The sequence below is a fragment of the Coregonus lavaretus genome (assembly GCF_964263955.1).
Source record: "Coregonus lavaretus genome assembly, chromosome: 9".
Lineage (NCBI taxonomy): Eukaryota > Metazoa > Chordata > Actinopteri > Salmoniformes > Salmonidae > Coregonus > Coregonus lavaretus.
The window spans coordinates 50,701,315-50,818,388 of record NC_139996.1 but is presented as its reverse complement, the minus strand read 5'-3'; the positions used below and the strand labels follow the sequence as shown (position 1 = coordinate 50,818,388).

Sequence of the window (117,074 nt, the reverse complement as noted above, 5' to 3'; positions counted from 1 at the left end):
CAAAACACATTGTTAATGAAAGAAACATGGCTTGCTATTGTGTAGGCCACCCTTGTTTCTAACCCTACACAAAATTCATAATTTGAACAAATATTTAGGAAGAGGTCATCATTTCACAGAGTTTGTGAAGGAAGAAACCACATGGAAAAAGTGGTAAGCAAGTTAAGTCCAATAAAACGATTTTCACCAAGTCAAATTAATTTATTGTGTTAGAGGTTTCATCGCAGGAGGTTGGTGGGACCTTAATTGGGGAGGACGGTCTTGTGGTAATGGCTGGAGTGGAATAGGTGAAATGGTATCAAATACACCAAACATATGTTTTCCATGTGTTTGATGCCATTCGCTCCGCTTCAGCCAATATTATGAGCCGTCCTCCCCTTATCAGCCTCCACTGGGTTTCATTATGCTTGTATCTAAACTAAAGTACATCATTTAAAGATTACTCTATACATCAGTTTGGGTCTCTATAAGCTTCAATATGAGGTCCTAAACCTAACATGAAAGTGCATCCCTGTAGCTGTGTGGGCTAATAGTCCAAATGTTTGCCTTGGGGTAAGTTGAGCCAATGGCAAGTTGAGCAAATCTACCCAGGCGTGATGCAAGGCATTATTGCTGGGAAATGTTAAAAGATGCTTCAAATGATTAAAATACAAAAAAGTGATTGTGTTGAATTATGTTTGGGAAATAAAGACATGGTTTTAAAAAGTGGTAATATTTCATTCAGTACAGAAATGTGTAGGCGGCTTAACTTACCCTGTCCCATGGCTCTACATAGTTGTGCCAATAGACCACTTTTTTGGACAAGTTGTGTTTTCAAAACTGTCATGTTTACATTCATTCAGATTATTTCCAAGGATACACAACATCCTGAAATACAGTATACGTAGATACTATATTTCCCTTGAAGGAGTGATTCTGAATGTAAAAGAATGGCTCAACTTACCCCCTACACTCAGACCTGTAACAGAGGGACCAAAAGAGATAGTGTATTCATACCCCTTGGCTTACTCCACATGTTGATGTGTTACAGCCTCAATTCAAAATGGATTGATTGATTTACACACAATAATGACACAATAGCAAATGTATTGAAAACGAAATACAGGAATACATGATAGAATCTCCTTTGGCAACGATTCCAGCGATTCCAGCTGTGAGTCTTTCTGGGTACGTCTCTAAGAGCTTTGCACACCTGGATTGCACAATATTTGCACATTCTTTTTAAAATTATTCAAGCTCGGTCAAGTTGGTTGTTGATCATTGCTAGACAGCCATTTTCAAGTCTTGCCATATATTTTTAAGTCGATTTAAATCAAAACTGTAACTAGGCCACTCAGGACCATTCAATGTCGTCTTGGTAAGCAACTCCAGTGTATATTTGGTCATGTGTTTGAGGTTATTGTCCTGCTGAAAGATATACTTGTATCCAGTGTCTGTTGGAAAGCAGACTGAACCAGGTTTTCCTCTAGGTCCTCCTGTGCTTAGCTCTATTCTATATATTTCTATCCCCAAAAACTCCCTAGTCCTTGCCGATGACAAGCATACCCATAACATGATGCAGCCACCACCAGGCTTGAAAATATGAAGAGTGGTACTCAGCAATGTGTTGTGTTGGATTTGCCCCAAACATAATGCTTTGTATTCAGGACATAAAGTTCATTTCTCAGCCACATTTTTTGCAGTTTTACTTTAGCGCCTTATTGCAAACAGGATGCGTGTTTTTTATTCTGTACAAGCTTCCTTCTTTTCACTCTGTCATTGAGGTTAGTATTGTGGAGTAACTACAATGTTGTTGATCCATCCTCAGTTTTCTCCCATCACAGCCATTAAACTCTGTAACTGTTATAAAGTTTCCATTGGCCTCATGGTGAAATCCCTGAGCAGTTTCCTTCCTCTCTGGCAACTGAGTTAGGAGGAAGGACGCCTGTATATTTGTAGGGACTGGGTGTATTGATACACCATCTAAAGAGTGATTAATAACTTCACCAATAAAAACATTATTCCACTTTGACATTATGGGGTATTGTGTGTAGGCCAGTGACATAAAATCTCAATTTAATCCATTTTAAATTCAGGCTGTAACACAACAAAATGTTGAAAAAGTCAAGGGGTGTGAATACTTTCTGAAGGCACCTTATAACCCAGTGACCAAACCTTACACCTTACATGAAACCTACAGTATCTGGTACTATTTACCCAACTGACTCATTTCCTGATCAAACAGGTGTTCCTTACCCCATAACAGAAGTCATGTGGACTTCATTGGGAAAGAAGGGGGATAAAGGAGAGATGTTTATGACCATGGATAAACATGAGTGGATTGTGGGTCTGTTGTGCAATAAGAAAGCAGCAGTGAATTGCTGGAATGGAAAACCTGAGAATCAAGACAGGAATTACTAGTCCTAGTAGGGAAAACTCTAACGGAATACTCTACATACCTCTTTGCCTTGCAATTCACCTGCCATTCTGCAGGATTCCCCATTCCTCTCTAAAACATTTGGTTCACATTTTTGGATTGTAACATATAACACTGACATAATATTTTTTCTTTAAATATGCTTGAATAAAATGCTAAACTATTTGGTGCTCTACAATGTTAATTGATAACAAGAGGTGTATTTGAAAATGAAAAGGTCTGTTACTAAAAAGTTGTTGGTGTTAAACATGACTGTAAAGCACATTTGAATGAACAATAATTCATGCAGCAGGCAGGTCTCAAATCATGACTACTGTCTATTATGCAAATGAGATGGGCCTGTTTTGTCTCCCGTTATATGGATTAAAGTGAGGCCACGTGCGTAAGTGATGTCACCGGGTGGCTGATTTAAACATTGTTACGTGACCAGCTAATACAAGTTTTTTTTGTTCTATGTAGGACTACACAGTAAACGCAAGCTGCAGTCTGTGTGTGGGACAGCTAACGACTACTCAACCAGTATAGTGACTTGCCTGACTGAAGTTTCCACTTATGACAATAAAGTAAGTTGATGTATTATGTTACGTATTATTATCCCGCATGTTTTATTATTACCATAAGGCTTTGCTAATCATTGTTCTGTCAGTTCAATGCAAAATTAGAAAAAATCTAATAGCATATCCATATGTTATTGACATGTTTTCTCATTGTAGTCTTTGTGTTCACTAATGTACTGTCGATGTTCAGAACAAGTGCATGCATGCCTTGTTAGTCTTGCAGTGCGCATTACGCACAAACCAGAACTCCAATTTGCTTTGCGGATAATCAAATAGCCTATCATTGGAGACTGGGTTGCTATTCTATATTGTCAAACTCTAGGGGCTCTATTTGATCTGTAAAGCTGAAGCGTTACAGATTCCAATGATAGGCTATTCTTTACATACAAACACTTATTATCGCTTAAAATATATAATCAAATGGGTCATATTAAATTAAAATATAAAAAAAGAGATTCAGCTTTTGATAGTGCAAGTGATCCAATTAATTGAATAAAAAAGTGGCTTCTAATCAATCATTATGGGACAATCATCAGACAGTGTGGTTTCTAAATGTTTTTGCTCTCCCATCAAAACCATCAAAATGTTGGGATTCACCTGACCCTTGAGGAAGTCACCATGGCTAGCTCATTGTTTGCACAACCTTGTGAAAGAGAGTGTCTGTAACTCATGTTGTCTATTTGTTCAGTATGCCTACACATGTTGGTTCCATGGTTATAGCAAAGTCATGTCTTTGTAAAAACTTGATTCACATTGTTTACACAGTGTTTGGTTGATATGGTAATTTCGTCCTAGAGATCCACTACAGATCTGCGTTCAAGATCGTCTTTAACCGATTTTCATGAAGTTTGTCTCTTGGGAGAGTGAACTCTCCTTCATGAGGAAGTTCTGAAAATGTACTGTAATCGCAAAGGGAGCATCACGCTTCTTTTCCTCATCTTAAGACTTGATTGTCTTCTTATGCAAATAGGTTGACATTCAGCTCGACCACGGAGAGGTCTTGCTCCTAAGACATGGCATGGAATCTGTGTTAGGGCTTTTGAGAGAAATGGAAACAGGCAAGAAGGCGCTTTGTTTTGGCTCAATTAATCAATATACCTTTGAGGGGACTCTAAAAGCCTTTCAGCGAGCGCTTGGCCTCCCCCTCCGCATGGCTGGAGCACAGAGAGGGAGCCTGCTGAGAGCATGTTCTGTTCACACAAAAGCCCCAGACTGGAGAAGCCCTCCACATTTAGAGACGAGCGGGATTTGCACGGCCGGATGACGTGTGAAAGAACGGACTCATTTAATGGAGGCCTTTCTCTTGAAACTGAACTCTCAAAGGAGTCTAATTTTTCAGCCCAATGATAGAGGGATGAGGGAGAGAGAGAAAGGGAGAGATATGTGTTGACACATTTAATGTATTCAAGGGGGGATGCCCGTGGCCCACATAGTAAGGGGATATACTGCTGTTCTTGTTGATTGAGCACTCATCCAGTAATGGCAGAAGGCATTCAGTTGATTCAGTGAGGCAAAATATTATGATTGGATAAGAGCAAAGTAATACTCCATTAGCCTACTTTCATCAAGCAAAACTGTCAACAGGAAAATGTCAGTATGTGGTGTATATGTGTAGTTGTGTGGTTTTCCATGTAAAAATGTAAACATTTAAAAAACTGATGAGATATTAGTAGGCTAATATGTCCATAGGCTAAAACTAAACCACCGACTTAGACGAAGGACAGTTTGTGAATTGCAGAGTATCACAGTATATGATAATAAGTACACTAACTCATAGCAAGACAATGAATGCAACCCTACTTCCATGACTTGCTGCTGTTTTGGAACAGTACAAAGGACTGCAGCCAACTTTCAGGAAAGGTGTGGAATGTGTCACTAGGCATTGTTCTTGATTTAATGATCTGATTAAAAGCGATGCTGCGAAGGTACGCAGAAACAGATGTATTGTTCTTGGAAGGAAGGACAGTCTAGTAGGACAGGAATAATACAGGACGTTGGTGGCACCTTAATTGGGGAGCACGGGCTTGTGGTAATGGCTGGAGCGGAATAGTATCAAATACATCATCAAACACATGGTTTCCATGCATTTGATGCCATTACATTCGCTTCGTTCCATTATTATGAGCCGTCCTCCCCTCAGCAGCCTCCACTGATGAATACCTGGTTAGACCTGCTTAGACATGATCAGTCACAAGCAACCACCCAAGCCATCCAATCACAAGCTAGAGCCTAGGGGTCTCTGTCTATTATTTATTTTTTTTAAGTTCATACTCTGGCTTGAAAAGAGTACATATGATTAATGTTGCTGTAACATTATGTAATCACAGTAGGATAAATGGCACATTGCAGATGTTTGACAGATTTAAGATGTAACTTAAGCACATTCAATATTGTACAACATAAGCCAGTACATTATGATGGCTCACAGAAACGCTGTTAAAACGGGGTGGCCAAGTAAAATGAACGGAGTGGCTGCGGATCCGAGTTCCTTTCCCGACAGCTAAAGGTCCGAAGCTTCTGCTCAAATCAAATTCCCAAAAGCATCAAGAAATTAGGACATAGATGCAGTGGCGTCATTTTAACTAAACCTAGGGTAGGGCAAAGTGACAATTAATTTGCTGCAAGCTCATTTGCTGCATTTCTACACAATTAAAAAACTATAAATTGCAATTTGGAGTTTGGAGAACAGCAAAAACAAACTTAATTGACTCTAGCAATTATCACCTTGACTGCTATAGCTCCATTCACTTCAGTCGATAGGGGACTTAACATTCTACAAACACGTCATACAGATATTAACAGCTACGCACTAGCTCAGCACCGGGACTAGAAACTCTAGTTTAGTTTCATGTCAATTGAAACAGCAGTTACCTAGCCATCTACAGCCATCTTCCACCTCTACACTATTTTGAAAGAAAAGTCCAGCTGTTACCGCCCGCTCCGAGGCATCCTAAAACATGCTCTCTACTATCGATAAACAGCCTGGCCGTAGGCTCTGAGCCGTCCGCATGGTTCTAAAGCCAGCCTGCCAATACCGCTAAACTGCCTTTTAAATCGGGATTGGAATGATTTTAGTAGCCTATTTTACATTACTGGTGTTGAACTAGGATATGGCGACTGCAATACCCAATTGAAACCCCTGCATGGATGGAACCATAACAGTTTTTGATCACCTCTTTTATCCCAGTGGCTGATATACTTTCCAGTCAAATGTTGATAATGATATTTCATTTTCTCTCCACAGAATGCGAGGACTGTTCTCAATGACACTTGTGCTGCTTGTGGTCTTGATGGTCACAGTAGAGGCAGGACACAAACATGGTGACAAAAAAGGTGAGAAATGTGATAAAACTACATTGTGTACAGTATCTCAGATTTAACTAAATATGTCCCTTTGAAGGAGCCTATGTTGTTTACCTATGTTATGTTTTGTTTCGACAAATGTCTGCCATGTTTGGGTGGCCACAGGTCAGAAAGCCAAAGAGGGGGGCGAAGCAGAGTGCACTGAGAAGTTCTTTGCCAAATGTGTTCCCAACGCTGGTGACTGTGGAGATGGGTTCCGTGAGGCCACCTGTGGCGAGCACACCACCAAACACAAGTGCAATATCGCTTGCAACTGGAAGAAGGCCTTTGGCGGTAAGAGTGCAAATGTGGGAAATGGACTGTGGTCCTGGTATACATGTGCATATACTGAATACACTACATGTATCTGCATTCTGTACAGTCATCATACAGTAACTAGGCCCATAGTTTTTTTGTGATCAGGTCTCATCGTGGTCAGGAAAAACTCTGGGCCCTAATCATAACGGAATTAGGATAACTTTTTTAAACATTTTTATTATATATTTTTTTATATAATCTGTGGTATTTCTTTCTAGCTGACTGCAAGTACAGGTTCACCAACTGGGGCGAGTGTGACACGACCACCAGCACCAAGAGCCGGTCAGGAACCCTGAAGAAAAGCCTGTTCAAGTTAGACTGCGAGGCCACCATCAAGGTGACCAAGCCCTGCTCCTCCAAGCCCAAGGGGAAGGGAGGAAAAGGTGGGTCGGATCTCAATAGACCACCATAGGACAAACCCAGCGGGAAAAACTGGTTTTTTAAGGGGATGTATTATTATTATGTAGAATAAAGATGTTTAGCATACTTATTAGTAGGTATGAATTTGTTACTAAACTGGAAAAGCAGGTTCTCCAAAACAACATGAAACACAAACCCATCACAGGAGAAAAGAAAGCAATTCATAAGCTGCGACAAAGGAATTTCATTGCTGCCATTTCGAAATGTAATTTCCCCTTTGCCTGAGAATACCAGAATACCCCTTATTGAATCCAAACCCCTCTTTTTCTCCCTTTTTTTCCAGGGAAGAGAGAGGGAGAACTAAAGAGAGAAGCTGACTGAGACACAGCAGGTGTGACATCTGGCTTACTTCAGCAGCACAATCGTCTCCTTCCTCCACTAAACACTCCCAAATTGCACCCTATTCCCTATATAGTGCACTACTTTTGACCAGGGCCCATAGTACGTTATTTCTGATAGTTACTGGTTGAAAATACAATCTACACAGGACCTTCTAATCACAGGACCTTCTAATCAGGTTACATATCCCTCCCATTAGGCCCCTCCAATTAGGTCCCTCACTCAGACCACTCCTAGACAGTCCTAGCAAAATTCTTGCTTGAGAAATGTTTTTTTGCTAAAAATTATTTTTTTCCCCTTCTTTTTGACCGTTTTAAGGGAAAACTATTACAGTAAGCTACTTAATGCTACCCAGAAATGATAATGATATAAAAACGTCTGCATTGGGCCTTTAAAAGTTGATAAAACAAAAAAGCAAAGCAATGTCATGAGCTGTGAAATTACATGCCTTGAGTATTACAGTTCCAGGGCAGTGATATAACCCCCTTACTCCATTATCAATTACAGTAATACCACTGGTGAAATACAAATGTTTACCATGCACAGTCACATAGTAGAAACCAGAGAGAAATGGCTGAAGTATTTTCTTGATCAAATTAAGGCTTCATGCCATCTTGTTTTGTAGTACACCACTTCAGCTCCGCACATTACATCACATTATAGATAATTAGTAGCCCTTTCCCACATTCCTAAAGAGTTATCTGTTACATATTTTAAGTATTATTATTATTACATATGAAAAAGTTCAGGTCAAAGGGGAATACATTTTAGGATTCTAGTGTGTGACTTTTCAATCCATTGGCTGGATTTGGGCTGCGTGTGAAGCTTTCCAGCCACACAACCTCTCATCATTCAGATTTGACTTTCACATTTTATTTATTTATTATTATATTCCCTTGTACGTAACATCGCTTGAAGACATCTTAAAGTCGCCATCGTGTTTGATTTCATAGGTCTTTGAAAAGAGTTTCGATGCCACAATGAATATTTTCATACCTCCATCCACATCTGTCACTAGGATCACCTTCATTTTAGTGTACTTTTGGATTGATATTATGGACAGCTTCAGTTTCCAAAGGAGCAGCCTTGATCGTATAAACCCTGGTTATTCCAGTTGAGTTGATGGAAATACTGTCGTAGTTCTTGTAGTGGAAATTGGTCACCCTGACTTTTTCTCCAACCGATGCTCTGCAGCGGCGCGCGACAGACCTAAATGGAACCTGTCTCGTCCTGCAAGGTCAGGATGCACTGTTCAACCGACTGACTCTCCTTTTGCACCTTCCCTTTCTCCACAGGGGGCATCTCTTTCACAGTTCCCTCAACGCTTATCTCGGTGCCGGCATCAGAGGCCAAGGCTTCAGTGATGGAGCATACTGAACGTTCAATGAGCATTTGCCTAAGTTCTGAGGAACTTTGAATGGTTTTGGTTCAGAAATTATGCAATTGCTTGTCACCTTCACTGTATCCTCTTCATTGATGAGTCTGTGTAACATGTAACAGCTTCCCTCTTAGAATTTCTTATAGTTCTGCTTTCCATATACGGTGACTTCAGCCAGATCCATGTAATGCAGAAAAGAGCATGTTTTTCCTGTGTGTTTTTAAAATCTCAGATCAGATTTTTTGACTACCTTCCCTTGTATTCCTTTATTGCCAAGCTCCTTTCCAAATGATGCACTGGGCCAACAGGTCCTAAATACCAGCTGGACCAGCACAAGTGAAACACATCCTCACTAACAAGATCACGCTCTGGGCCAGCACAGGTGAAACACATACTGACTAATGAGGTGACTAACCAACTTCGAAACTGAAACCTGTAACAATTACCCTTGTTTCTTTTCCCCCCATCCCTTTCTTCTCTGGACCTGGTGCTGACACCTCATCCTCTGATTCGTCCACACGTTTTCTCTTCCGTCCATTCGCTGCAGGTGGCTCATCTTTAAATGATTCAATTGTGGGGTTCTCATGTTGTTCTTTTTTACAGTCTTTCAGATTTTTCCTGTTTGCCAGGTTCTGAACGAAGGGACACAAGAGGTCCTGAACAGTAGCGCCATTCCTTGGTATCAACCCAATTACTCTCTCAATCTCAAGGATAGACTTATCCATTCCACAGCTGATAATGATTTTAGGCATGTCTACTCTTCTTTAAACTTTCTGGAATTTATTTTCAAAAGTTAAGGGTTATCTTTTTGTAAATCACTATTACTTAGATCCTCTATAATGATAGAGGATGATGATAGTGCTGTTTGCCACTACCCTTCTGTATCCCTTGAAGTAATCTCAGAAAAAAGGCAAAATAAGTCTGTAAAACTAAACATAAGCTAAAGTATACTGAACAGAAATATACATGTTACATGTAAAGTGTTGGTCCCATGTTTCATGAGCTGAAATAAAAGATCCCAGAAATTGTCCACACACACAAAAAGCTTATTTTTCTCACATTTTTGGCACAAATTTGTTTACGTCCCTGTTAGTGAGCATTTGTCCTAAGCCAAGATAATCCATCCACCTGACAGATGTGGCATCTGATTAAACAGCATGATCATTACACAGGTGCACCTTGTGCTGGGAACGATAAAAGGCCACTCTAAAATGTGCAGTTTTGTCACAGAACACAATGCCACAGATGTCGCAAGTTTTGAGGGAGCGTGCAATTGGCATTCTGACTGCAGGAATGTCCACCAGAGCTGTTGCCAGAGAATTGAATGTTAATTTCTCTACCATATGTTGTTTTAGAGAATTTGGCAATACGTCCAACCTGCCTCACAACCGCAGACCACGTGTATTCACGGCAGCCAAGGACCTCCACATCCGGCTTCTTCACCTGCGGGATCGTCTGAGACAGCTGATGAAACTGTAGGTTTGCACAATGGAAGAATTTCTGCACAAACTGTCAGAAACCGTCACAGAGATCCTTGCAACATGGGGCTGTGCATTATCATGCTGAAACATGCCGCCATCACCGCATGTTTCAGCATGATAATGCACAGCCCCATGTTGCAAGGATCTGTACACAATTCCTGGAGGCTGAAAATGTCCAAGTTATTCCATGGCCTGCATACCTACCAGATATGTCACCCATTGAGCATATTTGAGATGCTCTGGATCGACGTGTACGACAGCGTGTTCCAGTTCCCGCCAATATCCAGCAACTTCGCACAGCCATTGAAGAGTGGGATAACATTCTCTCCGAAGCCAGGTAGTCTCAACGTATCAACCCTCAGAGTCAAGTTTGGCTTCCGCCACGCAAGCTGGGATGGCTGGGAGGAGTTGCTTGCCTGGGATGGTGCCAGAGGGGTGTTTCCTCCCGTCGTACCAGTCCCTCTCTGTGATGCCACCCCCTACGGGTTTGAGCCACTCAATACGGAGTCTGGCCGCTTCCCTTTTGCAGACAGTGATGAGTAAATATCTGTCTTCTGCCATCGATGCCCCGCTAAGTGCGTTAGAGAACCTAGAGGTAAGGACTTGCGCTTCCTCATCCTCTTACGATGAAAAGGTCCCCCTCCCCTGTCCCTGAAAGAGTGGGTGAAGGTCCTCAGGGTAGCCATCCAAAATGTCGGCCCATGAGGGCTGGGCCTGTGAGGTAGTCTCCCCGCATGGCTTGCGCGTGTTCGAGGCCCAGGCAGATGACACACAGGCGGTGCGTGTCCTTGCCTGGTACCCCTTGGGCCGAGCAGGCTCCATGGCTCCAAAAAACAGCTAATCCGAGAACAAAGTGAAACCTAACTAGCATTTGCCACGTGGGCTAATAGCCTAGGTAGTTAGCAGAGTGCTAGCCGGAGAATGCTAATCCTTTAACAATGTGAACGTAGCTAGCGTTCGCCTCGTGGGCTAGTAGCCTAGCTAGTTAGCACAATGTTAGCCAAAAGAAGGTAGCGCTTGTTAGTCTTGTGACAAACAAAAGCAGGGCTCTCGATCGATAAGCATTAAAGCTAGGAAGGTTGGTCTAGTCAATGTGGTACGGTAGTGGGTTGAGATAAACGAGAGCGCGAGCTAGTAATTCTACCCTTCCAGGTAGGAATGCTATTCGGTAGGATAGCTAGTTGGTAGGATAGCTAGCCCTGCGGCGAGCTAGCCAGGTTAGCTAAGCCTTGCAGCTAAGCTAGCCAATACTCAGTAGCTAGCCATGTGACGCTAGCTACCACAAGAGACAAAGGGTAGAAAAAGCGGAAAAGCTAATTCTTACCCGAAGCAAAAACGTTCCTTTCAGTAAAGTCACCCAACACAGAAGACGAGAGCTGAAACACGAGCGTAACCTCGTGGCACACCTGCGAACAGTTGAACAGGAAGACAGAGGGATAAAGTCGTGCTGAGCTTAGAGACTAGTACTCTTTGTGAGGAAGAGAGGTGAGAATGACCAGAGGGCGTGTGGCTCCTTATAAGGAGGAGGAGGGGCTCACCTCATTCGCCACTTGATCTGTCTGTCTCCAACAGACCTGTGTGATTGATTCTTCGAGCTTCTGAGATTCTGGTGAATCCCACGTGAGATATCGAAACGAATAATTGAACGAGAACTTAGCTACTCAATAACAGCCTACATGTAGCCCATTTTGCTTCTCAACAAGACCCATCTACAGTGCCTTCAGAAAGTATTCATACCCCTTGACTTATTCCACATTTTGTTGTGTTACAGCCTGAATTCAAAATGGATTCAATAGATTTATTTTCTCACCCATCTACACACAAAACCCCATAATGACAAAGTGAAAACATGTTTGTAGACATTTTGGCAAATTTATGAAAATGAAATACAGAAATATCTAATTTACATAGAGTACCAGTCAAAAGTTTGGACACACCTACTCATTCAAGGGTTTTTCTTTATTTTTACTATTTTCTACATTGTAGAATAATAGTGAAGACATCAAAACTATGAAATAACACATGGATTCATACAGTAACCAAAAACGTGTTAAAGATTCTTCACAGTAGCCACCCTTTGCCTTGATGACAGCTTTGCGCACTCTTGGCATTCTCTCAACCAGCTTCACCTGGAATGCTTTTCCAACAGTCTTGAAGGAGTTCCCACATATGCTGAGCACTTGTTGGCTGCTTTTCCTTCACTCTGCGGTCCAACTCATCCCAAACCATCTCAATTGGATTGAGGTCGGGGGATTGTGGAGGCCAGGTCATCTGATGCAGCACTCAATCACTCTCCTTCTTGGTCAAATAGCCCTTACACAGCCTGGAAGTGTGTTGGGTCATTGTCCTGTTGAAAAACAAATGATAGTCCCACTAAGCGCAAACCAGATGGGATGGCGTATCGCTGCAGAATGCTGTGGTAGCCATGCTGGTTAAGCGTGCCTTGAATTCTAAATAAATCACTGACAGTGTCACCAGCAAAGCACCCCCACACCATCACACCTCCTCCTCCATGCTTCACGGTGGGAACCACACATGCGGAGATCATCCGTTCACCTACTCTGTGTCTCACAAAGAAACGGCGGTTGGAATCAAAAATCTCCAATTTGGACTCATCAGACCAAAGGACAAATTTCCACCGGTCTAATGTCCATTGCTCGTGTTTGTTGGCCCAAGCAAGTCTCTTCTTATTATTGGTGTCCTTTGGTAGTGGTTTCTTTCTGAGGTGCAGTTAACTCTAATGACTTATCCTCTGCAGCAGAGGTAACTCTGGGTCTTCCTTTCCTGTGGCGGTCCTCATGAGAGCCAGTTTCATCATAGCGCTTGATGGTTTTTGCGACTGCACTTGAAGAAAATGTCAAGTTCTTGAAATTTTCCGGATTGACTGACCTTCATGTCTTAAAGTAATGATGGACTTAATTGAAATGCATTCCAGGTGACTACCTCATGAAGTTGGTTGAGAGAATGCCAAGAGTGTGCAAAGCTGTCATCAAGGCAAATGGTGGCTACTTTGAAGAATCTCAAATATATTTTGATTTGTTTAACACTTTCTGGGTTACTATATGAATCCATGTGTTATTTCATAGTTTTGATGTCTTCACTATTATTCTACAATGTAGAAAAGAGTAAAAATAAAGAAAAACCCTGGAATGAGTAGGTGTGTCCAAACTTTTGACTGGTACTGTATGTAAATTAGATATTTCTGTATTTCATTTTCAAAAAGTTAGCATAAATGTCTACAAACATCTTTTCACTTTGTCATTTTGGGTATTGGGTATGGTTGGGTAAGAAACTAAATCAAATTAATCCACTTTGAATTGAAACTGTAAGACAACTAAATGTGGAATAATTCAAGGGTTATGAATACTTGCTGATTGCAGCTGAGGTTGCTCAATCTGATGTAGGCCTACAGCATCGTTTGCAGCGATTTGAGTGAGCATTCCAAAATCTAGTGTCAGTAAATCATGTATTTAAAAAAAAAAAAAAAAAATTTAATGGCAGTATATCTTGGCTGCAATATTACATCATCACAAACATAAGCAGGAGGCATAAAGAATCGTTAGCAGAAAGAGGAACAGCATTCTTTTAAAAAACAATATATAGTTGTTACAAAAGATCAGCTTAGTACAGCTTAGACTTTGGATGTCATAACTGTAATGTGCTGCTTTGATATATTTTCTTTGAATTTGTATACTATTTTACATAGACAATTACCTTCGTAGTCCATCAATCAAATGCATCTTCCTTAAATAATACAATGTTCTATTACATCTTATAATAGAGTAGCTCACATCATCCTCATTTCACACCTGTGTTTCTGTACTGACACCTCAGTAGGTTCTTGAAGGTCTTTCTGAAGGTGACGTTACATAGTGCATAGCACACTGGGTTGACTGTGCTGTTGATGTAACACAGCCAGTAGCCCATGGTCCACACTGTCTCTGGAACGCAGAAGTGACAGTAGGTGCCAATGATGGCTATGACGCTGTAAGGAGTCCAGGTGAGAATGAAGGCCAGGAGAATAGCAAAAATAGTCTTGGTCACTTTCCTCTCCCTCGCTACAATCCGTCTCTTCCTCTTCGCCTGGGTCTTTCTGAAGCTGGGGAATGGGGAAAACACTTTTCTGAGCTGACTAGTTGTATTGGAGCCATTAAGGATAGAGCTTGGCTGGGAGACATTGGTTGCAGAGCTGTTATCATCCCCTGTGTGGTTGAATGTGACCCTACTGTTGGACCATCTGCAGTCTTGGTTTATCTCACTAGGTAAGTGGTCTGGGGAGGGGGGGACACCTGAAGTGGGGATGACACTATTGTTGGCCTGCTCTGTAGAGTCTTTCAGGGCCTTGGTAATCCCCTGCGTAGCGCAGATACTCGTCTCTGCTTCGATGGAAATGGCCAAGTCGCTCTTTGGCTCAGTGTCTCTCTGGGACAATACGCAGCTCCTCTTCAGATGGCTGCCTTGTTTCGGTCGTCCACTAGAGGTCCTCGCTCTCCTACTCTGTAGCTCTGCAGTGAGGCGACTGCGGCTGGCAAAGGAGATCCGCGTGTACAGGACAATCATGATGACCGCCGGCAGGTAGAACGCGGGGAGCGTCATCCCCAGTGTGACCGCGGGGCTGGACAGGAGCTGGATGTAGCACTGCCCGTCAGGGACGATCCGTTTACCGACGAGGGACTGCCAGAAGAGGATGGCTGGGGCCCAAAGGAACAGAGACAGGAGCCAGGCTGCTGCGATCATCAGCCCAGCCAGTCTGGTGGTCCGCCTGGCCGGGTAGGTCAATGGTCGGGTCACGCAGAAGTAGCGGTCGAAGCTGATGATCAGGAGGTTCATGACCGATGCGTTGCTGACCACGTAGTCCAAGGCCAACCACAGGTCACAGATGACCGCACCCAGGGGCCAGTAGCCCTTGACGATATAGAGGGTGTAGAGGTTCATGGAGAGCAGGCCGATGATGAGATCAGCACACGCCAGGCTGAACAGGAAGTAGTTGTTGACCGTCTGGAGGTGGCGGTTGACTTTGATTGACAGCATCACCAGGACGTTGCCCAGGACGGTGATGAAGCTGAGCGAGCTGGTCACCATGACGATGAGGATCAGTTCAGTAGTGGTGTACGGGCAGCCCGGTCTCCCATACTCTCCATAGGAGTGGTTGCCGTAGGGATGGACCCAGCTGACGTTGTATTCCATATCAGATGAAGGCACTTTGTTGCCTGATGAAAACAAACAAATAAACAAAAAATAGAATACCTAAGGTTGCATTTGAAGTTTTTTGATCAAATATATTAACTGATAATAAATGGTTACAATGTCCTCTATTCAGTTTTAATAGCCCATCCACAATTTCCACAAAGCAACACCTTTTGTGCTCATAATTCCTAGATGAATAATAATGAATAGATTATCCTTGAAAGGAAGGGAATTGCATTGTAATATACACTGCTGTGTATTTTTATTATATGGTCTATGGTAATACATACATCTATAACCTATGCCTATCAAAAGCTAATGTGGAGAAAGGTTTTATGCATTGCTAAAGGGGAATTATGATGTAACTTTCCAAGCTGGATCAGGTGAAGTGTGCTTGCCGAAGGAAAAATAAACCTGTGCACTAGAAGTCGTCATACTGTTTGTATTCATGAGGGTTCCATATTTGACAGGAATTCATTGATAAACTTACCCCTCAAATTAGAAGGAAGCCTCTTGAAATCTTCAGTGTAATTTCTGCCATCCATATTGCATGATTAAAGCAAATGTCCAGTCCTAACAAAAAATCACAAAAACGTAAGTTACAAATTGGGCTGCCTGTAGTCCCACTGTCCCAGTCTGCATCTTCACAAACGTCTGTATGGTCTACCAGATGCCCTATGGCTGATGTTCTCAATTAGGTCCACTCATGTCTCCTTGCAGTAAAACACTGGCAATCCCTAGTGATGTCACAGACCTCAGATCTCTTGACATGTGTGACGCAATAAGGATGGGCCTACCCTCGAAGCCGAATTCATCTCTAGTTATATTCCTTTCAGGGAGTGTTTGCTGATCACTGTCTACCTTTGCTTCTGTTTTCTCTAGGCCAGGTCACTGTACAAGCACTTTTTGTGACAACTGCTGATTTACAGGGCTTTACATTGAATTGATTGAATAACTACAGTATAGAGACTGTACAAATGTTTTCTGTTTCGTCAAGTGCGGCCTGTTTTATGAATTTCAGCACAACCTTCAGTGGATAGCTACACAACACAGTCACTGTAAAATGACCTCAATGGGTATGACATCATGGATGTATTTACTAATCAACACAATGGTCCAAACCAAGTACCACAACCCCTGAATAACCCACGCCTGAGTGAAGTTTCCCATTTTCATTTGCCTTTTTTTATTGTCAACACTACATAGGATATTTGGTGTTCCCATATGTGATATAGCCCTTGTTGGATTTGTACTGTAATCTCAATGGATCTTAAAAGAACAGAACATCTTTATCACATCAACACTCTAAAACATTTGAGACAATTGATAACAGTTTAGGGGGAGAGACAGTAGTCAAGACTATATCCCAAGATACTGCACCGTACCTGCTATCATTTTCTTCACCATTACTGACCTGAGGACTGGTGAGAAAACAACAGTATAGTGAAAACCTATTGAGTCCTTTCACTGGTCAGTGGTCATGAAGGAAAGACGATAAGGAAAGTATGTTTTTTAAGTATTGTGACAGCAACTCTGTATGCCATCTACCCTCAACATTAACCAAGAAAGTCCAGCAAGCGCCAGGACCGTCTTCTAAAGTTGATTCAGCTGCAGGATTGGGGCACCACCAGTGCAGAGCTTGCTCAGGAATGGCAGCAGGCAGGTGTGAGTGCATCTGCATGCACAGTGAGGCGAAGACTTTTGGAGGATGGCCTGGTGTGAAGAAGGGCAGTGAGGAAGCCACTTCTCTCCAGGAAAAACATCAGGGACAGACTGATATTCTGCAAAAGGTACAGGGATTGGACTCCAGAGGACTGGGGTAAAGTCATTTTCTCTGATGAATCCCCTTTCCGATTGTTTGAGGCATCTCGAAAAAAGCATGTCAAGAGAAGACAAGGTGATCGCTACCATCAGTCCTGTGTCATGCTAACAGTAAAGCATCCTGAGACCATTCATGTGTGGGGTTGCTTCTCAGCCAAGGGAGTGGGCTCACTCACAATTTTGCCTAAGAACACAGCCATGAATAAAGAATGGTACCAACACATCCTCCGAGAGCAACTTCTCCCAACCATCCAAGAACAGATTGGTGATGACCAATGCCTTTTCCAGCATGATGGAGCACCTTGCCATAAGGCAAAACTGATAACTAAGTGGCTCGGGGAACAAAACATCGAAATGTTGGGTCCATGGCCAGGAAACTCCCCAGACCTTAATCCCACTGAGATCTTGTGGTCAATCCTCAAGAGGCGGGTGGACAAACAAAAACCCACAAATTCTGACAAACTGATTATGCAAGAATGGGCTGCCATCAGGCAGGATGTGGCCCAGAAGTTAATTGACAGCATGCCAGGACGGATTGCAGAGGTCTTGAAAAAGAAGGGTCAACACTGCAAATATTGACTCTTTGCATAAACTTAATGTAATTGTCAACAAAAGCCTTTGACACTTATGGAATGCTTGTAATTATACTTCAGTATACCATAGTAACATCTGACAAAAATATCTAAAAACACTGAACACTTTGTGAAGACCAATACCTGTGTCATTCTCAAAACTTTTGACCACGACTATAGCTGATTGAAGAAGTCCAGCTGTAAATTTTTGACGTCTAACAAAAATCTATATCAAATGTATATTAAATCAACCATCCAAACATAGGAAGATAAGCATAGGTAGGGTGTCCAATCAATGTCGCTATCATAACCTGTTTAAAAATGAGAGTTTTTACCATTGTAGGATGGCCAAGATTAGGGCGACTAAATCAATGGAGGCCAGAGAAAAAAAAGTTTTTATAAAAAATATGGAAAATAGCATTGTGTCAGCTAGGCTGAATGCTGTGCTAGAATTACGGCAATCGACGTTGATCTTGTCATCTTTCTTCTCGAATCCGGAGGCCATAAAACAATTGAGGTAAAATGTATCGATTTTAAGACATGACATGTAGTATTTTAATATTTTAGTATACGCTTTTCATATTAACACGAAAGTCCTGTTATTTTTCAAAGATTTCTCAGAAAAACAAGCGTATCTCTTTGAAATGTCAACGACGCTTTTGATTTTCAGCTCGTGTCATGTTAATTTTGCGACACGTGGAAACAACTGCAGAAGACCACACCACCTCAAAAGTCGCTGCCAGAAGCGGCACCGCTGTTAGTGCTCCGCGCTTATTTTAGGATGTATTAAGTTACAAAATCTGTCTTTTTGGATATAATGTTAATATGTTTGAGCAAGACCCCACTGACCGATTCAGAACATGAATAATAATATTTTTCTTGGTGAAATGTATTTTACAACTTAAGTGACATTTCATCACCAAAGCATGTTTTCAACCACTCTGGGTAAGGAATAAGACTGATAATTTGTCATTGAGTAGTATGACAGCATGTCACAGTTTGACTACATACTAGCAACAACAGTTTTAGTAGATTTATAATAAGTAGTAGCAGGAACTATTGTAAACCATACCTGCACTGAGCTCTGACTCACATGGTTTAAAAACAAATCAAAACAAAATTAGGCTCACAAACAGCCTAGAGACTGTGAAATACGGTGGCCCCAAGGCCAACATATTAAATATGACTGGGACAATGCTGTTATCACTGTCAAGCAAAATAAATTGTATATGTGGAAAAAACTGGGTTTGTATCTGTATGTTTCACACAAACTGCTTATCAGAGACGACTCTACACGGGTCTTAACACAAAGACTATGGAGAGTAAAACATAATGATATTCATAATTTACACTGAACAAAAATATATATGCAACATGTAAAGTGTTGGTCCTGAGTGGCGCAGCGGTCTAAGGCACTGCATCTCAGTGCTTGAGGCGTCACTACATACCCCCTGGTTCGATTCCAGGCTGTATCACAACCGCCGTGATTGGGAGTCCCATAGGGCTGCGCACAATTGGCCCAGCGTCGTCCGGGTTTGGCGGGTGTAGGCCTTCATTGTAAATAAGAATTTGTTCTTAACTGACTTGCCTAGTTAAATAAAGGTAAAATAAAATGTTTCATGAGCTGAAATAAATCCCAGAAATGTTCCATATGCACAAATATCGTACTATAATCCATCCACCTGACAGGTGTGACATATCAAGAAGCTGATTAAACAGCATGATCATTACACAGGTGCACCTTGTGCTGGGGACAATAAAAGGCCACTCTAAAATGTGCAGTTTTGTCACACAACACAATGCCATAGATGTCGCAAGTTTTGAGGGAGCGTGCAATTGGCATGCTGACTGCAGGAATGGCCACCAGAGCTGTTGCCAGAGAACTGAATGTTAATTTTTCTAAAATAGGCTGCCTCCAACGTCATTTTAGAGAATTTGGCAGTACATCCAACCAGCCTCACGACCGCAGACATGTATGGCGTCGTGTTGGTGAACGGTTTGCTGATGTCACCGTTGTGAACAGTGCCCCATGGTGGCAGTAGGGTTATGGTATAGGCAGCCATAAGCTACAGACAAACACAATTAACTGCATTTTATTTTTGAATGCACATAGATTCCGTGACAAGATCCTGAGGCCCATTGTTGTACCATTCATCCTCCGCCATCCCTTCATGTTTCAGCATGATAATGCACAGCCACATGTCGCAAGGACCTGTACACAATTCCTGGAAGCTGAAAATGTCCCCGTTCTTCCATGGCCTGCATACTCACCAGACACCAGTCACCCATTGAGCATGTTTGGGATGATTTGTTTGACGAAACACTAGCAGTTGAATGCAGTGCAATGTATCAAATTAGTTTATACTAATGCTATGTTAGATGCACTTTAATCTCCTTCATTCCACATAATTCAAACCACATTGCCATATAAGAGACGTAGAATTATCGATTCACTTTAAGAATAGGATTTGTTGTGTAGAGCATACAATAAATGTATAGATGACATTTGGTTACTTTAGGTATTCAATACCTCAGGTCATAGCTATAGGCTGTAGTTTTCCCGTTAAAGAAACAAGATTTCCATCTCTTCACAGAACACAACTGTTACATTTTTCATCTTCGTCAACAAATCTCTTTAATTACATCACAGAAAAGTAAGCCAATGAAAGCCATTGAAGTGAACAAACTTCATAGTTTGATATAGCTGTTTTGTAATATTAGGTGAGACAGTTTACCTTTGTATACCATTGATTTGCACTGTTAAAAGTGTAGTTGTGTACCTACAGTATGCGTATCATTCAGGGTGAGCGACATATGGGAGAAGTGGTGCAGTACAGCGTTCTTTCACACAAAACAGACACATTAACAGCCAACCAACTTTTTTTTCTTTTCTTTTAAATCGTCCCTAATCAAGTAATGCCAGAGATCAGATAGTTCAACAGTTCTTTTTCACCTGCCTGGCATTTTGACTTTCTTCTAATCTCTAAGACAGTTGTAGAAGTTTTCATACATGCAATAAACAGCTTGCTTAGTGCCGCACACAGGACTCGCTGCACTCCGTTCGCTCCCCTCATTAGGTCCTGTACTCTCAATATGGCATTTTCAGATACTTTTCCTTAACCCCCCCCCCCAAGAAACCCAAATCCCACCAAATTAAACTATCAATATAATTACCCTACAAAGCGATTACAAAATGTGAATAGCTAAGCATTATGGGTAATTTCCTAAATAAAAGGTTAAACGGTGCAGGGCTATTCTTTCCCTCGTCTATAAGCACCCGACGCGGTCAGGGGGCTTTACTGAAGGGGGCTTTACTGAAATGATATGCTAAGGACACTGCCGGTCACAATAGGCCAGATGCAGCTCTGAAGACATTACAGTACAAAACCATCTAAAAATGAATGGTGATCAAGATTTCAAGTTCAAAATAAAAATTCCTGGTTCAGCAGGGGGACATGTTGAGATTACAATCGAAAGCTCTCTCGACCCCGACGTGCCAAACCACACCATTAGGTCAGAGTAACTAAGAGAGATGCTACATATACCAGCCTTCTGGCCCACACACACACACACAGCACACGCATACACAGGCAGAGACAAGCATATACACACACACACACACAGAACAGCTCTTCTTCAATGCTTCTTAAGCGCTGGGTGTGTTGGTGCTGGGGTTTGACTGAAGATGCTCAGTGAAGACTCTCCCCATTGACAGACAGCTACAGATAAGCCAATCCAGCTAGCCCCCTGCTCTCTCCTCCTCAGAGTCTTTGTGGGAAGGGGAGGGTCACTGGGCGTAATTCAAGTCAAAAGTCAGGTTTGTTTTACTGAATCCTAAATGGTAACGACTCTGCTCTCATGGGGTCCCTGGAGCACCAGTGGCAAGTGCAGGCGACGGGGCTCTGGGTCCGGTCTGGTTCCGGGGGAAGATCTCCATCACACTTTTAGGCGGGAGGGGTGGGGGTTTGTGGCGTGTGTGACCAGGGACCAGATAGTAAACATGTCCTGACCCGAGCCTCACCGCTCACCATACACACCAAACACAGTCACTCTAGTGCAACAGGAGAGGAATGACTGTGCTGGCTTTCAGCATGACAAGCCAGACAAGAGGGCTGGCTAACGCTTCCCCAAACAGATGTGCGAGTTTGAGTTTGTTTTTCCTTCAATGCAGATTTGTCTGTATTTTGCTAGACTTTTGTACTGATAGCGTTCCCTTTTTTGTCGGAAACAATGCAGCATTATTGAAAACATGCAGTAGAATAGTACAGTATCAAGTCAGAAATGATTGATTAGACATTGTAACATTACATCCACCATTTTGTATACGTCCACCGTATCCTGCTTACTTCGAATCAGATGCTCTGTACACTTGGGGCCTGATGGGTAATACGGACAATGATCCTTTTGGGGGGACCTCGCTGACATAGTCAATCTACACTGAACAAAAATATAAACGCAACATGTAAAGTGTTGGTCCCATGTTTCATGAGCTGAAATAAATCTCATACATTTTCCATCCGCACAAATATCGTATTTCTCTCAAATTGTATATCCCTGTAAGTCAGCATTTATCCTATGCCAAGATAATCCATCCACATGACAGGTGTGGCATATCAAGAAGCTGATTAAACAGCATGATCATTACACAGGTGTACCTTGTGTTGGGGACAATAAAAGGCCACTCTAAAATGTGCAGTTTTGTCACACAACACAATGCCACAGATGTCTCATGTTTTGAGGGAGTGTGCAATTGGCACGCTGACTACAGGACTGTCCACCAAAGCTGTTGCTTCATTTCTCTACCGTAAGCTGCCTCCAATGTCGTTTTAGAGAATTTGGCAGTACGTCCAACCGGCCTCACAACCACAGACCACGTGTAACCACGCCAGCTCAGGACCTCCACATCCGGCTTCTTCACCTGTGGGGTGCTGAGGAGTATTTCTGTCTGTAATAAAGCCCTTTTGTGGCTGCACCCCTGCACAGTCATGTTAAATCCATAGATTAGGGCCTAATTTATTTCAATTGACTGATTTCCTTAAATGAACTTTAACTCAGTAAAATCTTTGAAATTGTTGCATGTTGTGTTGATATTTTTGTTCAGTATATAATAAAAAAAACAGGCAGCTGCAGATTCTCTTTTGAAAGGCATGGCTTTAGTCATGCCACACGCATCATCTCATGATTCATACAACAATAGGATGATTTTCCAGCTATGCATTATCATCAAATTACAAAATACACATCCTACCACTTGGTACCAAAGAGGCTTCAAAATATAGCAAACACACGCTATTTCACATCAAATCACATGGCACCAGAACGCTGCACACACTGGAGAAACTGTCTGTTTCTTCTTGTTGTTTACAATTACCCTTACATGGCACTTTGAATGTAGAATCCTTGTCTATCGGTCACGCCTATGCAAAGAGAAAGGACTGGGGGGAAGAAAAGAAAAAAATCACAGCATCGGTACCCCGGTGCTGGCACAATTCAAGTAAAAGCCCTTTCTGACATGGAATGATCATACAACTAAAGGTCCATTTTAAGTGCAATGTAAGTGCACACCAATGCAGGGAGGGGAGGGGTCACAATGCCACTGATGGGTGCAGCGGGGAGGGGGGGGGGGGGGGGGGGGGGGAGCTTATGTACCTTCTGTTCAGGACTGGAGACCCTGCAGAGTCTGAGCACCCATTCTTTGTGAGATAAGGCTTTGAGGAGAAGCGCACCAGCAAGACAGGGCCATACTATTCCTTTATGCCGGGCGTACACTACACGACTTTCAAAATCCAAACATCCCTGAGCCTCTCATGTTAAACGACCGTCTTACCTGTAGTTTTTTGTCTTGCCAACGTAGTGGTGCGCATACTTAACGATGTGGTACAGACGGGGGGGCGGGGGGTCACACACGACAAGATTCTTCACTTAGTCGTGACGATTAAATCTCGAAACCACGCTGTCTCGCGAAAACAATATGACGTGATTAGATTGTTAACGTAGCTAGAACTAGCTGTTTCAAAGCAGCCTCAAAGTTTACATTCAGACATTCACGCTTGCCATACAGAGTTGAAATATCTAGCCAATAGATTTTGCTTGTGAACTTCAGAGCTGTCACCATTTGACACTTTGGCTTTTAAGGCAAGTACAAACGCATACTAGCTAGCTAGTAGTAGTCGTCGCTCCTGTTCGAGAGTATACATTCTGGTTGATGTGATACATCATCTCACTGGCTTCTACTCTGGCGAGCTCACATTGGCTATTGTGGATCACCGTTCTCAAAACTTGTCATTACACATCTCACACTACAAGAGCATTGCAGATTTTGTGCCGATAAAATCAAACATGTTTGAAAATATTGGGACGTCTTGGGACGCTTCGAGTAGGCAACGACATGGTGATTTTGTCGCCGATCTCAAAAACGTGTCTGGGGACAGCTAAATCGGGGGCCAAAATCGTGTAGTGTACACCCGGCTTTAGGGTTCGTGATACACCGTCTCTCGGCCCAAAGCAGTCACCCACTGTCTCCTCTGGGGGATTCTCTCCCTCTCCTGGGCAATAAGGGCCAAGTCACACAGCACTCTACCTGCTGTAAGGGTCGCCTGGGTAATTATCTCTGCTGCTACTGCCATTGTTGTTATTGTTGCCGTTTCTGCCGGTGCTGGAGTGGTAAGAGCCGCGAGAGGAAGAAGAGGAAGAGGAGGAGAAGAGCAGGGAGGAAGAGGGGCCTGGCTCAGAATCATCCAGTCGGCCGGCTCCTTCAAACACGTCGTCGATGTCCATGGCCACTGAGAGACTGGCCCCCTCACCCTCCGAGGCTAGGCCGGGGGGTTGTGGTTGAGAGAGGGAGGGCAGACCCCACACCGGGCCTGGGTGAGGCTCTGACGGAGCAGGGGGGTGCTCCAGGCTGAGACGCAGGGAGTTGATGGGGCAGGCGGAAGGGGAGGCTGTAGAGACGGCCAGAACGGGGTCACTGCTGCTGGGCCGCCCAGCTACGGCGCCCGCCCCTGTCTGGGAGCCGCGGTGGATGCGGTGGCTGACGATAATGTTGTTGCCAAACCCACCCATGGAGGCCATGGTGGTGCTCTGCTCCCGCTGGACCACTGCCGTCATGCCGCCCTCTGCGATGAGCCGGCGGATCCGCGCCAGGGCGTCCTCTCCTGGGGCATACTCTGGGGCCTCGCCTGGGACAGAGGGAGGGAGGGAGGGAACAAGAGAAGATATGAGTGATGATAATTAATGCTTTCAAGCTGCTGATAATTTTTTTTGTTTTTTGGTGACATGCCACACAATGTAATATAATGACAACTTAATTAGCCCCGGGGAGGAAGTTCATATATCAGTCTACTGTTATTCCTTGAAACCCCAGTGTTCAGTTCAGCTGGTTGCTAGAAGAGGGTGGTTATGAGGAAACAGTGGAAACCATCGGGGGCCATAGGAAATTACTCCCTGAGAGAGGGGAGAAATTCAATTATGCCTGCCGAAATTCAATTTTGTCTAAGTTCCTAAACCCCTTTGAATCAATGTTGGACTGTTTGTCAAAGTGCGTACCTCTCTCACTCAGGGAGAGCGAGGTAGAGCTAGAGCGAGAGCTACGTCACAGGGTTATACAGCCCCGCCATTCACTGCAGTGCTAGATAGAACTTTCTGGAATAACGCAACTCTACGAAATAAATACACGTTGTCACATTGAAAATACTAAATCCAGGAAGCCCAATCGATTGTGAGATATGGTATTTACATTTTATGTGATAAATATGGGTCACAATTCTACCTTTTCTGAGATCTCTGCCAAGCAAGGAGGAAAGGAGCCAATCTTCTCCCGCCTCCCACTTTTACCTTGCAATGCAATTTGACATCATTCCACCTGGTATGATCAGATCGTTACGGCAAAATATATCTACTAAAATGAGGGAAAGAGTGAGTGTGCAACATAACGTCCACCTCATAGGATGATACATATGGGCTAAAAGGCTAATCTATTTAACAAACGTTTCATTCGAATATAACTTTCCTACAGTAGCCAGCTGACAGCGAACATATCCTTAATTTCTGTTGCAGATTTAATAGATAGCCTGGGTACTGATGCATACATCTATCAAAATGGATTTATGCGCACTTTCCAATTTTTCATTGGGGTAGATCAAATATGCTATTATTACATTTATTATTAGCCTACATTTCCAAAGTCAGTAGACTAAATGACAAACATTATTTTTTTCAGTTTGCAAGCCTGAGCCAAATTGCATTCCTCGAGTGAGCAAGAGAATGTAGGCTAATTTTATAAAATGGAAAACTATTTTTATATCCTTGCATCAAATACCCTCCTCCGTGAAAGTTGTGTATTGATTATATATAGCATACGTGATTAATGATGATCACTGCAATCAACAGCTGCGGTGTTGCTTATTGGATTACCCCATATCATGAAATAGGCTATGTGAAAGTTTATAAAGACAAAAGGTGGATACACAGAATTATATGATTTGGATGGATGGTTGACATGACAGAAAGGTAGTCGGATATTTTCTTTCTCAAAGCTCATTATGCATGTTGTTTCACGAACGGAACTCGCGCCTCGTAAAAACCTTATAGCCTATAGCGCAATATATCCCCAAATTCAAAGAAAAGAAAATACACCAGCGACATCATTTAGGAGATAAAGGTTGTGAGCACAGTGTTTCTGATCAAATCAACAATTATCTTCTAATGTATTTGTGTGGCTATGATGCCATCTTTAGAGCACAGGATTTTCTGCTTGGTTTCCAGAGCATTGAAAGAGAGATGAAATAGGCTACTACCGAGGTCTGATGATGCTTAGTAAAAGGCGTAACACAACGTTAGGTGATGTGCTAAAGTCTGATGCAGGCTATTCTGAAAACTGCCAGTGTTGTGTTTATGAGGAGTCCCCTCGTGTGTGTGTTTGTTGCATGAGCAGCAAATTGCGAACCCACGACCCATATGTATCACATAAAAAGGCATATGCCATCTCTCACAATCGATTGGGCTTCCCGAATTTAGTACGTTCGCTGTGACAGAAAGTGTATTATTCCAGAAAGTTCTATCTAGCACTGCAGTGAGTGGGGGACTGCATAACCTGGTGACGTAGCTCTTGCTGTACCTCGCTCTCCCCATTAACATCAAATTAACATCCCATCATACTTAGGGTCATGTATATAAATGCCCAGTTGTACATTATTTTGGCTACCTTGGCTAGAAGAGATCTCAGTGACGTTTGGAAAGAGGGATCTCAAAGAAGCATAGGGGGTTTAAAGAGTGTGTCTCTCAGTCACAAGATCTCAACCCAGTTGAACACTTATGGGAGATTCTGGAGTGGAGCCTGAGAAAGTGTTTTCCACCACCATCAACAAAACACCAAATTATGGAATTTATGGAAGAATGGTGCTGCATCCCTCCAATAGAGTTCCAGTCACTTGCAGAATATCTGCCAAGGCGCACTGAAGCTGTTCTGGGGACTTGTGGTGGCCCAACGCCCTATAAAGACAATATGTTGGAGTTTCCTTTATTTTGGCAGTTACCTATATCTTTCACGGATTCCATCCTCTGCAAAACAGACAGTTGAAACAGCCCTTCCTGACCATGTGCCGTCATTATGGCCATATAAAACTGTTTCCCCTACCCCTATGCTTCTATTGGTTTGAATTGAATTTGAGACTAGAGGGCCTGGATGTCGCTTTGGGGGCCTTTGCACCCCACCTGGAGATCACAGTAGGGGAAAACATTCCGTAGAACCATATAGAAGGTACAATAAGAGGGGTTCTGGCAGAGTTGGGGTCAATTCCATTCCAATTCAGGAAGTACACTGACATTTCAATTCCAATTCTCTATGCTTTTCAATGAGTAACATTTCAAATTGGGTTTACTTTCTGAATTGACCCCAACCCCGCTTTCTGGCATTATAAAAAGGGAGGGTAGTAGGTGGGACTGGGAGGATTACCGGTGTTGGCTGTGGAGGTGCCGGCTTCTGTTGAGGCATCTCCCAGGGCACTGTCCTCGATCTGGCTGGTTTGTGGCTGCTCTAGGCTCCCCTTGGTCTCGCGGCTCGTGGACGGGAGCTCTTGGACTTCTACTGAGATGAGTAGCGAGAGAAATCGAAAACATTGATACATTTACATTTCCTCAAAAAAACTAAAACCGCATCACTAAACTGCACAGAAAGTTAGATGAGACATACATTGGTTGAAGGTTAACATCTGTGTTAAATACAAAATAATACTTTTACTGCTGACTCTTAACTGAATGGCAATGTGTATTTGAGAACGGGTCTGATTGGATCTCAGTGTTTCGTTTTCACACAGGGAGCCAATGAAAAGTTACCGGTAGGTAGCCTAGTGGTTAGAGCATTGGACCAGTTACCGAAAGGTTACTAGTTCGAATCCCCGAGCCGACAAGGTGAAAAATCTGCCGATGTGCCCTTGAGCAAGGTACTTAACCCTAATTGCTTCAGGGTTACCGTTGGGTGTATATCCGAGGGAGATGAGATATGCAAAATAAGCATTTAACACATGCATATAATACACACTTGAAACAGGACAAATACAGGCACCCACCAATTATTATTATTAGAGCCCGACCGATATATTTTTTGGTCCGATACCGACATTAGGGAGAATGTTTTTTTTTTTTTTTAGTCGTTTTTTTTTTTTTTTTTTAGTCATTTAGCAGACGCTCTTATCCAGAGCGACTTACAGGAGCAATTAGGGTTAAGTGCCTTGCTCAAGGGCACATCGACAGATTTTTCACCTAGTTGGCTCGGGGATTAGAACCAGCGACCTTTCGGTTACTGGCACAACGCTCTTACCCACTAAGCTACCTGCCTCCCCAGGTTTAGAGGGGAACACTAATTGTGCTCTAAAGGATTAACTGATACTCTAAATTATGATTTCTTAAGTAAATATTCAAATGAACATTTAAAAACATTTTATTTGTGGTTTACATGATAACCACCAAAAAGCAACTCTCGCCTCTATAAATACGAAAGTAAATACAAAATGTATTGGAGATATATACAGTGGGGAGAACAAGTATTTGATACACTGCCGATTTTGCAGGTCTGTCATTTTTATCATAGGTACACTTCAACTGTGAGAGACAGAATCTAAAACAAAAATCCAGAAAATCACATTGTATGATTTTTAAGTAATTAATTTGCATTTTATTGCATGACATAAGTATTTGATACATCAGAAAAGCAGAACTTAATATTTGGTACAGAAACCTTTATTTGCAATTACAGAGATCATATGTTTCCTGTAGGTATTGACCAGGTTTGCACACACTGCAGCAGGGATTTTGGCCCATTCCTCCATACAGACCTTCTCCAGATCCTTCAGGTTTCGGGGCTGTCGCTGGGCAATACGGACTTTCAGCTTCCTCCAAAGATTTTCTATTGGGTTCAGGTCTGGAGACTGGCTAGGCCACTCCAGGACCTTGAGATGCTTCTTACGGAGCCACTCCTTAGTTACCCTGGCTGTGTGTTTCGGGTCGTTGTCATGCTGGAAGACCCAGCCACGACCCATCTTCAATGCTCTTACTGAGGGAAGGAGGTTGTTGGCCAAGATCTCGCGATACATGGCCCCATCCATCCTCCCCTCAATACGGTGCAGTCGTCCTGTCCCCTTTGCAGAAAAGCATCTCCAAAGAATGATGTTTCCACCTCCATGCTTCACGGTTGGGATGGGGTTCTTGGGGTTGTACTCATCCTTCTTCTTCCTCCAAACACAGCGAGTGGAGTTTAGACCAAAAAGCTCTATTTTTGTCTCATCAGACCACATGACCTTCTCCCATTCCTCCTCTGGATCATCCAGATGGTCATTGGCAAACTTCAGACAGGCCTGGACATGTGCTGGCTTGAGCAGAAGGACCTTGCGTGCGCTGCAGGATTTTAATCCATGACGGCGTAGTGTGTTATTAATGGTTTTCTTTGAGACTGTGGTCCCAGCTCTCTTCAGGTCATTGACCAGGTCCTGCCATGTAGTTCTGGGCTGATCCCTCACCTTCCTCATGATCATTGATGCCCCACGAGGTGAGATCTTGCATGGAGCCCCAGACCGAGTGTGATTGACCGTCATCTTGAATTTCTTCAATTTTCTAATAATTGCCCCAACAGTTGTTGCCTTCTCACCAAGCTGCTTGCCTATTGTCCTGTAGCCCATCCCAGCCTTGTGCAGGCCTACAATTTTATCCCTGATGTCCTTACACAGCTCTCTGGTCTTGGCCATTGTGGAGAGGTTGGTGTCTGTTTGATTGAGTGTGTGGACAGGTGTCTTTTATACAGGCAACGAGTTCAAACAGGTGCAGTTAATACAGGTAATGAGTGGAGAACAGGAGGGCTTCTTAAATAAAAACTAACAGGTCTGTGAGACCTGGAATTCTTACTGGTTGGTAGGTGATCAAATACTTATGTCATGTAATAAAATGCAAATGAATTACTTAAAAATCATAATGTGATTTTCTGGATTTTTGTTTTAGATTCCGTCTCTCACAGTTGAAGTGTACCTATGATGAAAATTACAGACCTCTACATGCTTTGTAAGTAGGAAAACCTGCAAAATCGGCAGTGTATCAAATACTTGTTCTCCCCACTGTACAGTGGGGAAAAAAAGTATTTAGTCAGCCACCAATTGTGCAAGTTCTCCCACTTAAAAAGATGAGAGAGGCCTGTACTTTTCATCATAGGTACACGTCAACTATGACAGACAAAATGAGAAAAAAAATTCCAGAAAATCACATCGTAAGATTTTTTATGAATTTATTTGCAAATTATGGTGGAAAATAAGTATTTGGTCACCTACAAACAAGCAAGATTTCTGGCTCTCACAGACCTGTAACTTCTTCTTTAAGAGGCTCCTCTGTCCTCCACTCGTTACCTGTATTAATGGCACCTGTTTGAACTTGTTATCAGTAAAAAAGACACCTGTCCATAACCTCAAACAGTCACACTCCAAACTCCACTATGGCCAAGACCAAAGAGCTGTCAAAAGACACCAGAAACAAAATTGTAGACCTGCACCAGGCTGGGAAGTCTGAATCTACAATAGGCAAGCAGCTTGGTTTGAAGAAATCAACTGTGGGAGCAATTATTAGGAAATGGAAGACATATAAGACCACTGATAATCTCCCTCGATCTGGGGCTCCACGCAAGATCTCACCCCGTGGGGTCAAAATGATCACAAGAACGGTGAGCAAAAATCCCAGAACCACACGGGGGGACCTAGTGAATGACCTGCAGAGAGCTGGGACCAAAGTAACAAAGCCTACCATCAGTAACACACTACGCCGCCAGGGACTCAAAACCTGCAGTGACAGACGTGTCCCCCTGCTTAAGCCAGTACATGTCCAGGCCGTCTGAAGTTAGCTAGAGTGCATTTGGATGATCCAGAAGAGGATTGGGAGAATGTCAGATGAAACCAAAATATAACTTTTTGGTAAAAACTCAACTCGTCGTGTTTGGAGGACAAAGAATGATGAGTTGCATCCAAAGAACACCATACCTACTGTGAAGCATGGGGGTGGAAACATCATGCTTTGGGGCTGTTTTTCTGCAAAGGGACCAGGACGACTGATCCGTGTAAAGGAAAGAATGAATGGGGCCATGTATCGTGAGATTTTGAGTGAAAACCTCCTTCCATCAGCAAGGGCATTGAAGATGAAACGTGGCTGGGTCTTTCAGCATGACAATGATCCCAAACACACCGCCCGGGCAACGAAGGAGTGACTTCGTAAGAAGCATTTCAAGGTCCTGGAGTGGCCTAGCCAGTCTCCAGATCTCAACCCCATAGAAAATCTTTGGAGGGAGTTGAAAGTCCGTGTTGCCCAGCGACAGCCCCAAAACATCATTGCTCTAGAGGAGATCTGCATGGAGGAATGGGCCAAAATACCAGCAACAGTGTGTGAAAACCTTGTGAAGACTTACAGAAAACGTTTGACCTGTGTCATTGCCAACAAAGGGTATATAACAAAGTTTTGAAAAACTTTTGTTATTGACCAAATACTTATTTTCCACCATAATTTGCAAATAAATTCATTAAAAATCCTACAATGTGATTTTCTGGAATTTTTTTTTCTTATTTTGTCTGTCATAGTTGACGAGTACCTATGATGAAAATTACAGGCCTCTCTCAACTTTTTAAGTGGGAGAACTTGCACAATTGGTGGCTGACTAAATACTTTTTTTCCCCACTGTATATGTCAACAGCAAATGGCATGCACTGATGACTGAAAATGTTTATGCAGGGCAATGCTTGCAGCACTGGTATTAGTCACAAGTTCTAATTTAGCTAGCTAGCTCCTTATCTCACCATGAATGCAAGCACATGGCCTGAATGATAGACTGTCTTGCTTTTTGCAGATTGCATATTTCGGAAAACAAACTAAATAAGCCAACTAGCTAACATAATAGGCCCAGACAGAAACAGTTATTTTTGTATCAAGGACGAGTGTTCACTTTGGCACCAGTCCAGTGTTAACACACAAGTAGAACAGAATGCTAGCTTGCTAAGCTAACTACCTTGTTGGCTAGATTGTGAAGCTCACTACCCTGCTGCTGGCTTGCTAGACAGCTAACGTTAAGTGAGAATGTGATGAGGACAATGCTGCTTGCTTTGTGAAGTGTACTTTGATTATTTACTTATTCAAATGCGCTGCCTGTGGTAAGCTACTCACCGTCAAACCACCATGCCTACTCTCTCCCAAGTTGTGACCTAGGGTTGAATGATGTTCAATGAGCAGCTCGTAGAGCGCCCTCTTCAGGCAATGATTGAAAGATTTAAAATTACTGCAAATTAGCGTCTACCCAGAATGATCAAATGACAGTACATTCGTTAAGTATTCAGACCCCTTGACTTTTTTCACATTTTCTTACATTACAACCTTATTCTAAAATTGATTTGTTTCCCCCCTCATCAATCTACACACAACACCCCCATAATGACAAAGCAAAAACCATTTTGTAGAACATTTTGCAAAAACAAAACACTGAAATATCATATTTACATAAGTATTCAGACCCTTTACTCAGTACTTTGTTGAAGCACCTTTGGCAGCGATTACAGCCTCGAGTCTTTTTGGGTATGACGCTACAAGCGTGGCACACCTGTATTTGGGGAGTTTCTCCCATTCTTCTCTGCAGATCATCTCAAGCTCTGTCAGGTTGGATGGGGAGTGTTGCTGCACAGCTATTTTCAGGTCTCTCCAGAGATGTTCGATCGGGTTCAAGTCCGGGCTCTGGCTGGGCCACTCAAGGACATTCAGAGCCTTGTCCCGAAGCCACTCCTGCGTTGTCTTGGCTGTGTGCTATGGGTCGTTGTCCTGTTGGAAGGTGAACCTTCGCCCCAGTCTGAGGTCCTGAATGCTCTGGAGCAGATTCATCAAGGATCTCTCTGTACTTTGCTCCATTCATCTTTCCCTCGATCCTGACTAGTCTCCCAGTCCCTGCCGCTGAAAAACATCCCCACAGCATGACGCTGCAACCACCATGCTTCACCGTAGGGATGGTGCCAGGTTTCCTCCAGACGTGACACTTGGCATTCAGGCCAAAGAGTTCAATCTTGGTTTCTTCAGACCAGAGAATCTTGTTTCTCATGGTCTGAGAGTCTTTAGGTGCCTTTTGGCAAACTCCAAGCGGCCTGTCCTGTGCCTTTTACTGAGGAGTGGCTTCCGTCTGGCCACTCTACCATAAAGGCCTGATTGGTGGAGTGCTGAAGAGATGGTTGTCCTTCTGGAAGGTTCTCCCATCTCCACAGAGGACCTCTGGAGCTCTGTCAGAGTGACCATCGGGTTCTTGGTCACCTCCCTGACCAAGGCCCTTCTCCCCCGATTGCTCAGTTTGGCCGGGCGGCCAGCTCTAGGAAGAGTCTTGGTGGTTCCAAACTTCTTCTATTTAAGAATCATAGAGGCCACTGTGTTTTTGGGGACCTTCAATGCTGCAGATATTTTTTGGTAACCTTCCCCAGATCTGTGCCTCGACAGAATCCTGTCTCTGTGCTCTATGGACAATTCCTTCGACCTCATGGCTTGGTTTTTGCTCTGACATGCACCATCAACTGTGGGACCTTATATAGACAGGTGTGTGCCTTTCCAAATCATGTCCAATCAATTGAATTTACCACAGGTGGACTCCAATCAAGTTGTAGAAACATCTCAAGGATGATCAATGGAAACAGGATGCACCTGAGCTCAATTTCGAGTCGCATGGCAAAGGGTCTGAATACTTATGTAAATAATGCATTTCAGTTTTTTATTTTTAATACATTTGCAAACATTTCTAAAAACCTGTTTTCACTTTGTCATTATGGAGTATTGTGTGTAGATTGATGAGGATTTTTTATTTATTAATCCATTTTATAATAAGGCTGTAACGTAACAAAATGTGGAAAAAGTAAAGGGGTCTGAATACTTTCTGAATGCACTGTATTTGTTCATTCTAGGTATATAATGTTGGCACTTTATCTGTGGAATAAAGACAGATACATATATTTCTGGGAAGGCTAATATCAGCCGATAATATCGGTCAACCGATTTATCGGTCGGCCTCTAATAATAATGTATTGTAATAATGTATGTAATAATTCCAGTATGGAAAATGTATGCACTCACTAACTGTAAGTCGCTCTGGATAAGAGCGTCTGCTAAATGACTAAAATGTAATAATAATAATAATAATAATAATAATTATTATTATTATTAATCCTCCTACCATAAGCAGCAGCGTGGGAGGTGCTGGGCCTGGGGAGGTCCCGCTCTGTCTGCGTCTCTGCGTTCTGCAGCTGGATGATGGGCGTCTGAGTGCCCTGTGAGGTCACAGAGGGGGCGGGGTGTCGGGGCTGGAGGCCAATTGCGTTCATCAGACCCATGTCTCTGTCAAGTCTCCAGCTGGAGCGACTGGGGGCCCTTGGAGCGGACAAACACCACAGAGAAGATTGGTAAGACATGATTGGATGGACACTCATGAAAGTGTTGGGTTGCAAATTCTGGAAACTTCCTCAAAATCCCCCGGTTTTAAAGTTGGAGGATTTCTGGAAAACCTGGGGATTTTGGGAAAGTTTCCAGAATTTGCCACAGTTCAAGCCAGGGAGAGGTGTAAAAGAAAGAGGAGACAACGCCTCCTGGGTCCTAGACTCCTTACCCTGGTCGATCTGTACTGCGGGTCCTGCTGGTTCCACCACCACTGTTGTTGACTGTGAATATGGGCTCTGCGCTTGCGTCGGCCGGGCTCTCTCCGTCACTACGGTAGAACCTAGAGAACAGACAAGACAACAGTTATCATTGGCGACGACGATGTCGTCATAATTGGATCTTTCCATAATGTTTCCGCCACCGTTTCCTATGACCTAAAAGAGCTTATGGACATCAGAACAGCCATCACTATCACTAACCTCTATTTGGACGAGTGGACTTAACCTGTCCGGGACCGGATGGTCCCGCTCCTGCTGGCTTTCGCAAATTCTGCCTTTACTCTCCTGAAGTTGCTGGTAATAGGCTACACGAGGAGTCGGCAAGTTCTCATGGGGAATGCCAATTTAATATAATAATAATATGCCATTTTAGCAGACGCTTTTATCCAAAGCGACTTACAGTCATGCTTGCATACATTTTTTTTGTGTATGGGTGGTCCCGGGGATCGAACCCACTACCTTGGCGTTACAAGCGCCGTGCTCTACCAGCTGAGCTACAGAGGACCACAGAGGATCTTACCATATCTACCAATCTGTGTTCCAGTTATGGTTTTCATATGCACATTTGTGGAAAAGTTAAATTTAAATTATAATAATGTCTTCGTATCTCAAAATCATTGTCATGTGTTTAATCAAAATTCTATCCAATTCTAAATGAAAATAATATGAACCTAAAAGGTAACTTCTATTGCCATTGCCAACTACATAAAAATAGCCTATAAAGCCAACAAATAAAAACATTGCAGCCTGCAGGTAAATATCCTATAAATCACATTGGCTACGCATGGCCTGTCTGCAACGAATTTAAAACATTGTATCAACTATTAACTTGGGTCCGGCCTGAAGCTCCTTGCAACATTTTGTAAAATATTCTGGGCCCTCAGAGTTTCCCGCGCCAGTGAGCTCGGGACAGACACAGCTGTAGGCTATTTGCACAAGGGATAAGAAGTAATCAGGTAGGCCTATTTTATAACGTTTTTACTGGCATTTTTCCCCTTTCACGCTAAGTGGTTATCGAAAGGGAGAGAGCTGGAAATATTATTTTTTACATCCATAGAGAATGACAGACTTCATTTGCTTGCTGTTTGAGGTGAAGAAAGCATTACTTTGAGAAGCTCCACAGCTCATTAGTGGTGTTGCATTAAGCCAATCAGAAATACTATCAGATCCCCAAATGGGCACATTTATATGCCTACATTTGAGCGCAGGCCAGGTAGCCTATAGGCCTACTTCTATGTGTAATCAGGTGCGCGTCCTTACTCAACATTGACAGGAGCGCTCCAAAGGAAAGACCATGACTTAATTGACAAAACTCATAAATTGAACTTTTCTCACAAGTGTAGCATAGGTTGTGCGCTATGCAAACAACATGTTCACTCCGACAATGAGAACGGTAAAAGACTGGAATAATAATATAGCCTATTGAATGGATTAACAGACATTACCGTAACCAAACAAACATTGTAGATTAGAAATTATAGGAATTATCAGTAAATGTACTACTGGTGATATACACTACATGAACAAAAGTATGTGGATACCTGCTCGTCGAACATCTCATTCCAAAATCATGGGCATTAATATGGAGTTGGTCCCCCCTTTGCTGCTTTAACAGCCTCCACTCTTCTGGGAAGGCTTTCCACTAGATGTTGGAACATTGCTGCAGCTTCCCTTCAGCCACAAGAGCATTAGTGAGGTCAGGCACTGATGTTGGGCGATTCGGCCTGGCTCGCAGTCGGCGTTCCAATTCATCCCAAAGGTGTTCGATGGGGTTGAGATAAAGTCAACTTCTTCCACACCGTTTTTCGACAAACCATTTCTGTACGGACCTCGCTTTGTGCACGGGGGCATTGTCATGCTGAAACAAGGAAGGGCCTGCCCCAAACTGTTGCCACAAAGTTGGAAGCACAGAATCATCTAGAATGTCACTGTATGCTGTAGCGTTAAGATTTCCCTTCACTGGAACTAGCCCGAAACACTGCTCCAGAGTCCAATGGAGGTGAGCTTTACACCACTCCAGCTGACGCTTGGCATGGCGATTTTAAGCTCCCGACAAACAGTTCTTGTGCTTACGCTGCTTCCAGAGAAAGTTTGGAACTTGGTAGTGAGTGTTGCAACCGAGGATAGATTATTTTTAAAACGCTACGCGCTTCAGCACTCTGCGGTCCCATTCTGTGAGCTTGTGTGGCCTACCACTTCGCGGCTGAGACGTTGTTGCTCCTAGATGTTTGCAATAACACAATAACAGCACTTACAGTTGACTTGGGAAGTTCTAGCAGGGCGAACTGACTTGTTGGAAAAGGTGGCATCCTATGACGATGCCACGTTGAAAGTCACTGAGCTCTTCAGTATGGCCATTCTACTGCCAATGTTTGTCTATTGAGATTGCATGGCTGTGTGATCGATTTTATACACCTGTCAGCAACGGGTGTGGCTGAAATAGCAGAATACACTAATTTGAAGGGGTGTCCACATACTTTTGTACATATAGTATATAACACTAACAATCAAACGCAAACAATTCACACAATGAATTTATGAAACAATGAATGTGCACAAATTGGCGGGAAAGAGCTCATTCTGGAGAGACTCCCCTTCTTGGACTGTGCCATCCTCGCGGCCTCCTCAATGGATTAGTTCACGGAGATGGGCACGAATAAGACCGGTGTCTCGTGTGCCATAAAATAAATAAATTGTGTGTATATATATATATATATATATATATATATATATATATACACACACACATATACACACACACAGTCGTGGTCAAAAGTTTTGAGAATGACACAAGTATTGGTCTTCACAAAGTTTGCTGCTTCAGTGTTTTTAGATATCTTTGTTGACAATTACATTACATTTATGCAGAGTCAATATTTGCAGTGTTGACCCTTCTTTTTCAAGACCTCTGCAATCTGCCCTGGCATGCTGTCAATTAAGTTCTGGGCCACATCCTGACTGATGGCGGCCCATTCTTGCATAATCAATGCTTGGAGTTTGTCAGAATTTGTGGGGTTTTTGTTTGTCCACCCGCCTCTTGAGGATTGACCACAAGTTCTCAGTGGGATTAAGGTCTGGGGAGTTTCCTGGCCATGGACCCAAAATGTTGATGTTTTGTTCCCCAAGCCACTTAGTTATCAGTTTTGCCTTATGGCAAGGTGCTCCATCATGCTGGAAAAGGCATGGGTCGTCACCAAACTGTTCTTGGATGGTTGGGAGAAGTTGCTCTCGGAGGATGTGTTCGTACCATTCTTTATTCATGGCTATGTTTTTAGGCAAAATTGTGAGTGAGCCCACTCCCTTGGCTGAGAAGCAACCCCACACATGAATGGTCTCAGGATGCTTTACTGTTGGCATGACACAGGACTGATGGTAGCGCTCACCTTGTCTTCTCCGGACAAGCTTCTTTCCGGATGCCCCAAACAATCGGAAAGGGGATTCATCAGAGAAAATGACTTTACCCCAGTCGTCAGGAGTCCAATCCCTGTACCTTTTGCAGAATATCAGTCTGTCCCTGATGTTTTTCCTGGAGAAGTGGCTTCCTTGCTGCCCTTCTTGACACCAGGCCATCCTCCAAAAGTCTTCGCCTCACTGTGCGTGCAGATGCACTCACACCTGCCTGCTGCCATTCCTGAGCAAGCTCTGCACTGGTGGTGCCCCGATCCCGCAGCTGAATCAACTTTAGGAGACGGTCCTGGCGCTTGCTGGACTTTCTTGGGCGCCCTGAAGCCTTCTTCACAACAATTGAACCTCTCTCCTTGAACTTCTTGATGATCCGATGAATGGTTGATTTAGGTGCAATCTTAGTAGCAACAATATCCTTGCCTGTGAAGCCCTTTTTGTGCAATGCAATGATGACGGCACGTGTTTCCTTGCAGGTAACCATGGTTAACAGAGGAAGAACAATGATTTCAAGCACCACCCTCATTTTAAAGCTTCCAGTCTGTTATTCTAACTAAATCAGCATGACAGTGTGACCTCCAGCCTTGTCCTCGTCAACACTCTCACCTGTGTTAACGAGAGAATCACTGACATGATGGCAGCTGGTCCTGTTGTGGCAGGGCTGAAATGCAGTGGAAATGTTTTTTGGGGATTAAGTTCATTTTCATGGCAAAGAGGGACTTTGCAATTAATTGCAATTCATCTGATCACTCTTCATAACATTCTGGAGTACATGCAAATTGCCATCATAAAAACTGAGGCAGCAGACTTTGTGAAAATTAATATTTGTGTCATTCTCAAAACTTTTGACCACGACTGTATGTATGTATGTATGTATGTATGTATGTATGTATATGCTACTGCTCGACTATAACAAATCTTGGTCGACCAACAGCCTATTGACCAAATCAATCAATCAATCAATTTTATTTTATATAGCCCTTCGTACATCAGCTAATATCTCGAAGTGCTGTACAGAAACCCAGCCTAAAACCCCAAACAGCTAGTAATGCAGGTGTAGAAGCACGGTGGCTAGGAAAAACTCCCTAGAAAGGCCAAAACCTAGGAAGAAACCTAGAGAGGAACCAGGCTATGAGGGGTGGCCAGTCCTCTTCTGGCTGTGCCGGGTGGAGATTATAACAGAACCATGCCAAGATGTTCAAAAATGTTCATAAGTGACAAGCATGGTCAAATAATAATCAGGAATAAATCTCAGTTGGCTTTTCATAGCCGATCATTAAGAGTTGAAAACAGCAGGTCTGGGACAGGTAGGGGTTCCATAACCGCAGGCAGAACAGTTGAAACTGGAATAGCAGCAAGGCCAGGCGGACTGGGGACAGCAAGGAGTCACCACGGCCGGTAGTCCTGACGTATGGTCCTAGGGCTCAGGTTCTCAGAGAGAAAGAGAGAACGAGAGAATTAGAGAGAGCATACTTAAATTCACACAGGACACTGGATAAGACAGGAGAAGTACTCCAGGTATAACCAACTAACCCCAGCCCCCCGACACATAAACTACTGCAGCATAAATACTGGAGGCTGAGACAGGAGCGGTCCGGAGACACTGTGGCCCCATCCGAAGAAACCCCCGGACAGGGCCAAACAGGAAGGATATAACCCCACCCACTCTGCCAAAGCACAGCCCCCGCACCACTAGAGGGATATCCTCAACCACCAACTTACAATCCTGAGACAAGGCCGAGTATAGCCCACAGAGGTCTCCACCACAGCACAAACCAAGGGGGGGCGCCAACCCAGACAGGAAGATCACGTCAGTAACTCAACCCACTCAAGTGACGCACCCCTCCTAGGGACGGCATGAAAGAGCACCAGCAAGCCAGTGACTCAGCCCCTGTAACAGGGTTAGAGGCAGAGAACCCCAGTGGAGAGAGGGGAACCGGCCTGGCAGAGACAGCAAGGGCTGTTCGTTGCTCCAGAGCCTTTCCGTTCACCTTCACACTCCTGGGCCAGACTACACTCAATCATATGACCTACTGAAGAGATAAGTCTTCAGTAAAGACTTAAAGGTTGAGACCGAGTCTGCGTCTCTCACATGGGTAGGCAGACTGTTCCATAAAAATGGAGATCTATAGGAGAAAGCCCTGCCTCCCGCTGTTTGCTTAGAAATTCTAGGGACAATTAGGAGGCCTGCGTCTTGTGACCGTAGCGTACGTATTGGTATGTACGGCAGGACCAACTCGGAAAGATAGGTAGGAGCAAGCCCATGTAACGCTTTATAGGTTAACAGTAAAACCTTGAAATCAGCCCTTGCCTTAACAGGAAGCCAGTGTAGGGAAGCTAGCACTGGAGTAATATGATCAAATTTCTTGGTTCTAGTCAGGATTCTAGCAGCCGTATTTAGCACTAACTGAAGTTTATTTAGTGCTTTATCCGGGTAGCCGGAAAGTAGAGCATTGCAGTAGTCTAACCTAGAAGTAACAAATGCATGGATTAATTTTTCTGCATCATTTTTGGACAGAAAATTTCTGATTTTTGCAATGTTACGTAGATGGAAAAAAGCTGTCCTTGAAACAGTCTTGATATGTTCGTCAAAAGAGAGATCAGGGTCAAGAGTAACGCCGAGGTCCTTCACAGTTTTATTTGAGACGACTTTACAACCATCAAGATGAATTGTCAGATTTAACAGAAGATCTCTTTGTTTCTTGGGACCTAGAACAAGCATCTCTGTTTTGTCCGAGTTTAAAAGTAGAAAGTTTTCAGCCATCCACTTCCTTATGTCTGAAACACAGGCTTCTAGCGAGGGCAATTTTGGGGCTTCACCATGTTTCATTGAAATGTACAGCTGTGTGTCATCCGCATAGCAGTGAAAGTTAACATTATGTTTTCGAATAACATCCCCAAGAGGTAAAATATATAGTGAAAACAATAGTGGTCCTAAAACAGAACCTTGAGGAACACCGAAATGTACAGTTGATTTGTCGGAGGACAGACCATTCACAGAGACAAACTGATATCTTTCCGACAGGTAAGATCTAAACCAGGCCAGAACTTGTCCGTGTAGACCAATTTGGGTTTCCAGTCTCTCCAAAAGAATGTGGTGATCGATGGTGTCAAAGGCAGCACTAAGGTCTAGTAGCACGAGGACAGATGCAGAGCCTCGGTCTGACGCCATTAAAAGGTCATTTACCACCTTCACAAGTGCAGTCTCAGTGCTATGATGGGGTCTAAAACCAGACTGAAGCATTTCGTATACATTGTTTGTCTTCAGAAAGGCAGTGAGTTGCTGCGCAACAGCTTTTTCTAAAATTTTTGAGAGGAATGGAAGATTCGATATAGGCCGATAGTTTTTTATATTTTCCGGGTCAAGGTTTGGCTTTTTCAAGAGAGGCTTTATCACTGCCACTTTTAGTGAGTTTGGTACACATCCGGTGGATAGAGAGCTGTTTATTATGTTCAACATAGGAGGGCCAAGCACAGGAAGCAGCTCCTTCAGCAGTTTAGTAGGAATAGGATCCAGTATGCAGCTTGAAGGTTTAGAGGCCATGATTATTTTCATCATTGTGTCAAGAGATATAGTACTAAAACACAAGTGTCTCTCCCGATCCCAGGCCCTCGCAGAGCTGTGCAGATCCAGGACAGCTAAGCCCTGGAGGAATACGCAGATTCAAAGAGGAGTCCGTAATTTGCTTTCTAATGGTCATGATCTTTTCCTCAAAGAAGTTCATGAATTTATTACTGCTGAAGTGAAAGCCATCCTCTCTTGGGGAATGCTGCTTTTTAGTTAGCTTTGCAACAGTATCAAAAAGAAATTTTGGATTGTTCTTATTTTCCTCGATTAAGTAGGATGATCGAGCAGCAGTGAGGGCTCTTCGGTACTGCACGGTACTGTCTTTCCAAGCTAGTCGGAAGACTTCCAGTTTGGTGTGGCGCCATTTCCGTTCCAATTTCCTGGAAGCTTGCTTCAAAGCTCGGGTATTTTCTGTATACCAGGGAGCTAGTTTCTTATGACAAATGTTTTTCGTTTTTAGGGGTGCAACTGCATCTAGGGTATTGCGCAAGGTTAAATTGAGTTCCTCAGTTAAGTGGTTAACTGATTTTTGTCCTCTGACGTCCTTGGGTAGGCAGAAGGAGTCTGGAAGGGCATCAAGGAATTTTTGTGTTGTCTGAGAATTTATAGCACGACTTTTGATGCTCCTTGGTTGGGGTCTGAGCAGATTATTTGTTGCGATTGCAAACGTAATAAAATGGTGGTCCGATAGTCCAGGATTTTGTGGAAAAACATTAAGATCTACAACATTTATTCCATGGGACAAAACTAGGTCCAGAGTATGACTGTGGCAGTGAGTAGGTCCAGAGACATGTTGGACAAAACCCACTGAGTCGATGATGGCTCCGAAAGACTTTTGGAGTGGGTCTGTGGACTTCTCCATGTGAATATTAAAATCACCAAAAATTAGAATATGATCTGCTATGACTACAAGGTCTGATAGGAATTCAGGAAACTCAGAGAGGAACGCTGTATATGGCCCAGGAGGCCTGTAAACAGTAGCTATAAAAAGTGATTGAGTAGGCTGCATAGATTTCATGACTAGAAGCTCAAAAGACGAAAACGCCATTTTTTTTTTTGTAAATTGAAATTTGCTATCGTAAATGTTAGCAACACCTCCGCCTTTGCGGGATGCACGGGGAATATGGTCACTAGTGTAACCAGGAGGTGAGGCCTCATTTAACACAGCAAATTCATCAGGCTTAAGCCATGTTTCAGTCAGGCCAATCACATCAAGATTATGATCAGTGATTAGTTCATTGACTATGACTGCCTTTGAAGTGAGGGATCTAACATTAAGTAACCCTATTTTGAGATGTGAGGTATCACGATCTCTTTCAATAATGGCAGGAATGGAGGAGGTCTTTATCCTAATAAGATTGCTAGGGCGAACACCGCCATGTTTAGTTTTGCCCAACCTAGGTCGAGGCACAGACACAGTCTCAATGGGTATGGCTGAGCTGACTACACTGACTGTGCTATTGGCAGACTCCACTAAGCTGGCAGGTTGGCTAACAGCCTGCTGCCTGGCCTGCACCCTATTTCACTGTGGGGCTAGAGGAGTTAGAGCCCTATCTATGTTGGTAGATAAGATGAGAGCACCCCTCCAGCTAGGATGGAGTCCGTCACTCCTCAGCAGGTCAGGCTTGGTCCTGTTTGTGGGTGAGTCCCAGAAAGAGGGCCAATTATCTACAAATTCTATCTTTTGGGAGGGGCAGAAAACAGTTTTCAACCAGCGATTGAGTGCTGAGACTCTGCTGTAGAGCTCGTCACTCCCCCTAACTGGGAGGGGGCCAGAGACAATTACTCGATGCCGACACATCTTTCTAGCTGATTTACACGCTGAAGCTATGTTGCACTTGGTGACCTCTGACTGTTTCATCCTAACATCGTTGGTGCCGACGTGGATAACAATATCTCTATACTCTCTACACTCGCCAGTTTTAGCTTTAGCCAGCACCATCTTTAGATTAGCCTTAACGTCGGTAGCCCTGCCCCCTGGTAAACAGTGTATGATCGCTGGGTGATTCGTTTTAAGTCTAATACTGCGGGTAATGGAGTCGCCAATGACTAGGGTTTTCAATTTGTCAGAGCTAATGGTGGGAGCCTTCGGCGTCTCAGACCCCGTAACGGGAGGAGTAGAGACAAGAGAAGACTCAGACTCAGACTCCGACTTGCTACATAATGGGGAAAACCGGTTGAAAGTTTCTGTCGGCTGAATGAGCGACACCGGTTGAGCATTCCAACAGTATTTCCCTCCAGAAGCCATGAGAAAGTTGTCCGGCTGCGGGGACTGTGCGGGGGGATTTATACTAACGTTACTATCTGTACTTACTGGTGGCACAGACGCTGTTTCTTCCTTTCCTACACTGAAATTACCCTTGCCTAACGATTGCGTCTGAAGCTGGGCTTGTAGCACAGCTATTCTCGCCGTAAGGCGATCGTTCTCCTGTATATTATGAGTACAGCGACTGCAATTAGAAGACATCATGTTAATGTTACTACTTAGCTTCGGCTGTTGAAGATGTTGACGAACCATGTCCAGATAAAGCGTCCGGAGTGAAAAAGTTGAATGAGGGAAAAAAGTTGCGATGGAAAAAAGGAAAATAAAGTAAAGTTGGCAGCAAAAACGTACAGGAAAATGACTCTTCTGTCTCGACCAGTCGAATAATTGGGGTCAGCCCTACTATTTACCAAGAGTATGTTCATCTGTATTTTTCATGGCTGTCTATTTACCACCACAAACCGATGCTGACACTAAGACTGCACTCAACAAGCTGTATAGGGCATAAGCAAACAAGACAATGCTCAAGCGGCGCGCTTAGTGGCCATTGATTGTAATGCAGGAAAACTAAAATCCGTTTTACCTAATTTCTACCAGCATGTCACCTGTGCAACTAGAGCAGGGATGGGCAACACCAGTCCTCCGGGGCCTGATTGGTCTTTTGCCCCAGCCCCTGCAAACACACCTGACTCCAATAATCAACATCATGATCTTTAGTTTACAATGCAATTAGTTTAAAATAAGCTGTGTTTGTTAGGGATGGGGAAAAGGTATGACACCACTCCGGCCCCCGAGGACTGGAGTTTCCCCATCCCTGAACTAGAGGGATAAAAACTCTAGATCACCTTTACTTCACACACAAACAAAGCTCTCCCCCTCCCTCCATTTGGCAAATCGGACCATAACTTGATCCTCCCGATTCCTGCTTACAAGCAAAAACTCCAAATAGGAAGTACCAGTGACACGCTCAATACGGAATTGGTCCGATGAAGCGGATGCTAAGCTACAGGACTGTTTCACTAGCACAGACTGGAATATATTCCGGGATTCATCCGATGGCATTGGGGAGGTTACCACAGTCATCGGTGTCACGCCCTGACATTGAGATCTCTAGTTGGGTTGGTCAGGGTGTGAAATTTAATTTATATATTTCTATGTTGGCCGGGTGTGGTTCCCAATCAGAGGCAGCTGTTGGTCGTTGTCTCTGATTGGGGATCATACTTAGGTAGCCATGTTGCCTACCTTAGTGGTGGGATCTTGTTTCTGTTTGGCTTGTTTGATGTTTAGCCTCTTGAACTTCACGTTCTGTTGGATTTTGTTATTTTGTCTGTGTTTATTAAAATAAATGACTATGTACGCATACCACGCTGCACCTTGGTCCGATCCTTTACACAACAAACGTGACAGAAGATCCCACCACCAACGGACTAAGCAGCGTCGCCAGGAGGAGCAGAGCGGAGGCCCTGGAAGAGCTGATTGTGGAGAGGGAGATAGCAACAGAAGAAGCCGCTATGATAGATGCCCTCCAAGACCTGCAGCGCAGTACTCTGAGGAGAACACCGCCTTACGGGAGCTGTTAGTTAAGAGGGAGCAGGAGCTCTTCCTTCAGAAGGAGGCGCTGCAGGAGTCAGTGGATGCACGGAGAGAGGAGCTGGCCAGGCAACAGGAGGAGCTGAGAGAGGAGTTAACCCTCCAGCAGCAGAGAGCTCGGTCCTTAGAGCAGAGGCTGGCGGAGCCAGGTTTAGCAGAGCCAACTCCCCGCACTCGCTTTGAGGAGCGTGTGACCGTGCAGGCACCAGGCTATGCGCCGGCTTTACGCACTGTGCCGCCAGTGCGCCTTCACAGACCAGTACGGCCCGTGCCTGCTCCTCGCACCAAACCAGTGGTGCGTGTCTCCAGCCCGGTGCGCCCCGTACCTGCTCCTCGCACCAAACCAGTGGTGCGGGTCTCCAGCCCGGTGGGGCCTGTGCCTGCTCCTCGCACTGGCACGAAGCCTCCAGTGATGATCCATGGCCCGAAGCCTCCTGTGATGATCCATGGCACGAAGCCTCCTGTGATGATCCATGGCACGAAGCCTCCTGTGATGATCCATGGCACGAAGCCTCCTGTGATGATCCATGGCACGAAGCCTCCTGTGATGATCCATGGCACGAAGCCTCCTGTGATGATCCATGGCACGAAGCCTCCTGTGATGATCCATGGCCCGAAGCCTCCTGTGATGATCCATGGCACGAAGCCTCCTGTGATGATCCATGGCACGAAGCCTCCTGTGATGATCCATGGCACGAAGCCTCCTGTGATGATCCATGGCCCGAAGCCTCCTGCGACGGTCTGCAGTCCAGAGCCTCCAGCGACGGTCCAGACAGGACTTGGTGCATCGCGGGAGGAATGCTGGGCCGGGACCAGACGTCAGCCCCTCTCCAGGGTCAAGGGCTCCTACACCAGGGTCCAGACAGGACTTGGTGCATCGCGGGAGGACTGCTGGGCCGGAACCAGACGTCAGCCCCTCTCCAGGGTCGAGGGATCCCACACCAGGGTCCAGACAGGGCTTGGTGCATTGTGGGAGGACTGAGAGGGGGAGCATGCCACGCTGCACCTTGGTCCGATACTTTACACAACGAACGTGACAACCGGCTTCATTAATAAGCGCATCGACGGCTTTGTCCCCACAGTGACCATATGTACATATCCCAACCAGAAGCCACGGATTACAGGTAACATCTGCACTGAGCTAAAGGCTAGAGCTGCCGCTTTCAAGGAGCAGGACACTAATCCAGCACTTATAAGAAATCCGCTACGCCCTCTGACAAACCATCAAACAGGCTAAGCGTCAATACAGGACTAAGATGAATCCTACAAAAGTTTTGAAAGGCTGGTCATGGCTCACAACACCATCATCCCAGAAACCCTAGACCCACTCCAATTCACATACCGCCCCAACACATCCACACATTACGCAATCGCCCCAAAAAATCAGAACACGCCCCCATTCACATCGACGGGGCGATAGCAGAGCGGGTCGAGAGCTTCAAGTTCCTCAGTGTCCACATCACTAAGGATCTATCATGGTCCAAACGAACCAACACAGTCATGAAGAGGGCACGACAACGCCTCTTCCTTCTCAGCAAGCTGAAAAGATTTGGCATGGGCTGATCCTCAAAAGATTCTCGAATAGCTGCATCCCCGCTTGGTATGGCAACTGCTCGGCATGCAACCGCAAGGCACTACAGAGGGAGAACTCCCTGCCATCCAGGAACTCTATGCCAGGCGGTGTCAGAGGAAGGCACAAAAAATTGTCAAAGACTCCAACCACCCAAGTCATAGACTGTTCTCTCTGCTACCGCATGGCAAGCGGCACAGGAGCGCCAAGTCTGTGACCAAAAGGCACCTGAACAGCTTCTACCCTTAAGCCATAAGACTGCTGAACAGTTAAATGGCTACCCAGACAATTTACATTGACCCCCTTTATTAATCTTAATTGTTTTACACTGACTCCCTTGCACTGGCTCTAAGCCAGCGTTTCCCAAACTCGGTCCTTGGGACCCCAAGGGATGCACTACACAGCTAATTCAAATAATCAACTAATCTTCAGGCTTTGTTTATTTGAATCAGCTGTGTAGTGCTAGGGCAAAAACCAAAATGTGCACCGCTTGGGGTCCCCAGGACAGAGTCTGGGAAATGCTGCTCTATGCACACTCACTAGACTCTGCCCACACACACACTTTACATAGTGCCTTCAGAAAGTATTCAGACCCCTTGACTTTTCCCCAAAAAAATTACGCTACAGCCTTATTCTAAAATGGATTTTAAAAATCCTTAATCTACACACAATAACCCATAATGACTGTGCATGTCAGAGCAAAAACCAAGCCATGAGGTCGAAGGAATTGTCCGTAGAGCTCCAAGACAGGATTGTGTCGAGGCACAGATCTGGGGAAGGGTCCCAAAACATTTCTGCAGCATTGAAGGTCCAAGAACACAGTGGCCTCTATCATTCTTAAATGGAAGATGTTTGGAACCACCAAGACTCTTCCTAGAGCAGGCCGCCCGGTCAAACTGAGCAATCGGGGGAGAAGGGCCTTGGTCAGGGAGGTGACCAAGAACCCAATGGTCACTCTGACAGAGCACTAGAGTTCGTCTGTGGAGATAGGAGAACCTTCCAGAAGGACAACCATCTCTGCAGCACTCCACCAATCAGGCCTTTATGGTAGTGCCCAGACAGAAGCCACTCCTCAGTTAAAGGCACACGACAGCCTGCTTGGAGTTTGCCAAAAGGCACCTAAAGGACTCTGACCATGAGAAACAAGATTCTCTAGTCTGATGAAACCAAGATTTAACTCTTTGGCCTGAATGCCAAGCGTCACGTCTGGAGAAAACCTGGCATCATCCCTATGGTGAAGCATGGTGGTGGCAGCATCATGCTGTGGGGATGTTTTTCAGCGGCAGGGACTGGGAGACTAGTCTGGATCCTGGGAAAGATGAACGGAGCAAAGTACAGAGCGATCCTTGATGAAAAACTGCTCCAGAGCGATCAGGACCTCAGACTGGGGTGAAGGTTCACCTTCCAACAGGACAACGACCCGAAGCACACAGCCAAGACAACGCAGGAGTGGCTTCGGGACAAGTCTCAATGTCCTTGAGTGGCCCAGCCAGAGCCCGGACTTGAACCCGCTCGAACATCTCTGGAGAGACCTGAAAATAGCTGTGCAGCAACGCTCCCCATCCAACCTGACAGAGCTTGAGAGGATCTGCAGAGAAGAATGGGAGAAACTCTCCACATACAGGTGTGCCAATCTTGCAGCGTCATACCCAAGAAGAATCGAGGCTGTAATCGCTGCCAAAGGTGCTTTAAAAAAGTAGAGTAAAGGGTCTGAATACTTATGTAAATGTGATATTTCAGTTTTAAAAATATATAAATTAGCAAAGTGTTTTTGCTTTGTCATTATGGGGTATTGTGTGTAGATTGATGATGAAAAAAACAATTTAATCAATTTTAGAATAAGGCTGTAACGGAACAAAATGTGGAAAAAGTCAGAGTCTGAATACTTTCCAAGGCACTGTACACTGCTGCTTCTCTTTGTATTATATATCCTGATTGCCTAGTCACTTTAACCCCTACCCACATGTACATACTGTACTACCTCAATTACCTCAACTACCTCGTACCCCTGCACATTGACTCGGTACTGGTACTCCTTGTATATAGCCTCGTTTATGCTTTTATTGTGTTACTATTTCCTTTTTATTTAGCAAATATTTGTCTTACTTTTTAACTCTACACTGTTGGGAATAGGCTCGTTGGTAAGCATTTCACTGTAAAGTCTATACCTGTTGTATTTGGCGCATGTGACCAATAACATTTTATTTTGATCTCCACTGAGGGATTCCTTCATGTAATCACAGACAATGACCTCATTACAGACCAATAATTGACCCGCTCCAATCCAGAGGCTTCCTGTTTACACTGGCTATTAGAATAATCAAATCAGACACCAATCAAATCCAATTCACTGCCAGTGTTGGAGGTGGTGGTAGGGAATACACTGAACTCAAGATCCCAAGAACACACCTTTGAACACAAAGTGTATATTGATGACTACAAAACAAACAAGTCACCAATGCACCATCCTGATAGGGCCCAGTCTTATCAGGTATAAGATTTACAATGTTCAGACAGGAGCACTACTCACACGGGCCTGCAGATGACCAGGTCTCCTTTGTTGGTCCCGTAGGCCAGGCCCATCCCCGGGTCTGGAAGCCATCTGGCTGAATTGATGCTGACATGCCGCCGCTGGTCTGGAGCCATGGGGTAGACCACGTTGAACACCATCTAGGGAACAAATAGAGAACCCAGACAAACAATCGTAAACGTCAACAAGCATACACTTTGTGGTAAACCACCCGGTGCTTAACCCTGCACCTTAGAGACTGCTGCACTACACGTACATAGTCAAACTGGTCACGTTATTAATGTTTACATACTGTTTTACCCACTTCATATGTATATATACTGTATTCTAGTCAATTTTCATCCTATATAAAAGTACTGATGTACACACCTTTTCTATTCATATACTGTCCATAATGTCTATACACACCATCATTTACATATATTTATATTCCGGACTATAATATTCTGGACGTTTTAATTTCCCTATATTTCTTAATTTATTTAAATGTTGGGGATTTGCGTGTATTGTTTGTATTGTTAGGTATTACTGCACAGTTGAAGCTAGGCACATAAGCATTTCGCTACACCCGTGATAACATCTGCTAAATATGTGTACGCAACCAATACAATTGTATTTGAAATATGAACAGATTACGTCTTAGCGGAAAACAGGGGGCCATGGGAGACAAGTGAAATGTCAAAAACAAACAATGTCCATCTACATTCTATGTTCCATCTGAGCCAACCTTTTCTTGCTGGTTTTGAAGAATCTAACGGCTTTATAATGTCAGTAATGGCCAGACAAACAGTCATTTTGCACACACTGTATATATATTTTCTGTTGTATTTTTGACTTTATGTTTTTTTACCCCATATGTAACTCTGTGTTGTTTTTATTGCACTGCTTTGCTTTATCTTGGCCAGGTCGCAGTTGTAAATGAGAACCTGTTCTCAACTGGTTTACCTGGTTAAATAAAGGTGAAATAAATAAATAAATAAAAATTTAAAAACTTCTCAGTATTTTTATGGCTGACACAGTGAATAGGTGGGACATGATTGTTATTTGTCGAATTTGATTTGAGGCGGCTGTATAGGAAATAATGAGTATTTAATAGGGCGCCATGCTTTTTTAGACGTCATTGGAAAATAAACACACTCACAGGGCCCTACACACACACTCCATCATCTGCTCACTCACACATAATATGCACATATATTTATACTGACTCGTTATACTGACTACACACCCACTCACCCACTCACATACAAGCTGCTGCTACTCTGTTTATCTTCTCTCCTGGTGCGTAGTCACCTTACCCCTATACATATCTACCTCCATCACTCCAGTATCCCTGCACAAGTATCCCTGCACAATGTAAATAAGGTATTGGACCCTGTATATAGTATTCTTACTTACTTATTGTGCTCTTCATATTTCTTGTGTTTTTTTTTTGTAGGATTACATTGCCATTGATTATTGCATTGTTGGCTTTTGAGTTTGCAAGAAAGCGTTTCACTGTACTTGTGACATAAAACTAAACATAAAATGCACAATAAAGTGAACCCTTTTGGTATGGGTAAAAGCCATGTAGGCTATCTACAAACCTGGGTTGTGTTCATTAGACACCAAATAGAAGAAAACTGACAAACGGGGAGGGATTACCTGGACTCATTTAATCATTTTCCAAAGCTTGCCATAATGAACACCATCCCGGTAGTATCAATCTGTGGTACTACCCTTCTCCCGCACTGTTGACCTTCACTGACATAGGTTAAAATGTAACCAGCTGGGCTGGTCTTTTCCCTGCATTAGGGGGGGGGGGGGGGGGTCTCTCTGTCTCACCCTGATGGAGGTCTCTCCACCATGGGGCTGCTGCAGCCGGAACACTTGCGCCACCATGTGGTCGGTGGAGGGATGCAGCAGGATCCTGCGGGAGGCCAGGCCCACCATCACGTAGCAGCCCATGGGAGACAGGCTCACCGAGATGGCATTGGGACCTGTGGGAGGGTTGAAGACAAACGTTAAGACTGAGAAGGTTAGGCAAGACTCTTCTAGGATATTATTGTATTGTAGTTAAGGTTAACCATCTATAATATTCTGTTTAGTGCACCGATTTACTAGATTCAATGTTTTAGATTCTCTAGTTCAGTGTTACCCAAACCTCTCCTCGAGTACCTCCTGCAGTTCAACTAATTTGATGTATTCCACAACTAGCACACCTGATTCAACTAATGAGGTGATTAGTTGACCAATTGAATCAGGTCTGCCATCACTGGAACACCTCAAATAAGTGGATTGGCTGGGGCCACTTGAGGAGAGGTTTGGGAAACACTGCTATATTTGTATCCTGGAGGTCAAGTCCCTGACGGCAAGACGTCCTCTACTACGTGACAAGACTTACCAAATCTTTTGGTGTAGAGCACCTCCCCCAGGTTGTGAGGGGCCAGGGAGTACACAGCCAGGATGCCCTCGTCAGGGAAGCCCCGCTGGCTGCTGGGTATGAACACTGCCAGGAGCTGCCCGTCCGCCGAGATGTCACAGCTGGCGTCGTTGTAGATCTTACAGTTTGGCACCAGCACATTCACAGAGGCTGGAGGAGTAGGCAATAGACAAACACACACAGTGTCAATAATACAGTAGACCGCTTAGGTAACCGCAATCAGAGAGGCAAACATCGCTGTTCAAACAATAGGAGAGCTGGGACCGGTTTAGGAGGATCTAACGTTCCAGAACTTTCAGACAGAAATGTATTGTGTAGAAATTATACGATTGTCTGTCAGAATAGGGTCGGCTCTATTCATTCTAATCTTCCTGCAATGTTCTGAAAGTTTTTTTACATACCGTTGCTAATCTCCGGTAGGTCGAACTTGGTGAAGTCCCACCACTGCAGCCGGTAAGTGGTGTTGGCTATGTTGCTGGCCACTGCCGACTGGCCGTCCCCGATGGAGGCACCTGAGAGACAGGAGAAAGGCCAGTGGTCAGTGGATAGGTTATTGAATGTGAAATAGGAGGAGGAGTGTATCACTATTGCAGATAACACAAAATGGATAACATTGAGCTGTATGAGAGCAGTCAACTAGTCAGTTGTGGCCCACATGAACCGTACTGGCTTGGATATTCTCTTTTACACCTTTGCAGAGGAGAACACAGAGCTGTGAAGCTGAGCCAGGGTGACATCAACCGCTGCACACAATCACATTGCCCTGCCTCGACTCCTCCGTTCTGCATCTCTATCCTCTCTCTCTGGCGGGAGGTAAGCTTGGCTTATATACATAGTTTAAGCTTTGTCGAGTAAAGCTTAAACTATGTATTTCGATTGTAGTTAGGTATTGTAGGTAGTTATCGTGGGTTGTTGTATGTAATTATTGTAGGTAAGTATTGTATTCGGCTGAGCCCGGTGAAGCACGAAGCTAGCTAACCCACTACCTGGACTAGCTAGCAGGTAGCTACTGGTAACTATTAGCAACTGTGGATAGTTGTTTCACGCCTGAGAGTACCTGTAATTACGCCAGCTAGCTGCCTACAATAATTACATACAATAATGCCTACCATTCAGCTGTTTTTCTAACCTCATTGTCTGAAGGGTTAACGTTAGGTAGTAAGTGGCTACTGTGCTCGAAATGTAGCTAGCTTGTTGCTACCTGGATAGCTACTAAACAATAGCTGGAACGACCTAGCGAACAGACGCTAGCTTTGCACTTGGCTAGCTAACAGTAGCTGCTAGGGGTAAGTTATAACCTACATTTGTGTTTTGTTTTTACATACTGGTAGCCAGAGTCGTTCAAGGGAATTCGGGACATGGGTGACTAGTTAACGTTAGCTTGGCTCTCTCTGCGTGTTCGTGCCGTGGTAGGAGGGGTTTCTTCGTTGGCAGAAAGCAATGGCTAGCATGCTAACTATTCTAGCTAACTAACTGGCTGAATAAATTGACGACGGACTCGCTCAAGCTGTCGGGACTAACCCACAACGTTAGACACGGACACGAATGATCTGCTTGGCGTGTTGACACACTGGTGGTTTGTTGTGGCCGAGTATTGGTGCTAAACCGTGTTGTTGGAGTCCGGCATGCTAGTTGTCTGTGGCGTCATATGACTAGGTGCCCTGGACGGTTTTCACGGAAGAATACTGTACCAAGTTAGCTAGCTGAATAAACTAAGTTAGTCTATTCCTAGAAAACATTGAACCGCTGTAGTTTACAACAATGATAGTTTCTGAGGTGGAAGTTGGGAGAGTTATATTTGGGTGTTTCAGGTGAAACGGAAGTGAGGGAGGCCCCGCTCTCTCGCTTTCCCAGATGTTTAGTTCATTTCATTCCGATCTCCTTTGCATTATTGTAGCCATTTTCTGTAACCTGTCAACTATGCCTCTGTCTATCCCTGTTCTCTCCTCTCCGCACAGGCTATACAAACGCCTCACACCGCGTGGCTGCTGCCTCTCTAACCTGGTGGTCCCTGCACGCACGACCCACGTGGAGTTCCAGGTCTCCGGCAGCCTCTGGAACTGCCGTTCTGCGGCCAACAAGGCAGAGTTCATCTCAGCCTATGCTACCCTCCAGTCCCTCGACTTCTTGGCGCTGACGGAAACATGGATTACCACTGAAAACACTGCTACTCCTACTGCTCTCTCCTCGTCTGACCATGTGTTCTCGCATACCCCGAGAGCATCTGGTCAGCGGGGTGGTGGCACAGGATCCTCATCTCTCCCATCTCTTTAAGGAATACCTGGGATAGGATAAAGTAATCCTTCTACCCCCCCTTACCCCACCCCCCCAAAAAAAACAATATTGTAAAGTGGTTATCCCACTGGCTATTAGGTGAATGCACCAATTTGTAAGTCGCTCTGGATAAGAGCGTCTGCTAAATGAGGTAAATGTAAATGTTCCACCAACTATAATGGATGGTACAGCTCAGCTTGGCGCAGTAGTGTGAAAAGGGTTTTACAGTGCACTCCTCTTATAGTGATCACATCCATGTCGGACAATTTAACCACATTTTAAGCGGAGTGCACTCTAGTGAGACAATCTTTGTTAGTACCTGCTAGGACCCTATTGACAGAGGAGTGGGTGGCCAGGCCAGGCTGTCCCCTCTCGTGGAAGATCCCAGCGTAGGGCAGGTACTCAGGCAAAAGAAACCGCCGAGGAACGAAGCGCCCCAGCGAAGGTGCAGACATCCTGGCGTTGCGTGGTGTTCTGTGCCTCGTCCGGTCTCCGTTGTCACTGTTAAACACACACACGGCAGTTATTGGGAGAAACAGAGGGTGAAATGTGTGGTGAAGCGGAATGTTCAAAGTAGGATGACTGTACTCAGATCGCAAAATTATTCCAATGGCAAGATACACTACATGACCAAAAGTATGTGGACACCTGCTTGTCGAACAGTTCATTCCAAAATCATGGGCATTAAAATAGAGTTGGTCCCCCCTTTTCTGCTATAAACAGCCTCCACTCTTCTGGGAAGGCTTTCCACTAGATGTTGGAACATTGGTGCGGGGACTTGCTTCCATTCGGCCACAAGAGCATTAGTGAGGTTGGGCACTGTAGGGTGATTAGGCCTGGCTCGCAGTCAGCGTTCAATTCATCCCGAAGGTGTTCGATGGGGTTGAGGTCAGGGCTCTGTGCAGACCAGTCAAGTTCTTCCACACTGATCTCGACAAACCATTTCTGTATGGACCTCGCTTTGTGCACAGGGGCATTGTCTTGCTGAAACAGGAAAGGGCCTTCCCCAAACTGTTGCTAGAACGTCATTGTATGCTGTAGTGTTAAGATTTCCCTTCACTGGAACTAAGGGGTCTAGCCCGAACCATGAAAAACAGCCCAGACCATTAATCCTCCTCCAACAAACTTCACAGTTGGCACTATGCATTGGGGCAGGTAGCGTTCTCCTGGCATCCGCCAAACCCAGATGGTGAAGCGTGATTCATCACTCCAGAGAACACATTTCTTCCACTGCTCCGGAGTCCAATGGCGGTGAGCTTTACACCACTCCAGCCGACGCTTGGCATTGCGCATGGTGATCTTAAGCTTGTATGCGGCTGATCGGCCATGGAAACCAATTTCATGAGGCTCCCGACTAACAGTTATTGTGCTGATGTTGCTTCCAGAGGCAGTTCTGAACTCTGTAGTGAGTGTTGCAACCGAGGACAGACAATTTTTACGCGCTACGTGCTTCAGCACTTGCTGATCCTGTTCTGTGAGCTTCTGTGGCCTACCACTTCGCGGCTGAGCCGTTGTTGCTCCTAGACGTTTCCACTTCACAATACCAGCACTTACAGTTGACCGGGGCAGCTCTAGCAGGGCAGAAATTTGACGAACTGACTTGTTGGAAAGGTGGCATCCTATGATGGTGCCACATTGAAAGTCACTGAGCTCTTCAATAAGGCCATTCTACTGCCAATGTTTGTCTATGGAGATTGCATGGCTGTGTGCTATACACCTGTCAGCAACGGGTGTGGCTGAAATAGCCGAATCCACTCATTTGAAGGGGTGTCCACATACTTTTGTATATATAGTGTAAGTCGACATCACACACCATTGGTTGTGTAGATCCAGCTACAGTACATGCCTCGACCCAAAATGAATGGAAAAGATAAGCACCGTAAAATCAAATGGAATTATATGGTGCTTATGTTTTCTAAAAAGACGGCTTGGGACATCTCCTTATCCCCTCTTATCTCAACAGAAGACCACTTTGAGGTCTGAAAACAAAAAATCTGACAAACCGATTTAAGAGTGTAACTAATATCCCGTTAAGGGGCCAGGATGGGTTGCCGCCAACTCACTCTAGCTCCTCAAAGTCCACGTCGCTGTTCTCCATAGCGGCCGAGGGGTTGCCGGCAGGGCTGTCCGACGAGGAGGAGAGGGTCCTCAGGCGGTTCTGCTGGTAGCGCAGCGAGCGCTGGCGGATACTGTCCCGCCTCGACAGGTACTGGATCATTCTCTGGGCATAGTACGCAGCCGGTGACAACCTGCAGGAGAAAGAACGGCAGAGAGAAGGGTTCAATGTGGGGGTTTACAGCTCTAGGGTTGATACTATACTGAACAAAAATATAAATGCAACAATTTCAAAAGATTTTACTGAATTACAGTTCATATAAGGAAATCAGTCAATTGAAATAAATTCATTAGGCCCTAATCTATGGATTTCACATGACTGGGAATACAGATACACATCTGCTGGAGCTGGACACAGATACCTAAAAAAATGCAGCACAACGCATCTCCTTCGCATGGAGTTGATCAGGCTGTTGATTGTGGCCTGTGGAATTCAGTCCCACTCCTCTTCAGAAGCTGTGCGAAGTTGCTGGATATTGGTGGGAACTGGAACACGCTGTCATACACGTCAATCCAGAACAACCCAAATATGGTCAAAGAGTGACATGTCTGTTGAGTATGCAGGCCATAGAAGAACAGACAGCTTCCAGGAATTGTGTACAGATCCTTGCGACATGGGGCCATGACTTATGTTAAAACATGAGGTGATGGCGGTGGATGAATGGAACGGCAATGGGCCTTAGGATCTTGTCACGGTACCTCTGTGCATTCAAATTACCATTGATAAATTGTGTTCGTTGTCCATAGCTTATGCCTGCCCATACCATAACCCCACTCTGTTCACAACATTGACATCAGCAAACACGTTAACATCAGCAAACCGCTCACCCACACGACTCCATACACCTGGGTATGCGGTTGTGAGGCCGGTTGGACGTACTGTCATATTCTCTAAAACAACATTAGAGGCAGCTTATGGTAGAGAAATTAACATTTAATTCTCTGGCCACAGCTCTGGTAGACATTCCTGCAGTCAGCATGCCAAAGGCACGCTCCCTCAAAACTTGCAACAGCTGTGGCATTGTGTTGTGTGACAAAACTTCACATTTCAGAGCGGCCTTTTATTGTCCCTAGCACAAGGTGCACCTGTGTAATGATCATGCGGTTGAATCGGCTTCTTGATATGCCACACCTGTCAGGTGGATGGATTATATTGGCAAAGGAAGAAATGCTCACTTACAGGGATGTAAACACATTTCTGCACAACATTTAAGAGAAATAAGCTTTTTGTGCATATGGAAGATTTCTGGGATCTTTTATTTCAGCTCATGAAACATGGGACCAACACTTTACATGTTGCGTTTATATTTTTTTCAGTGTATGTTGGCAAAATTCCATAAACCTTCTTGAAGTTCCCGCGTTTAAGAAATTCTCTACCTTTGATATTTTGTTAAATCTGTAAACATTTGGGAAAATTACAGGGATATTTCAACCTTACTTTAAACTGTCAACTTTATGTTTCGACAGAACCCCCTCCAAAACTAAAATGGTGCACCTGGAGGGGTTTTATCCTGTCAAACACAGTACTAGTTAATTAGAGGTGAGGTTGGGGGCTGGTACCTGGCAGGGTCTGGGTAGATGGGGTGGTCTCTGGATCCTCCCATGTCGTAGCGGGAGAGAGAGAGGAGGGAGGACTCCAACAGCCTTCTGTGAACAAACACGCCAAACAATGGATCAGCATTTCATCTCCTCTACAAAGGGAGTCTATTTGTTTCATACAAATACAACTATTCGGACAATATAAGCCTATCAAGGACATACTGATAAAAGCAGACCAGTAGTTACTTGCTGTAATGTTGTTATATCAGAGAGGATCACTAGCTAAAGTGAGCCGAGTTGCATTCAGTAGATAAAACAGCGAGGTACTATCAGAGCTCGTTCAATAAAAAAACGTTCATTTTAAAACATTTTACCACGGTGTGCATTACTGAGCACGACCCTGGACTGAGCAAAAAACACCACTGAAGAGACTACCAAGGCCTTTCTCATAACTCTACCTCCTCAGAGAGTCCTCGTCCGGGTTATCCACAGGCATTTCTTGGCTTAAGGCCTCTGGCGGTGCGTCGGCAACAGCGGAGTGGCTGGAGGCGGCCTGGCGGTAGACGCGCTCCCACTGGCCCGTCTCCTGGTTGTACACCAGGCCCACCGTCTGCTCCCCGGGCTGGGCAGTGGACGACGCGATGGTGGGGAAGGGCATGGCCGCACCATGAGGGCCTGGGGAGGGCTGCCGCTCGCTGGGCTCCGGGGGCTGGGTTATCCTCCTCTCCCGCTCTGGTGGCTGGGGTTGGGGCTCCCGCCTCCGTGGTGACACATGGGTTTCTTCATAGGCAGGGCTGGGGGGCTGCTGCCAGGGAGAGCTGGAGCCCTCCTGGGTGGCGACAGCGGAGGTGGAGGAGGCTGGGCTGGTGCGCTCCCAGCGTTGGGAGTCGTGGTTGAAGGTGAGCAGGTTGTGGCAGGCCCGGCAGCGGTTCAGGTGGCCCCGGGAGGAGTGGGCCGCATTTGAGGGAGGGGGGTTGTTCTCGGCTGTGGTTGGTGGGGGCGGCTGGGGCTGATAGTGGGAGGAGGATGGCCCGGGTCTCTCCGGGTCCATGTTGTTGTTGAGCAGCTCCTGCGTCTGCTCCTGGCCGCCCTCTCCTCCACCGACGCCCCCCAGCGGCGACTCCAGGTCCTGCATGCGGTCGAACTCCATGAAGTAGCGGCTCAGGTTGCACTGGAGCACGTTGCGGAACGAGGTCGGGTTGCTGCGCGTGCCGTCCCAGAAAGGGTGGTGCCCGCTGCTGGTGCCCGCTCCTCCTCCACCTCCTCGCTGATTGGCCACGGGGCCAGAGCCAGGTTCGGAGCTCGGCTGCGGGGGGAAGGTGTAGACAGGGGACTGGGAGGAGCCGTCCTGCTGCCGGAGCACTGACAGCAGGCTGACGGAGGACGAGCTGGTTCGGGGGGGCAGCATCCCGCCCTCGACACCACCTCCCCCGCTCACCCCACCTTCACTCCCTCCAGCCCTGCTCTCTGAGCCTCTCATATTCAGCAGGCTGCGTGTCCAGTCGGGTCCGGGCAGTGGGCGGGAGGGGGGTTGGTGGCTGGTGGGTGGCGGAGGCTGCTGGCTCAGGGGCGGGCTGGCCATGTGGGCGGTAGGCACGGCGCGGTGCAGGGAGCTGCCAGCGCTGTAGTAAACCGTAGTGAAGGCAGAGGGCCGCTGTTGGGCCCCACTGGGCTCTGAAGGCTGCCGGGGCTCCGTATGGGCCGAGGAAAAGGTGGAGGCGTGGGGGGCCGGCTGAGGGTGCTCAGGGAGGACCACAGGCCTGGAGGAGGTCCCCTCGCCCAGAGAGGGGCTGCGGTTGGCCGTGCAGCGGCTGCAGAGGCACACCATGCCCAGGTGCTGGGTGCAGCCTGGGAAGGGCAGTCCGCGGTCCTGTGAGGCTGGGTACTGCCCCAAAGGCATGCTGGGGGGCACGCCGCTGACCTCCCCGCCAGGGCGTGACGCATCCGCCCCCGACGAGCGCGACGACAGGATGTGCAGGAAGTTGTGGAGGATGGGCGTGCGGCGTACGGGCTGGGATGGCAGGAAGGAGCGCTGGCGGAAGTGTGGCATCTCCACGCTGTCCATGGGGACCTCAGAGTCATCATCATTCTACAGGACATAATAATATGTTAGATATTAGGGTAGTCATGTTGAATGTTTTAGGGTACAGTCATATTTAAAAGGCTTTGAGAAGATTTCATTTGTAAACAGAAAACTGTATACGGTACAGTGCAATTTTGTTGTGATAAGAGAAAGGACTCACCTGCTGGTTGGAGGGGTTCACAGTAGCAGTCAGAAGATTGTGCCCCAAAGGATCAAACCTCACCAACCTAAAAGAGAAACAGCAGAACTTTCCATCAACTCAAAGATATTCTAATCATAGCAATATCATATTATAATGATACAACATTTGCGCTACAGTGGGGTTGTTCCATGTGAAAATGGAACAAATGTTAAAAAAATATGTTTTCCTGAAATCAAATTATACCAGTGGAGGCTCCTCAGAGGAGGAAGGGGAAGATATTCAGAGACTTGTCCCGAAGCCACTCCTGCGTTGTCTTGTTGGAAGGTGAACCTTGACCCCAGTCTGAGGTCCGCTCTGGAGCAGATTTTCATCAAGGATCTCGCTATACTTTGCTCCGTTCATCTTTCCCTCGATCCTGACTAGTCTCCCAGTCCCTGCTGATGAAAGACATCCCACAGCATGATGCTGCCACCACCATGCTTCACCGTAGGGATGGTGCCAGGTTTCCTCCAGACGTGACGCTTGGCATTCAGGCCAAAGAGTTCAATTTTGGTTTCATCAGACCAGAGAATCTTGTTTCTCATGGTCCGAGAGTCCTTTAGGTGCCTTTTGGCAAACTCCAAGCAGGCTGTCATGTGCCTTTTACTGAGGAGTGGCTTCCGTCTGGCCACTCTACCATAAAGGCCTGATTGGTGGAGTGCTGCATAGATGGTTGTCCTTCTGGAAGGTTCTCCCATCTCCACAGAGGAACTCTGGAGCTCTGTCAGAGTGACCATCGGGTTTTTGGTCACCTCCCTGACCAAAGCCCTTCTCCCCCGATTGCTCAGTTTGGCCTGGCGGCCAGCTCTAAGAAGAGTCTTGGTGGTTTCAAACTTCTTCCATTTAAGAATGATGGAGGCCACTGTGTTCTTGGGGACCTTCAATGCTGGATACATTTTTTGGTACCCTTCTTCAGATCTGTGGTTCGACACAATCCTGTCTCGAAGCTCTACGGACAATTCCTTCGACCTCATGGCTTGGTTTTTGCTCTGACATGCACAGTCAACTGTGGGACCTTATATAGACAAGTGTGTGCCTTTCCAAATCATGTCCAATCAATTCAATTTACCACAGGTGGACTCCAATCAAGTTGTAGAAACATCTCAAGGATGATCAATGGAAACAGGATGCGCCTGAGCTCAATTTCGAGTCTCATAGCAAAGGGTCTGAATACTTATGTAAATAAGGCATTTCTGTTTTGTTGCTTTGTCATTATGGGGTATTGTGTGTAGATTGCTGAGGATTTGGTTTTTTTCATCCATTTTAGAATAAGGCTGTAATGTAACAAAATGTGGAAAAAGTCAAGGGGTCTAAATACTTTCCGAAGGCACTGTATGTATGTATGTATATATGTATCTATCTCTATGGCGTCCCACCTGACTCTTTCAGTCTCGCTGCCGGTTTTGACCACGGCGAAGGGCTCGGGCCGGCTCCAGTCCCAGAAGTGGAGCTCGTTATTGGTTGCGATGAGGAGGAGCTGGGCAGTGGGGTGGAAGGCTAGCGAGGCAATGGCCACGTTGCTCTCCGTGAACCAGCTCTCACTGCCACCCTGCAGAAACAAACACAAGAAGGGGGTTTAATACAGAAAGAAACAAGTAGGATACGGCAACACTGGATACAAACGTTTGCATGATCTTTATGGGATACGGACTCCTGTCAAAGGGGTTTATCAACTAGACTACTAATAGCAACACATTGAAGATAAACACGTTTCCTTATGATGCCTGGAGTTGGACAGTGCCCTGGGGGAAACCTCAACATTTACTTCTGCCGAAGACTGTGCATGCAAGTCTTACAAACTAACATAGCAAAAATATATACCTATGCAACTTGGCAAGCGGGGACCTGAAACTTGTGTCCTATTTATCTTAATAGGGGTCTGTGTTTAAGAGAAGGCACCACTTACATGCAGATCCCAGATGCGGACCTCTCCGTCAAGGCATCCGGAGGCCACAAGGCCAGGGATGGTAGGGTGAAAGGTCACGCACCAGGGCGTGCGGCGGTGGCCCACCAGCGAATGCAAGCACTTTCCAGTCTTCACCTCCGTGATGTAGATGTTGTGATTGACATGAGTGGAAGCCATGAGGGTCCTATCAAAGTGGAGATAAGAGGGGGGGGGGGGGTCTAGAGTGAATGGTACAGCTGCTATGACGCGAAAGGTAGCCCTGCCTCAAATGCTCTCACAAATCCATTAATGCGGCCGGGTCAGTTGAGTTCCTTACCGGTCTGGGCTGAAGGCCAACAGGAACGTCGAGCGAGGGCTGTCTGGCAGCTCCACTTTCTGTGTAAGGGCAACAAACAAACATCGCTTAACGCCAGAGCCTTACATGGAGGTAGCACATGCATTTTTTTTTTCTTTACTTATGACTTGAGTTTAATTGTGATCCATCAAGTGCATATTATTAGGGATTTTGAAGAACAACTCCCATAATAGACTACAGATGATAAAGACAAGCACAGGGCATTGTTTCCATGGTGACGAGTTAAAGGCAATGGTATATTGCCCCAGATCAAAATGCCTACTGCAGCAAGTGTATGACAGCATACTACTATTCCATATCTGTTGAAACCAAAGCAGTTTTGGCTAATCCTTTGACTGGGATAGTGTGCTTCTTTGGCTTTTACCTGACTCTGCCATTTCATCCAGCGGACCTTCTCCTCCACCAGCTGCTGCAGGAGGCGCTTGGAGCCAAAGGCCTGTGAGCCGCGCTCCCGGCTGGACAGGATCCGCACAGAGTTCCTTTGATGACGAGAGGCCATGGTGGTTCTCCTACCGTACGGGGCCGCCACACCACCACCACCACCACTGCTCTACCACTGGCCTCTCTGGCTGCTCTAGGGACAGTCACTTCTGCTGCTGCCTCTCGCTCGCCATGCAGAGTCTAGGCTGGGGAGCAGAGAAGAGAAAATGGGAAGAGACGGCCAAGAACAAAAGATAGTAGTTTAGTTGTGGTTAGGCATATGTTTTGCACATGGAAAAAGGAGAGGGGACAAACAAATAAAATGAGGGTTGCCTAGTAGTTGACTATTGAAAAATTAGTTTGACAGATGACCACATTGAAGATCATGAGGTTGTGCTGTATGGTGGGAGGGGGCAAATGTAGGACTTAACTTTATTAGTAGAACAATTGACCTAGATATTATTTTAGGAGTATTTCTGTCTGTAATAAAGCCCTTTTGTGGGTAAAAACCTATTCTGATTTAATGGGCCTGGCTCCCCAGTGGGTGGGCATATGCCCTCCCAAGCCCACCCATGGTTGCACCCCTGCACCCCTGCCCAGTCATGTTAAATCCATAGATTAGGGCCTAATGAATTTATTTCAATTGACCGATTTCCTTATATGAACTGTAACTCAGTAAAATCTTTGAAGTTGTTGCATGTTGCGTTTATATCTTTGTTCAGTATATTTAGGGGATCGGTACTATAATATCCTGCGTCCATAAATAAGAACATGCAAGCTTGCAGCTCTCTGGCTAGCCTACACGTGCAGCCAAAGTCAAGATCTCACATCTGGAAGGTTGCCTAAATGTTGCACTCTTACAATTTTGTCATATTTTGGTCACAAATTGGCAAAACACCACAGGCAAAGCAATACAGCACTGGTTTTGCACCCTCTTAAAAATACTTGTTTAACTTGGGCTTGGAAACCCAAAGGCATTTTAAACGAGGGGAACATTTTTCCAACACTGGGGCGGGAGACTTTCCAGTAAACAAAGATGACCAACAAGAGTGATATTGGGAACACACAATCCTTGGCAGGCGGCACCACATTATTTTAAACCATGACGGGTGGGCCTAATTGCAATTCCAAGTAAGACAGACGCCCAAACCCGGGTCCAAACACGGATCATCATCGCGCTATGCAATTTTCATCAAGTCGCTTTCCAGAATGCCAACGAGTGGTGTTTCATAAGCTCTCCCTGTGGCTTGACTTAGCTCTAAATTACAATCCCAGATGAAACTGAGTGTAAGTCTATGTTGCAGTCACAAGAGACTTTGAAGAGCCTGAATGTGGTTTAAAAAGCAACCCGAATACACAACACCACAAGCATATTATTATGCAACTGTGTTATTGCATTATTACAACTCCAATGCTGTTAGTCTGAGATTGAAAAGTGATAACCACCATATCATGTCATATGCAGTGAACTATCTATTGAATTAGCTGTGTAGTGCTAGGGTAAAAAGCAAAACATACACCCCTTGGGGTCCCAAGAACAAGTTAAATCCACTTCAATCAGTGTAGATGAAGGGGAGGAGACAGGTTAAAGAATGATTTTGAACGGGGTATGGTAGTAGGTGCCAGGAGCACCGGTTTGAGTGTGTCAAGAACTGCAACGCTGCTGGGTTTTTCATGCTCAACAGTTTCCCGTGTGTATCCCCTCCCGAGTGGCGCAGTGGTCTAAGGCACTGCACCGCAGTGCTAGCTGTGCCACTAGAGATCCTGGTTCGAATCCAGGCTCTGTCGTAGCCGGCCGTGACCGGGAGGCCCATGGGGCGGCGCACAATTGGCCCAGCGTTGTCCAGGGTAGGGGAGGGAATGGCCGGTAGGGATGTAGCTCAGTTGGTATAGCATGGCGTTTGCAACGCCAGGGTTGTGGGTTCGATTCCCACGGGGGGCCAGTATGAAAAATGTATGCACTCACTAACTGTAAGTCGCTCTGGATAAGAGCGTCTGCTAAATGACTAAAATGTGAATGTATCACGAATGGTCCACCACCCAAAGGACATCCAGCCAACTTGACAACCGTGGGAAGCTTTGGAGTCAACATGGGCCAACATCCCTGTGGAATGCTTTCGACACCTTGTAGAGTCCATGCCCCAACGAATTGAGGCTGTTCTGAAGGCAAAAGCGGGTGGAACGCAATATTAGGAAGGTGTTCGTAATGTTTTGTACACTCAGTGTATGTCCATATTCATAGACTGACATTTCAGCTCTAATGGCACTGACTGAACACAGGCATTGGCCTTTTCTCAATTGCATAATCCTCACCTCCTCTCTCCTTCTCAAAACCCATTGGAGGAGAAGGTCAGAGGGGAGGAACCTTCGGCCTTCTCATCCAATGATTTTGATTAGGAGCATAGGAGAAAACACTCAAGTATGCAATTGGGAAAAGGCCATGTTGCCTAGGTCCATGTCTTTATCAAATAGATAACCTGGATTTATTTACTTTGTCTGCGGTTTTCGAGGGAAAATGTATGCTCTCAATCTGTCAGTTTGTTATTGATTGGAGAGAACCAGATTAGCAAGAGCAAAAATGGTGACCGCTTGGAGAAATATTATTTCAATCACAATTATTAAGTATGTGTTGAAATTCTCAAGTAAAAAAACAAACAATTGAAGCACTAAGTAGATAAGCACGTATGTTTTCAAAATAGATAGTCATACTAAGTGGCTAACTAACGTTACCTTGGAGGTCAGCTTGAGTTTACCGTTATCCAGCTAGGATAACTTCAAATAAGAAATAGGATTTTGGCAAACTGATTCGCTAGTTAGCTCAAACCATAGCTAACTCAAGAAAATGCGTCTGAAACAGCTACGGCTAACCAGCTAGTTAGTTAACATTAACAAATGGGCAAGCTAGTCAACCAGCTAACGTTAGCCAAAAATAAACAAATGTAGCTAACATTAGCTACTAACGTTACTAGCAAACGTGAGCTAGCTAGAAAATGTTAGAAAGCTAAGTAGCTAACGTTACATATTCGGTGGACAAACACACAACCAAGAACCAACCAGAAACCCAGCTAATACTAATGTTAGTGGCAAATGTTTTTTTTTCATAGTTATAGTAACGTTACCTAATTTGTTAGTGTGTGTGGCTACCCAGCGAAAACATCTACCTAGCTATGTTATCGCGCTAAACTTGGTAACTAGCCAATACAAAAAACTTGCTACTAAGTTGGCTAACGTTACCTATTTGGAAAATCGCTAGCAATCCTACTAGCTGCCAGTCCCGGATACGGTATTAGCATAACTAGCGAGCTAACTAGCTACTGTATAGAACAACGCCGGAGATACATTAGATGAGGCATAACTGAAACAAACTGCTTATATTCTGTAAAATCAGATAACGATTGAGTCAAGAGGCCATTGCCTACCTTTCTTTCTTGTATTCTTGTTGAAATGTGTCATCATAGGCGTAGCTAACTAACACTAGCTAACTGTTAGCGTAGCAAGCAAAAATGTACGGCAAGTAGCTTGCTACACTTGTCTTAGACTTCACACATTAATGAATTGACCAATATCAATCTATGATAATTGCGATTGATCACATTCATACCCTCTGATATAGCTATTTCAACATACTTTCCTGGCATAGAGCAAATTCATTGTGCTAGCTATCCGTCTACTGCGTAGCTAGCTTCCCAGATGTGTGTGTCGTGAAAATTTTTAGTGTGAGCAACAATAGTCAAATCGGCGGTTCGCCTTCAAAATAAAAGTCGCCCATTGAAACTGATGCAAACGGATAAAAATAGTGGAATCATGCCAGGGCCTTCCAACCATGTTCCTGGAGAGCTACCATCCTTTAGGTTTTCACTCCAACCCTAACTAACATGATTCAGCTCATCAACCAGCTAATTATAACAAACAGGTGCGCTAGATCAAGGTTGGGGCGAAAACCTACAGGACAGTAGCTCTCCAGGAACAGGGTTGGAGAGCCCTGGTCTAGATAATGATCTGTTGAATATAAACTATACTGGTCAAAAATATGAACGCAACATGCAACAATTTCAAAGATTTTACTGAGTTACAGTTCATATAAGGAAATCAGTCAATTGAAATACATTTATTAGGCCCTAATCTATGGATTTCACATGACTGGGCAGGGGCGCAGCCATGGGTGGGCCTGGGAGGGCATAGGCCCACCCACTGGAGAGCCAGGCCCAGCCAATCAGAATGAGTTTTTCCCCACAAAAGGGCTTTATTACAGACATAAATACTCCTCAGTTTCATCAGTTGTCCGTGTGGCTGGTTTCAGACGATCCCGCAGGTGAAGAAGCTGGTGTGGTTACACATGGTCTGCGGTTGTGAGGCTGGTTGGACATGATGCCAAATTCTTTAAAACAACGTTGGAGGCAGCTTATGGTAGAGAAATGTACATTCAATTCCCTGGCAACAGCTCTGGTGGACATTCCTGCAGTCAGCATGTCAATTGCATGCTCCTTCAACTTGAGACATCGATGGAATTGTGTTGTGACAAAATTGCACATTTTAGAGTGGTGGTTTATTGTCCCCAGCACAAGGTGTGTAATGATCATGCTGTTTAATCAGCTTCTTGATATGTCACACCTGTCAGGTGGATGGATAATATTGACAAAGGAGAAATGCTCACTAAAAGGGATATAAACAAATGTATGGACAACATTTCAGAGAAATAAGCTTTTTGTGCATATGGAACATTTCTGGGATCTTTTATTTCAGCTCATGAAACATTGGACCAACACTTTACATGTTGCATTTATATTTTTGTTAAGTATATATAAACATCTGTTGAAATCGCACAGTGGATGTATTAGACTTCAGAATTGGATTGGGGGCATAGGCTACTTAGGCCTGGTGCGCTGGTCAGCTGATTGTTCACCCGCACCCGCCCACAATTGCTAATAACCCATCCGCAACCTCCAGACTAGGCCTATGTGATAAAGTGACAATCTGAGGCCCGCACCCGACCCTAACCCTGCAAATAAAGAAATGCGGTGTAGGCTACAGTCAGAGACAGCAGAACTATTTTTTGACTGGGGGTGCAGGATTTTTTGTTGCTGCTTGATTTATATATGTTTCTGCTTATAATTTCCAACATTTTGGTCAGCTATTTGTTAGTCAACTTGTCCTTAATTAGATAGGCTTACATGCAGCTTCTCTTCTGTCATTATATGTTGCCCTAGAAGACTAAGTAAACCCTTGCTCACCAGAATAATGTCATAAATCGATAGAAGGAATGCTTCAATCTAGTTGACATCGGTAAAGTTCTCTGTGATCTCTGCTTCTTTCATGGAGCAAAGACGTTTAGGGACCTGTGGACAACATTGGATCTTGTATGCAAAATACCATAGGACAACCACACTCTCACCAAGCTATAAGAAACATATGGTTCTCAGAACATTATGTGCTAGCTGGGAAGCAACTATCCTGCACCTTTCCCAGAAAATTGTGAGAAGGTTGTATGCAAAATCACCATAGGACAATCACGTCACCGAGTTACTAAACCCAGAGGCGAAACATCGCAAAACCTCCGGGAAGCAGACCATGCAGGGGGTTTGTAAGTCAATGAGAGAATTGAAAGATGTTTCCTTAGTTGTCCAATACACACAATAGAGTGACTAGGAAGGTGATTTCCCACAGTTAAAGTTCAACAATAAGAGCTACAATGCTAAATTTCTCTTCACAGTTATGTTCTATGAAAAGGCTGATACCCCATTTCATGGACCCAATATTCGTAGGGTAAGGCTGCACATTGCAACATGAATGTTCAATAATAGGCTGAATAGTGAGGTGATATCCCACAGTTAAAGTTCCACAATAAGAGCTATAACGCTAATATTTGTGTAAACTCTTCAGAATTGTAATCTGTGGGTGTCACTGAGTAGGCTGATACTCCATTTTATTGACCCAAGATCCATAAGTAAAGCTGTACAGTGCATGTAAGTACAGTATGTCCGCAATTCAATTAGTCTAATAAACAGTGCGATTTCAACATATTTTTTAGTTTTGTGTCAAATTAACTAAGTATTGTCTTCTATTTAATTTATATAACAACATTCCAATCTTGTTTAACATTATCTAGCCCAATTGTGGCACGATTCCACTATTTTTATCCGTTTGCATCAGTCTCAATGGGGGACTTGTATTTTGAAGGTGAACCACCGATTCCACTATTGTTGCTCACTCAATGTTGTTCACGACACACTAGTGCGTTCCAAAACAGGAAAAAGGAAAATAATGTAGAAACCGGCAGTTACAGTAAAGCCCTAACCCCAAAACAGTTACCTAACGTAATAGGTGGCGTAAAAGAAACGCCTGAAACTAGATCCCCTACATACTGGTCTTGACAAGAAGAAAAAAAAAATGTCAGGGTAGGTTCTCTTCTGCACTGTTCAACCAACCCAGTAAATGTGGAGGAGGAGTTAAATCGCCTTGTTAAAGTCCAAAAGCGGAAGTAGTGTCACAGGCCCTTTTTCAATTTCCCCTGAAAACCGGAACATCCGGTTGTTGGGTACTCGGCAGCAAAAAAAGGGGGTCATGGTTAGAAGGGGTCCAGCTTTTGTAAAATTAACGTCAAATTTGACTTTTCATAATAATAATAATAATAATAATATGCCATTTAGCAGACGCTTTTATCCAAAGCGACTTACAGTCATGCGTGCATACATTTTTTGTGTGTGTATGGGTGGTCCCGGGGATCGAACCCACTACCTTGGCGTTACAAGCGCCGTGCTCTATCAGCTGAGCTACAGAGGACCACCCATAGCAGGTTAGGAGAATTTACACAGCAGGTTAGGATAATTAATGGCCACATAGAGAGGGTAGATTAGAACATTCCTAATAAGACACTTTAGTGCACAAAACATCCATTGAATTATTCAAATAATTGTCGCTGAGGCCAATTAGTGATTTTTCATCACTCACAGCCGAAGATATTAACATTTTATATATATCCAATGTCTGCCATGTTTTTGGATAAAGTGATGACGTCGTCGCTGCTAGCGCTGCTCCCTGTGCGCACCATTTACATTAATGCCGTGTTTACATGCTAGTCGGAACTAGGAAAAGTCTGAAATTTCAGAGTTTCCTAGTTCTGACTAGCATAAAACCAGTAGATAGTGTATTTTTCGTAGCTGTCTATTTACCACCACAAACCGATCCTGGCACTAAGACCGCACTCAATGAGCTGTATAAGGCTATAAGCAAACAGGAAACGCTCATCCAGAGGCGGCGCTCCTAGTGGCCGGGGACTTTAATGCAGGGAAACTTAAATCAGTTTTACCTCATTTCTACCAGCATGTTAAATGTGCAACTAGAGGAAAACAAACTCTAGACCACCTTTACTCCACACACAGAGACGTGTACAAAGCTCTCCCTCTTCCTCCATTTGGCAAATCTGACCATAATTCTATCCTCCTGATTCCTGCTTACAAGCAAAAACTAAAGCAGGAAGCACCAGTGACTCGGTCAATAAAGAAGTGATCAGATGACGCAGATGCTAAGCTACAGGACTGCTTTGCTAGCACAGACTGGAATATGCTACTCATTGACTACAGCTCAGCGTTCAACACCATAGTGCCCTCAAAGTTCAGAACCCTGGGACTATTAAAATCAGATCCAACAATAATATCAAGGGTTTAGAAACCCAGGGCTTAAAAACAAAGGTGTCATTGTACGCTGATTATTCATGTTTTCTTTTAAATCCACAACTTGAATGCCTCCACAGCCTCATAGAGGATCTAGATACATTTTCTAACCTCTCTGGTCACAAAAATATTTTTACATTACCATGTAGTTTACCAATAAAAAGGTCTGATGGTGATGTGGATATACTCGGAATACATATCCCAAAATAAATAAATGATCTCACTCCAATAAATGTTAATAGAACGTTAGCAAAAATAGATAAGATCTTGCTACCATGGAAAGGTAAATACCTGTCAATTTGTGGAAAAATAACCCTGATTAACTCTTTCGTATTATCCCAGTTTACCTATTTGCTTATGGTCTTGCCTGCGCCTAGCGAACAGTTTTTTAAATTATATGAGAAAGAAATATTCCATTTTATTTGGAACAGCAAGCCAGACAAAATTAAACGGGCCTATTTATATAATGAATATGAATTCGGAGAACAGAAATTATTAAATATTAAAGCATTAGACCTATCACTAAAAGCTTCAGTCATACAAAAGTTATACTTAAATCCGAACTGGTTCTCTAGCAAATTAGTAAGATTGTCTCACCCCATGTTCAAGAATGGCCTTTTTCCCTTTATTCAGATTACAACCTCTCACTTTCAGTTATTTGAAAAGGAAATCATCTCCCAAATATCACTATTTCTAAAACAAGCCATAGAAAGTTGGTTGCAATTTCAATTTAATCCTCCAGAAACGACAGAACAAATATACTAATTGATAAAAAAACATTATTTTTTGAATAAATGTTTTAAAAAGGTATAATCTTTGTAAATGATATCATAGGTAGGACTGGTGGAGTTATGTCGCACATGCAGCTAACAAAAACATATGGAAATGTCTGCTCTACCCAAAATTACAACCAAATAATTGCAGCATTACCGCAAAAATGGAAGAGGAAAGTGGAAGGGGGAAAAAGTAAGGAACTTGTCTGTCGGCCCTGCATTAAAGAACATAATTGGTTAAAGAAAATTGTGATAAATAAAAAGTATACCAGTTTAATTTAAGGACCAAAGGATTGACAGCCGACCCATATAGATTGCAAAATAGTTGGGAAGAGATTTTTGACGTACCGATTCCATGGCATAGTGTTTATGAACTGATACGCAAAACGATGCTGGATTCAAAACTTAGAATTTTTCAATTTAAATTATTATACAAAATTCTTGCTACCAATATAATGTTTTTTATATGGGGGATACAATCTTCCCAGCTCTGCAGATTTTGCCTGGAAGAGACAGAATCATTAGATCATTTGTTTTGGTACTGTCCATTTGTAACTCTGCCTAGAAGGTCAGCATCCCGGAGTCGCCTCTTCACTGTTGACGTTGAGACTGGTGTTTTGCGGGTACTATTGAATGAAGCTGCCAGTTGAGGACCTGTGAGGCGCCTGTTTCTCAAACTAGACACTAATGTATTTGTCCTCTTGCTCAGTTGTGCACCGGGGCCTCCCACTCCTCTTTCTATTCTGGTTAGAGCCAGTTTTCGCTGTTCTGTGAAGGGAGTAGTACACAGCGTTGTACGAGATCTTCAGTTTCTTGGCAATTTCTCGCATGGAATAGCCTTCATTTCTCAGAACAAGAATAGACTGACGAGTTTCAGAAGAAAGTTATTTGTTTCTGGCCATTTTGAGCCTTTAATCAAACACACAATTGCTAATGCTCCAGATACTCAACTAGTCTCAAGAAGGCCAGTTTTATTGGTTCTTTAATCAGCACAACAGTTTTCAGCTGTGCTAACATAATTGCAAAAGGGTTTTCTAATGATCAATTAGCCTTTTAAAATGATAAACTTGGATTAGCAAACACAACGTGACATTGGAACACAGGACTGATGGTTGCTGATAATGGGCCTCTGTACGCCGATGTAGATATTCCATTAAAAATCAGCCGATTCCAGCTACAATAGCCATTTACAACATTAACAATGTCTACACTGTATTTCTGATCAATTTGATGTTCTTTTATTGGACAAAAAATTTGCTTTTCTTTTGAAAACAAGGACATTTCTAAGTGACCCCAAACTTTTGAACGGTAGTGTATGTGAGTTTGATACACTGCCGATTTTGCAGGTTTTCCTACTTACAAAGCATGTAGAGGTCTGTCATTTTTATCATAGGTACACTTCAACTGTGAGATGTCACGATCGTCGGTGAGAGAGGAGGACCAAGGCGCAGCGTTGAATGCGAACATATTTATTGATATAATGATCACACGAACAAAACAACAAAACGAAAACGTGACGTCCCTGGTTACATACACGAACCAACATGGAACAAGAAACCACAATGAATGAATGCCTAACGGCTACCTAAGTATGACTCCCAATCAGAGACAACGAGCTACAGCCGTCTCTGATTGGGAGCCACCCTGGCCAACATAGATATACAAAACTAGAATACCCAAAGGAAACTCACACCCTGGCTCAACATACAAGTGTCCCCAGAGCCAGGGCGTGACAGTACCCCCCCCCTAAAGGCGCGGACTCCGGCCGCGCCAACCAAACACCACAGGGGAGGGACCGGGTGGGCACTCCACCTTGGCGGCGGATCCGGCTCCGGGCCTGATCCCCACTCCCTCTCCAACCCCCCAAAGTACCCCTGGTCCGGTCTGGCCCCGCTGGCCGGAGCTGGACTGCACACTGGTGGAGCGGATTGCTCTAGGTCCGGCGTGAAGCAGCTGACCGGTGCTGAACCAGGCACGGGCTGTGCCGGACTGACGACGCACACCACTGGCTTGGTGCGGGGAGCAGGAGCGGGCCGGACCGGGCTGACGAAGCGCACCACTGACTTGGTGCGGGGAGCAGGAGCGGGCCGAGTCGGGCTGACGAAGCGCACCACTGACTTGGTGCGGGGAGCAGGAACGGGCCGAGCCGGGCTGACGAAGCGCACCACTGACTTGGTGCGGGGAGCAGGAGCGGGCCGAGCCGGGCTGACGAAGCGCACCACTGACTTGGTGCGGGGAGCAGGAGCGGGCCGGACCGGGCTGATGAAGCGCACCACTGACTTGGTGCGGGGAGCAGGAACGGGCCGAGCCGGGCTGACAAAGCGCACCACTGACTTGGTGCGGGGAGCAGGAACGGGCCGAGCCGGGCTGACGAAGCGCACCACTGACTTGGTGCGGGGAGCAGGAGCGGGCCGAGCCGGGCTGACGAAGCGCACCACTGACTTGGTGCGGGGAGCAGGAACGGGCCGAGCCGGGCTGACGAAGCGCACCACTGACTTGGTACGGGGAGCAGGAACAGGCCGGACCGTACTGGGGACACACACCACTGGTCCTACGCAGGGATCTGGAATGGGCCGGACTGGACTGGTAACACACCCCAGTACCTCTCGCCGTGCCTCTACACCTTCCATCCCCTCTTCGACCAGTGGCCCCCGTAACCTGGCGGCCTCCTCTGCCAACCCGCTGGGCCGCTCTGCCGCGGTCTCCTGCTGGCCCGTCGTCCACGGCGTTAGCCCCCCCCTAAAAAAATTCTGGGCGTCTCTCCTACCCGTGGACCAGGTCTCCATGTCCCTCGCCAGCCTTTCGCCCTTCTGCTTCCATGTCAAGCCCTTCTCTTCCTCACCCGGCTTGACCCAGTCGAGGAGGCGAAGGAGATCTGCTAGAGATCTCCCTGGCGATGGCTCCTGGACACGCTGCTTGGTCCAGTCTTGGTGGTTTCTTCTGTCACGATCGTCAGTGAGAGAGGAGGACCAAGGCGCAGCGTTGAATGCGAACATATTTATTGATATAATGATCACACGAACAAAACAACAAAACGAAAACGTGACGTCCCTGGTTACATACACGAACCAACACGGAACAAGAAACCACAATGAATGAATGCCTAACGGCTACCTAAGTATGACTCCCAATCAGAGACAACGAGCTACAGCCGTCTCTGATTGGGAGCCACCCTGGCCAACATAGATATACAAAACTAGAATACCCAAAGGAAACTCACACCCTGGCTCAACATACAAGTGTCCCCAGAGCCAGGGCGTGACATGAGAGATGGAATCTAAAACAAAAATCCAGAAAATCACATTGTATGAATTTTAAGTAATTAATTTGCATTTTATTGCATGACATAAGTATTTGATACATCAGAAAAGCAGAACTTAATATTTGGTACAGAAACCTTTGTTTGCAATTACAGAGATCATACGTTTCCTGTAGGTCTTGACCAGGTTTGCACACACTGCAGGAGGGATTTTGGCCCACTCTTCCATACAGACCTTCTCCAGATCCTTCAGGTTTTGGTGCTGTCGCTGGGCAATACGGACTTTCAGCTCCCTCCAAAGATTTTCTATTGGGTTCAGGTCTGGAGACTGGCTAGGCCACTCCAGGACCTTGAGATGCTTCTTACGGAGCCACTCCTTAGTTGCCCTGGCTGTGTGTTTTGGGTCGTTGTCATGCTGGAAGACCCAGCCACGACCCATCTTCAATGCTCTTACTGAGGGAAGGAGGTTGTTGGCCAAGATCTCGCGATACATGGCCCCATCCATCCTCCCCTCAATACGGTGCAGTCGTCCTGTCCCCTTTGCAGAAAAGCATCCCCAAAGAATGATGTTTCCACCTCCATGCTTCACGGTTGGGATGGTGTTCTTGGGGTTGTACTCATCCTTATTCTTCCTCCAAACACGGCGAGTGGAGTTTAGACCAAAAAGCTCTATTTTTGTCTCATCAGACCACATGACCTTCTCCCATTCCTCCTCTGGATCATCCAGATGGTCATTGGCAAACTTCAGACGGGCCTGGATATGCGCTGGCTTGAGCAGAGGGACCTTGCGTGCGCTGCTTGATTTTAATCAATGATGGCGTAGTGTGTTACTAATGGTTTTCTTTGAGACTGTGGTCCCAGCTCTCTTCAGGTCATTGACCAGGTCCTGCCGTGTAGTTCTGTGCTGATCCCTCACCTTCCTCATGATCATTGATGCCCCACGAGGTGAGATCTTGAATAGAGCCCCAGACCGAGTGTGATTGACTGTCATCTTGAACTTCTTCCATTTTCTAATAATTGCACCAACAGTTGTTGCCTTCTCACCAAGCTGCTTGCCTATTGTCCTGTAGCCCATCCCAGCCTTGTGCAGGTCTACAGTTTTATCCCTGATGTCCTTACACAGCTCTCTGGTCTTGGCCATTGTGGAGAGGTTGGAGTCTGTTTGATTGAGTGTGTGAACAGGTGTCTTTTATAGAGGTAACGAGTTAAAACAGGTGCAGTTAATACAGGTAATGAGTGGAGAACAGGAGGGCTTCTTAAAGAAATACTAACAGGTCTGTGAGAGCCGGAATTCTTAATGGTTGGTAGGTGAGCAATAAAATGCAAATTAATTACTTAAAAATCATACAATGTGATTTTCTGGATTTTTGTTTTAGATTCTGTCTCTCACAGTTGAAGTGTACCTACGATAAAAATGACAGTCCTCTACAAAATCGGCGGTGTATCAAATACTTGTTCTCCCCACTGTATATATATATATATATTTGCGAGAAAAAAAACATATGGGGGATTGGAAGTGATGCAGACAATTACATTGATGGAATTTACAGTCTATCTGCAGTATTAAAGCTGATCTACCCCCTAAAAAAAAATAAAAAAAATAAAAAAAAAATAATATAAAAATAAAAGAACCCTGGGACTAAACACCTCCCTCTGCAACTGGATCATGGACTTCCTGACGCGCTGCCCCCAGGTGGTACGGGTAGGTAACAACACATCTGCCACGCTGATCCTCAACACGGGGCCCCTCAGGGGTGCGTGCTCAGTCCCCTCCTGGACTCCCTGTTCACCCATGACTGCATGGCCAGGCACGACTCCAACACCATCATTAAGTTTGCCAACGACACAACAGTGGTAGGCCTGATCACCGACAACGATGAGACAGCCTATAGGGAGGAGGTCAGAGACCTGGCTGTGTGGTGCCAGGATAACAACCTCTCCCTCAATGTGATCAAGACAAAGGAGATGATTGTGGACTACAGGAAAAGAGGGACTGAGCTCGCCCCCATTCTCATCGACGGGGCTGTAGTGGAGCAGGTTGAGAGCTTCAAGTTCCTTGGTGTCCACATCACCAACAAACTATCATGGTCCAAACACACCAAGATAGTTGTGAAGAGGGCACGACAAAGCCTATTCCCCCTCAGGAGACTGAAAAGATTTGGCATGGGTCCTCAGATCCTCAAAAAGTTCTACAGCTGCACCATCGAGAGCATCCTGACTGGTTGCATCACTGCCTGCTATGGCAACTGCTCGGCCTCCGACCCAAGGCACTACAGAGGGTAGTGCCTATGGCCCAGTACATCACTGGGGCCAAGCTTCCTGCCATCCAGGACCTCTATACCAGGCGGTGTCAGAGGAAGGCCCTAAAAATTGCCAAAGACTCCAGCCACCCTAGTCATAGACTGTTCTCTCTGCTGCTGCACGGCAAGCGGTACCGGAGCACCAAGTCTAGGTCCAAAAGACTAACCTGTGCCCCCGCACATTGACTCTGTACCGCTATCCCCTGTATATAGCCTCGCTACTACTATTTTACTGCTGCTCTTTAATTATTATTATTTTATTATTTTTGGAAAAAAAATTACTTATCTATTTTTTACTTAACACTTATTTTTCTTAAAACTGAATTGTGGGTTAAGGGCTTGAGGGCTTGTAAGTAAGCATTTCACTGTAAGGTCTACACCTGTTGTATTCGGCGCATGTGACAAATACAATTTGATTTGATTTAGCGATAGCGCTGACGTCATCCACGTATTCCTATTGAAAACTCCAGATCTATTATGAAGATGTAAGTGTTTGAATTTGAAGCACGCCATGCTGAATGAGGAGGCAAGATCAGGTGCGACCATTCTAGCCAATGGGAGGGCAGATACGCGTGTATCCCACACGACCAGGCACTAGGGATGTCACGTGTCCTACTTATATCCGTACACTCGTAACAACCTAATCATTACGAAATAAGCCACACGTAGCAAATAAGACATTCCATTTTTTGTTAACCAAATTCAATACTAATTGATCTCCATACAAGAACCCCTTGCTTGGTGGAAAAAACGCCACCTGCTGGAGAAGACACTTCGCTCTTTTACATTTTATTTATTTATTTAACCTTTATTTAACCATGTAGGCCAGTTGAGAACAAGTTCTCATTTACAACTGCGACCTGGCCAAGATAGAGCAAAGCAGTGTGATAAAAACAACAACAAGACAGAGTTACATATGGGATAAACAAAAGGTACAGTCAATAACACAATAGAAAATCTATATACAGTGTGTGCAAATGTAGTAAGTTATGGAGGTAAGGCAATAAATAGGCCATAGTGCAAAATAATTACAATTTAGTATTAACACTTGAGTGATAGATGTGCAGAAGATGATGTACAAATAGAGATACTGGGGTGCAAATGAGCAAAATAAATAACAATATGGGGATGAGGTAGTTGGGTGGGCTAATTACAGATGGGCTGTGTACAGGTTCAGTGATCGGTAAGCTGCTCTGACAACTGATGCTTAAAGTTAGTGAGGGAGATAAGAGTCTCCAGCTTCAGAGATTTTTGCAGTTTGTTCCAGTCATTGGCAGCAGAGAACTGGAAGGAATGGCGGCCAAAGGAGGTGTTGGCTTTGGGGATGACCAGTGAGATATACTCTGTTTTCAACAACTGCACCATGCAGCCATCACCTGCATTGTGGGAGGCACTATTTGGCTGTTTTTGTTTGACCCACACTAACGTGGCCAAAGATGTGGCTGAAACAGCAACCAAACAAATGTGCAATGTACTTTCCAAACTGTGAAAGGCAGCAAGACGCAACAAAGCGTCTGGTCTGCCGGAAAACCACATGAAAAAGAAGAAGAAGAAACAGGAACAAACTTTGCCGCGATTCTAAAGCCTTGTTCACACTGCAGGCCTCAATGCTCAAATCAGTTTTGGACTACTAACTGTCCAAACAGCAAGTTACAAGTGACCAAATCGGATTTGTGTGTGTTCAGACAGCAGTCATTTGCTGACAAGGCTATGCTAGTTGTCATAGTAATGACGGGTGTGTAGACTGATTGGTGGTGGTGCTGCCTATCACTCAGAAATTATGTAGCAACAACGCCTGCCATGGAGGTTTCCCAGTTGCTTTAAATGTTCTAAATCATAGGGTAAGAATACTTTCAAAGCCTCAATGGATAAGATGATCCAACTTTCAAAACTAGTCCTTTTTGGCTAGCCACAGCAGTCAACTAGCTAGCTAGGTAGCTGTTAAGCTTTCTAGCACATTCACTAATTTGTTTGTAAACAATTAACAAGCTAGTTAGCTACCACTCAAACTGTCAACAGAGTAGCTAGCAAGCAACAAGATATGCCAAATAACAGTCTAAAAACCACTTGAGGGCAGATTTGAACATTCAGACACAAGTCACATGGCCTGGAATCAGATTTGTATCTGACTTAAAATGCGGCTTGAAATATCTGATTCCATGTGCTTTTTGGCTGTTCATTCTGCAGGGGAAAAAATTGATTTGAATCGTATATGCAAATAAATAGGATTTGAGTCACTTCAAACTGCCAATGTGAACACGGCTTAAGAGTCATGGGTAACTGCATACAGTGGGAGGATCAACAGAAGTGAGTGTATGGAAAGATAATCATCTAATTGGGCAGATTTGTTGCCACTCAAGACCGTTTTGCATGGCTGATTGGGCTGCACGACAAGTTGATTGTTGACAACTGTAGCGTTTTAGCTAAGCTTAACCCTTTCCCTAACTTTAACCTCATTCTCTTAACCTGCCACTTAAGTGTCCTAACCTGCTACGTTAATTATCTTAACCTGCTATGTAAACGTTAAGCTGACACGCGGTGCACCTGGCTATGGCCGGTCTAACCAATAATGGAGCGCTGATGTTACACACATCAGTGTTGATCCACCTACATCTTTTGCAACGCCCACTTTCAGACACTCCAAGTATGCAGTTACCCATACTTGGAGTCTAAAGCTACAGGGGATAAAGGAAAGTGAAAACTCTCTCTCTAACCAATTCATTGTACATAAGTTTTGTTTTCAGTTTGTCAGTGTGTGATATGGGGGTATAGAAAAGTTTATTTAGACATTTATAAAGAAAAACTTCTATAAACAATAGCAGCTATGTTAACACTGCCATGTTGGGACCCCTCGTGCCGCTCCTAGGGGGCGTGCCCCACAGTTTGGGAACCACTGGACTAGACGTAGCATAGTAAACCAAGATCCGAGACACTCAAAGTAGTATGATATGTTACGCTTGGTATGGTTACATAAGACAGGAGGTTACTTAAGGCAAAAATTAAAGGAGGGCGGTTGGTCGGGGTGAATGGACGACCGTATAACGCAAACGTCTAGCAACCCAAAAGTTGCGTGTTTGAATCTCATCATGGACAACTTTAGCATCTTAGCAACTACTTACTACTTTTTAGCTACTTCGCAACTACTTAGCACAGGGGTGTCAAACGTCCGGCCCGCGGGCCGGATCAGGCCCGCAAACGGGTTTAATCCGGCCCGCGAGATGATTTTGTAAAGTATAAAAATGCGCTGCAATTTTTCAATAAAATAAACTGCTGTTCCAATTGCGTCCACTGGATGGCGCAATAGCAATTGTGTTAAGCAAGCAAACTGTTTATACCGGGGCAGAGCAAGTAGGTCAAGTCTGTGTTTACTCACAGCCGAGACATCAGTGACGCTGCAGTGAAAGCTAGCTACCTCATTGCTAATGAAATCGCAGTGGCTTCAAAACCATTTAGTGAGGGTGAATTTGTAAAAACATGCATGATGAAGGCAGCGGAGATTGTGTGCCCTGAAAAGCGTCAGGCTTTTGTAAATATCAGCCTGACAAGAAACACAGTTGCAGACAGGATTTCCGATCTTTCAGTGGATTTGGACAGCCAGTTGAAGCAAAAAGTAAAGTCATTTATTGCGTTTTCGGTTGCAATTGATGAAAGCACGGACATTACAGATGTTGCACAACTGGCCATTTTCATCCGCGGAGTTGATGACACATTGACCGTCACCGAGGAGTTCGTGGAGTTGGTGCCGATGACAGATACAACGACAGCAGCTGATATTTTTACCGCACTCGTCGGCGCGCTGGACAGGGTGGCTAGAGATGGTGCGCCCTCAATGATCGGGAAAAAAGCAGGCGTTGTGACAAAGTTCAGAGAGAAAGTGCAATCTGCAAATGGAGGACGTGATTTTTTGACTTTTCACTGTATTTTGCACCAGGAGGCTTTGTGTTGCAAGTCATTAAAGATGGATAACGTCATGAAGGTGGTCATCCAAACTGTTAATTTCATCCGATCCAGAAGCCTGAATCACCGTCAGTTTGACAGCCTTCTCAGAGAGAAAGACCACATCTATGGCCTGCCATACCACACTGAGGTAAGATGGTTAAGCCGAGGTGCTGAGGCGTTTCTTTGATTTACGAGAAGAAATTGAACAGTTCATGGAAGAAAAGGGCAAACCAGTGTTAGAATTCCATTCCGCAGAATGGATGCAGGACCTTGCATTTATGGTGGATGTTACAGAGCACCTGAATAACTTGAACAAACAGCTGCAAGGGCGCAACAAAGTTGTCACGCAGTATTATGACAGCATACGTTCTTTCAAGTTGAAGCTGTCATTGTGGGAGACGCAACTTGCCGGTGGTGATGCAGCTCACTTCCCCTGTCTGAAAAATGTGTGCGCGACCCAACATGTGGCAGACATGAAGCGGTTCAAATATAAAATAATGGGACTGTTACGGGAGTTTGAGCAACGCTTTCAGATTTTTTGTGAACTGGAGAAAGACTTCAACGTTTTTTGCTCGCCATTCACCGTGAATCCCTTTGATCTGCCCGTCAGCATCCAACTTGAAATAATAGACTTGCAGTGTGACTCGGATTTGAAGGGCAAATTTGCCGCAGCTGGCTTGGACACATTTAATCAGAATCTCTTGCCAGGTTACCCCAACTTGACAGCCCTCGCTGCAAAACTGTTGTGCATGTTTGGAACCACATATCTTTGTGAGCAAGTTTTCTCTGTAATGAGCATAAATAAAACAAAGCTGCGCTCAAGGCTCATGCACAAGCACTTGAATCACATCCTGAAGTTGGCTGCCACTCAGGATGTGACGCCTGATATTGATGCGCTGGTGAAAGCTAAAAGATGCCAGGTATCAGGAGTCAAATAAACTATGCAACCCCACTTAAAGTGCTACATGAGACACCCTGATATAGTTCTGTGATCTGTGATATACTTCTGTGAATCACTGAGGCATTGTGTGTTTGTGTGTTCTTTGTCCTCAGAACTTTCAAATAACTTGTGGTGTTTTATGATTAATAGTGATGTTGTGCTTTTGGACACACTGTCCTCAGGCTCCAGCTTTATGTTTATATGTTTTTATGTTGATGTGCTATTGTTTTTAATTGATTTTATTTTATTTGTATATTTAACCTATTCTTGACTCTGTGGTTCTTGCACTTGTTTGGGGAACAGGATTTCATTCTTTTTATCTACATTTCTGCCTGAGAAATGACCCCCTGATATAGTTCTGTGATCTGTGAAACAGTTCTGTTAATCACTAAGGCATTGTGTGTTTGTGTTCTTTTTCTTTAGAATTTTCAAATAAACTTGACGTGTTTTATGATTAATAGTGATGTTGTGCTTTTGGACACACTGTCCTCAGGCTCCAGCTTTATGTTTATATGTTTTTATGTTGATGTGCTATTGTTTTTAATTGATTTTATTTTATTTGTATATTTAACCTATTCTTGACTCCGTGGTTCTTGCACTTGTTTGGGGAACAGGATTTCATTCTTTTTATCTACATTTCTGCCTGAGAATTACTATTTTGGACACACTGTCCTCAGGCTCCAGCTTTATGTTGTATGTTGATCGTATTAAAACAAAGAAAACAATCTGAAGCTGGCGTGGTTACACGTGGTCTGTTTTTAAGTTATATATACCATGATTTTTCCGGTCCGGCCCACTTGGGAATAGATTTTCCTCCATGTGGCCCCTGAGCTAAAATGAGTTTGACACCCCTGACTTAGCATATTAACTAACCCTTCCCCTAACCATTTAACCTAACCTTAACCCTAACCTTAATCCCTAACCTAGCCAACATTAGCCACCTAGCTAATGTTAGCATAGTCGAATGTCATCACGGACAACTTTAGCATCTTAGCTAATTAGCAACTTTGCAACTACTTAGCATGTTAGCTAACCTTTCCCCTAACCTTAACCCTTCAACCTAACTCCTAACCTTAACCCTAACCCCTAGCCTTGTATACATTAGCCACCTAGCTAACGTTAGCACAACAAATTGGAATTCGTAACTTATCATATTTATTGCAAATTCTTAACATATTGTACGAATTACCATAGAAACAAACGGAGCATGGCTTTGTGTCCATGGTTGCACCTTTACGTTGCAAAAAAACGCTTGCCTGTAGCCAAAACCATTCAAAACTAAATACCTATTTTACCAAAGCTAGCTACACTGAACAAAAATATAAACGCAACATGGAACAATTTAAAATATTTTACTGAGTTAAAGTTAAAATAAGGAAATCAGTCAATTGAAATAAATTATTTAGGCCCTAATCTATAGATTTCACGTGACTGGGAATACAGATATGCATCTGTTGGTCACAGATACCTTTAAAAAAAAGTAGGTTTGTGGATCCAAAAACCAGTCAGTATCTGGTGTGACCACCATTTGCCTCATGCAATGCAACATTTCCTTCGCATAGAGTTGATCAGGCTGTTGATTGTGGCCTGTGGAATATTGTCCCACTCATCTTCAATGGCTGTGCTAAGCTGCTGGATATTGGCGGGAACTGGAACATGCTGTCGTACACGTCGATCCAGAGCATCCCAAACATGCTCAATGGGTGACATGTCTGGTGAGTATGCAGGCCATGGAAGAACTGGGACATTTTCAGCTTCCAGGAATGATGTACAGATCCTTGTGATGGCGGCGGATGAATGGCACAACAATGGGCCTCAGGGACTCATCACTGTATTTCTGTGCATTCAAATTGCCATAGATAACATTCAATTGTGTTCATTGTCCGTAGCTTATGCCTGCCCATACCATTACGCCACCATGGGGCACTCTGTTCACATTGTTGATATCAACAAAACGCTCGCCCACACACAGTCTGCCATCTGCCCGGTACAGTTGAAACCGTGAATCATCCGTAAAGAGCACACTTCTCCAGCGTGCCAGTGGCCATCGAAGGTGAGCATTTGCCCACTGAAGTCAGTTACAACGCCGAACTGCAATCAGGTCAAGACCCTGGTGAGGACGACGAGCACGCAGATGAGCTTCCCTGAGACGGTTTCTGACATTGCAGAAATTCTTTGGTTGTGCAATCAGCTGTCCGGGTAGCTGGTCTCAGATGATCCCGCAGTTGAAGTAGCCGGATATGGAGGTCCTGGGCTGGCGTGGTTACACGTGGTCTGCGGTTGTGAGGCCGGTTGGACGTACTGCCAAATTCTCTAAAATGACATTGGAGTGACTTATGGTAGAAAAATGAACATTCAATTCTCTGGCAACAGCTCTGGTGGACATTCCTGCAGTCAGCATGCCAATTGCGCACTCCCTCAAAACTTGAGACATCTGTGGCATTGTGTTGTGTGACAAAACGACACATTTCAGAGTGGCCTTTTATTGTCCCCAGCACAATGTGTAATGATCTTGCTATTTAATCAGCTTCTTGATATGCCACACCTGTCAGGTGGATGGATTATCTTGGCAAAGGAGAAATGCTCACTAACAGGGATGTCAACAAATTTGTGCACAAGATTTAAGTGAAATAAGCTATTTGTGCATATGGAACATTTTGGGGATATCTCTTTCAGCTTATGAAACATGGGACCAACACTTTACATGTTGTGTTTATATTTTTGTTCAATTTACATTTTCTTATTTTCAGATTCTGGGACACTCTTAAAGGGGTACACACAAATTAACCATCCCGCGTAAGAAGCTATCAAAACTATGAACATGTTTCAAATAAGCCCTAATCTAATGGATTCTACAAGTCGGAAACGTTCCACTGGGATGTTGGTCCATGCTGACGCGATGGCATCACACAGTTGCTGCAGATTGGACGACGGTACACCACCGCCACCAGGCAGGATGGGTCCATGGATTCATGATGCTTACGCAAAATCCTGACTCTGCTATCAGCATGCCACAACAGGAACTGGGATTCGTCGGACCAGGCAATATTTTTCCACTCCAGTATTGGTGATCACTTGCCCACTTGTTTTTAGCTGATAGCAGTGGAACCCGGTGTGGTCATTTGCTGCAATAGCCCATCCATGACAAGGACCGACGAGTTGTGCATTCTGAGATGCCGTTCTGCACACCACTGTTGTACTGTGCCGTTATTTGCCTGTTTGTGGTCCGCCTGTTAGCTTACACGATTCTTGCCATTCTCCCCCTCGACAACTCTCATCAACGAGCTGTTTCCGCCCACAGGACTGCCGCTGACTGGATGTTTTTTGTTTTTTCCCCGCACCATTCTCAGTAAACCCTAGACACTGATGTGCGTGAAAAGCCAAGGAGGGGGGCTGTTTCTGAGATACTGGATCCGGCGCCTGGCACCGACGATCATACCACGCTCAATGTCCCTTAGGTCACTTGTTTTGCCCACTCTAACGTTCTATTCAACAGTAACTGAATGCCTCGATGCCTGTCTGCCTGCTTTATATAGCATGCCATGGCCATGTGACTCACTGTCTGCAGGAGCAATCCATTTTCGTGAACTGGGTGGTGTACCTAATAAACTGGCCAGTGAGTTGTATATACAAATGAATGTGATATTTGAGACTCTCACCAATTGATTATTCAACATACACACATTTGATTTCAGTTTGTGAGTGTGTGATATGGGGGTTGGAGGCCCTGTGTAGCTCAGTTGGTAGAGCATGGCGTTTGCAATGCCAGGGTTGTGGGTTCGATTCCCACGGGGGGCCAGGGGGGCCAGTATGAAAATGTATGCACTCACTAACTGTAAGTCGCTCTGGATAAGAGCATCTGCTAAATGACTTAAATGTAAAATGAGGCATATTTATTTTGTTTTATACAAACAATGACAACACTGCCTTGTTATGAGTCTTGCTGTTGGAAAACCACATTAGTGTTCAACTTTTGGCTGTCGCAGATGCACCTCCCCCGACTTCACTACTCGACCTTCGTCTATGTCGGTTACTTCAGTCCTTACCACACAAACTAGCCCAATCATGTTGGATTTACGACTTCCCACTTCCCAGTTTCCCAGTTTCCCATGAGCATGTCAAGCCAGCATGAGCCTTGCCATGATGTTGGAAAACCAATACGGTGTCTGACTTTCGGCTGCCGCAGATGCACCTTCCCCGACTTCACTCATGACTTTTGTTTTACAGTCATCTTCGTAAGGCTTACTGCTCGAACACCCATTGGCTGCGTTTAGACAGGAAGCCCAATTCTGATATTTTTGTCACTAATTGGTATTTTGACTAATCAGATCTGAAAAAGATCTGTTGTGAAAAAGACCAATTAGTGGAAAAAAGATCTGAATTGGGCTGCCTGTGTAAACGCAGCCTATATGAACCTCCTTTGGCTCAAGAACCCCCCCAGAGGCAAAAGTTCTGTATAGGCACACAAGCCATTTTTATTTATCAGGATATAGAGGCAATGTAAAAGACTGCTCAAATAACTAATATATAGACACAATGGCTGAAAGACAATTCATTTTCTGCCCTGCATTTCATAATTGCAGTTAGTTCCCCTAGACACCTGTACACCATTCATTGCGCAGGAAATAACTTTAGAATTTCAAGGCAATAGGGGAAATCACATTGTTCACTAAACTATGCTTTAGACAGGTCTATACAGACAGACTTGTTTTGGATTGGCATTCTGGATAGTTTTATAGACTGCTGGTTACAACAAATAAAACATTACCACTTACAAAAAACAATGTTCTTATATAGATCCATATTTACAAACTATAAATGTTTCTCGAACATTTAGTCACTCTGTTCACAATATCATATAAACTGCTATGCTATGCATTTATAATAATCATAGTTTAGTTTATTCATGTTGTACAACATTGGCAGCTAAAAGCTGAATTGCAGTGTAACCTAAATAAAAACAAATACATTGTAACTACCAATAATATAACAGAAATGTAAATCTAAAATAAATATTTATAATTTAGCTATCAATAATACACTATAGAAGAGAAATGTAAATCTACATGATTTACATTATGTAAATCACCTACAGTGCCTTCAGAAAGTATTCACACTCCTTTACGTCCACATTGTGTTGTGTTACAAAGTGTGATTAAAATGGATTTAATTGTCATTTTTGGTCAACAATCTACTCAAAAAACTCCAATGTCAAAGTGGAAGAAAAATACTAACATTTGTAAAGAAAAATCATGAAAAAAAATCGTTAATATATTTTTACTAGATAAGTTTCAACCCCCTGACTCAATACATGTTAGAAACACCTTTGGCAGAGATTACAGCTGTGAGTCTTTCTGGGTAAGCCTCTAAGAGCTTTGCACACCTGGATTGTACAATATTTGCACATTATTATTTTTTAAACTATTCAAGCTCTGTCAAGTTGGTTGTTGATCATTGCTAGACAGCCATTTTCAAGTCTTGCCCTAGATTTTCAAGACAATTTAAGTCAAAACTGTAACTAGGCCGGTCAGGCACATTCAATGTTGTCATGGTAAGCAACTCCAGTGTATATTTGACTTTGTGTTTTAGGTTATTGTCCTGCCGAAAGGTGAATTTGTCTCCCAGTGTCTGTTGGAAAGCAGACTGAACCAGGCTTTCCTCTAAGATTTTGCCTGTGCTTAGCTCCATTCTGTTTCTTTTTTATCCCCCAGTCCTTAATGATTGCAAGCATACCCATAACATGATGCAGCCACCATTATGCTTGAAAATATGTAGAGTGGTACTCAGTAATGTGTTGTGTTGTATTTGCACCAAACATGACTTTGTATTCAGGACAAAAAGTTAATTACTTTGCCACATTGTTTGCAGTATTACTTTAGTGCCTTGTTGCAAACAGGATGCATGTTTTGTAATATTTGTATTCTGTACAGGCTTCCTTCTTTTCACTCTGTCAATTAGGTTAGTATTGTGGAGTAACCACAATGTTGTTGATCCATCCTCCTCAGTTTTGTCCTATCACAGCCATTAAACTCTGTAACTGTATTAAAGTCACCATTAGCCTCATGGTGAAATCCCTGAGTTAGGAAGGACACCTGTATCTTTGTAGTGACTGGGTGTATTGATACACCATCCAAAGTGAAATTAATAACTTCACCATGCTCAAAGGGATATTCAATGTCTGCTTTTTATATTTTTACCCATCTACCAATGGGTGCCCTTCTTTGCGAGGCATTGGAAAACCTCCCTGGTCTTTGTGGTTGAATCTGTGTTTGAAATTCACTGCTCAACTGAGGGACCTTACAGATAATTGTATGTGTGGGGTACAGAGATGAGTTAATTATTCAAAAATCATGTTCAATACTATTATTTCACACAGAGTGAGTCCATTCAACTTATTATGTGACTTGTTAAGCTCAGTTTTACACCTGAACTTATTTAGGCTTGCCAAAACAAAGGGGTTGAATACTTATTGACTCAAGACATTTCAGCTTTTCATTTTTAATACATTTAAAAAAATGTCAAAAAACCTTAAGGGGTATTGTGTGTAGGCCAGTGACAAGAAAATCTCAATTTAATCTATTTTAAATTCAGGCTGTAACACAAGAAAACGTGGAAAAAGTCAAGAGGTGTGAATACTTTCTGTAGTTACATTACAATGAGGGCGGCAGGTAGGTTAGTGGGTAAGAATGTTGTGCCAGTAACCGAAAGGTCGCTGGTTCTAATCCCCGAGCCGACTAGGTGAAAAATCTGTCGATGTGCCCTTGAGCAAGGCAAATTGCTCCTGTAAGTCGCTCTGGATAAGAGCGTCTGCTAAATGACCAATTTATTTATTAATGAATGGTTATACGTTTTATAAAATTGTAACTGAAGGTTGATATGTTCTATATTTCCTATAATAATGGTCACCTTCTGGTCTTACCCAGGATGCAGAACAATCACTACATTACTTAGGGTTACCCATATAACCCTTCATTATCCATATAACCCTTTATTACCCATATAACACTTCCACCAAGGTGCTGTATTATTTATCATAATAACCTTCCATGAAGATTTGAGCAGAAACTTCAAATACATCGGATCCATTGGCAACAACAAATAGTTAAGGGGTACATAAACCATTAATTATGTAAGTCTATGACGTAAACCTAATTTCAATCTCTGTCACAATGTCTAGCATTTATTATTTGTGCTTTGGAATATGTTTTGGTTTAAAGCAAGGTAGATCCATTTGAATACTAAATGTGATAGAATATACAGTATAAAGGCACGCATTATACTTCTTGACCAAGGCAAGCATTAAGGGCAGGCACGTCAATGGTGCTATCGAATCAGATCCTTTTTTATAGCACAACTAGTTGGTACGTTATCAAGGAGGGCGGTGTGTTTGCGATCAGAGGACCACTGGTCGTGCCCAGTAAGGGGACAGGGACAGTGGAGGAAGCGAAGCTGTTAGCAGCACACTGATGTCGGTTTCACACACTTTGGTGGGTAAAGACATAGTGCAGATTCAGCACGAGAGAGTGCTTGTGGACAACCAGCGTGTATGGTATAGAAACTGTTGACATAGATCAGCACATAGGTGTATGGATTTAGTTGAGGGTGCTGGTGTCAGTCAGGAAAAACGTTGGACAGCCCTCAAAAGTTCTCCTTGTAGAAGTTGAATCCAAAGTGCTCACACTGGGCCTTGATGAGTTTAGCCAGTGCAGGTGCTCCACAGTAGAATACATGAACCTTTCCTTTCTTCTCCTCTGCCACTTTCTGGAACACCTGCGGTTGATACGTGTGAAAGAAGAAGACATTTTCAATGTACTGTGGTTGGACAGGACCCACAAACATGCATGTCACTGAATCACGACTAATCGCAGGTTTTTCCTGACCACATAACCTGACCAGGAAAAACTCAGGGCCCTTATAGCCAACAACGAAATAAAGCAGAGACATCCCATACCGATTTTAGAAATGGTGCATCTCTCTTCAAGATTAGCTGAAAAATGAGCTATGAGCTTTATAATGGACAGGTACAGATATATACAGAGATATAGTTTGACATCCATACCTTCCCCCACTCTGGCCTCCCTGGCTGTGTGCGAGTGCGAAGACCAGTGATGGAATCCCTCTTTTCCTTCTTGGCCAGAAGGTCTAGCGCCATCTGCAGGCCGATGGCCTTCATGTCATTCTTGCTGAGGGCAGAGGTCATGTACATGTGCATCTCCAAGAAGCGGCCTGAGGGTTCAAAAATCAAACTTTATTTAAACTGCATTTAAAATATACGCTACATCGGCAGGATAGAACGGCTGACTCCGGTAAGATAAGGGGTGGCGGTCTGTGTATATTTGTAAACAACAGCTGGTGCATAAAATCTAATAATAAGGAAGTCTCAAGGTTTTGCTCGCCTGAGGTAGAGTATCTCATGATAAGCTGTAGACCACACTATTTACCAAGAATTTTCATCTATATTTTTCGGAGCTGTCTATTTACCACCACAAACCTATGCATTCACTAAGATTGCACTCAATGAGCTGTATAAGGCCATACGTAAACAGGAAAAAGCTCAGCCAGAGGCAGCGCTCCTAGTGTCCGGGGACTTTAATGCAGGGAAACTTAAATCTGTTCTACCTAATTTCTACCAGCATGTTAAATGTGCAACCAGAGGGGAAAAAAACTCTAGACCACCTTTACTCCACACACAGAGACACGTACAAAGCTCTCCCCCGCCCTCCATTTGGCAAATCTGACCATAACTCTATCCTCCTGATTCCTGCTTATAAGCAAAAACTAAAGCAGGAAGCACCAGTGACTCGGTTAATAAGGAAGTGATCAGATGACACAGATGCTAAGCTACAGGACTGTTTTGCTAGCACAGACTGGAATATGTTCCGTGATTCTTCCAATAGCATTGAGGAGTACACCACATCAGTCACTGGCTTCATCAATAAGTGCATTGATGACGTCGTCCCCACAGTGACCGCACGTACAAACCCCAACCAGAAGCTATGGATTACAGGCAACATCCGCACTGAGCTAAAGGGTAGAGCTGCCGCTTTCAAGGAGCGGGACTCTAACCCGGACGCTTATAAGAAATCCCGCTATGCCCTCCGACGAACCACCAAACAGGCAAAGCGTCAATACAGGACTAAGACTGAATCGTAGTACACCGGCTCTGACGCTCGTCGGATGTGGCAGGGCTTGAAAACTATTACAGACTACAAAGGGAAGCACAGACGCGAGCTGCCCAGTGACACAAGCCTACCAGACGAGCTAAATCACTTCTATGCTCGCGTCGAGGCAAGCAACACTGAAGCATGCATGAGAGCATCAGCTGTTCCGGATGACTGTGATCAAGCTCTCTGTAGCCGATGTGAGTAAGACTTTTAAGCAGGTCAACATTCACAAGGCCACAGGGCCAGACAGACGGATTACCAGGACGTGTACTCCAAGCATGCGCTGACCAACTGGCAAGTGTCTTCACTGACATTTTCAACCTGTCCCTGACTGAGTCTGTAATAACAACATGTTTCAAGCAGACCACCATAGTCCCTGTGCCCAAGAACACTAAGGTAACCTGCCTAAATGACTACCGACCCGTAGCACTCACGTCTGTAGCCACGAAGTGCTTTGAAAGGCTGGTCATGGCTCACATTAACACCATTATCCCAGAAACCCTAGACCCACTCCAATTTGCACACCGCCCCAACAGATCCACAGATGATGCAATCTCTATTGCACTCCACGCTGCCCTTTCCCACCTGGACAAAAGGAACACCTACGTGAGAATGCTATTCATTGACTACTGCTCAGTGTTCAACACCATAGTGCCCTCAGAGCTCATCACTAAGCTAAGGACCCTGGGACTAAACACCTCCCTCTGCAACTGGATCCTGGACTTCCTGGCGGTCCGCCCCCAGGTGGTAAGGGTAGGTAACAACACATCTGCCACGCTGATCCTCAACACGGGGGCCCCTCAGTGGTGCGTGCTCAGTCCCCTCCTGTACTCCCTGTTCACCCATGACTGCATGGCCAGGCACGACTCCAACACCATCATTAAGTTTGCAGACGACACAACAGTGGTAGGCCTGATCACCGACAACGATGAGACAGCCTATAGGGAGGAGGTCAGAGACCTGGCCGTGTGGTGCCAGGATAACAACCTCTCCTTCAACGTGATCAAGACAAAGGAGATTATTGTGGACTACAGGAAAAAGAAGAGGACCAGGCACGCCCCCATTCTCATCGACGGGGCTGTAGTGGAGCAGGTTGAGAGCTTCAAGTTCCTTGGTGTCCACATCACCAACAAACTGTAATGGTCCAAACACACCAAGACAGTCATGAAGAGGGCACGGTAAAGCCTATTCCCACTCAGGAGACTGAAAAGATTTGGCATGGGTCCTCAGATCCTCAAAAAGTTGGATCACTGAAAAAAGTTGGATCACTGCCTGGTATGGCAACTGCTCGGTCTCCGACCGCAAGGCACTACAGAGGGTAGTGCGTATGGCCCAGTACATCACTGGGGCCAAGCTTCCTTCCATCCAGGACCTCTATACCAGGTGGTGTCAGAGGAAAGCCCTAGAAATTGTCAAAGACTCCAGCCACCCTAGTCATAGACTGTTCTCTCTGCTACCGCACGGCAAGCGGTACCGGAGCGCCAAGTCTAGGTCCAAAAGGCTTCTTAACAGCTTCTACCCCCAAGCCATAAGACTCCTGAACAGCTAATCAAATGGCTACCCAGACTATTTGCATTGTAACTTTAACTCTACCTACATGTGCATATTACCTCAATTACCTCGACTAACCTGTGCCCCCGCACATTGACTCTGTACCGGTATCCCCTGTATATAGCCTCGCTACTGTTATTTTACTGCTGCTCTTTAATTATTTTTAATTTTAATTTTTTACTTATCTATTTTTTACTTAACACTTATTTTTCTTAAAACTGCATTGTTGGTTATGGGCTTGTAAGTAAGCATTTCTCTGTAAGGTCTACACCTGTTGTATTCGGCGCATGTGACAAATAACATTTTATTTGATTTAACACCCAGTGGTGTTTCTCTTACAGAACATCTCACTCTTCCTCTCTTTCTCCTCCCTCCATCTCTGTATCTTTCATTCCTCCCTTCTCTCACTTACCCTCTGGCTCTTCATCAGCCTGATCCATCTCCAGTTTGGTCAGGAGGCTCACGAACCACTCAAATGATTTCTGGTCTCTGTTGATCCAGATAAAGTCAACCTGTAGGAGGACCACAAACAGAGCGTTTAACAAACGTTTACTATAACTATTAATTTCTTAGGCTGGTCCCAGATCTGTTGATGCTGTCTTGCCTACTTGACCACAGGAGTATGCAAGAATGCACTAACAGATCTGGGACCAGGCTAACAAGTACAAGCTTCTGTCATCTGCAGTGGGTCTTACCTTCCTCAGTTTCATCTCACTGTCCTTGATGTTCTCACACCATGAATAGCTGCAGTTGGGGCAGTTCTGTTTCCTCATGCGATAGCTGAAATAGAAATCAGAAGTAAAAATTCAAGACTCAACCTTTATTGCCACACCATCCAAAGTTGTTAGGAAATTGACTTACAGCAGAATATGCGGGTATGTGGGATTTTTAAAAGTTATTAATAACCATAGTATTGGGCTAAGCTTCAACAAAAGTAGATATTGGCGCCATAATCATCATTGTAGGATTATAGCTTGCACTATAGCTTGGGTCACTTGGGTATTTCATTTAGTGTATACTGTAAGACGGTTAGTGCTTCTAAATTCTCTGTGTTTCTGTTCCAGAGCGATCTAGCGTTCTCTTTAGTCTTGTACCCATGCCTTACTGGTACATGATGCTCTGTAAGATGGAGGCGAAAGGTGTGATCCCAATACCAGCACCGATTAACACAGCGTGTTCAGAGGCAAAGATCTGTCTGGTAGGAGTCCCATATGGCCCATCCACGAAGCACTGACAGACAGAGATACAGATACTTATAGGCATTCAGAGTATATTCAAAACAAATGTGAATGTTTAGATAGCTAATAAGAGAATGACAAATATCACCTTGATGGTACACTTTACTTAAAGCCTGCAGGTATAATGCTTCATAACTTGTTATAAGCCTTTATAATGTCTTCTAATACGGCTAGTAATATGTTATGTACAGTATCAACAATTACATGTTACAGAAGCAGGTTGAAGTCAAACTCACTTTGACGTTGCAGAACCTGTGGTTTTCACTAAGCTTGGCTGTGATCTATGTTGGTCGGGAGGAAAAACAGATTCATCATCAGTTATAATAAGTAATAAGAGGTTATCATAATGCATTACAACAGTGACCCAGTGAGCCAACCCCTGTACTGTCAGACCAGGGCCCATATTCCCAAAGCGTCTTAGTGTAAAAGTGCTGATATTGGATCAGTTTTGCCTTTTAGATCAAAATAAATAAAATGATGTGGACATGGGGGACCTGGGCCCGTATTCTTAAAGCATCTCAGAGTAGGAGTGCTGATCTAGGATCAGGTCCCCTCCTGTAAATATCATATTATTCATTATGATCTAAAAGGCAGAACTGATCCTAGATCAGAACTCCTGCCCTGAGATGCTTTATGAATAGGAGTGATAGATTGCAAATTACTGTTTTATATCTTTACTGTTTTATATCACTATATCCTCTTAGTATGAATAGATTGTTTTTATACATCCTCAGAGATTGAAAGTAGTGTTAGGTTCAAGCTCTTTGTGTATGATAAGTGTAATTGTCACGGTTTCGGCCGAGGCGGCTCCTTCTCCTTGTTCGGGCAGGCTTCGGCGGTCGTCGTCTCCGGAGTACTAGCTGCCACCGTTCGATGTTTCATGTTTGATTGGTTTTGTCTGTTTGTCACACCTGTTTATTGTTTAGTGTTCATTAGGCACCCTATTTAGTTCTCTTGTGTTTGGTCAGGTGTTGTGTGTAATTGTTCTACTGTCACGTGTTGTTGTTTGGTCCTCTGTATTGTGCTCTCTTATTTTCGTGTTTTGTAAGAGAGTCCTGCACGTTGTGCATACTTACTTTGGACAGTCTAGTGTGCGTTTGTTTTCGCCTGTGGCCTGTTGCCGTGTTTGGCGTGTACTACGGACTTCACTAAAGACATTTGGCTTTGAATCTCTGTGTCCTGCGTGTGATTCCACGTTCCACTACACTCCACCTTGACAGAATTACACACCTTCTTATGGAATCAGCAGGAGCACCCGCACCCCCCGAGATCATGGAGGAGCGCCTTCGTGGTCAAGAGGATCGCATCAACCAAATCGGGCACGCCCTAGACCGAGTGATGAACACCCTCCATCGATGGGAGACCAGCGGGGTACCCACATCCCCACCTACCGCACCATCACCATCGGTCAGCCCGCCCGTCCAACTACCGGAACCCAGTGGAATTCGGCTCTCGCTCCCGAGGGCGTACGACGGCACCGCTGCCGGGTGTCAGGGGTTCCTGTTACAAGTGGAACTCTACCTGGCCACCGTACACCCGGCGCCCTCGGGAGACGAGAGCGTTTCCGCCCTCATCTCCTGTCTCACCGGCAAGGCGTTGGAGTGGGCCAACGCCGAATGGAGGAGAATAGATGCCGCCACTATCACCTACGCGGAGTTCTCCCGCCGCTTCCGTGCTGTGTTCGACCATCCACCAGAGGGGAAGGCAGCGGGGGAGCGTCTATTCTACCTCCGGCAGGGGATGAGGAGCGCTCAGGAATTTGCGCTGGAGTTCCGGACTCTAGCGGCAGATGCAGGGTGGAATGAGCGGGCCCTCATAGACCACTTCCGTTGTAGCCTCCGGGAGGACGTCCGCAGAGAGTTGGCGTGCAGGGATACTACACTCTCATTTGACCAGTTGGTGGACATGGCCATTCGGCTGGACACCCTGCTCGCTACCCGCGGACGTCCCAAGTGGGGGTCGCCCATTCCACCCTCCAGTGCCTCCGAGCCGAGCCCGATGGAGCTCGGAGGTGCTGGCGCTAGAGGAAGGAGAAGAAGGAGCCCGAGGGGGGCCGTCCCCTGCACCAACTGTGGCCGTGGAGGGCACACCGCGGCTAGGTGCTGGGGAGGGTCCCCTAGTGGGGGAGACGGCAGACCTTACATTGGGGAGTCCTCCCAGGTGAGTAGACGCTCCACTTACCCAGAGCTTTCTGTCGTACACATAACTATACCTGTTTGTTTTCCACAGGTTGCACCTCGTTCCCAGCATAAGGCGCTAGTAGATTCAGGCGCAGCTGGGAATTTTGTAGATCGCAAATTCTGTGTAGAGTTAGGGATTCCCCTCCTTCCTGTTAATAATCCTTTCCCTGTACATGCCCTAGATAGTCGTCCGTTAGGATCTGGGTTGATTAGGGAGGTCACAGCGGCACTTAGGATGGAGACGCAGGGGGGTCATGAGGAGACGATTCAGCTCTATCCGATCGACTCTCCTGCGTATCCGGTGGTACTGGGGCTTCCCTGGTTGATTACCCATGATCCAACTATTTCGTGGCGAGAGAAGGCTCTTAAAGGGTGGTCTGCTCAGTGTGAGGGGCTATGTCTGGGTGTTTCCGTAGGGGCGACCTCGGTGGAGAGTCCGAACCAGATGCCCGCACTGCACATTCCACCTGAGTATGAGGATTTGGCACTCGTGTTTAGCAAGACAAGAGCGGCACGGTTGCCGCCGCATAGACAGGGGGATTGTGCGATAGACCTCCAGGCAGGAGCTGCGCTCCCGCGGAGCCATGTGTATCCGTTGTCACAGGAGGAGAAGAGGGCAATGGAGACATACATTGCCGAGTCTCTGAGACAGGGATACATACGGCCCTCTAATTCACCCGCGTCATCGAGCTTCTTTTTTGTGAAGAAAAAGGATGGAGGTTTGCGCCCGTGTATTGATTACCGCGGTCTCAATCAGGTGACTGTGAAATATAGTTATCCACTCCCGCTGATTGCGACTATGACGGAGTCATTACACGGGGCACGGTTCTTCACAAAATTGGACCTCAGGAGCGCATATAACTTGGTACGCATTAGAGAGGGCGATGAATGGAAGACAGCATTTAGTACTACCTCCGGTCATTACGAGTATCTCGTCATGCCATACGGGTTAATGAATGCTCCATCAGTCTTCCAATCCTTTGTAGATGAGATTTTCCGGGACATGCAGGCGCAGGGAGTGGTGGTGTACATAGACGATATTCTGGTGTACAGTTCTACCCGGGTCGAGCATGTAGCCCTGGTGCGCAGAGTATTGAGGAGATTGTTGGAGCATGACCTGTATGTCAAAGCCGAGAAATGTCTGTTCTTCCAGGAGTCGGTCTCCTTTTTGGGTTATCAGTTGTCTGCGTCAGGGGTGAGGATGGAGGTTGACCGTGTGTCAGCCGTGCGTAATTGGCAAACCCCAACCACGGTTAAAGAGGTGCAGCAGTTCTTGGGTTTTGCGAATTACTACCGGAGGTTTATCCGGGGTTTTGGACAGGTGGCAGCTCCCATAACGTCCCTTCTGAAGGGGGTCCGGTGCGCTTGCGGTGGTCAGCTGAGGCGGACAGGGCTTTTGGGAAACTGAAGGACCTGTTTACCTCGGCTCCAGTGCTGGCGCATCCGGATCCCACTTTACCATTCCAAGTGGAGGTGGACGCGTCTGAAGCCGGTATCGGGGCCGTTCTTTCACAACGGTCCGGCACACCACCTAAACTCCGCCCCTGTGCCTTTTATTCGAAAAAGCTCAGTCCGGCGGAGCGGAATTATGACGTAGGGGACAGGGAGCTGTTAGCCGTGGTACAGGCCCTAAAGGTGTGGAGGCACTGGCTTGAGGGGGCTCAACACCCTTTTCTCATTCTGACTGACCACCGTAACCTGGAATACATTCGGGCGGCTAGGAGACTGAATCCTCGCCAGGCTCGGTGGACTATGTTTCTAGCCAGGTTCGTGTTTAAGATCACTTACATCCCTGGGTCCCAGAACGGGAAGGCAGATGCCCTGTCTCGGCGGTATGACACGGAGGAGAGGTGCGTGGAGCCCACTCCCATACTGCCTAAGTCTTGTCTGGTTGCACCGGTGGTATGGGAGGTCGATGCGGAGATCGAGCGGGCGTTACGCACCGACCCTAGCCCTCCACAGTGTCCGGTGGGTCGGACGTACGTCCCGCTCGAGGTCCGGGATCGGCTTATTTATTGGGCTCACACGTCACCCTCCTCTGGACATCCAGGTATTGGCCGGACAGTGCACTGCCTTAGTACAAAGTACTGGTGGCCAACATTAGCCAGGGATGTGAGGATTTATGTCTCCTCCTGCTCAGTGTGTGCCCAGTGTAAGGCGCCCAGACACTTGCCCAGGGGTAAGTTACAACCCCTGCCCGTTCCACAACGACCCTGGTCCCACCTCTCGGTGGATTTTGTTACCGACCTTCCCTCCTCACAGGGGAATACCACCATCCTGGTCGTTGTGGCTCGGTTCTCGAAGGCCTGTCGTCTCCTTCCCATGCCTGGTCTTCCTACTGCCCTACAGACCGCTGAGGCACTATTTACTCACGTCTTCCGGCATTACGGGGTACCCGAGGATATAGTGTCTGATCGAGGCCCCCAGTTTACCTCCAGAGTCTGGAGAGCATTTATGGAACGGTTGGGGGTTTCGGTGAGCCTTACCTCGGGTTACCACCCGGAGAGTAATGGGCAGGTCGAACGTGTCAACCAGGATGTGGGTAGGTTTCTGAGGTCATATTGTCAGGGCCGGCCGGAGGAGTGGGCGAGATATGTGCCCTGGGCCGAGATGGCACAGAACTCTCTCCGCCACTCCTCCACTAAACCAACCCCTTTCCAGTGTGTGTTAGGGTACCAGCCGGTTCTGGCACCTTGGCATGAGAGCCAGATCGAGGCCCCTGCGGTGGATGAGTGGGTGCGGCGCTCGGAGGAGACGTGGAACGCTGCACACGTCCATCTGCAGCGAGCCATCCGTCGACAGAAGACGAGCGCCGACCTCCACCGCAGTGAGGGGCCAGTGTACGCACCTGGAGATCGAGTCTGGCTCTCAACCAGAAACCTGCCCCTCCGCCTGCCCTGCCGGAAGCTGGGTCGGCGGTTTGTGGGGCCTTTTAAAGTCCTGAGGAGATTGAACGAGGTGTGTTACAGGTTACAACTGCCCATTGATTACAAAAATATTAACCCCTCGTTCCATGTGTCTCTCCTCAGGCCGGTGGTAGCTGGTCCACTCCAGGACTTTGAGATAGAAGAGACTCCTCCGCCCCCGTTGGACATCGAGGGGGCTCCGGCGTACACTGTTCGGGCCATCCTAGATTCGAGACGCCGGATGGGGGGTCTCCAATATCTCGTGGAGTGGGAGGGGTACGGCCCGGAGGAGCGGTGCTGGGTGCCGAGGAGGGACATCCTGGACCCGTCTCTTCTGACCGAATTCCATCGTGGTCATCCTGCGCGCCCTGCTCCGCGTCCTCCTGGTCGTCCCCGAGGCCAGGGGCGGCGCACGGCTGGAGCCGCGCGTCAAGGGGGGGGTACTGTCACGGTTTCGGCCGAGGCGGCTCCTTCTCCTTGTTCGGGCAGGCTTCGGCGGTCGTCGTCTCCGGAGTACTAGCTGCCACCGTTCGATGTTTCATGTTTGATTGGTTTTGTCTGTTTGTCACACCTGTTTATTGTTTAGTGTTCATTAGGCACCCTATTTAGTTCTCTTGTGTTTGGTCAGGTGTTGTGTGTAATTGTTCTACTGTCACGTGTTGTTGTTTGGTCCTCTGTATTGTGCTCTCTTATTTTCGTGTTTTGTAAGAGAGTCCTGCACGTTGTGCATACTTACTTTGGACAGTCTAGTGTGCGTTTGTTTTCGCCTGTGGCCTGTTGCCGTGTTTGGCGTGTACTACGGACTTCACTAAAGACATTTGGCTTTGAATCTCTGTGTCCTGCGTGTGATTCCACGTTCCACTACACTCCACCTTGACAGTAATTATTTGGTGGATTGCAGTGGACTGTAGGAATGTGTACTCCCAATAACTCAAGGCTTCTCCTGACTGATAAGAAGTCCTGTGATATGGACATAGGAGCATGGAGAAATCCTGGGTGATGGAAAAGTATTGTACATCTTGGTGGAAGGGAGGGGGTGAGAGCTAAGGGTATAAGTGGACACTGCACTGTATTGAATGTATGTATTCAGCTGTACATCTTCGCTGAGTAAACATTTGAAACATCACTCGGAGTTTAGGCTCTTTTGTATGATAAATATCTTTATTCTATTCATATTGTCTTCTTATCAGGGGCCCAGATCATACCTCTCTGAGCGGGGGGCCTTCCCCTCTCTCTGCTTGGTTCTGCTGGTCTGGGTTGGGCCCCTGTGGCCCTGGTCCTGGGCATGGTCCTGGCCCTGGTCTACACCCGTTTTGTCGATACAGTGTCAGCTCGATGGCATCGTCCTCATTGGAGGCCACCGTCCCGTTGCAGTTCGCACATTTAAACAGCTCCTCCTGCAAGAAAATCTAATGATTTAGCCCACTCCCATATTCCAGGGTCCTACTTAATTGTATTGTATTGACTTTGTGTAAGTAGAATTGTTTTGTATTGCTAACAGATAGAATTAAGTAGTGGGCGAAAGAGAAGGTAGAGAACCTGGGCCCTCCTCTGGTGCCGTCTGTCCCTCAGGCTGGCGCTCAGTCTCTTTGTGCTGACCACCTGGCTGTCCGGCTGCCTGAAGTACTCATACAGACGATTGGTCCACTGGCCCATGGAGCGGATATGCAACCAAAGAGTATCTTTTCAGAAAGGGATGTGCAAGCATAGAGTATATATTCAGAAAGGGATGTGCAACCACAGAGTACTTTCCCAGAAGAGGAACACACTCCATTGAGTTCTATGGAAATTATCATGGTGGTGCAAAGCTGCAACTGGACCGTGGTTATGTGTTTCTAAGTTTAGTTTAATTTGGGGGCAGCAGTAGCCTAGAGGTTAGAGAGGCAGACCAGCAGATGGAAGTTTGCTGGTTCAAGCCCTGGGCTGGGCAACACAAAAATGGGAATGGAACAGAACTGGCAGATGGAAAGCTACTGGTCTCTGATCCCATGTACCATTTGTCATTGTGCTTGAGCAAGGCACTTAACCCCCCCACAATTGCTCTCCATCCGCTGATGCTGTGGCGTTCAACGTGTGTGTGTGTGTGTGTTGGGAACGGCAGAAGACACATTTCCGTTCTAGACAATAAAGTTGTATTCTTTATTATATTCTAGTTTAGAGAGAGTTGGGAACTGGATGTAACACATTTTTTAGACAATTTGAGTGTACCTATGTCTTTATGAATGCATCTGCCACTATATTGAAGCTATTGGACGCAGTTTATCATAGCACACTGCGCTTTATTACAGGTGACAGGTTCAGTACACATCACTGCATTCTTTACCAGAAAGTAGGCTGGCCCTCTTTGAAGTCACGTAGATTGATTCAATGCTCTCTTTTTATTTATAAAGCTCTCTTACAAAAACTTCCACCATACATAAAATCATTAACAACATTTAGACGTATGAGTTACCATACTCGGTTTCAGGGATGTTTAACTCTGGAGATCCCCACAGTTAGGTAAATCTGCTTTTGGTGTCTTTGCACCCCATGTCCTGTATGGAACAATCTACAGAGTTCCCTCCAACTAGATGTACTGGTGCCTCTCGGGCAATTCAAATGGTTGATTAGGTACCTCTTTGCTGTGATGATTGTGATTGTTTCTCTTAAGTACGTTTTGTAATCTTGTATATTTGTATTATGCTGTATTGGTCTCAAATGGGACTCCCTGCTAAAAGGTGAAATAAAACATAAAAACCTGGCTGCTCTGGGGCACTGCTGATGGTGAAAGGATGCCACTCATACTTAGCGATGTCTGGAATGTTGATGTAAATATAATCCCCTGGTTTGAAGTGGAAAAACTGGGGCCGCTTGATTACCAGATGGGTCACCTGCAAGTAACAGACATTTTTCAACACTCTCTAGGGGTAAACAAAACTGTGCTTTGAACAAAAATGAAGACATTAACTACTAGGCTAACAGAGCCAGCTAAACTCTGTCCAAACTGCACAATGCTAGTTGATTTTTCTCACCTATAGTAGGGTTGGTAGGTTGGGATAAGATGTATCATATTATAATCTAATATTCCTATAGCAGAGGTCTAGTCAAACTTAATTACGTGTTGAGCAGGTGGCATAACACAATAGCTAGATATTGAAAAACGCAAAAGTGAATAAGTGTCCTCTTTAAGAAAAGTGACCACTATTGGTATAACATCCAGATGGGCACCTTAGATGGCAGCAGGTTGACCTCCACGATGTAGAGGCCTCCCATGTGAGACACAGCGACGCCCACTAGTTTCTCCAGCAGGAAGATCACACCAGGTACCACAAACCACTTCCAGAAGTTGGCACAGTGCACCACCAGCAGAACCCACACCCACACATAGGACAGGTGGGACCAGTAGAACACCTGGGGAAACAACACAACAAAATAAAAATACATTGGAGTATTTGGGTGTAGCGATAGAGAGAGCTACACCCAAATAATGACAAAGCAAAAACGGTTTTTAGAAATGTTTGCTAATTTATTACAAATAAAAAACAGAAATACCTTATTTACATAACTATTCAGACCCTTTGCTATGAGACTCGAAATTTAGCTCAGGTGCATCCTGTTTCCATTGATCATCCTTGAGATGTTTCTACAACTTGAATGGAGTCCACCTGTGGTAAATTCATTTGATTGGACATGATTTGGAAAGGCACACACCTGTCTATATAAGGTCCCACAGTCGACAGTGCATGTCAAAGCAAAAACCAAGCCATGAGGTTGAAGGAATTGTCCGTAGAGCTCCGAGACAGGATTGTGTCGAGGCACAGATTTGGGGAAGGGTACCACATTTTTTTTGCAGCATTGAAGGTCCCAATGAACACAGTGGCCTCCATCATTCTTTAATGGAAGAAGTTTGGAACCACCAAGACTCTTCCTAGAGCTGGCCGCCTGGCCAAACTGAGCAATCTGGGGAGAAGGGCCTTGGTCAGGGAGGTGACCAAGAACCCGATGGTGACTCTGACAGAGCTCCAGAGTTCCTCTGTGGAGATGGAAGAAACTTCCAGAAGGACAACCATCTCTGCAGCACTCCACCAATCAGGCCTTTATGGTAGAGTGGCCAGACGGAAGCAACTCCTCAGTAAAAGGCACATGATAGCCCGCTTGGAGTTTGCCAAAAGGCACCTAAAGACTCTCAGACCATGAGAAACCTGGCACCATCCCTACGGTGAAACATGGTGGTGGAAGAATCATGCTGCGGGGATGTTTTTCAGCGGCAGGGACTGGGAGACTAGTCAGGATTGAGGGAAAGATGAACGGAGCAATGTACAGAGAGATCCTTGATGAAAACCTGCTCCAGAGAGCTCAGAACCTTAGACTGGGGTGAAGGTTCACCTTCCAACAGGACAATAACCCTAAGCACACAGCCAAGACAATGCAGGAGTGGCTTTGGGACAAGTCTCTGAATGTCCTTGAGTGGCCCAGCCAGAGCCCAGACTTGAACACGATCAAACATCTCTGGAGAGACCTGAAAATAGCTGTGCAGCGACGCTCCCCATCCAACCTGACAAAGCTTGAGAGGATCTGCAGAGGAGAATGGGAGAAACACCCCAAATACAGATGTGCCAAGCTTGTAGCGTCATACCCAAGAAGACTCAAGGCTGTAATCGCTGCCAAAGGTGCTTTAACAAAGTACTGAGTAAATGGTCTGAATACTTATGTAAATGTGATATTTCCGTTTTTTATATATTTGCAAAAAAAATTTAAACTGTTTTTGCTTTGTCATTATGGGGTATTGTGTGTAGATTGATGAGGAAAAAAACTATTTCATCCATTTTAGAATAAGGCTATAACGTAACAAAATGTGGAAAAAGTCAAGTGGTCTGAATACTTTCCGAATGCACTGTATGTATATGATCACGTGTCTCTCGTATGCGTGGGAATACTTGGGAACAGATTCCCAAAATGTTTATAACTTGGAGCTGATTTCCTGGTGTTTTTAGTCCAAATAAAATGGGCCGCCAGTTGGGGAACCCTGGTGTATACCATGTGTATCCCATACATAAGACGAATAAAACTTGAAACTTTGTAAATGAGCGCCTGCTAAATGACTAGCTAGATTGTCAACTGTACCTCAAAATGGCCGCTGCGCCGGACGAAGGTGCTGGAGCAGACCACCATTAGACAGATCATGATCTGTAGCACCATGCCGGTGACGGATGCAGAGCCCCACACCCAGCCAATCCCTGGCCGAGTAGTGAAAAGGTACTCCCACAGGCTGTAGCTGCTGTTCTGAGTTAGGTGGACTGAAGGAGGAAACATAGCATCAGACCAGGTTACTGTAAAAACACTTTGTGACAACTGCTAATGTAAAAAAAAAATGGTTTAGAAATAAATGTGATTGATCAGTTGAAAGCTGTCACAATACAGCACCACCTTAGACCAAGGGCTGGGTCAGTCTGAACATAAACATGCCATTATGTGTACCACAGAGGAAGCTGGTGGAAGGAGCTATAGATGGATGGGCTCATTGTAATGGCTGGAATGGAATAAATGCAACAGTATCAAACATATGGCTGTTCCATTTATTCCATTCCAGCCATTACAATGAGCCCGTCCTCCTATAGCTCTTCCCACCAGCCTCCTCTGATGTACCAGCATTTCCTCCAGTTTACAGACAACATTCAGGGATGCAAATACCAAAACATTCAATTGAAACCAATAAATGGGTTGGTTGTTAAGCAACAAAACCGACGCGTGCGCAACTATGGGGCAAAATTTGGCATTCTAATTATAGCCAAAATATATACTACACTGAACCAAAATATAAATGCAACATGCAACAACTTCAAAGATTTTACTGAGTTACAGTTCATTTAAGGAAATCAGTCAATTGAAATAAATGTATTAGGCCGTAATCTATGGATTTCACGACAGGGAATGCAGATATGCATCTGTTGGTCAAAGATACCTTAAAAAAAAAAGTAGTAGCATGGATCAGAAAACCAGTCAGTATCTGGTGTGACCACCATTTTCCTCATGCTTCGCACAGGTTTGATCAGGCTGTTGATTGTGGCCTGTGGAATGTTGTCCCACTCCTCTTCAATGGCTGTGCGAAGTTGATGGATATTGGCGGAAACTGGAACACGCCGTCGTACATGTTGATCCAGAGTATCCCAAACATGCTCAATGGGTGACATGTCTGGTGAGTATGCAGGCTATGGAAGAACTAGGACATTTTCAGCTTCCAGGAATTGTGTACAGATCCTTGCGACATGGGGCCGTGCATTATCATGCTGAAACATGAGGTGATAGAGGCGAATGAATGGCACGACAATGGGCCTCAGGATCTCGCCACGGTATTTCTGTGCATTCAAATTGCCATCGATAAAATGCAATTGTGTTTGTTGTCTGTAGTTTATGCCTGACCATACCATAATCCCACCGCCACCATGGGGCACTCTGTTCACAACGTTGACATCAGCAAACCGCTCGCCCACACGTCTACCATCTGCCCGGTACAGTTGAAACCGGGATTAATCCGTGAAGAGTACACTTCTCCAGCGTGCAAGTGGCCATCGAAGGTGAGCATTTGCCAACTGAAGTCTGTTACGACGCCGAACTGCAGTCAGGTCAAGACCCTGGTGAGGACGACGAACACCCTGCGACGGTTTCTGACAGTTTGTGCAGAAATTATTCAGTTGTGCAAAACCACAGTTTTATCAGCTCACTAAGAGGGATGTTAGCAAATATGTGCACAACATTTTAGAGAAATAAGCTTTTTGTTTCCTATGGAACATTTCTGGGATCTTTTCTTTCAGCTCATGAAACAATTGTTTCAAGGCTTAAAAATCATTTTTGGACTGGTTAATTGCATCTGGGAGATAGAAGGTTTATAACATGTGAGTGTTTGTGGTTTAGAGCGTGTGGGTGCCTGCGTACCAAAGTTCATGAAGTGGGCGGTGGTGTGCATGGTGGAGAAGGTGACAATGGCGTAGCCCACCATCTGATGCAGCAGGATGTTCTGGTCCAGAGGCAGCACCCTCACAACCCAAGTGGCCCGCAGCCAGGTCAAACAGCGCCGCAGCATCAGCACCTACACACATTCACATGTAAACACACACATATGGACACAGATATGCACATACACACATACTCATGCACACACACACACACACACACACACGGATACACAGACAGACACAATCAATGAAGAAAGTCTAGTGTTACTAAGGGAAATGTCACAGCTGCATGTCCATGTCTACCTCTAAACATCAATACCCTCATGGTTTAAAATATTGATTTATGAAGCAAACATCCATTGTCCTTACCGAGAGTTGCTGAATATCTCTTCATCTCTATCCACCAAACCACATTCACCCCCTCCCTCCCTCCCCCACTTCCTTCCCCACTAACTCCCTCACCATGACAAAGGTACAGTTAAAGTTGAGGCACTGGCCACAGCCCTTGGCCACCATGTACCAGAATCCCCCCTCTGCGTTCTTCAGCATGGCGGTGATGAACAGCAGCAGGTTGAGGCAAGTGTAGGCGCACAGGAAGAGGAGCTTTCGGCTGTTGTTGTGCCAGTACGCCGGCGTCAGGTAGCGCGGCGTATGCCGCCCCTTCTTCTGCTCCAGGCCTGGAGGCTTCAGCCAGTTGGCAGCACTAGGGGGTGGAGGAAACGGAGAGCAGGGCCATAATTTACAGAGTTTCAGAATAGGAGTGCTGATCTAGGATCAGTTTTAGCCTCTAAGATCATAATGAGTATGATTATATGGACATGAGCAATCTCATCCTAGATTAGCATTCTGAGACGCTTTTTGAATTTGGGCCCAGAGCTCAGTGGGAGTGAGAGGAGTCATGGCGGTGAGAGAGGGGACAAAATGTGCTGGCAGAGACCACTTCCTCTGCAGTAAAGCTAATTATCTGGGGACATATTGGCTATGTGCTGAGATACAGAGTTGGAGGACAGACACTGGACTACATAAAATGTCACAGGGAAAATCTTATGTGTGTATGGACATGTGAGCCTTCCTTATATTTTGCATGTTTGATACATTCTGGGCCTGTTTCCCTGACAAAAATTAAGCCTAGCCCTAAACATTTTAGTCCAGGGCTGGGCTTCATCTGTGTCTGGGAAACTGGCCCCATGTGAAAACATGTTAGCTGAAAAAAAAAGCTGTGCCTTGAGACCTGATGGTGAGGTTCTCCATGACCTCAGGGAAGTTCTCCAGCTCGGCCTTGAGCTCCTCGAAAGTGATGGACCCGCTGTTGTCCTTGTCGGCCGACTCGAACAGAGCCAGGGTCAGGTCGTCCAGCTTCTCCTCTGGCAGGGAGATGGCGCTCTCGCGCAGGCACGACTTGAGCACCGTGCGCAGCTCGTCTGGGTCAATCGAGCCACTGCCTGCAGGCCAAGAGAAATCATCATCAATAATAAAGAGTCTGTTGCAAGGTGATGAAAGATTTATCAATACATTTCGATAAAAATATAGGCAGCTAAGTTGGACGAAATAAACTGCATGTCCTAAAGGTGAGACAATGCATGAAGGTTTCACTGACCATTCTCATACATCGGTTTATATAGTATACCAAAAAAAGGTGTGGATGATTTATTTCACTGTGTGTTTTAATAGTGGATAATGCACACATTTTGTCTTCACAAGTAACACTTACAAGCCTGGTCACAGATCTATGTGTGTTGTCTTGCCAACTCCTGGTCATTGGTAATTGTCAAGACAGCACAAACAGATCTGGCACTAGGTTAAACACATACCATCGACGTCATAGACCTGGAAGAGGAAGCGGAGCTTGTCTGTCTCGCTGCCGTGGATCAGCAGGTCCAGAGCCTTCAGCAGCTCGTCCAGACTGATGGTTTTGCTGCCGTCAGAGTCAAACAGCGCAAAGAACCGCTCCGCAAAGAAAGACTGCACAAACACACACAGAATCACACAGCACTGACTTCTATGGACAAAGTAAGTAAAACTCACATACCGTACACAATCCATAAAGGACAGTCATTTAGAGTGAGTGAAAGTCAGACATTGAGAATACATTTTTGGGGGGTCTGTATGTGAAATTTCATGTATTTTATGTTATTGCACTGTACCCCCTACCATCCTACCCCAGCCCTATTTGACCTTACTTGTCACAAAAGAACTACCAACAAAATACATACAACCTCCCCAAAAAAGTATTAGGACAATGACCTACAAATGAGTTGACACTTGACCCCTAACTCACCTCCTTGACCTTGAGGGCCGTTTTGAACTCTTCCAGGTCAATTTCTTTGTCATCACCCGCGATGCTCTCAAACTGCTTGGTGACCCACTCCAGCCACCGTGCATCCTCATCCAGGCTCATGGTGCTGCTAGGATGGTAGCCTTCTACGCTCACCACCACGCCTGCTGTAATGTCAACACATGAAAGAACCTAAGTAACGCCATTTCAAAGAGGGAGCGGCTATATGGACATGCCTGGTGCCCAAATTGATGAAGTATGTCGCACAGCTGAGAGTCGAGTGTGGAGACAAATGGCTTCGGTTCAGTCAGTCGGCCTGATCCAGTGGTGCTGATGAGCCCTTCACAGCTAGTTTATGATGGCTAGCTGGCAACAGCAGCATGGCGCTAGTAAAAGAAAGTGATGTTTATTTCGATGGGCGAAATAACTTGTAGTATTGGTCACCATCTGGATTTAGTCACCATCTCCAATTTAATCCATCCCACTTGGTTTTATTTAGAGTAGGACAGCAGCCTACACAATAAATAACCTGTAATGGCAGTAACCATCTGGATGTTACCGTGATACAGTCTACACTGCTCAATGGGGAGAGTTTGCGCTGCAAGCAGGCAACACAACATGGGGCACAGTGTCCTTTAGCTCCTGCTTGCCGCAGTAAGGAGATGGAAGTAGCTAGATAGTGTAGCCTGGCCAGCTCGCCTCTCTCCCCTGGGATTCTCTGCTTCTGACCCTATTACGGGGGCTGAGTCACTGGCTTACCAGTGCTCTTCCATGCTGTCCCTAGGAGGGGTGCGTCACCTGAGTGGGTTGAGTAACAGACACGATCTTCCTGTCCGGTTTTGCGCCCCCTCTGGCTCGTGCGGTGGAGGAGATCTTTGTGGGCTATACCAAGCTTTTTCTCAGGGTAGTAAGTTGGTGGTCTGTTGATATCCCTCTAGTGGTGTTTGGGCTATGCTTTGGCAAAGTGGGTGGGGTTATATCCTGCCTGGTTGGCCCAGTCCGGGGGTATCGTCGGACGGGGCCACAGTGTCCCCCGACTCCCCCCCCCGTCTCAGCCTCCAGTATCAATGCTGCAATAGTCTATGTGCCAGGGGGCTAGGGTCAGTCTGTTATATCTGGTGTAATTCTCCTGTCTTATCTGGTGTCCTGTGTGAATTTAAGTATGCTTCCTCTGATTCTCTCTCTCTCTCCCTCTCTCCCTCCCCTCCCGGAGGACCTGAGCCCTAGGATCAGGACTAACAGGCCTGATGACTCCTGACTGTCCCCAGTCCACCTGGTCGTGCTGTTGCTCCAGTTTCAACTGTTCTGCCTGCGGCTAGGGAACACTGACCTGTTCACCGGACGTGCTACCTTGTCCCGGACCTGCTGTTTTCGACTCTTTCTCTCTCTACCGCACCTGCTGTCTCGACCTCTGAATGCTCAGCTATGAAAAGCCAACTGACATTTACAGGTACTGACCTGTTGCACCCTCTACAACCACTATGATTATTATTTGACCCTGCTGGTCATCTATGAACATTTGATCATCTTGAAGAACAATCTGGCCTTAAATGGCCTTGTGCTCTTATAATCTCCACCCGGCACAGCCAGAAGAGGACTGGCCACCCCTCAGAGCCTGGTTCCTCTCTAGGTTTCTTCCTAGGTTCCTGCCTTTCTAGGGAGTTTTTCCTAGCCACCGTGCTTCTACATCTGCATTGCTTGCTGTTTGGGGTTTTAGGCTGGCTTTCTGTATAGCACTTTGTAACATCAGCTGATGTAAAAAGGGCTTTATAAATACAGTTGATTGATTGATTGATAAAGACAATGGCCGTGTTCAAGAGGATCAAAACCATAATGTTTCAAGGGTAAATTGTGACTGACTGACCTACAAATAATAACGAGTAGTTATTTATAATACAATGTTTTTTGTAGATCAGTCAGTTGCCAGTCGCCTGCACTGTCGGCGGCAATGTCGAACAAGCCCAATGTGAAAAGAAAATATCCAAGTCAGCACAGTTTGGTTGAGGTCAGCACAATGTGAAAAGGGTCATAATTTCTGAGACATGGCTAGTATGCTGCCACTAACGTAACATAGTGAGGGTTTGTGTGACGTAGGTTTGTTGTTTGTGTTTGAGAAAGAACACAAATGACTCGATTTGATCGTTCTACCTGATTTAACTACTGTAGAATTTATGATTTACAGATCTAAAATAAGACTTTGACATCTACTATGCTACATAAGCTTGAACCCCAAAACAATGCTTGCACAGAGACGACAAAGGTTACTATAGGACGACTATAGATAGAATACAGCGTGGCTGAGGTTGCCAGGGAGATGTCAGAAGCAGCGAATAAAAACAGGAACTGAGCAAGTGTTGCCACTAATTAAAGACTTGCATCTTGATCATAAGTAAACCACTTACAGTTGAAGTCGGAAGTTTACTTACACTTAGGTTGGAGTCATTAAAACTCGTTTTTCAACCACTCCACAAATTTCTTGTTAACAAACTATAATTTTGGCAAGTCGGTTAGGACATCTACTTTGTAGAGTAATTTTTCCAACAATTGTTTACAGACAGAATATTTCACTTATAATTCACTGTATCACAATTCCAGTGGGTCAGAAGTTTACATACTATAAGTTGACTGTGCCTTTAAACAGCTTGGAAAATTCCAGAAAATGATGTCATGGCTTTAGAAGCTTCTGATAGGCTAATTTAAAAATAATAGTAGACCTCCACAAGTCTGGTTCATCCTTGGGAGCAATTTCCAAACGCCTGAAGGTACCACGTTCATCTGTACAAACAATAGTACGCAAGTATAAACACCATGGGACCATGCAGCTGTCATACCGCTCAGGAAGGAGACGAGTTCTGTCTCCTAGAGATTAACGTACTTTGGTGCGAAAAGTGCAAATCAATCCCAGAACAACAACAAAGGACCCTGTGAAGATGCTGGTGGAAACAGGTACAAAAGTATCTATATCCACAGTAAAACAAGTCCTATATCAACATAACCTGAAAGGCCGCTCAGCATGGAAGAAGCCACTGCTCCAAAACCGCCATAATAAAGCCAGACTACGGTTTGCAACTGCAAATGGGGACAAAGATCGTACTTTTTGGAGACATGTCCACTGGTCTGATGAAACAAAAATAGAACTGTTTGGCCATAATGACCATCGTTATGTTTGGAGGAAAAAGGGGATCGCTTGCAAGCCGAAGAACACCATCCCAACCGTGAAGCACGGGGGTGGCAGCGTCATGCTGTGGGGGTGCTTTGCTGCAGGAGGGACTGGTGCACTTCACAAAATAGATGGCATCATGAGGAAGGAAAATGATGTGGATATATTAAAGCAACATTTTAGTCATTTAGCAGACGCTCTTATCCAGAGTGCATACATTTTATTTTTAATTTTTTCATACTGGCCCCCCGTGTGAATCGAACCCACAACCCTGGCGCTGCATGCACCATGCTCTACCAACTGAGCTACACGGGGCAACATCTCAAGACATCAGTCAGGAAGTTAAAGCTAGGTCGCAAATGGGTCTTCCAAATGGACAATGACCCCAACCATACTTCCAAAGTTGTGGCAAAATGGCTTAAGGACAACAAAGTCAAGGTATTAGAGTGGCCATCACAAAGTCCTGACCTCAATCCTATCGAAAATGTGTAGGCAGAACTGAAAAAGCGTGTGCGAGCAAGGAGGCCTACAAACCTGACTCAGTTACACCAGCTCTGTCAGGAGGAATGGGCCAAAATTCACCCAACTTATTGTGGGAAGCTTGTGGAAGGCTACCCGAAATGTTTGACCCAAGTTAAACAATTGAAAGGCAATGCTACCAAATACTAATTGAGTGTATGTAAACTTCTGACCCACTGGGAATGTGATGAAAGAAATAAAAGCTGAAATAAATCATTCTCTCTACTATTATTCTGACATTTCACATTCTTAAAATAAAGTGGTGATTCTAACTGACCTAAGACAGGGAATTTTTACTAGGATTAAATGTCAGGAATTGTGAAAAACTGAGTTTAAATGTATTTGGCTAAGGTGTATGTAAACTTCCGACTTCAACTGTACCTATATTGTAGAGTTGAATGAATCCCACTTCTTGACAGCACACTGAAGACAGTAATTTGCAGTAGCAAGTTGACTTTGTAAAGGTAAAAAAGTAGACTTGACTTCCAGGATCTGGTCAAAGTAAAAGTTTTAATACAGAGCTTTTCGGGGTATAGATAGTTATGTGAAAATGCAAAGGCTAATAGCCCCAGAGGCTAAGAAAAATGGTATAGCCCTAATGGCTAAAAGCAGCTAAAAGCATGGTGGCTAAAGAGCAAATTATGCTTCTGAGTCTCAAGATTGTATAGTCATTCTTAATTACGTAAACATGCATCATTACCGACGTTGGTGGATATGAAGCTGATACAACTTTCAATTGAACAATGAATCTGTTACATTGTCATGTTTCCTACAGAGAGGAAACACGACAATTCCACGGTAACAGAGTGACACGAGACCCTATTTTAGGTGTTTGTATTGTGCCCACCATCGGTTAAGACACAACATGCTCTTGAATACAGGGTGGGTGTCATGTTTTAGCTGATAAATGTACAAACATTTGAATACATTTGAAATGTCTACTTTAATATGGTAGCACAAAGATGGTTGGAGATTCACACATCTGAAAATGTTGACTTGAATGGGAATATCTGTTTGAAATTATACTGTAATCTTCCATGGAATCATAGAAATATAGATAATAGAATATACTTCCCATTTAAGTTGACATTCAACGGTGGGTTGACCTGCGGCCATCTATGTGGTCGTTTTTGGAAGTCAAGATTTAAACGAAATTACAATGATGTATCAGCTAAATTGCAGTGGTCTGACGGGATATGTCCATTCTATGAATTATATTTATATTGTTAAAATGACACCCACCCTGTATTCAAGAGTATGCTATGTCTCAACCCATGGTGGGCACAATACAAACATCTAAGCTACAACATATGCGCAGAAAAAATAATATTGGAGTTGACCCGTTTTTAGATCATTGACGTTGAAGGTAAAAAAATGTCCACATCTTTAATAAAACAAATTTTTTCAAGAAATTATAAAATATTTTGACAACACTCTTTGTACGCTTTTAAATTATATCAAACTCAACCATTTATCTTTTCCAGTGATGAAGACATGGATGACTCATGGTAAGGTTGGGTATGCAAAACGGGTCAACTTTGAGCACATCTATCTACTAAATGTTTTGGCATTCAGGTCCAAAAACTAACTTTCTGACCACTTCTACCATAGGCAAATATGTATAGAAAGTTTTTTGGAAATCAAAAGGGGTGTGGTCAAAAAGTTATTGAAATCAAATGGAACGAACCAGATGGAATAGGAGGATGGACTTTGTATACTGTATTTGTTTGGCCAAAAGATATACAGCAGCTGTTATAAGATTGGATAATACATGCCATCATATATTTTGAATATCATCTTTAAAATGTTCACTGTAACGCAAACGTTGTTATAGGCAAGGCCTATTATCTCTCCAGTTCCTTTATGCAACAAGGTGGCATTTATTGTCTTGTAAACAACAAAAACAACATTCTGAACTAAATCAGATGTTAATCACTGGAGTGTTAGACTAAATCAACATAGTTCTAAAAACACTGCTTAAAATCGTATAAGCCTGTATTGAGGGAAAGCATAGTATTACCTGTCTTACACCTTCACCAATCATAATCATGCAATCTTTGGATAAGAAGTTGTGCTTACCTACAACACGGATAGGCCTATGCGTCAATACTGTGTCCAATTTTCTGAGCTGGTCAATGCTTTCAAGATGCACCTTTCTCCAGCATTGATATTTTCTTCACTCATCCAAACCCAAACTCCCTGGTTGGCAGCCTGGCTTCTTGTAGCGATGGTGGAAGGGACAGAACAGACAGCAGTGAGCCCTGATACCCAGCAGCTGTGTCTGACAGCCCACTCCCCGCTGAGCAGCTTTCAGTACAGGCCTCAATGCTTAGGTCTAACGTTGTGTAATAGCAGTGGGTCGCCCTCATATCTCAGTATCAACATGCATACAGGTCTTACATACTGCACGTAGTGTGATTGCGAAGCAACATACTACTGTTATCGGTCATACTTCAATTACTTATTATTAGTGTGGCTTGCGACAGCAGCCACACTGTAGATGTTGTAAGAATGATTTCTGACTTAGTTATTAATGGGACTTGCGAAGCAAACGTCCCATTCTAAATCTTTGTCATACTTATTTTTCTTATTATTATTTGGAATGCTACTCCTCCTACACCATTTAAGCTAGAAAAGTCATTCAAAACAGATCGGTCTGGAATAGTGTGCTTGAATACAACTTTTTGATATCTGTTCATTCACTTTCATGACATTTCCTCAAGATTCTAAAAGGCCCCATAGTGACATCATCACTTACAACATTCCATTCACTGTAAATGCAACAATGCAACTTTTGACACAAATCAGCTACTTTGACCACTTTGCAACAACTTAGACACGAAGTTGAAGCGCCTGAAATCTTTGTCTACTTCTCTGCTATTCAAATCTGGCGTTTGAACAATTCCGATAAAAAGTGAAAGCTGTTTTAGTAACCCTTCAATATTTTCTGTAACTTTTTATAAACACCTGACATTTTTACAACTTCCCCAACAAGTTAGAGGGTATGACATCTATATTCTATGGATATAACAATACAGCTGTTTTAGTAACTGCATTAATGTCACGCCCTGATCTAGAAAACTCTTGTTGGTTGGGTCAGGGTGTGAGTTTCTGTTGAGTTCTATGTTATTGTATTTCTATGTTGTAGATCTAGGTTGATATTTCTATGTTTGGCCGGGTGTGATTCCCAATCAGAGGCAGCTGTCGCTCGTTGTCTCTGATTGGGGATCATACTTAGGTAGCCTGGTTGCCTACCTTAGTTGTGGGATCTTGTTTGTGTTCCTGTTAGGCTTGTTGTGTGTATAACCCATAGGACTTCACGTTTTCGTTGTTTTGTTATTTTGTCAAGTGTTTATTCGTCTCAATAAACATGTACGCATACCACGCTGCACCTTGGTCTGACCCGTCTCTCAACGATCGTGACAGAAGATCCCACCAAACAAGGACCAAGCAGCGTGCCCAGGAGGAGCAGAAATCATGGACTTGGGAGGAGATATTAAACGGTAAGGGATCATGGACATGGGAAGAGCTCCAGGCTGGGATGGATCGCCTTCCTTGGGAGCAGACAGAGGCAGCAAGGGAGGAGAAACGGCGACTTAAAAGGACTCGGTCACGAAGAAAGCCCAATATTTTTTTTTGGGGGGGGGGGGGTACACGGGGTGGACGACGAGGCAGCAGGAGGCCGTGAAAGGGCTGACTGTAGAGGAGGAGGCCGCTATTTTAGAGGTTCTCCAAGACCTGCGGATCTACAGTTTAAAAGAGGAGGCCACCACATTACGGGGGCTGATAGGGAGAATAGAGCAGGAGAGCTCCCTTCAAGAGGAGGTGCTGCAGGAGGCCCGTAGGGAGAAGGAAGTAGTGGAGGCACGGAGAGAGGAGCTGGTCAGGCAACAAAAGGAGCTTGTGTTCATTGAGGAACCAAGGTATGCAGAGATACGCACTGTGTCGCCAGTGCACATTCACAGCCCAGTGCGTCCTGTGCCAGCGCCCCGCACGTCTCGTGCGAAAGTGGGCATCCAGCCAGGACGGCTTGTGTCAGCTCAACGCTCCTGGTCTCCAGTGCGCCTCCACGGTCCAGTATATCCTGCGCCAGTCCTACGCACTGTGTCGTCAGTGCGCGTTCACAGCCCAGTGTGTCCTGTGCCAGCGCCCCGCACGTCTCGTGCGAAAGTGGGCATCCAGCCAGGACGGCTTGTGTCAGCTCTACGCTCCAGACCTCCAGTGCGCCTCCACAGCCCGGTACGACCTGTGCCAGCTCCTCGCACCAAACCAGTGGTGCGCGTATCCAGTCCGGTACGGCCCGTACCTGCTCCCCGCACCAAACCAGTGGTGCGTGTATCCAGTCCGGCACGGCCCGTGCCTGCTCCTCGCACCAGACCAGAGGTGCGTGTTCCCAGTCCAGCTCCGGTCAGCGGCTCCACTCCGGAGCCAGGGCAGTCCGCTCCACCGGGGTCCAGTACAGCTCCGGTCAGCAGCTCCACTCCGGATCCAGGGCAGTCCGCTCCACCGGGGTCCAGTTCAGCTCCGGTCAGTGGATCCACTCCGGAGCCTCTCCAGGTTCGGGGTCTCCCACACCAGGGTCCAGACAGGGCTTGGTGCATCGTGGGAGGAAGGAGAGAGGAAGCATCGCACCGAGGTCCAGACCAGACCAGAGGTGCAACGGGGAGGCAGAGAGGGAGTCACGCCCGGAGCCGGAGCCGCCTCCGAGGCTGAATGCCCACCCGGACCCTCCCCTAATGAGTCAGGTTAGTGCGGCCGGAGTACGCACCTTTGGGGGGGGTACTGCCACGCCCTGATCTAGAGAACTCTTGTTGGTTGGGTCAGGGTGTGAGTTTCTGTCGAGTTCTATGTTATTGTATTTCTATGTTGTAGATCTAGGTTGATATTTCTATGTTTGGCCGGGTGTGATTCCCAATCAGAGGCAGCTGTCGCTCGTTGTCTCTGATTGGGGATCATACTTAGGTAGCCTGGTTGCCTACCTTAGTTGTGGGATCTTGTTTGTGTTCCTGTTAGGCTTGTTGTGTGTGTAT

The 117,074-nt window shown here is 45.0% G+C and overlaps 4 protein-coding genes across 5 annotated transcripts; 1 reads left to right on the top strand and 3 right to left on the bottom strand.

Moving 5' to 3' along the window:
- Positions 1-6,218: 6,218 nt before the first annotated feature.
- mdkb (midkine b) lies at positions 6,219-7,374 on the top strand (the record flags this gene model as incomplete). The annotated part of the gene is made up of 4 exons (XM_084169327.1): positions 6,219-6,306; positions 6,442-6,609; positions 6,852-7,016; positions 7,337-7,374. The coding sequence occupies 4 exons, from the start codon at positions 6,219-6,221 to the stop codon at positions 7,372-7,374; spliced, it is 459 nt and encodes a 152-aa protein (XP_084025453.1).
- A 6,675-nt stretch (positions 7,375-14,049) lies between these two features.
- On the bottom strand, positions 14,050-15,333 carry chrm4b (cholinergic receptor, muscarinic 4b; the record flags this gene model as incomplete). The annotated part of the gene is made up of 1 exon (XM_084169326.1): positions 14,050-15,333. One exon carries the CDS (start codon positions 15,331-15,333, stop codon positions 14,050-14,052), a length of 1,284 nt encoding a protein of 427 aa, XP_084025452.1.
- A 4,895-nt stretch (positions 15,334-20,228) lies between these two features.
- Positions 20,229-66,910, bottom strand: ambra1b (autophagy/beclin-1 regulator 1b). 2 transcript variants are annotated; one of them, XM_084169414.1, is made up of 18 exons: positions 66,658-66,910; positions 63,183-63,444; positions 62,780-62,838; positions 62,464-62,647; positions 61,934-62,106; positions 60,537-60,603; positions 58,752-60,382; positions 58,315-58,401; positions 56,703-56,888; positions 54,959-55,140; positions 52,767-52,877; positions 52,327-52,515; positions 51,768-51,922; positions 49,944-50,083; positions 34,972-35,082; positions 34,543-34,736; positions 27,784-27,915; positions 20,229-25,009 (listed from the first exon to the last, which is right to left on the bottom strand). In XM_084169414.1, the coding sequence occupies exons 2-18, from the start codon at positions 63,315-63,317 to the stop codon at positions 24,408-24,410; spliced, it is 4,338 nt and encodes a 1,445-aa protein (XP_084025540.1). In that variant the 5' UTR covers positions 63,318-63,444; positions 66,658-66,910; the 3' UTR covers positions 20,229-24,407. The 2 variants fall into 2 exon arrangements, with proteins under 2 accessions (XP_084025540.1, XP_084025541.1); XM_084169415.1 differs by having other exon boundaries at positions 27,784-27,912.
- Positions 66,911-89,757: 22,847 nt separating this feature from the next.
- Positions 89,758-108,488, bottom strand: nox5 (NADPH oxidase, EF-hand calcium binding domain 5; the record flags this gene model as incomplete). Its single annotated transcript, XM_084168362.1, has 16 exons — positions 89,758-89,889; positions 90,179-90,345; positions 93,247-93,346; positions 93,530-93,614; positions 93,940-94,064; positions 94,309-94,353; positions 100,364-100,555; positions 100,698-100,840; positions 101,896-102,028; positions 102,366-102,548; positions 104,262-104,434; positions 106,071-106,224; positions 106,553-106,793; positions 107,322-107,528; positions 107,898-108,052; positions 108,369-108,488. The coding sequence occupies 16 exons, from the start codon at positions 108,486-108,488 to the stop codon at positions 89,758-89,760; spliced, it is 2,355 nt and encodes a 784-aa protein (XP_084024488.1).
- Positions 108,489-117,074: the final 8,586 nt, after the last annotated feature.

Excerpts from the sequence above, each read along its gene's own strand:
- ambra1b (XM_084169414.1), bottom strand. The coding sequence starts at position 63,317 with ATGGCCTCTCGTCATCAAAGGAACTCTGTGCGGATCCTGTCCAGCCGG. Across the intron at positions 62,648-62,779 it reads TTGGCCTTCAGCCCAGACCG|GACCCTCATGGCTTCCACTC; the intron begins GTAAGGAACTCA and ends CCACTTTGATAG. Across the intron at positions 34,737-34,971 it reads CGCAGTACAGATCGACCAGG|GGCCCCCAGTCGCTCCAGCT; the intron begins GTAAGGAGTCTA and ends GTCCGCTCCAAG.